The 123,650-nt window shown below is 36.9% G+C and overlaps 1 protein-coding gene across 1 annotated transcript; it reads right to left on the reverse strand.

Moving 5' to 3' along the window:
- Window positions 1-10,019: 10,019 nt before the first annotated feature.
- Window positions 10,020-114,944, reverse strand: LOC149213541 (scopoletin glucosyltransferase-like). Its single transcript, XM_089389063.1, has 3 exons — window positions 114,806-114,944; window positions 12,524-12,584; window positions 10,020-11,418 (listed from the first exon to the last, which is right to left on the reverse strand). Exons 1-3 carry the CDS (start codon window positions 114,942-114,944, stop codon window positions 10,020-10,022), a joined length of 1,599 nt encoding a protein of 532 aa, XP_089245189.1.
- Window positions 114,945-123,650: the final 8,706 nt, after the last annotated feature.

The following is a 123,650-nucleotide window of genomic DNA, read 5'->3' on the forward strand; positions in this document are numbered from 1 at the left end:
TGCCTCACCATGTCCACCACCAATTTAGAGTCTCCCTCAATTTGGAGACTCTTAATTTTTACCTATATCACAATTTCCAGGCCCCGCTTCAAAGCATGTAGTTCTACTTCATTATTTGTCGTCTCCCCGCAGTCCATTGCAAATATTCTCAGTGTGTTACCATAGTCATTTCTAAAGACTCCCCCAACACCTGCTTCTCCCGGTGTGTTTGGCAACCCCGTCGAAATTTAGTTTTGTGAATCCCTGTGGGGGCTGTCTGAACTTTGTTATTTCTGCCACCTCTCTGTCTTGGGCTTTTCTTTGGACATTCCCGCTTACCATACTCTGGTTTACCTCTAATCTCTTCAATATTTTCTCCTCTAGTGGTGACATTTACCAGTCCTCGTCTTTCTAACTCTCCATTAAAATCGTTTCTCTCATATTTCTGAGAGTTCGCTCCCATTTGTCTGCTGGAGCTCGATTTTCTGCCTTGAAAATGGCACTATTTCGTGCCTTTCATAGGTTCCATATCAAGAACCCAGCGAAGAGTAGCCATGCATGATTAATCACCGAATTTTGGTAAGGTTTCCTCGGCTAGTTTTCTACGAAATTAATGATGTTGTGATAATTTTTATGACAACGCTCAAACAGTTTACCATGGTTTTCCCATAGGATGTTGCTGACTATGCACCGGTTCATCAGGTGCTCCATAGTCTCCTCTTGAGAGTTGCAGAGTGCACAGCGACATGGGCCTTGTCGCCCCTTCCTCCGGATCTAGTCCCAGGTAAGCGCCCTTCCATGTAGCATAGTCCAGACAAAGAAAGACACTTTCAGCCAATGTTTAATTTTCCATAGATTTTTCCATTTTTTTGTCTCTGCCTATTGATTCTGGTTAACTGTGTGAAAATATCCTTTTGATATTGAGAAAGTGCCTTGAATTCGGGTACCCCATCTTAGAATATCTAACCCAGTTTTCCTCGCCAGTTTTCGAGATGCCATCTCTTTGTAATAATCTTGCCATCTGTCTGTGTCAGGGGCCCTTTCCTATTCTTCTTTCTGCTTCCAGTTACACCAATATCCTCCTACCCCTAGTTTCCAAAATTTGCCTACAACCCTCCCCTCTGTCTGGGACGTGAATGCATGGATGGCTTGGAGGTTTTCTTTGAGGATGAGCCTTTCACGTTGCTGCCATGATTCCTCCCAAAACTTGGCTTTATCTCCAGATCTTATCTCCCAAAAAATATAATATCTTATCAATTCTTTGTTACCCTTTGCCAGGTTCCAAATTGCGGAGCCTCTAACCTTTGTCTGGCTTCTCACTTTGTCTTCGGGTTCCCCTGTTTCCTCATATTTTCTTTCCCATATCACTTTCCACAGATCTTGGCCACCCTAGGACCACCTCCACCAAAGCTTCACCCCCATCAATTGGTTAAGAACGAAGGGGTCCCTTAGTCCTAAACCTCCGTCTTTGGTTAGCCTGCTAAGCCATGCCCATGAAATTAGGGCCCATTTCCTAGTCTTGTTGGTTCCCTGCCAAAGAAATTTCTTGAACATGGCAACCATCTTTTGACTAATAGACTTGGGGATAGCTTGACATGAAATCTGGTAGATTGAGATAGCCTGTAGAACATCTTTTAATAGAATTAGCCGGCTAGGGGCATTCAACGAGCGAAATGTCCAATTTTCCATCTTGTTCCTGATTTTCTTAATTAAGGGTTCCTAGTTAATAACCTTGTATTGGTGCTCATTCAACATAATGCCCAGTATTTTGTCGAGAAGGTTCCAATTTTGAACCCCATGGTGCGTGCCAAGAATCTTTGGATCGCAAGTGGGGTGTTAAAGAAGAAAACCTCAGGGGTGTTTATTTGGAGTACAAGAGGTGGAATATCTGGGTCATATTGTATCTCATGAAGGAGTTAAGGTAGACCCTAGCAAAATAAAAGCCATTAAGGAATGGAAAGTCCCCACATCCATTAAGCATCTGCGAGGATTTCTCGGGTTGACAGGGTATTATCGCAAGTTTGTTAAGAATTATGGGAGAATAGCAGCACCTCTAACAACATTATTGAAGAAATATGCATTTTCATGGACTCCAGAAGAAACAAAGGCCTTCGAACATCTTAAAGAGGCAATGTGCCAAGCACTGGTCTTAACTACACCAGACTTCACAAAAACCTTTATTGTGGAATGTGATGCTTCAAGAAATGGAATTCGTGCTGTTTTAATGCAAGATGAAAGACCCATTGCTTTTGAAAGTCGTCCAATCAAGGGAAAGTTTTACACAAAGCCATTTATGAGAATGAAATGTTGGCAATAGTACATGCACTTAAGAAATGGAAACCCTACATAATGGGAAGACACTTCAAGGTTAAAATGGATCATGATAGCCTTAAATACTTTTTAGAACAAAGATTATCCTCTGAAGAGCAACAAAAGTGGGTCACAAAGATGTTGGGTTATGACTTTGAAATCATCTACAAAAAAGGGAAGCAAAATGTGGTGGCAGATGCACTCTCAAGAAAGGATGAGGATGTGGAAGCATTGTTGTGCACCATTTCTATTATCCAACCAGATTGGATAAATGAAGCAAGGGAGGAATGGAAGAATGATGAAGAAGTGTGGGCACTTATTTGAAAGTTACAACAAGATTCTAATACATCTGATACATTTAGCTGGAAAAATGATTCATTATGGTACAAATATCGCTTATACCTCTGTAAGAATTCCCAACTCAAACAAAATATTCTTATGGAATTGCACACTTCTCCATTAGGAGGGCACTTAGGATTTTTAAAAACTTACCACAGGGTTAAGAAGGAATTTTTTTGGGATGGCCTTAAATCGGATATTCAAAAGTTTGTGGCAGAATGTTTGGTTTGCCAACAAAATGAAGTTGAAACAATTAAGACCCCGGGTCTATTACAACCTTTATCCATTCCAAGCCAACATTGGGAGGAGGTTTCAATGGATTTTATCACAGGTTCACCCAAGTCCAAGGGAAAGAGTGTCATCATGGTGGTAGTTGACAGACTTACCAAGTATGCACACTTTTGTGCATTATCACATCCATTTAAAGCTAGTACAGTTTCTACTGCATTTATGCAAACAATTCAAAAGATACATGGAAACCCAAAGATTATTGTAACTGACAAAGACCCCATTTTCACTGGGAATTTTTGGACATAATTATTTTCTTGTCTTGGTACTCAGTTAGCTCATAACTCATCTTATCATCCTCAATCTGATGGGCAAACTGATATAGTAAACAAATGTTTGGAAGGATATCTTCATTGCTTTGTATCTGATAAACAGACACAATGGGTCAAATGGTTGCCTCTAGCTGAATGGTGGTATAACACTTCCTTCCATACAACAACAAAAATGAACCCATTTATAGCACTTTATGGATATCAACCACCATACATCACATCATATTTAAGAGAAAATTCTAAGGTTCAAGCAGTGGAACACCACATCGAACATCAACAACAAGTCCTCCAACGCTTAAAGGATAACCTCGTATTGGCACATAATAGAATGAAACAACAGGCAGATCAACATCGCAACAAAAGAAGTTTTGATGTAGGTGATTGGGTATTCCTACGACTACAACCATATAAACAAATTTCCCTCAAGAAAGCTAAGAAGGATAATAAATTATCACCAAAGTATTATGGTCCGTACAAGGTGTTGCAAAAGATTGGTACTATGGCATACAAATTGGAGCTTCCTGCAGCTTCTCGAGTGCACCCAATTTTCCATGTTTCATGTCTAAAGAAGGTTATAGGTGACAAGCTCCCAGTTCAAACAACATTGCCAGAACTTGACGAGGAAGGAAAAAATTTATTGGAACCGAAAGAAAACACAGAAACAAGAACTCGATAGCTACGAAATCAATCAATTTCGGAGTATCCCATCAAGTGGAAGAACTTATCCGCTGAAGATTCCACATGGGGGGATGAGAATTTTATACAGAAGCATCCAGAACTACTCAAGTGTTGAGGACAACACTTTTTTGAAGGAGAGGGGCATGTTAGGTCCCTATAATACTAGTGATTACCTCATTACTATTGTAGTTGTATCCCTCATTAATATTGTTGTGTCCCTATTGTCCCCATATTGTTATTATTGTGCCCCATAGAATCCCTCTATTGTTATTTTTATGGCTTTATACTATTATTGTTAGGTCGGCTGGGTTATATTGTGACTCCTTAGATTCCTATATGTAGAAAGAAGGTTTTGTCATTTGAATCATCCAAGAATTTTTAATTTATGTAATGTAAAGGAGGTTTCCCCCTTGAAGAGGTTGAATTCTAAGGCATTGATCTATCTTTTCTATCTTTTTGTCAGCTGGTTTCATAACATTTTCTTCTCCATAGTAAACTTGTGAGTGTAAAACCCTAGAGGGAAAAACAAGGGAAGGGAATGAGGGAATGGGATGAAGGGGTTATGGAGTAGGAATGGGTATAGGAAAAAATTATGAGATGGGGAGGGATGTTAGGGAACTTAGGGAAATTGGGGGAAGTGAAAACAGTGAGGGAGTAGATCTAGGGAATTTATACACAGTCCCAGCTATGAAGGCTACCAAAAACGTAGTGTAGGGCTAGGTTTTAGGTATAGGAGGTTTTAGGAATGAAAGTGATGGGGCGTGAGGGTTTTAGGAGTGTTTTTAAATGTAAAGGAGGGTAGGGTATGATAGGAACAATATTTTAGTGTTTGCGAATTAAAAATGATGGCTCTCCCACAAAAACGCAACGTGGGGGGAAATAGGAGGTTTACATCATAAAGACTATGAAATAAACTAATGGAAAGGATTTTGAGCCTTCAAATTACTTGATTAACCTTGTTGGAGACTTGATTTGCCTTTGAAAACCCTTAGAAATGTGTTTTATGGCCCTTGAAGAAAAACACAACATTCATTGTCAAAAGTGCAACGTGCAGGGAAAAGTGCAGTGTGCCTAGTGAAAAGCGCAACGTTCTCCCTAAAAACACAGTGAGGTTGCTTAAAAACATAGCGAAAGAGTTTGAAATCAATTTTTGGAATGTATTTGGCCCTAAAAATGGTGAGGAAGTGATTGATGATGAGTGAGAGCTTCTTTAACAATGAAATTAATGAGAGAAATGAAAAATGATGGTATTTTATAGCTTTTGAAGTTGATTTCTTTTCATAGTAGTGGGGTGGCTCACACTATGCGTTTCTCACTTTTGCTTTGGAAACCATGTAGCTTAGGAAACTTTGAATGTAGCTTGATATTATTTGAAGCTTATTACAACATACTCATTTGAAATAAAACCTTTTTGAAGCAATTTGTATCACAACTCCTTCAGATGCCAATTTTATGAATGGAATGAGAAATTCAATGACTGAAACCATTTTGATGCTTTGGATGGTCCTTTGTAGCTTGAAAGTTGATCTTTGCTTTGGTAGTGCATGACATCATATGTCCCTTTGATAAATGATGAGACAAGGTAGTGTACTGCAACATTGTCTTATTTGAAATAAAACATTACCTTTACCTTTATTTTGCTTTCCCTAAGTTGCTAACACCCTTTAGCCACTGACTCACATGATGGACATGTTTTTTGTTTTAACATATGGTATCATGATGACACATGCAGTGAAACCATATACCATGACCTAAAATGAGGAATTTAACCACTTCATGACCCAATACACTCGAATGAAGATATGATACCTCGAAGAAGACAATGAACATGATGAGTGATGAAGACGATGAGTAAGTGAAGGGAGCACCGGGGAGCACCAGTGATTTTAACTCTTTGCATTGCTTCAATGGAGAAGCATGATAGGGCTTACAATATTCCTTATGCACTTTTCTCTATATAATTTTAAATAGAATATTGTACCAATTGCATATCTCTAATCTTTATTTTGAATCATAATTTTTTCCATCATTTGTAGAAAGTTGAATATCCAAATCTGATCTAAATACAACCTCACCTAGACTAAAAAAAGAGTGTAGCCCAAAGAAAGCATCCTAACAACATCTTTTACATAAGACAAAAAATTTGATTGGATGGATTATATACAAAATAGCCTAACTCTTATGTCAAATCATCAATTTGTCTCCAAACACAATGTGTTTTTCTAATGTATAGAGATAGAGGAGATTAAACTGAGTAGAAAATACAAGCACAAACATTTTGGCAACTTTACAATGCAAGAAAACATGCTTAACCATTTTAGGATTGAAACAGACTATGTAGCACTCAGTTGTCATACCAATACATTTCAATTGATATTCAATGTGTCTGGAAGGAGGATGACTTCATTAGTGAGGACAACAAATAAAAAACTCAAACTAGTCTTCCAATACTCCCAAATGAAACTCAACTTGGCCCTACTACCAAGAAGAGTTAAATTTCTCTTTAGTTTGATTGTCTATGGGCAAGTTAAACTCACCCACAACAATTTCAATACTTTTTGTTGTAGAGTTCTCCCAAGATGTTGCAGGAAAAGCCATAGACCTCAACTCAAAGGAGAAGTTTCATCTGGAAATTGTCAGTATGACCTGAGACACTCAAGACACTCGATGATTATAACGTGTTAAGGAAAACCCTACCATTACCATGAATGTATAACAAAAAATATTAAATACCATTGCATCATCATACAAATTAAAATCCACAAGTAATAACTACCTAAGATTTAGTAACCAGAGAAGTAAAAGACCTTTCATTTTGTATATTCAAAGAATTCCATATATAATAAAGGAAAGTAGTAGCTACAACTACTTGAGTCTCCAAGATCTTTTACTATAAAGAAAGAAACATTCATCAACGATTAAATTATTCGCTAAACACCAACCGTCATTCACAATGTATCATGACTAGTTAAACATTCTTTACTAAAAGCCAACTAGGTCATGAAGGCTTAAGACCATTCTACATAATAGAATATCATCGATCCATACTGCTCTTCAAAGAGTCAAACTCTTCAGAACCTAGTAAAAGTCCTTGAGGGCTTCATTTTCATCAATCATATATTCAACTTGTATATTAGAAGAGAAATTCTTTATAGACCACCAAACCACCTAGTTGTAGTACCTTCTAGACATGTCTCACATTCCAAACGTCATCCATCATTTTTAAATAAAAAATAGATAAAATTCTTTTCTCATAGTGGTATATAGAAAATGCATCAAACATTATTTCATTTTTTCTTTATTTTCCTATCATAAATGAAGGCAATTGCAACAAGATTATGACCAATTCCACTACAACAAAATATCAGGCTTGCAATTCACTTTTACAAAGCAATTTATAGAACAGGAGAAAGCCCCACAAATCTTAATGCTCTGTTATTACTAATCAGAGGGCCTAGATGCAAGCTCAAGGGACAAACAAGATTCAGAGATAATTCTAGGGTGTGAATTATGGTGTCATAAGTCAACTCTTAAGCATGCTGGTATAGCTCTTTGGACTATTGCATAGATTGAGTTAATAAGAATGATTTACAAAATATAACACAAAATAATGCAAGTAAACTTAAGAACTAGAGAAATTCCAATAAAGCTTAGTTTATATTACAGTTGCCCCTAGTTGTTTTCCCTAATTTTAGTTCATTTGGCTATATACTCCTCCAAAAAAACAAATTTGATGTTCAATAATTGCTACATGGGTCTGCCTTTCTGTGTTGAAAAGGTCCACTAATTCCAAGAATGTAAATTCAGCAGAAAAACAACGCTTACAGATAAGTCTAGGGTCAAGAGTGTGTTATGAATTATGGAAATGTAAATCAACTGTAAAGCATGGTGGTATAGCTTCGTGGACTATTGGATTATGTCAATTCAATAAGCTTATTGAGTAAGCTATGATAGTGCTCATATTCCTTCTGCACTTTTTTCTGTATACTTTTTAATAGAATATTGTAGCACTTACACAGTTTTCTCAATCCAACTAAGGTTTTGCTAATTTTGAGTTTGGTGACATAACCAGTGCTAGTGGCAGAATGAGGGGAGGTTTTTCTAGTATAGAGCTCAAAACATTGGTGTAATCCTTTCTATATCATGTATTATCTCTAATGAATGGTCACTCTTATTACATGCTATGAGCTCAACGTATTATGGGAAAAGCAATATCTATCTCACTCCATAGTTCATGGAAAAGTTATCTATCGATATCACAACAACTGACTCTCTAGACCATTCCCTCGTTAGAGTTTGACTTATATAAGCATTGAAGAGGATAGCTTGGAAATATCCTTACTATTGCCATTTTGATGGAGCAGTTTAGAGGCCCAACATGTTATTCAAGCCAGGAATAGTAGGGTACAACGGTATTTATTAACCCTTTACCTTATCCCTTATGCTACTTGTTAGACAAACCAAACATAACTTTATTTACATAACCTTCACCAAACAACCTTTTTTATGAATGGAGTGTTGGCCCTTACTCACCACTTTCTTTAGCTAGGAGAAAGTAGCTCACTGTTCATTTTTTTCTCAAGTTTGGTATGAGATTGCTTTCAAGATTTGGGTTCCCTAGTTGCCCCGCCATAGCTATGAGGTTCAAATGCTTTCAACAAATAATCTCGGAACGCGACAACTTTTGTTGTAAGCGTGCTTTGAAAGATTGGTGTTGCTTTTCCATGTTGTTAATGCAAATTAGCACTGCAACCGGTGCCATTATTTACATTATGTATCAACATCCAAGTGGTATTGTAACGATGGAGTTATTGCTTGCTAGATACTAAGGTAATCTAAATATAGCATGAGTTAATGGTTAAAATCTTGATATTAAACTAGCTAAGATTTTTCTTCTTTCTATATAGTCCTGTGTTCTGTAATGTTTTTTTTTCATTCACTATATCAAACATATACAATGTGTCCAAAGAAGTAGGCAAATTGGTAAGTTTGTGATCCTTCAATTATGTTACCAAACGAAAACCCAAGGAAACAAAGTAGATGTATCCTCACAAAAAAGTCACAAATACGAAAGTTGATCGTGGCGACTGCCTTGAGCTAGAAAAATGTATTTACGAGGGTATTAATAGTGCACATTGTAATAGTCACAAATACCAAAGCTGGTCGTCGCGAGTGCCTTGAGTTAGAAAAATGCATTTACCATGGTATTAATAGTGCACATTGTTATAGTCACAAATACCAAAGTTAGTCATGGCGAGTGCTTTGAGCTAGAAAAATGCCATGGGGAGTGCTTTGAGCTAGAAAAATGCATTTACCGAGTGCTTTGAGCTAGAAAAATGCCATGGCGAGTGCTTTGAGCTAGAAAAATGCATTTACCATGGTATTAATAGTGCACATTGTAAAAGTTCATCTTGAGAGAATTTTGCAATTATCTTTTTAGAACCGCAACATCTCTGGTTTCTATAATAATATGTTTAAAAGTATATCGAGTAAATTATAATACATAAAAATTAAATTATTTGTGATCATAGCGTTTTTATTCGGAATGCAGTTGAAAATTTCACATAAAAATATTTTATAAGGTTTTCGTGTTTTGTTTGATAAGATATTCATGTTAATGAGATCATTAAGTATTGATGTGGGCATTTCTTTTTACTATGGAGAGATTGATTATAAGCACTTGGAATCTACTTTATAACTGTGCGCACGATCACTTCGATGAATTCTTTAAACTTTTAGAAATGTTTGGAGAGCCGAAGGGCGTCCCGGTGATGTTTGTTAGCGTCACGAAGTATATATGAATTCATTCATCATGTGATGCAACAGCCTCACCGTCACGAAGAAGGAAAAGCTAAATGCATGGGCTCATTCCATGCCGAAGAGTTCCTTGGTTTTTATTTTATTTTATTTCAAATTTCAATCGTTAAATTTAATATTTAAAAAATTTATGCTATTTAAATTTAGAACAAAATTAAGTAGAAAAATACAATAAACCAGTGTTAAAGCAATTCTGAAATATAAAAAAATAAAATAAAAAAAATTGCAACATGATCACATTGAAATCCTTCCACTGTGGAGTAAAATCCACTACCAGAATTCAGATTTCACCACACACACTCACAACAGGAAAAGTTCAAGTAGCATATACAAAAATTAAGACAATTGCTGTATAAACGCATCCAGATTCTTCCGTGCAGCTCCCTCGTTACAGATGGCTGCAACGGCCGCTATGCTCAACGCCTTGACCCTCCTCTTCATCTCCAACGCCGCCTCGTCCGTCGCCATTATTCTTCGCACAGCTCTCTCCACCTCCTCTCTTTTCCCAACGCCGTCACTCATCTTAATCTCCACCGCCACTTTGGCCTCCTCCACTAGAAGCAAAGCGTTCACCGGCTGGTCCGACTGTAACGGGAGCGCGATCATGGGAACCCCCGCCGCCACGCTCTCGAGAGTGGAACTCCATCCACAGTGCGTAATAAAAGCCCCCGTCGCTTCGTGTGCCAAGATTGCCGTTTGCGGTGCCCACTGGCACTCCAGGAGGCACCGTGGCCCCAGTCGTTGCTCGTAGCCATCGGGAAGCACCTCCGCCTTCCATTCTCGCGCCGTTGACAAGCGGTCTTCACCGAGCTTTGAGTCCGGCGGTCGCAACACCCAAAGGAAAGGCTGCCCGCTCGCCTCCAGACCCAGTGCCAGCTCTCTCACCTGCGCCGGAGAAATATACGACTCCGATCCGAACGAGACGTACACGACGGATCCTGGTGTTTGCCGATCCATCCACTTCATAATCTCGACATCCCGGGGACTCCGAATTTTGTCCTTCTCGGCCAGATCAATTGCCGGACCGACCGCCCAGAACGGCTTGGTGTATCGATCTCTGCCTCGGGCGTCGAAGCTCTTTAGATGTCGGACGAATTTCGGCTCCAGCTCCATAAAGGTGTTAATGAGAATCCCGTCCGCCAGCCGCGACATCGACTCCATGTGCTGGCGGACCTGGGTTTTCACAAACTCGGGCGTCGCCTGCAACCTGCTGAGGGCGTCGGCGACCTCCAGCAGAGGCTCCCCCTTGTTCCAACATTCTGCTTGCATGCACAGCCACAACAGCGCATTGCAAGGGGAGAACATGAACGACCGGATGCCGAACTTGGCTGCCGCGGCCGCGGAACAGCCCATATACATGTCATAAATGAGAACCAAGCGTTCGGGAGGCGGAAGACCCCGTAATTTGTAGTATTCGTGGCCGGTCAGCTCTGCCATGAGAGCCTCCAAGGGCTTCTGCATTTTCTGTATGAGATCGAATATCAGGGGCAGCATGTCGCGCGAGATGTTGCTGACATTCTGGCAGCCCGTCGGCAGAGGAGAGTCCGGAACCGATACATCCTGGAAATAGAGTGGCAGATCTTCCCACCCTTGCACTCGCGGTCGGAGTATTTGAAGGTTTGAAGAGAGGTTAACGTAGATCACTGTTACGCCTCTGGTCGCCAGCATTCTGGAGAGGTGCAGGAAGGCATTGAAGTGAATGTGGGCTAAGAAGGGCAACGCTACCGCGTATAATCTTTTTCGCCCTTCCATGGCCTTTGATGGACTTTGTATGCGTTGCGTGTTATATATATATATAAACAAAATCCAGTAAAGAGCATGAATGGTAGTTCGAAAATAACTCAGTGGAGCTAATCACAAAGAGCATGAATGGTAGTTGGAAAATAAATAAATATTTTGATACTTCCTGTCGTTATGTGAAGAAATAATTACACTTTCCAACATATTATTCATAGCCCGTTGTATATGTATTCATTGGCTTCATTCGCTAGGGAATATATATAGTATACATGTATAATTAATTTATTATATTGATAGATTTATAATATTTCAATTACATAGAAAATTAATTAGTTGGAGAGAATCTTTCAATTAATTAGACTTCAATAAACTCTCAACTTATAGGAATAGACTTATTCTAGAATTTGATGAGCACACCAAAGATAAGTAGGAATTAAATTTCCAAATCTCCCTTTAATGATTACTTGTCTCCATCTCAATCAATAAAGTCTAACTACTGTCCTCATGTTTACAAATGTTAAATACACACATAGCAAAGACAAATACGAAAGATAAAACACGAGAGTACATTTTTTATTGACAAAACATATACATTTATAGTACATTGTGTGACCGTTGAGTTCCACATCCCAAGGTCTCTTGGACTTCCTTAGTCTTTTCAGCTTCCACACTAACCCATAGAGAATTAGGAGTCCAACATTCTCCCCCTTAATCCGAAGGGTTATATATGAGTCCAAGAAGAGAGTTTTAATACAAAATGTGCAAAAATGCATGGCAGCACTAGGCTAAATGTGCTCTCTGAAATGTTGGTATAAAGGGCGGTGCTTTAAGGATCACCACCAACACTAGAATGCTTAGTGATATTCCTAGAACTCTTCCAATTCCGGCATGAAGCTCAAGTCTTCTGCTAGAGGAAGTGTTCGTGATGTTTCGAAGAGGGAAACCTTCAACCATGAAAGGGAGGTCTCACCCCGCATAAAAGGGAGAACTTCAACTTGAAAATGGAAGTCTCAATCTGTGATGGTTTAAGGATTACCAACAAATCTGGAATGCTTAATGCAATTCCTGGAACTCTTCCGAAAATGGCATGAAGTTGAAGCCTTCTGCTAGAGGAAGTGTCCCCAATTCCATTCCTGGAACTCTTCCAAAACTGGCAAGAAGCTGAAGTATTATGCTAGAGGAAATGTCCCAAATTATGAACTGAATGCATGCTCAGGGGCATCTTTGTCTTTGGCTACAACTCTGAATCTGGTATGGCAGGTTATGGCTTATGCTTGCTTGATATAATTTTGAAGCTTGTAGATGACCATCATTTCCCCCCTGTCAGATACAAGTTGTGATGATGGAGAAAACTCAGCTGCAAGATTGTTCAATACTCTAGAACAAGTTCTGACATGTGACTGGAATATCTTCTTGGTTGTTGATGCCCATTGCTAAGAAGCGATCCATCCAAGATGAATCTTTGTTCTTGCAGGAGGTTTTTTTTTAAGGATTTGTTTGAAGAATGATTGGTTTATGACAATGCTTACATGGATGAAGATCAAAACAGTAATCTTTCATATGGCCAACTCGATCACAGTGTTGGAATTTCACAATTTGTTGTGGCTATAGTGAAAGAGAGGCAGAATCTGGAACAGCTCGACGTGAATTGTCATGAATGAATCCAACACTTTGAAATTGGATTGGTTTAGAGTAGTCTGGAATATGAAAGGACAATTTCTTATCATATCCAAGACTAGTTTTGTGCTTGTTATGGACAAGCTCTTCCCAAGGTCTTATGATGGGCTTGGGAATTGCAAACTGAACTTTTGCATCTACATGTACAACTGCTGCTTTATGGGAGTCTATTTCAATCTTCTGAAAAGAAATAGGTTCATAACAATGACTCCTGTGTTTTAATTCTTCATTTTGTAGCTGAGATTCGACCTACAAAAAATCAATTTTCTCTTATGCATTTTGTAGATAGACATGAATGTCTGTGAGAGAAACTTTGCTGACTTTTAATGTATCATGAGTAGTAGACAATATCAAAGTTTTGAGGAACTCTAATGCTTCATTGATTCTGTCCATTTTTTAATGTCAGAATTACAGCTTAAAAACTGATCACAACTACTACTCAATGTAGAAAAGTAATACCCACTCACAGTACACAGCAATACCCTTTATAAATGTGCAGCAAATGATCAGTGTGCAACCAACAAGCACCAATTACAATCCATGACATAAAAATAAGAGTTTACTTATGACCAACACTATGTTCTGACAATACAACCGACTAAGCTTTCCTCCACAAAAGATTACTTTTAATTGTCAAAAAAATCATTGCCTTTATACAACCCACCAAACTCTTATGCAATAGTCGAAGTAACAAGGAATCAATGCATATATATGCAGATTGTGTTTGTATCCCTTCAACCTCCAAATCTATAGGTTGCTTGCATTTCGCATGACACATAAGCACCACAAAATTATGTTAATTGAAAATACTGCAAGTATACAAACTTGAAGCCTTCTGCAATGTCTTGAAGCATACTAGGAAGCAACTTAAGTATTCATTCAACACTATAATTCTTTCTTTCCCAAAATTCGCAAGGATCCAACAAACTAGACAATGCAGATTGGTTCTTATTGAAATATTTTATATCTCAACACCTGCTGCAAACAAAAATGCCAAATACCAGTATGTGTTCCTACTGGAAAATCCTTTTATTTCCTGACTTCACTCTTTGAATGGCATAAATTTGTTCAAACGCAAAACTGCTCCTACAACTGTGACTCTTCTACTGACATAGATTTGTCATCAATGCACATATAAATTTATTGAAACCAAATCACATATTTAACTCCAAAGTATAACCAGCGCACATATAGTAATATAATCTCAACTGATCCAATGTATGCCATCTTATGAATCAAAAAAATATATGTAATTAAAGGCATATATGTTCACCACATTCAATTCAATATATATATCATTGAGAACACACATAACCAATTCAACGCTTTGAATTTACCATTGTCAACAAACAACGCATAAATATATAGTTTCAGAGAATGCCCAGGTCCTGCAATAGACACACAAAGAATGAGACAATAAGATGTATATGGACAGTGTTATACTTATGGACATTGTTCAACAGCGTATATAACTGGACAGTTAATTTATATAACCTAGAGTAACCTTCTTTGTAGCTAGCTTCTTTTTTGGGGCAGCTAGTTTAGTAGCCTCTTGTATGCTCTTCACAGCCAATAAATCACTTCATAATATCAGTCTACATGTTTATGGAGAGCTTTTAGCTTACCCACAGTGTATCAATTGGAGCAACAACACAATGTGGGAGGAGAGGCCAACAACATATCAATTTTAATGACAGAATGTTGGTCTCCTCTTTGGATTATAATGTGGAGTAGCGTATCAATTGAACCCATGCAACGTTATCAATTGAACCCACGCAGTGTTATCAATCGATCCCACGCAACATCTCTGGGTTGTAGGAATTAGACTCACAATTATAATATGAGACTGGAGGGGCTTACTTCAAACAAGACTGGACAAATTGCTGTTTCTTTAGAGGTTTTTGAGGTTGCTCCTTCTGTTTTTATGGTTGAAGTGTGCAAGGCTATTGGTGATACTCTGGAATATCACAAGTTCTACAAAAACTTCTGTGCCTATTTGGCGGACATCATTTGGAAGCTAGTTCGTGAGGCTGAAAAATCGGAACAGGGATGAGCACATAGTCACTGAACAGTTCATAGGCAGATAGTGTCAAAAAAGATCTTGTAAGATTTCTGTAAATCTTCTGTTGATTTGTAATGATAGTCCAGCAACACTCGGCAAGGATCTTTTTCTATATCATTGGGTAGGTGAAGCATATCATCGTTTCATGCTCTTTTTGTGCTAATAGGCATACTAGTAACACATCAAACTTGAAAGCCAAGAGTATCGATGGTGAAGGTGATTCTTCATTGTGACTTCCCTCCATGTAATGATTATTCCCTTTGGAGACTGTCTGATGTATGGAGAGCTTCTAAATACTATATCCTACGTGGAGGCATCAATTTTGAAAGACTACACGATAGTTTTGAAAGACCACACCAGTTTTGAAAGACCGCATTGTTTGTTGCTTCCCATGAATGCTAGACTTCACCAACAATGCCAAGAGACTCGTATCTAGGAAAATTGATAGAGGGAAAAAGTCGTGAGGTGTCAAGCGAGGAGTTGAATCAGCTGCCAAAGTCAATTGGTCAGCTTTTGGGTTTTATGATTTGGGCCGTGAAGATCACCGAGGGCACTACCAAGAATTCTGAGCCAGAGCCCAACTCGCAGAGTATGGAAATGGATGGGGGCATGCCATACAAAGGCTGGGATGCAACTCACTTGCTGTTGTAGTGAAAATATGGTTGAAATGTATCCATAAATAATATCTGAGAGCCTCACCTGAGCGTCGTAATAGATGATAACCACAGCCTCATGTACGATTACTTTAAACCATGTCGGATTGAATGCAGAATGTTACAAAATTGGTAGAAAAATGCAGGATAAACTTCTGAAGAAATGGCAGAAAGGAGTTACAAAATGGGGCTGGAAGCCAAAAATGTCGTTGGAGAATGGAACAGGTTGCAGCTAGAATTTAGTTGAGAAAATATTCATGAAATGTAGGAGTCATGGCCGAAATGACCTACACAGAAAGGCCATAAAACAAATGGCTCAAAGTAATTATGCAGGGCAGGAATATGCCTGCTCTTATACCATGTTAAACACACACAAGGAAAAGACAAATAGGAAAGATAAAACATGAGAGTACATTTTTTATTAACAAAACATAGACGTTTATAGTACATTTTGTAACCGTTGGGTTCCACATCCCAAGGTCTCTTGGACTTACTTAGTCTATTCGGCTTCCACACTAACCCATAGAGGATTAGATGTCCAACAACAAACATGATAAAAAAATATGTCAACACCCATATAAAGGAACAAACAACTACCAGAATGCATGAGTACCAACCGCTGCAACCGCAAGTCTACTAGGATGTTCTTCATGTACATGGTTCAATAAACCATTATATGTGTACTTATACCTATACCTGCAAATACGTTATTTTCGGAATGGCCAATTCCAACATAGACTCAAAATTTTGACAATAGTTAGCTAGACTATATGCCACAACAGTAAGCATCCAATTCATCCCATTCTTTCAACCAAACTTACATTAATGACTTGACAACTTTTTTAAACATTGAAATCAAATTGGAATTCAAAAACATTTCAACACAAGCACAATAGTCGTTTAATAGCTCCAATTCAACATAACCGGTTAGGCATGTGTTGGCTTCTTCATGGTTGGTTCCAAGTCCCTTCACCCAACATACATGTACTACAGTATTGAAGATCAAATTTGAAGCTCACAACTTCAAACCGTTGAACCCATGAAACAGAACCCGAAACTATCGGATTCAAATGATGTGCTTCTCCACACACAACAAACAGCCAGTTTCCACAACATGTAGAATTTTCCTACAATTCTATGCCTCTAATACAAATGTAGAAAATATGTTGCAAGTTAACCCGATAACGCAATATAGATCAAAGAAAAATACTATAACCTACTTCTACTATCAAAGTTTGCAGAAGCTTAAAGATCGATCTGAACACATATAATGAAAAGAAGAAGAATCAATACACAATACACATGAAAATACTTCTGGGAAAGCCTCAGCTAAAAACCCCACTATCTGTATTATCATACAAGGTGGAAATACACCAAAATTATACAAAGCCTCAGCTCTCACAACTAGCTAGCTCTCAGTACAATCCTCACAGACACTCAAATGCAATCAAAGCTTCTCTCGAGCATTTCTCTTTGCCCGCCAAGCTCCTATTTATTTGCGTTGTTCCTTGTGGATGATCACCTATTACCAAGTGTAACACTACTCTCACACACTGTCCGAACTACACAATCCTCAAGGAATTTTTTCCTTTTGAATGCATGAGTTTTATTTATAGAAAAACACACGCAACTAATAGTACACTATCCTTGACTTTAATCTCAACTCGATCTTTCTCAAAATAGACATGCAGGAGTTGTTGATGAAGGAATCTTCAATTATCTCGAGTACACTAGTTAAGTGCATGCATGCATCAACTCACTGATAACTCACCATTAGTTCCTCAAATTGTTTGGAACTAATTTAACTGGACTTAACTCAGTAAACTGAGTTAACTAATTACAACTCAAATATATCTCAATCTTATCTCCTTAATTTAAGGGATAACTCTTGCATGACTTCATAAAGACTTCTAACTTGAATTTCTCCTACTAATTAATCCAAAATGAATCAATTAATTGTTTCCAAATAGATGTTAAGACTAAATTCGATTTTAATTCACAATTTAATTCAGGGACAAATTAAATTGGAATATTCTTGTTGCCACATTTCAACACTCCCTCTCAACAGGAAAGGGATTATCTGCCACCCTGATCCTGTCTCTATGGAACACGAATTTACATTCTGACAATGCCTTTGTCAAAATGTCAACATCTTGCTCCTCTGTCAAAATATATTGTAGCAACATGATCCTCCCGACCTGTGAAAAACCACAGGCAACAAATATTGCCTTATGCTTCTCCACACTACCATCATTAGCTTGCTTTACCTTGTAAAGCCAACGGGAACTCACAATTGACTTGTTCTCTGGTCTCGGATTCACATCCCAAACACTGTTACGAACTATGGAGTCATACTCCTCCACCATAGCATCAACCCAAATCGGCTGTTGCACTACTTCCTCAAAGGATGATGGCTTGGTATGAACACATTCCCCAGCAAGGGCCATGTATCTAGTGTACCTCTCAGGTGATCTCCTCTGTCTACGCTGAGAAAATTGTTCTCCCACATTCTCTCTCGCATCCTTCAACAATCTGTCAGCTTCTCTTTTGCACTTTCGTCCATCTCTGGAATACTCTGCTTGAGTGGATGTCTCCACTCTTGGAACCTCTGCATACGGCTGCTCCACATCAGTCTGAGGCTCCTCCTCCTTAGGAACCTCCAAAGTACAACTTTTGCATGTGTCAACTTGCTCAAGTTTACCTTTGGGAAGTCCTGTAGATATCTGTTGCATTATCCTCAAAGCCCCATGATGCAAATGGCCCAACAGAATGTGACACAGCTCGCCAATTTCTTAGCTTTGCACCAATTTTGATTTCATACTCAATGTTGCACAATCATCTACCTTTAGTTTATAGAGATTCTTCACTCGAATCGCTATCCTCTCGGTTTGACTCATGGCTATGTGTCTTAGGAATTCTTTTCCTTTACTGATACAACATCGTAGCCTTTGTCCTCCAACATCGTTACTGATACCAAGCTCTTCTTCAGTCCAAGCACATACTTCACATCTGTCAAGGTGATAGGAGCTCCATGCTCCCTCTGAAAAGCAACCGTGCCCATTCCTGAAACACTATACTTTCAGTCGTCACCCATCTCTATGTGCATCTTGAGGTCTTTCTCCTCCAAGGCACTGAATAAAATTTTATCACTGGTCATGTGGAATGAGGCTTCACTGCCAAGATACCAAACACATCCCATCATCGATGACACCATGCATGCAATGACGGTAATGTCCATTTCGAACTGAGAGACTAATGCCTCACCTTTCGATCCTTTAGAGGATCCCTTCTTGGACTTCTTCGATGGGAAATTAGTCGCATAATGTCTCATCTCGTGACAATTAAAGAATCTCACTTTAGACATGTCAACCTTCTTCCCTCCATGAGAAGAATTCGATTTGGAATGCGAAGCCTTCCCCTTCCCTTTCCTTGCCTTACTTGCTAAGGCTAGATTTTATTCATCATCATCCTTGGATGAAGAACCATCTCATGTGCTCCTCCTGATCTCCTCCTACATTAGATCCGACCACAGTCGTTCCCAATCTGATACTTTCTCCCTTCCATTTAGAGAGTCCTGGTAGCTATTCCAACTCTTTGGAAGGCCAAGGAGAGCAAGGCTCACCATATCATCATCGGCAGTAGTTATTCCCACACTGACAAGCTCATCTCTGCAGGTGGTGAGCTTTTTCAGATATGTGGAAATAGTATCGCCCTTCTCCGTCTTGATTCTTCGAAGCTTATCCTTGAGCGCAAATTTCCTTTGGTCGCTACTATTATGGTAGAGGTCCTTCAATGTCTTCCACATTGAAAATGGAGTATCCTTCCCATGGAGACTCAAGACAATATGGTCTCAGTCTCCCTCAAGGATGATCCATCTCGCCTTTGCCACACACTTCTTACACTTAGCCAACTCCTGTGCATTAGTTGAAGCTGGCTTTGGGATTTTTTAATCAAGGAATTCCTTCAAGCCATTGTCTTCTAATATAGCCTCCATTCTATCTTTCCATGCTATGTAATTCGAGTTACCTTCCAAGTCATACTCGAGTCTCAAGCCATAGAACACCATTGGCCAACCTTGAAGTATGATATGAATTCAATTTGCACCTGCAACCCTGAACTTCAAACTTCAAATTCTCTTCTCAATATATTGTTCACTGCTCTGATACCATGTACAAATTTTCCTACATTTCTATCCCTCTGATACAAATGTAGAAAATCTTCTGGAAGTTAACCCAATAATGTAATATAGGTCAAAGAAAAATACTATAACCTACTTATACTATCAAAGTTTGTGGAAACTTAAAGATCAAGCTAAACACATATAACCAGAAGAAGAATCAATACACAATACACATGAAAATACTTCGGGGAAAGCCTAAGCTAAAAACGCCACTATCTGTGTTATCATACAAGGTGGAAATACATTAGAATTATACAAAGCCTTAGCTCTCACAGCTAGCCAACTCTTAGTACAATACTCACAGATGCCCCTTCTCTGGAGCCTTCCTCTTTTCCCTCCAAGCTCCTATTTCCTTCCATTGTTCCTTGTGGATGATCTCCTATTACCAAGTGTAACACTGCTCTCACACACTGTCAGAACTGCGCAATCCTCAAGGAAATTTTTCCTTCTGCATGCATGAGTTTTCTTTATAGGAAAACACATGCAACTGATAGTACACTGTCCTTGAATTTAATCTCAACTGGATATTTCTCAGAATAGACATGCATGAGTTACTAATGAGGGAATCTTCAGTTATCTAGAGTACACTAGTTGAGTGCATGCATGCAACAACTGACTAATAACTCACCATTAGCTTCTCAAACAATTTGGAACCAATTTAACTAGACTTAACTCAGTGAATTGAGTTAACTAATTACAACTCAAATATAACTCAATCTTATCTCCTTAATTTAAGGGATAACTCCTACATGACTTCAGAAAGACTTCTAACTTGAATTTCTCCAACTAATTAATCAAAAATGAATTAATTAATTATTTCCAAGTAGCTATTAAGACTTAATTCGATTTTAATTCACAATTTAATTCAAGGACAAATTAAATTGGAATATTCTTATTGCCACATTTCAACACAACATTCAAATCGCATGCCTCCTATATCAAGTTACTACATCCATATCAGGTCACTTCATGTGTCTAGGATTGCAAGAAAGGGTATGGATATCATGTTAATGGCCCCTGCCAAGAGAAATTCTTTGTTTCCTGAACTTACTGGAGCCCGTGCAACGAAATTATAGTCACCAACAGACGTTACAAAGTTATGTTGTCTTGCTTGACTATGTTTTATTTCTCATTTCAATTGCTTAGTGGATGTAATATTACTTGGATATAATGGAGAGAGAGGTGAATCTTTGTGCACAAGATCAACTCTGAATCGAATAGGGCGTCTATGAGGTAGTATAACACCACCCACTTCAGATGTTGATAATTGGCTACAACCCTCTATCAATGTGTATCTCGATCATATTTTGAAAGTATATTTGCAACTCTTGATCTGCTCTAAGGCCGCTCCTCTGATTTTACAGGGATATGCCTCTTAAAAAAATGGTGATAATCTTCAATCACAAATCTACAAGATGTAGCTCAACTCCATGCAGTCAACTTCCATGTTGCGTTTGACGTTCAACTCTCCACGCTCACCACATATTCAATGCATAACCTACGACACCCATGCATAGGTCCATTCTTTAGAATCAAACTCCTCCAAGGGCAGGTTAGACTACTCCTACACACTCAACCCGACAATAGCCGTTGGAACTCACCAAAAAACAACACAATTGTTGTTGCATGCTTCTTGCAAATGGCTTCACTTGGATCAAGCGACACACCACTCACAACACAGATACAACTAGATTACAAATTGGCTCTCTACCTTGGTGTCAAATTTCCAATTTCAATCGAGGTGTGCTCCACAATAGATCATCGAAAGGTACAGGCTCGATCCATTGTGACCAACTCATATTAGAGCTCAATCACTATGGCTGAGGCTATTTCTCGACGCAACAAGCAGGCTCTTGTGCCTTCAAAAATATAACTTCACCTACCCAAAGTCGACAGGAATACATTCAATAGTGGTGAAGCACTTTCCAAAGTCGATTTCTACCTCACAACACAACAATTCCATGTGTTCAACCCTCACTTGATAGACGAAACACATGCTTATGATCCCTTGCTCTGATACCAACAAATATTTTCTAAATGCACTCAGTATTGTATTAACATGGAAATAATAAAACAATATAAATACATCATGTTATGTCTCGAATTAGTTAGTCTATCTTGGACATAATCTCTTGGTTGAGTGAATATCTCAACCACACACCAATCTAGGAAGCTAACTAGTTGGTTGATAAAGTGAGAAAGCGGTGGTCTGCTCTAGCATATAATATGCAAGCATATAAGGTCTAGTTGGTTGAGGAGAAGACATGGTACACACAAGAAATTCATATATTACTTCCAAAGAGAAATTACAAGCCACATAAATAGTGCTCAAAAGATCCAATAGATTCCAAACAAGAAGAATATTGTTGAGAAAATATCTCAACAAAACTCAAACAACTAACAACCAAATCCTACCTATATACTAATGTAATCATTATTCCAGGTCCCGCCTTTTAATGCTTACATTACATCATTACAAATATTAATACAAAAAATGACAAATTACAATTTACATGTCACATCTATATGACTGATCTTCCTCGGCACTTATCCCCACTATGAAGCCTCCCGAAAAACACTCTTTTCACCACCACAATCTTCAAGCTTCCCATTCAACTCATTTAAGACATAACTGCCTTTAACCATCTTTAAAGAAATTTATATAATTGACACTTCTCGATCTTCTGAAGGACAATCTCGATAGTGGATTGTATCTAGTAGTCAGTTATGCAATTAATCTTGCTACACACATGGATCTCATAACATAACTTGTAGTTGATGCTCTTGAAGCTCGAAGCACAACAAGATCCATCAACGAATAACAAATTCAAAGAATCAACTTAGAGATACATTCTCTCAACACCAAATACCATTGAGAACCATTAATTTAATTATATTTTATTGTTCATCATTTGATTCTGCACTTTTACAAACAAAAAAGTAAACTACACACCTCCCACAACAACAAAATAAATAATCATAAAACTATCTACTACCATTACAAGCACCATGGTATCATGATCATCTATCACCATCTGATCTGAATTTAAAAAAGAATGCAACAAATTACAGATATAACCATAAATACAAAGATGTAGTAGAAATAACACTTCATTTCATTAATATCAAACACTAAAATATGCTTACAAACAGAATGGAAGTAAGACTAGCTTGGGCGATGGTAGCTTATCTCTAAGAAGAGATGTGGTCGCTACATGGCTCTGAAATGTGTTAAAATGAGGCTAAAGGGCCTATTTATTATTGAAAAACATGAGGAAACCCCAAACAACAGAAAACCCAGCCCCAGGAGATGTAACACCAAGCGTTTGTGAGCCTTGTTTGGATTCGTTGGGCAGCGAACTTCTGAGGGTCATAACTTGGTCATATTATCTCCATTTGGTGCGTACAATATCTTGTTGGAAATGTCTCTCTCGGTAATAAAAGATTTGTCATAGGCCCTTGCCTATGGCTATGGGCCTACAACAAACTTCAAAAAAACATCGTTTAGGGGGTCAAAACTGCTCCGGAAGTTCAGGACCCAAAAAACTGCTAAAAATAGTAAATGTTGAAATAAACAAGGAAACAAATGAAACTAACTAAAGTTCTAGGTGGAATAGGTGAGTGGGCACCAATATCCACCTGGATCATGTTGAAGAAAAGTGTAACTAGGCTCGATATTTGTCATAGTAATTTTGATCTTTGTACTTGTTAAGAAAAAGAAATATTATTTCTGTAAATTATATGAATGAGTTTCTTGCTCATTCCATAGGTCTAGGAAATTCTCAGTCAAAATCATGTTAAAGAGCTCCTCTTGAGCATATTTTTAAATTTATATGAAGCTACCTAGTGTCTAGAACAACCCTCCAAGACCAACACAATCCTCTTTAAGATAAGCAATCAAAACAATGAAAAACTTTATCATGTCGGCCAGCAAAATAATTTAAAATTTAAGTCATGTTGGCTAGCCAAAGAGACACAAAAAATAACTTGGTGATGTTAGCTCATTATGGAGGCATGACTAATATATATACCCACCTAGGGTAGCTACGAATAATATGAACAGAAACTCACACATCTTTCTGAAGTAATTCATTTGGGTATAGGAATTTCGGAAATCTAATATAGGGAAATGTTTTGTATGGATTTGCATTACAGGAGAAAGACACCTTTCTTGATTTGATGACAATTACAATGAAGTATCTCAACCTCTTGATATTCCAATGATCTCGACATACCTATGAAGTTTCAGATGAAGATACAGTTAAGAAAGATACCCGAAGCTTTTCAAGTGGCAAAGTAACTAAGAATTTCGAGTGAGTAAAGTAATCATGTGTTTATCGAATGGTGATCATGTCTTGTAGCAGTTCCACAAAGATGACAGTTTTGCCACATTGATAAGTATGATCTCAATGCAAGAAAAGCATAGTCATAGTTTCAATGAAAAGGAAGAAGAGGGATTGTTTTGATCATTGTTATGAAAAGGATATAAGTAATCCAACAGTGATACTCTGTCTTGATATGCAACAGTAATGATGATCTCGAAAAAGGTTTAGTGATGATGGTGATCTCAACAATATGAAGAAGAGAATTTGTGTCTTGGTTTTGGAGTGGCTCAATCAGTCAAGGGTCCTGGTATTGGCTCAATTAGTACAGTCTCGCATATATGGAAAGGATCACTGAAACACTCATGGTCTCACCATAAATTATAATCTCAATCTTGATGCTAAATTACAAGAGTAAGTCTCGAGTTCCTTACTACCATGATCTCAGTCAAACAAAAAATTGTTGAAGAAGGTAGTCTCGGTAATAAGACAGTCTCTTCATACACAATGCAGTTACTATCTTTGTCTATGTTATTCAGTGGCAAGTTTGGGCTCACATCACAGTGCCTCTCTACATACTTCGTATGTACAGTGCTCATCAATGCAATGTCACATTGATATACTTTTCACAATTTCAAATCTTTTCTATAAACATAGCATGATGATTGATGCTCGGATCAGAGTATGAATTTGTTGATGATGAATGTAATAAGGTTCACTTGTGGGATGGTAGTATCACGAGCATGTCAACAATGTGTTCAAGTATAGAAGGAGTTGAAATTACCAAGAAGATGAATTAGGAATCAAGATGATCTCAAGATCATAAAGCAGTTTCGGTGATGACAAGATCAAAAATGTCATGGCGCTAGAAGGTCTCCAAAGAAGTCTTGGTAAAAGGATACTACCAGTTCATGATGGCCAACTCAATCAAAGAAAACATCGAGGTGAAGATATCCTCTTCAAATTCCAAGTATCTCTCATGTTTAATCAATTCTTGGTTTAATGACTTTAGTTTGCAAGGGAATGGAAATGTTAGAGGATAGTCATAATCCTCATGATAAGGTTCTTGCATAAAATAAGGAAGATAGTTATGGTCCTCATAGACGAGTGAAGTCATTGAACAAGGTCTCCCTTGAATTCATAAAGACAATCATTAGAAAAGCTGGTAGAGAAACAATGAAAATTATGCGAAAATTCATGTCACCAAATAGGATGGAAGCCCATAGTAAGAGGAAGTATAATTCATTGAAATATTCTCTCTATAAGTCTCTTTTTGGGCTCCTATATCTTGCATAGAATGTGACTACAATATATATTATAGATATGATATGAATCATGGAAATATTAGAAACAAGATCTCGTGACATCATCACGAGGATGATTAGAATTTCAAGTATAAGTAAGATAGCTCAGTCATCAACTTATGGTTTCTATGAAAGAAGGCAAGTTATAGGAAACAAATTTGCAGAACTCCAACACTTAAAAGAATTCTCATCGTGTAATAAAAGGGAAACATCTACTGGATAGGGATCTATAACATCCTCAAAATTCTCTGATGGATTCTTCACTAGAAGATTCACTAATCCAAGGATGAAGAAAATGTTTCAATAGTAACTCCAACTTGTGGAGTTCATGAATAATGATATGATGATTAAGAGTAGTTCAAGGGGTTGAAGATCTTTCAATCAAGGAAGTTATTGAAAGAATCCTAGACAACCTAAAGGTAAAATAGGGTATGTATAGTTGTATTTAAGTTTATAATGTCATGTTGCATGGTTGTAGATCAATAACTCTATCTTAAGAACCCTGATCGAAGGAAAAGGATCTTCTCCTCTTAAAGGATGCAAAATGACATAAGTAACACCAGATGAAATGAACATAATATGTCCTCACACGGAATATGACGTGGTTGACTACAATTACATAAATCTGATTAGAAACCCCTGAGAATGGAATGTGTGAGGAAGGAAGAGATCGTAAGATATGTAGCCATGATAAAGACAATCAATGTATACCAAGAAGAGTTGACTAGGAAATCTCTGAAAAAGATACGAAGACTCCAATGGAAGTCTCGAAAAGATAGAGACCGTTGACAATATATATATATATATATATATATATATATATATATATATATATATATATATATATATATGTGAAATGAGTCAACATATATGCAGGATGCTGAAAGAAATGATGTCATGATAGAAAGCCATTTCAAAAGGTATGATTTGATTTATTGTTATGCCTTGATTTCTTGAATAATATCTAGATGAGTTCATGCAGGGCTACTGGAACAAGAGTTGTAAGCAAAAGGAAAACTAGCATTCAAGTGGTGAATGGAAATTACTTAAAGAAACATGAAGAGAAAGAAGTATCCAGATGGAGAAGGTTCCAGATATGTACTAAGAAGGCCACTTTCCATGAAGAAAGGAATGAGATGACAAACTAACGAGGAAAGTGATCAATGACTGTTTCCCTACAAGAAAGAAACTCAACTAACTTTCAAGACATCAAGGAGGGAAGTTGATCAAGCAGTTGAAGGACCCATGAAAAAGAGGTTGTTGATATATTGAAGAGTCCCTAGCTAAGAGGAAGCACTGACATGTCCTTGATCAAGAGGGAGCTTGAACTAGATCACCCTTGATTACAAAGGAGTGATAGCTGTGTTTTTCTATTTCATGTGTCATGCACAAGACCAGGACTAACAATCATAAGCCTAGGTGAGGCCATGGATGGAAACTAAGACATGTGATAGACACAACATTCATTTCTTCACCTGAGAAGAAATAATGGAGGTTTGGGTAATCATCTGGCATCAGATCCTCTTTGAGGATGTGTAGGGAATCTAAGATAAGATTAGGCAAGAGGACTGCTATTCTTTGAGGGATGGGAACCCAAGCTAAGAATAGTCCTAGAAGGTCATACTCAGTGAACACACGGGTGGGATGAAGGTGTCTATAAATCATTGGTCTGAGCATCATTGTAGCTCATGGTCTCGTGGAGAGATGGAGTTGTTAGTCAAGGCCTTGCACTATGACAATGCTGGTTGATATGATGCTATACAGATGGGATTACCAATCTGATTCTTCTTATGAGAAATTCTTCAGATTGAGAATAACCAAGTACCATTGTAAATACCTCCCTAGTTAAGAGGGTGTGTTGAAGAAAAGTGTAACTAGGCTCAGTATTTGTCAAAGTAATTTTGATCTTTGTACTTGTCAAGAAAACGAAACATTATTTTTGTAAATTATATGAATGCGTTTCTTGCTTATTCCATAGGTCTAGGAAAGTCAAAGAGTCAAAATCATGTTAAAGAGCTCATTGTGAGCACATTTTTAAATGTATATGAAGCTACCTAGTGTCTAGAACAACCCTCCAACACCAGCATAATCCTCTTGAAGACAAGCAAGCAAAACAATGAAAAACTCTATCGCGTCAACCAGCAAAATAATTTAAAATTGAAGTCATGTCGGCTAGAAAAAGAGACACAATGGATCACTTGTTTATGTCGGCTCATTATGCAGTCATGAACACTATATATACCCACCTAGGGTCACTGCAAATATGATGAACGTAAACTCACACTTCTCTCTGAAGCAATTCATTTGGGTATAGGAATTTCTAAAGTTTGATATAGAGAAATGTTTCGTACGGATCCACATTACAAGAGGAAGACACCTCTATTGATTTGATGACAATTACAGTGAAGTATCTCGGCCTCCTCATATTACAATGATCTCGGCATGGCTATGAATTTTTGGATGAAGGCATAGTTAAGAAAGATACATGAAGATTTTTGGGTGGCACAGTAACTTAGAATTTCGAGTGAGTAAAGTAATCATGTGTTTCTCGGATGGTCATCATGTCTTATAGCAGTTCCACAGAGATGACAATTTTGGCACATTGATAAGTATGATCTCAATGCAATAAAAACACATTCATAATCTCAATGAAAAGGAAGAAGAGGGATCGTGGTATCATTGTTATGGAAAGGATCTAAGTAATCCTAAAATGATACTTTGTCTCGAGATGAAACAACAGTGATGATCTTGGAAAAGGTGTAGTGATAATGATGATCTCAACAATATGAAGAAGAGGATTGGTTTCTTGGTTTTGGAGTGGCTTAGTCAGTCAAGGTTCATGGTCTTAGTGCTCGTCAATTGGAATTGATATAAGAAGAATTGTATGTGGGTTTCCTCCCAAAGATGGAGAGGTTTTGGCCTTGGAAAAATGCCAACATCTTGTGTTCTTGTCTCTTTGTTATGATAGCTATTTAATGATCTAAAGATGACACACTAATGTTAAAGAATATGCTAACAAGTTAAAACTTAATAGTAGTAATGTAAAATAATAATATCATTAACATCGTGCCCCAGATTCTTCAACAGATCATTCCTCCCCCCTTCAGAAGCAATGGTCCCCATTACATGTAGAGTCTCCATGAGGTGAGGAAATTTCTGCTGAACCTGGTCCTTAGTGAGAAAATTTCCTTAGTGCGGGAGTTGGCTAGTTTTGACAAACCAATATAGTTGGATCTTTCATTGGCAGTTTTTCTTGACCTCTATGTCCCTAATTCGATCAGTTGTGGCATGTTCCATGTAGTCTGGGTTTAAATTTGTTTGTGTGACTTGTTCTGCAATGTCTGATGTGTCCAGTAATGGTGGAAAGTATGGTTGAAGCCGATCCACATTGAACACTTGGTGCAGGCCAAATAATGGGGGAATTCTGAACTCAAAAGCATTGTCTCCCATAGCCTTTGTAATCATGTAAGGACCATATTAGAGTGGTTTGAGCTTCCTCTGGGCTCCAGTAAGGCATTCTTTCTGCAAATGCAACCAAACTTTGTCGCCCACCTGAAACTTGTGTGGCACCCAATGTTGATCATCTCACTTCTTGTACTTGGCATTTACTTCTCCAAGATGCTGTGAACCTGTTGGAGGATGTGTTGGATGCATTCAATAAATATGGTCGCTTTATTAGCCTCAGACAGTACATGTTTTGATTCTTTCTGCGTAGTTGCATGAGGCATGACAACATTAATTAGAAACAATGGTTTAAATCCTAAACCCACTTGAAAGGGACTGTGACCATTCGAGCTATGGATAGCTCTATTATAACTTTGTTGCACATATGGAAGACTCTCATCCCAGGTTCGAGGATGCTTGGAGTTGTACATGCAGAGTACGTGCACTGTCATCCTATTGATGACCTGTGTCTGGCCATTAGTTTGGGGACACAAGGTAGTCAATTTAGTGAGCTTGGCGTCCAATAGTGTCCAGAGGCTTGACCAAAATGTGCTCGGGAACTTACTATCGTGATTTGATATAATGGTTTGCGGGATCCCAAAATGTACCCATACTCATTCAAAGAAGATTTTGGTAGTGTCCTCTATTGTGATACTCTTCTTGTAGGCCGCCAATATAGCCATCTTAGAAAAAAATTCCATGACCACAAATACACAGTCATTACCATGCTTGGAGGAAGGGAGGTGAGACATATAGTCCATAGAAATGGATTCTGATGGCTAGCTAGGTGTATGCAGAGGAGTGTACAAGCCTTGCTTCTTAATGGTTGGCTTGGTGATGGTGCAGGCAGTGCTATATATGATATATTTCCCAACATCCAGTCGGAGTTTTGGCCAATAAAAGTAATTTTGTAGTACAACCAGAGTTTTCTCCACACCAAAGTGTCTTGTGACTTAACTGTAGTGCACCTCAAAAATTATCTTTGCACGCTTGCATGAAGGAACACAAAGGTGGTCCAAGTAGCATAATAATGCGTCCTCGAGGTGAAAATCAGGAACTTTCTTGAAAAATACTAGCATCTGGTATTTCAAGGTGAACTTTGGATCATTTTTGTATAGTTATAGCCTCCCAGAGGTCTTGTGACCACAAGAGTTAAGAATAGTAGTCAATGTTGCAACTGGGGGCCAGCTGAGGCAGTCTGCAACATGATTGGTGCTACCCTTTTTGTATTCAATGTTTAAGTGCAATTGTTGCAGATATGTAGACCACTTTTGATGGCTATCATTTTGTAACTTCCATTTTGTCTGTATAAACTAAAGAGGTCGGTGATTGGTGTGGATGGCCATCTCCTTCCCCATAATGTAGTGCTTCCATTTCTAGCAAGCTTACACGATGGAATACATCTCTTTATCAAAGGTGGGGTATTTCCGAATTGTATCGAAAAATGTCTCACTATGATAGGCCACTAGATGCCCGTGCTAGGTAAGGATTGCACCAATATCATAGTATGAGGCATCTATCTCGATTTAAATTAGCTTCTACATGTCTGGCAGTGTGAGTACCGGTGTAGAGCAGATGCATTGTTTCAACTAAATGGACACCTTCTGTTGGGACTCGAACCAGGAAAAGTTTGCTTTCACCTCGCCCTTAGTAATCTGACTCAAAGGAAAAGTGATATGGGAGAATCCCAACATGAACCTCCAATAGAAATTTTCAAGGCCCAAAATGTTGCAAAGCTTCGTTAGAGTGGTCGAGGTTGGTTAGTCCTGAATGACTTGGATCTTGGCCAGGTCCACATGCATGCCATGCTCATCTATGATGTAACCCAAGTATTAGACTTGGGTCATGCCAAAGGTGAATATATCCAAGTTAGAACACAGTTTGTGCTGTCGAAGGGTTTGAAGGACCTACTGAATATGTTGCAAGTGTTCTTCCCAACTCTTGTTGAAGATGAGGATGTCGTCCAGATAAACCACCACGAATGAGTTGGTGAAGGGCCACAATATGTCATCCATTAGCCTCATAAAAGTAGTAGAGGCATTTTTCAACCTGAAGGGCATAACCAACCATTCAAAAGGCATTCCTTGGATTTAAAGGCAGTCTTCCATAAATCTATGGGCTCTATTGGAACCTAGTGATAATCAGACTTTAGATCAATATTGCTGAAATACTTGGCCCCCCTAAGTTGGTCTAATATGTCATCAATATGTGGGATTGGATATCTGTTCCTAACAGTGATTTTTTTTAGTGCCCGATAATCAATGCAGAGCCTCCAAGTCAGATCCTTATTCTATACAAGTATAATTGGGCTCTCACAAGGCAAGGAACTTGGGCAGATGTGCCGTTTCTGCAACAACTCCTAGATTTACCACTTGATCTCTTCATTTTCCAAAATAGAGCGGTGATATATCGACCCGTTGGGTAGAGGTGCTCCAAGAGTTGGATCAATTGAATGCTTGATCTGACAATGCAAGGGTACCCTTGTGGGTGAGGAGAATATGTCCCCGTATTCTTCCACGACCATATCCACCTACTTCTGCTGCTTGGAGGAACCCTTCCTGGGAGACATGGTTGTGGCTACGACCTTCCCCTTACTTTGAGAGTGAATAAAAAAAATATTTCTCCCAGTCTTGGAGATGACCTTACTGCATTGCTTAGCAGAGATAAAAGAGATGGCAATAGGTGGGGCTACCTATGGTATCCTGTATAACTTAGTACCTAATGAAATAATAACAAATCAAGGTCCAGAATCATATACAACAAGTCACTTCCATAAGTATGGTTTTCCTAATAATACATCACAAACTTCAAGAGGAGAAACATCAAACAATACCTCATATGTGAAGGTTTTGATGTTGTAGGGAAGGTAACACTATTGGCTGACACAGAAATCTAGTCCTTGGTGAATCCACCCAATGATATACGACTGTGGATGTGTTATAGTTGGTATGCCTAGCCACCTCATGACCTTTGTTGAAATGAGGTTCTTTTGACTTTTGATGTCGATAATTAACTACAATAGAGAACCCTTCACCCACATATTTGAGTGTAATAGGTGTTCCCCCTCTCTTGGATCTTCAGGCTCAATCTTTTAGATCTTACTGGTGACCACAGTGGCACTCGGATTTGCACTAATGATTTGCTTCCCTTTTTCATTCCCCTAGTCTGGTTCTGACTTACAGTTAGAATGTGCGTCAGACTTAGAAGCCTTCAACTCAGCGACCAGTGAGTACTCGGCCTGACACTCACTTGTGTTGTGAGTGGAGCTCTTATGGAAAACACACCACTTTCATGTGTCCTTCTTTGTCTTTGTGATGTTTTTATTTGCTTGTGGCTTTGGTGGGTTTTCCTGGGTCACCCTACCTTGGATTTTCCCTTTGCTCTGTGGTTTGGGAGCACCTTTTCCTTGCTTCAGATTCACAAATCCAAAGTCTCGCTTTTTATGTTTAAGCTTCTTTAGGATCTTGACAGCATATCAATATGTCATGTTGAGTGAGGAGATGTCCACGAACTCCATCTCATCCTAGATGTACCTGTCTAGGAAGCCATAGCACTTGAGTACCAGGTATTTCTCAGAATCCTTGATACCCAAACTTGTGCGAAGGATATGAAAAACATTGGTAAACTTTGGCACTTCTTGGTCCCTTCCCTGTCGCAGTGTGGTCCACTTTATGTATTTATCCTCATAGATCCTGATAGGTTAGTACTACTCCTTGATGGTGTCCTAGAACAAATCCCAAGTGGGTGTGGCCAAAAATAGTGAGGGCATACTCTCATCCTTCTACTCATAGTAGGTTTCCCACCAGTCCTTGACATGGGGGGCACCTTTGAGAAGAGAAAAATTAATCTTTCCCCGGCTGGAAAAATCATGAACAAAAAAATATCCTTCTAGAATATTTAACCATTTATCTACATCGTCTGCATCTATCTGACCCTCAAATATGGGAATGTCAAAGTTAACTTGTACCTTAAGGGTTTGGAGCTTCTAGAGTAGCTTCTAGAAGTAGATGCATTTCCCTTGGGTAACCGCTGAAGGATCTTGGAAAAGTTGTCCATCATCGCATTCCTCTGTCACTTGAGGGCTTCTTCGAGCAAGATTTTGAAAGGATCTCCTACCCCCTTGTATTTCGTTTCTTCTCCCATGGGAGGTCGCTGGGATTTGTGAGGCTGGTTTTGCAAAGTTTCAACCAATTCAAGCCCTAAGTCCTTATATCTCGACCTCGTTGGGGACATGCAAAGAAAAATAGAGAAAGAGAAGACTGCTCTAATACCAAATATATAAATTTAAAAAATAACGCAGCAAATTAAAGATATAACCATAATACAAATATGTAGCAGAAATGAAACTTCATTTCATTAATAGAAAAATACTGAAATATGCTTACAAACGTAATGGAAATAACACTAGCTCAAGCAATGGTAGCTTATCTCTAAGAAGATATGTGGAGGATACATGCCTTTGAATTGTGTTACAATGAGCCTCAACGGCCTATTTATTATTGAGAAACATGAGGAAGCCCTGGACAACCAAAACCCTAACCCTAGGAGATGTAACGCCAAGAATCTGTGGGCTAGTTGTGACTAGTTGGGCAGCCAACTTCTCGAGGTCATAACTTGGCCATATTATCTATGTTTGGCACTTAAAATACCTTGTTGGAAAGGTCTCTCTAAGTACTAAAATATTGGTCGCAGGCCCTTGACCTTGGTTATGGGCTTGCAACGAAACTAAAAAAAAAAAATGCGCTTTAGGGGTTTAAAGCTGTTCTGAAAGTTTAGGACCCGAAAAATTGCTAAAAATAGTAAATGCTGAAATAAACAAGGAAACGAATGGAACTGAATGGAGGTATACATGGGATAGGTCGGTGGCCACCAATATCCACCTGGATCACCATCACCCTCTAGAAAAAGTTTCTATCTCTAAGACCCTAACCAAAAAAAATAAAATATGCAGTTAAGTCTTTAGACAATGAGAATGCTTATGTCAACATCTACGGTGAATATGCACAATCAAATTAAAACTGTAAGGGTTCTAAGGTACCAAAGAAATGCTAGCATCGAAGCAGGAACAAAATAATCTAGGGAATTCGTGTGATTCTATTCTCTACAACATGTTGAAATGGATTTTGTGGTGCAGTTTCAAAGACAGATTAAAGTCCCCACATATTTATTGGCACTAAGAGGTGGGCAACATAAAATACAATCTTGCCCTTATTGCAAGCACCACCTGATAATACGAGAGGCACTAGATATTATGTAACGCATGTTACGTCTATGTCTTAATCAAAACATGATTTTTGGATGCGAATTGGAAGACACAACATGATAGAAAGCACAGATGGGCGAGGCAGAGTTGTCAATCTGCAAGGAAGTGAGAACACTCTCTACAAACAATTTCAATTTCTAAATGAGGGTGTTGGAAAAAGTGGATGTTGAAATCCCACGAAAACATTATATAGTTGGAGTAAGCTTGTTGCAGGCAGCTTCAAAAACTATGAAACCATGGTGTTTCAGCTCCACGCATTGGTCCATGGCTTTCAATGGATCTCAATAGATTCTCCCTGGGAAATCGTTGTCCACAACGGCTCTGCAACACTAGGTTATGACTCTCCAATCAAGAAATAGTCAGGCCTACCACTTCATTTGGGAAAATCCAGGAAATTTATTGAATTTGGCTTCAAATATATAACACTATTACGAATCAGATCAGACCCACCTTGGGCAATGTACCTAGAAGAAGATTAAGCTCTACCTCAAAAAGAAAAAACCTCGAACGATAGTCGGGCCTACCAACTCTTCGATAGTCTTAAAAATAAAAAACAAAAAATATAATGGTTGATCATCAGCATGAACCCACCATAACCACATCAAATCCCTCTCTAGACTCTACCACTCATTCCAATCACGCCCAGCAAGACACAAAAAGTAGTATCATATTTAACACATCTACTGTCAGAAACAAAATACTCTCACACACTACTTGAACTGATTTATGTACAGAAAATCTAGAAATTTACAACCTCCCATCTTTTAGGATTTCCCTAAAGGGATTTAAGTTGGAGTTGGCTCTGATACCGAAATAAAAAATGGAGGAGCAGACATCATACACACAAAAATCATATATTAGTAGTCAAAAAGTAGTGTTAGTATCCTATAATTATAGTAGTTAGAAAACAATTTTTTTCTTTTAAATTATTTTGGAAAGTGTACATAGGTCTTGCCATGATCTTGTAGAGATCAAGCTATTGGTCTTAGTATAGAATAAAAGTTTTATTATTAAATCTAAATATGTCAAAGAGTGAAAAGGATTATGAAAATAGTCATTAATATCCTTAAAGGTCGATTTAATTGGTTTTAGGGTCATGTTTTACTAAAAATCAAGAGTAATGTCATGGTTTCATGTCTTGTCATCATTGGCACAAATTTTTAGGGTCACTTGGGTCAGTTAGAATTTCAAATCACAACTTTCCATGACATTACATTGGTACAACGGTTGGGAGGATAACGTTGTGCTTCTGACAGTTGTTGCATTTTATGACTGAGGTTCAAATATTGTCATCATCATTCTTGAAATTTGAATTTAGCTAGAAGGGGAGTTTGAATGTTTGGTTAACTTCCAAATGCACCACAAAGCCATTCATGTTTCCATCGAGAGGTTGTTGAGCATCACTTAAGGTTAAGGAGGTAGGGGAAATGGTGTGCTTGCAGATAGGTGCTGCGTTTTTCCAAGTTAGTGGTCAATTTTCTTATCCAGGAAATTTTTCATCTTTTTGGTGAGTGGAGGTTTGAAAAGGAGTATCAGGAATGTTAACATCATCAGCAAGTTGTACATATTGTTCAAATACCTTAGTGTTGGTCAGGACCCATGGAGGACATGTTTCGTTGCGCTTTTATTGTAGGTGGAATTTTAAAAGTTGGAATCTTTTCATGATGAAAGAAGGTTTTTAGAGGGGAATTTGATGATTTGCAGACCATTTCATACATGTACCAGTCGTTAAGCAACTCAGGGAGTGACCAGAGCTACATCAACCATCAATGCGTTGCGTAACTATGATGTGCTTTTTCTACCAGAAGACCTTTTCAAGTTTGAAGCTTTTTGTTTGGCATAGAAGCTTTATCATAGGTTTACAATGTTGTATGGACCATTTCAGACCAGCCCAGTGCTTTCTTAGTTAAGAGGATGGTCATAGGTAGTATAAACTTGGAGTGTTGCGCTTTCACACAGTCAACGTATTTTCAGCATGTCTCATAAACCCTGTACATGTGTTCCATGAAATTTTTACAAGATATGCATGGGGGTGAGATGAATAAACCTACTTAATTTCATGTCAAAATGCTTCACGGTTTTCGAGAAACAAGCCAACATTATCTAGATCCATTTTTTGATTTTCTCTAAAAACGTGAGTTGGATTTAGCCCAATTTGTTTTCGGAGAAGAGTTATAATGAAATTAACTTGATGTCAAAATATCATCTCAATCTAGCTCATTGTTTAGGATATATTCAAAAAATTGCACTTCTATGTTGTGTCTTTGCTAAACTAGGAGCTTGCGCAGCGCCAACGTTATGCTTCCACACAATCATCTTTTTTATTGAGATTTTCATGTCAAAACTTAATGTGATTTGTTTTTATGCTCATGGTAAATTTTATGAGGCATATAAGGACTTATAAACTTGATTTAGACTTAGTATTTAATGTAAATATGCTTGAAAAGGCTTTGGTCATACAGTTCCTAATTTTCATAAAAACAATTCTATATTCAATGCATTAGCTAGAAACAAACATCCTATTAGGGAATGCAGTTCCTAAAGGTCAAAACTGATTTTTTTTCATCTATTTATAACAAAATTGTAATGAATCAAAGGGTTGGTCAGGTTCGAGAAGAAAGAACATTGTGTGTATTGTATTTTCTTGATTTTCTAGTGAATGAAAGGATAGAGGCCAAATTTTATAAGGATTCTTGTGTTAGCTGCTTTGGAGATGTGCTTCTTGGTTTTGTAATTTATCTTATGTTATCAATCATGCTTTGAAATGTGACCTCTCATTTAGTTGAACAAAGATATTGACTCAGAATTCACTTAAAAAATGTTCTCTATTTCATTTTGCTAAACATTTATGTTTTTTTCTAGAATGGCATTTAGAATTCAACTTGTTGTTTAATGCTCTATATGTCATTTTCCACTTATCTTCTGCTCGTCCTCCTACAATCAATTGGACTTAGAAACTCCAAAAATAATACCTACATTTCCCCTGTAGAATACTCCTCTTTCTCTTCATCCTTTCCCTGGAAAAGAATCAACTTTTATGACCGTATTACCCAATGGACCTATATTATTTCTTTCCATCAAACCTTTAACGATTATACCCCATTGAGCACCATACTTAGCCTAATATCCAAGTGATTCAACATTTCAGATAGATAGATCCCTCTTTGAAGTTGGAAGGGCTAGATTCCAACTTCCAATTGGTTTGTGATTACCTCTAATTTTTTATTTTCAGCCTAAGGAAATTACGGAGTGCTAACATACTAGTGTCCTTGTTAGGGAAATGAAGGTTCCATCTTCCTTGGGAAAGATCATCAAAATTTCACATTTGATTGTTTTTGGTGGACAACAATCAGACACAAGGAGGTTGCATCATTCACCTGGAAACTTCAATCAAGTTTCAACCTAGTCCAAAGACTCCACTAGCAGCAAGATCCTAAAATTGGGGTATTACTAGTGACTCTATTGGCTCAATATGGATCACGGATCTACAAGGTATGATCCTATGCATTGCGTTCATATTCCAAAATTTCCAAATCGCATGCCTTGTGTAGATTGACAAACTTATTTTCCAAGATCAAGTAGGAGATGATGCTGCTCTTCACTTGGTTAAATTTCACATGCATGTGTGTAGACTCAAGGTTCAATTCCATGAAAGCTTTCTGATGAAGATGTTTATGGTTACTTTGGAGGGAAAAGTGAGGTCCTGGTATGAAGCTTTGTCACCTGGTAGATTGTATTCCCTTAAACATTTTCATTTAGTATTTTTTGAGAAATACAAAGAATCTCATCCTTCTTTGTCATTGATTGAGAATTTTTCTGACCATTTTGAGGATTTCATTCAAAATATGGAAAATTTTAATATAAATGAAGAGTTCATGGATGAATAAGTCATGGAAGCTTTGTACAAGAACACTTTTCAATACCGAAAAGAAATGGCAACTTATCTCTTGGATGAAAATGAAGTTGAGAGGCATTTTAATGATGATATTCATGTTCCATCCTCTGAATTTTATGAAAATTTGCAGTAGTATTGTCAGTATTTTTGTGATCAAAAGTATGAGGATAGTCATTCAGATGTTTCTTTAGATTGTTCATTTCTTGAATCTCTGATTCAAGAATAAATTGACTGGAAATAGTTTTATGAAGAAGCATGTGTAGAATATTTAGACACCCAAACATCACATATCATAAAGCTTCAAGAAAGAAACAACCCATTATAGGACGTTCTTCAACAAAAACACATGAAGATAATGAAGATCATAGACTACAAATTCAATCAAATATGCTATTTTGTCAAGAAATTGTTTATGATGAGTCTCAAAAAAACATTAAGTTTACTTTAAATAAAGAGCTCATGCCCACACATGACAGTCGTGGCTTAGAACTTGGGAGAAATAATGAGGAAGAAAGGGTTGTTTTAAATCCCTTTGAAAATGAAAATATTATTCAAGATTATACATTCTTTGAAGTGATAAATTCTGAGATTTTGAAAAAGAAAATTGATATCCCTGATGACTTGAATGAGGAAATAAACATATGGGATATAGTTGTTCCGATTAAAGATTTTCATGAGTATTCAAATCTTTTACTTGTGGATAATATGAATGAATATTTTATCAAACAAACTGTTATCTTTTCTTTTGTCAATGATTCTGGGTTTCATAATAAAAGTAGTGAGAACATAGGAAAAGTCATTCAAGGTTCAGAAAATGAGAAGTCTAATGAAGAAGAACAATTAGCCATTATACTTGAAGGTTTCTCCCTTCTTTTTGTTGATCATCAAGAAAAGGTAATCATTCATGATTTTCAAGATCCTCTTGCCAATTTGTCACAATCATCAATGAAGGTAGATTTTGCAGCATTCTTGCACCAAGAATATCAGTCTCAGTTACAATTTGAGTTGCCATTCTCTTATTTTTTCTACCTACTCAAGGAAAGTGTGAGCAGAATTCAAGAAAGTGGCCATATGCTTTCATGGTTACACTGGCTCTTTGACTTTACATGAATGAGAAACCCATGTTTCAGTTTAGTAAGTAGGCATCATGAATAAGCTCAACATTGTTTTCAGTTTCATTTTGCAACATAGTTTTCAGTTTTCAGGGTACAATTTAGGCTTCATTTTGAAGATTGGATCTGGTTCAGTTTCAGGATTAGAACAGGTTTCTAGTTTGGTTTCAGATGCAGTGGTTTCAGATCAAAAACAAGTTCCAAGAATGATCATGGTCACACACATGGTATACAATGTCGTTGACACCTCATAGGGAGGATTCCATACCCATTGGATCCAGCGTTAGTATCCTATAATTATAGTAGTTAGAAAACAAGTTTTGTCTTTTAAATTATTTTGGCAAGTGTACATAGGTCTTGCTATGATCTTGTAGATATTAAGCTATTGGTCTTAGTATAGAATAAAATTTTCATTATTGAATGTAAATTTGTCAAGGAGTGTCAAGGATTATGAAAATGGTCATTAATATCCTTAAAGGTTGAGTTAATTTGGTCTAGGGTCATGTTTTGTTAAAAATTCAAGAGTAAGGTCATGGTGTCATGTCTTATCATCATTAACACACATTTGTAGGGTCACTTTGGTATGTTAGAATTTCAAATCACAACTTTCCATGACATTACATTGGTACAACAAGTGGGAGGATATTTTTGTGCTTCTAACATCTACTATGTTTTATGATTGAGGTTCAAATACTATCATCATCTCTCTTGAAATTCAAATTTAGCCACCTTGGGAGTTCAAATGCTAGGTTAAATTACAAATGCATCACAAACCCATTAATTTTTCCATTGAGACACTGATGAGAATCACTGAAGGTTCAATGTCCAAAGGAAGTAGGGGAGGTGATGTGCTTGCAGATAGGTGTTGCACTCACAGACATGTACATTTCGTTTTTCCAAGTCAGTGATCAATTTGGTTATCTAGGAAATTTGTCATCATTTTTGTGAGTGTAAGTTTGAAAAGGAGTATCAGGAATGTTCACATCATCAGCAAGTTGTACATATTATTCATAGACCTCATCATTGTTGGTTAAGACCCATGGAGGATAGGTTCCACTGCGCTTTCACAAGCACTGCAATTTTGTTGTAGGGGGGATTTTGAAAGTTGGGAGCTTTGCATGATGAAAGAAGGTTTTGAGAGGGGAATTTGAATATATCCAGACCATTTCACATGTGTACTAGTCATCAAGAAACTTAGGGAGTGACCAGAGCTACACCAAGCATCAATGCGCTATGCAACTGTGTTGCGCTTTTGCTGCAAGAAGAGATTTTGAAGTTTGAAGGTTTGTGTTTGGCCTAGAAGCTTTCTCATATTTTTACAAAGTTGTATGGACCATTTCAAACTTTCCTAGTGCTTTCATCAGTTCATAGGATGGCTGAAGGTAGTATAAACTTAGAGCGTTGCGCTTTTGGAGAAACGCAATGAATGTGTTGCACTTTCACACAGTGAACGTATTTTCATCATATCTCTTAAACCTTGTATATGTTTTCCATGAAATTATTAAAGGATATGTGTGTGGGTAAGATGAATAAGCCCACTTAATTTTAGGTCAAAATGCTTCATGGTTTTCGAGAAGCAAGCCACCATCATATACAACCATTTTTGGATTTTCTCGAAAACCATGGGTCGGGTTTAGCCCAAATTTTTTGTGGAGAAGATTTATAATGATATTATTTTATTTATTTTTTAATAAGCTCAATCCATCTCAGCATTTAGGATATACTAGAAAAATAGCATTTGTTGCACTTCTATGTTGTGTTTTTGTTGAACTAAGAGGTTGCACAGTGCCAACATTGGGCTTCCACACAGTGATCCTTTTCACCACGATTTTCATGTTAAAACTTAATGTAAATTGCTTTTAAGCTCATGGTAAATGTTATAAGGCATCTAAGGACTTTTAATATTTATTTAGACTTAGTATTTAATGTAAATATGCTTGAAAAAGCTTTGGTCAAATAGTTCCTGATTTTTAGAAAAACAATTCTATATTCACTCCATTAGCTAGAAATAGAAACCCTATTAGGGAATTCGATTCCTAGAGGTGGGAAATAATTTTTTTCATCTATTTATTATTTGATTGGAATGAGACAAAGGTTTGGTCAGGTTTGAGAAGAAAGAACAATGTGTGTATTGTATTTTCTTGATTTTCGAGTGAATGAAATCACAGAGGCTGAATTTTAAAGGGATTCCTGTGTTAGTTGCTTTGGAGATGTGCTTCCTGGTTTTGTAAGTTATCTTATGCTGCCAATAATTCTTTGAAATGCATCTTATTATTTTGTTGAAAAAAGATATTGACTCAAAATTCGCTTCAAAAAAGTGCTTTGTTTCAGTGTGCGAAACATTTATGCTTTCTGGTAAAATGGCATTTAGAATTCATCTTGTTGTTTGATGTTTTGTATGTCATTTTCCACTTATCTTCTACTCACCCTCCTACAACAAATTTGACTAAAAAGCTCCAAAAAGACTACCTTCCTTGCCCCTGTAGAAGATCTCTCTTTCTCTTCATCCTTTCACTGGAAAAGAATCAACTTTTATGATTGTATTGCCCAATGGACATATCTTATTTCCTTCCAACATACCTTTAATGCTTATACCCCACCGAGCACCATACCTATCCTAATATCCAAGTGATTGAAGATTTCAAACAGAGAGAGCCCTCTATGAAGTTGGAAGGGTTAGATTCAAACCTCCAAGTGGTTTGCAGTTACCTCTCAATTTCTCTTTTCAACCTAGGGAAATTACAGAGTGCTAACAACTTCCAAAGGCAAATTACAAGAAACATAAATAATTCTCATGAGATATAACATATTCCAAACAAGGAGAATATTGTTGAGAAAATATCTCAATAAAACTCTAACATCTAGCAACGCAATCCTACCTATATACGAATGTAAGCATTATTCCAAGTTTAAAGAGCATGAATGGTAGATGGAAAATAATTAAATATTTTGATACTTATTGTCATCATGTGAAGAAATAATTACACTCTGCAACATACTATTCATTGTCCCTTGTATAGTTATTCATTGGTTTTGGAATATATAGTAACAAGTTATATCTATTCATAGTCATTTGTATATTTTTATTCATTGGTTATGGGATATTTAGTAAGAAATTCAATTTTTGTTTTAAATTTTGAAAATTATTGGAGTAGAAACATAATTGTACCAAAATAGTAAATAAACCAGGTTGTGGTGCTTATAAATAAACAAACCAGACTACTATTATCACTTCTGGTGGGAAGGGGGAACCAACACCAACAATAGAGTTGAGATTATCGAGTTGTGGAGAGTTCTTTCTACTGCAATGTGGTTGGGGACCAAGAGGTTTTAGGTATATGGTGATATCAAGGGTATCATTGATTGGGTCAAGGAACACAATCAATTTAATCCACCCATTTTATCAAACTAGATGAATCGTATAAGGGATCTAGTAAGCTCCTTCCAGCACATTCAATTTGAACATATCTATAGGGAACAAAACATGACTGCAGATCTTCTATACAAATGAGGTATATTGAAGGCTCCTGGTAAGATCTATTATGAAGTATTTGAACAAGATATCAAAATCAAGGTTGACAACATCACATCCTCATAAAAGATTTCTGATTTTTGTTTTTATAATTTTGTGATAAGGCAAAAAGGGGGATTCGAAATTTAAAAGTCCAGTAGAAAAAGGAAGCATACAAAATATGGATCAAATAGTATATATCAGAAACACAGGGATTTCTCTAAATTGAAAATCCAAGATTTCGTATGTAATATTTTGTTTTTTTGTTTTTTGATAACAATAGGGAGCATGAAATTCAACATAGAAGATGTAAGGGGGGTAGACAAAATATAGACATGCAAATATGGTTGTATACTATCAGGATAGTAGGACAATATGGGGTTTTGGAACTGTAGAAATTTACTTTCTCTCTTATTTTGTAATGAAAAGAAGCATAAATTAATATTTAAGGTCCAAAGTGATTGTTACATGAATGGTATATTAATATTTAAATTCGCCAAATCTTTGATTTTGAAGTTGGTCATTGCTTTCATTAAATATTTGATTTTGACATTGGTCGTTATTTTTATTAATGCCAAAATAAATAAATAAACAACATATAATGAAGAAATATATGTCAAGACCAACCAAATATTCCTCTAATTTCTAAACACATCACTTTCTTTGATTTTGACATTGGTTGTTATTTTCATTAATACCAAAATAAATAAATAAACCACATATAATGAAGCAATACATGTCAAGACCAACCAAATATCCCTCTAATTTCTAAACACATTATTTTTCCATCATAAGTTATCTTTGATTTTGGAGTTGACAATTCTTTCATTAATGTTCCAAATTTAAATCTTGGGTCATTTTTTTTTAATGCCACATAATAAATGTCATAAAAAAAACAAAACCAATAACAAAAATAATAAAAAAATATATTTCCTAGAAATTTATATGTCTTTATATATATATATATATATATATATATATATATATATATTAAAATTAAATAACTAATATACATTTAATAATCATTAATTTTGTTCATTTATATATATATATATATGTATATCACATTTATTAATATAATTGTACTAATTTAATATCTTCATATTTAAATATGCTAATTTAATCTAAAATAAAATATATTTATATTAATTAAATTCAAATATATCTTATATTAATCCAATTCTCTAAATTATTAATAATTTTTTTATGATAAAATTAAACTATCATATTTTTTTGAGTTATACAAATAAAGTAACCCAAAAAAGTTGAATGTTTTGAAAAGATTGATAGCCATAAAAGCCGAGTGAATCACTGAAACAAAGTGAATCATTGAAACAAACTTTAAATGAAGTTATAGGATAAACAAAAGAAATATAGTGAATTGAAATGAATAAAATACATATTTATATTTTTAACGATATTAATATAACTAATTTATTTATTTATTTTTATTTATTCTTTATTAATTAAGTAAAGAATTAACCATTAATATGTTTTCTTTATTCCATACCACACTATGAATCTCGTTTTATATATATATATATATAATTTTAAAATAGATTATAATATATTTTATATTAAAATAATATATGGCATTTGTTTGGAAATGAACTTGAAAAATTCACATTGAAATGTTTTATAAGATTTTTGTGCTTTCTTATAACTTTCATTGTATAGTTTATTGAAATCATTTATTATTAATGTGAGTATTTTTTTCAGAGAAGTTGATTATAAATATTTGGAATTAATTTACTAATTTTTTTGTTTTTTCAGAAAAAGAAAAAATGTGTATATTATTATATATAGCAAAATTAGTATAGTATGATTTTTTTGGATACGTTGTTAAAATTGCATGTTGTTCCACAAACCAATAGTAGCTAGTGTATACTGACAAATAGGGTTGGTCATATAGTCCAGGTCCACATAATAGAAGCCATTGCTTTAAAAATAGAAATGGAGGGAGTAATACATTCAACCATAAATCTATAAAAAAAGACCAAAAATATTAGAAATATATGAACCCAATGAGCATCATGATGTAGACATTACAAAAGAAACAAACACATTGAGAAAAATTAGTGTACACAAAAGTCAAGGAAAAGGCATAAAACCAACATCTATCGAGCATCCATCCACCTCTAGAGTGATATGAAACCTCCCCAATGTGTCAAGGAGACCTTGATTACATAAAGAATTTGCAACAGTGTTGTCAACTCTATGAATGTGTTGTATAATGACACCCTATAGAGTGTCCTGTAGATATGTGATGTGCCTCAACCAAGCTTGTAGATGGGGATGTGAAATGGTAGAAGATCCAAGACATGATTGATGATGGCTTGGGAGTCTCCATAAATATTGATGTTGTGGATGTCAAGAAAGACTGTGATCTAGAGTAGCCCCCAAAGTGCCATAGCGACCGCCTTCATGTTAGTTCCACACCCTCACCCTGAGTGGATCCTATATTGCATGTTGAAGTCCATATAGATCCAAATCCTGCATTCGCATCTTCCACCCTATTCAACATTGTCAAAAAATCCAATTGCGTATGTTATAAAAGGATCATCAATCCCATGAGACACTATAGGTGGATGAGACAGTGGTTACTGCATGGGATCCATATAAGAGTGTATGTTATATATGATCTTGTGAACACTGTGAATTTTTTTATCAAATATGATGGTGTTTCTAGCTATCGAGGTCTCCTAGAATGTAATAAGTGGGATGGCCTACCTATGCCTATTCTGGGTACTCCACTAAAGTAGGCATGTTTCAATAGAGCAGTGGTCAATGTACGTGAAGGAGTGAATGAAATAAAAGTTGTGGCAAATATGAAACACATATACCAGGTCCTAGAATGCCCCTCTTCTTCATATTCTCCCAATTGAGTGTAGATCTCTTAGAATGTAAGCAGTGGGATGGCCCGCCTATGCCTATTTTGGGTACTCCACCAAAGTAGGAGTGTTTTAATAGAGAAATGGTCAATGCATGTGGAGGATTGAATGGAAAACAAGACGTGTCAAATATGAAACACATATACTAGGTCCCAGAATGCCCCTCTTCTTCAGATTCTCCAAAGTGAGCATATTGTTCTGCCAAATGAGCCAAGAGTATAAAATAGTCTTGTATGGGATGTGTACTTTCCAGAACTCAGTGAACCAAAAACGATCATGGTAATTACGTGTTCTGCAACAAATGTATGTGTATGCATCCACAACCAAGATGGAACCATTTTTAACAATTTCATCCCACCCAATCATATCTCCCTGTGAAAAGAGTGTTTGAACTATCTAGGCAATTTGAGTGGTCTGCTGAATTTGATTGCAGAGAGTGTTTGTGTTGTCTGAGAATTCTTTGGTTGTGGAGAGTGTCTGAGAAGGAAAGGCACAATAGGCTGAATTTGATGAAGGGATTTAGTCACTGTTTCGGGATTTCATCCAGGCTGATGATTCCCCATGCAATCTTTGCAAAAATGCCTTTCCAATGTATATTTTAACGTGGAGTTGGCAAGACTGTTTCAATATATATTTTTTAGGTTATTATATTAAATTGTAAATATGTTTTGAGTAATTGATTCAGTAAAGTACGTAAATAAGTTGTGAAGCATGTAAATGTATTGTAAATTTGTTATGTATTATGAAACTTTTCATTGAATCTTAATTAACTAAAAATAAGTACACTAATCCATACTAAATTTATGTTAAAAATAATTATAATGTATCTAATATTTAATAGTTATAATATAGTATATGAAACCAATTTGAGATCACCCAATTGCTCATCCCACTCATTAAAATAAATAGATAAAGCATACAGTTAAAGTCAACTCTGCATTTACATATTATGTTTGAATGCCACTCCGTATTTACATTTTATATTTGATTGCAATTAATGTTAGAGTTGGTTTGTCCAATGCCTCATTTCTTTATGAGCTGAGTATGGTGAGTTGTAAGCTCACATTGGGACTTGCATCTGTCCAGTTGTCGTAGTTAATCCTTAACCTACCCTAGTACTCTTCCATTACCTACACTAGACCTCCTCTATTGCTATATAATGGAGGCCTTCTATGTACTTTTACACAACAGTGTGAGTAATAGAATACATCTCTTGGATATGATATGACTACTGCCTCATCACCTACATCCAAATATGAGGTGCTTGAAGAAAATTCCCTTGTTGATTATGATAAACAGATCGAAGACATGGTTGTAGATGTCATTTCCAATGATAGTATTCTTACACCCAAATTTGAGTTCGAAAAAAAAAAATGAGCTATTTGCACATCCTCATCAGAGGAAATTACCCAAGCATCAACATTATTGGTCCATTAGTATTCCAACATTCATATCATTATATAAGACACGTGAAAGAATGAATCATGGACCAGTGCTAACCATCAAGATCATTTGTGGATGGATCGATGGATGGTCATGGCATGCTTTGAGCCAATGTTTGTAGAATTCATATTATCATGTTGCATCATTTGTTCAATATTCATTCCCATTGTTCCCTCAATTCTTTTTCAGGGGGGTAATTTGCAAACAATGGAGACTATTGATTCTCACTCCTTCCACAATTTTGTTTTAGGGGGCCTAATTAGATGGTGACAAATATTGTTGTCATTTTTTGTGATTGATTAGTTTGATGGTGACAGTGTTCATACAACTTCAGTAGTGGTCTTGTACGAAATTTTCTATACTTACACGTCTCATTGTTTGTTTTCTAGTTGATGGTCTTGTTTCTACTTGAAGCTTTTGTCCTAATTCTTTACCAACACCTAGTTTCTTTGAAGAATTTTTTGGAGAAGTTGATAGTGTTTTCCACCCTTCTGTCTCTACAACAATCCTACTTCATGTTGGAAACAATACTGAGAGGTGGGGGGGGGGGGGGGGGGGGGGGGGGGTGAATCGGTGTTAGTCAAATAAATAACTTTTTCTTTTCATACTCTGTTTTATATATGCTACTTCAATGAATGTAACCTAGGTGTACACACAACTTTCTTTAATGTAACCAACATATATCCAGTGAGCTTATGATTCAATTAATTCATCATATGTTAATCTTTCATCAGTGCATCAGTACCTTATTAACCATATAAACAGTAACCATGTGCAGTAATAATAGGATAAACCATCACACATAAGCAACACACAGGTACAACAAGATTTAAGGTGGAAACCCAATGTGGGACAAAAACCACCTGTTGTTGTCTTCCTCTAATATAATAAAAACATTTTTACAATCTCGTACTGGTGTAGACACGTACCAATACATAGGCACCCACCTGCAAAAGGCTACAACATTCTCTCGTTCTCAAGATTCTACTTGAAGGGAGCTACAACACCCTAGCTTTGTACTAGTCGATTCATTTACTAGTACGTAGGCATCGTCTTATAGAAGGCTCCAACCTTCACTCATTTTCTAGCTGCTACTGGACGGGAGCTCCAACCCCTTGGCTCTTGTACTAGCTAATCTATTTACTAGTACGTAGGCACCAACCTACAAAAGGATGCAACCTTCACTTGTTTTCTAGCTGCTACAGGAAGGGAACTCCAACCCCCTAGCTCTTGTACTAGCCAATATGTTTACCAGTACGTAGGCACCGGCCTACAAAAGGCTACGACTTTCTCTCTTCCTTCAGGGACCAAGTTTCATAAATTTTCAAACTGGATACTCCTGGAACACAACACCACAATTTGAAGACCAGGTTTCATCCAATTTTCATACTGGACGCATCAACAGCATTGAAGCTCAAAATAAATCACCACTGCAATACAACCAATCTCTAAAAACCCATCATTACTGAAGCTCAAAATCAATCACCACTACAATATAACTAATCACTGAAAACTCATCATCACTGAAGCAAATCACAATCAATCAATCTAAAGATTCAGAACACCATCACCAGAACACAGTCACCAGAACACAGAGTAGAACCCAGAACTCTGCATGAACAACCAGAACTAACTACAATTTCAAATATCATATTTCCTAATGTATAAGCTACTTCGATGTGCCTAACCAGCGTGTATGCATGCTTTTACTAAAGCGAACCAGCATGCAAATATGCAAATACTAACTTAAAACATCACAACTATTCCAGACTTCAGTCATACCCATACCAGAACATTACAGTGTAAATCATGTGTTAGCATTCAGATCTAGACTATCCATGATCAAGCCACATAATGATAACTCATTTCAGTTTTTATGATCTTGATCCATAATTAGATCTCATCCCTCATCAAACACTAAGGTTCATCCTTAGTTCAAATCAAGCAAAGCACCAAAAACCCATAACCTGCATATTTTCTTTTGATCTCACTCTTCATAAGATATTCATTACTTGCACACTTATCCCTTTGATCTTCTCCTCCTTATATAGTTTTAGGCATTCTCAATACCTCGGACCAATACCTCGGACCCAATACCTTAGAACAATACCTCAGACCAAATACTTTGGACCAAGTACCTCGAACCAATACCTTGGACCAAATAACTCGAACCAAATACCTCAGACCAATACCTTTGACCAAAACCTTGATTTTCCATCCCATACGCATTTTCCCTTCTGTGAAAGTGTGTGTAGACGTATATACTCTTTTTGTTATGTGAACTTGCGTGTACACGCTACTTGGACAAAGTGAACCAGTGTATACTTTTTAAACCACTCTCTTTCTTCAATCTCTGCAATCCTTTGTTGTTAACCTGTTGCACTATGAATTTTCATCTATGTGAGTTTCCATCAAGGACAACATCTGTATCATAATGCCAACAATCTCCCCCCTTGGACTTCATGGCAACCACAATAGCAAGATACTCTTCCCCTTTGACATCAAGCGCAAAGGGTGAACCAAGATGTTATCCCTCTTTGATATTCATTGTGTTGGCCATGCTCCCCCTGAGTACATGTTGAATTCTCTAGTTAAGCTCCCCCTTTGTACATGATGAGATGCGCTAAACCGTCCATGCTCCTTTTGAGCACATGCAAAGTCTGCAAAAATACTTTCCAAAATAATAGCATGACTCTATAACTCAACTATGTGAGTATGACCTTCCTATCACCAATGACTCATGCATACATCAATCACCCAAATAAGTGGGGATACACCAAATTGACTCATCCACCCAACCAAGTGAGGATATACCAAATGTTTATACATGACTATTATTACACCATCCTTCCCATGCATCATGGGGTTACAAATGATGTATTTTCATGACCTTTACATTAAATGCTATACATGACTTTTATAACAAGGACCAACAATCTAAACAAGACCATGATAGTCATCAGTAACTATCATACACCGTATATGATTTGCACCACAAGTATCTGTTAGCAGCATCGAGATCAACAACCTGTATATGTCCATTATCAAAAGAGTCATATGAATCAAAGAAAATATGTGAATCAAGCAATATAAGTTTTATCATGTACAAAGGTATTCTATTATAATGCCAACAATGCATTATTAGACGCATATGCTCCCCCTAAACCTATGCCAGCTGTTCACTGTCAGATCTAATCATTACAAATATCACTAAGAACTATCAAGGCATCATCATCTATTAGATATACATAAAGTCATCAACAACTTATGAGGCCCAAGAGCATTTCTATATAATATTAGCAAACTGTAATCATCATCAATCAGAACAAATAGATATATCATAATTGACTGAACCATATCAGACCCCTTTTTTGAGTCTGTCCCAATGCTTTTTCCTCAAACCAACATATATGCGACTGTGCAACTTCGAACTCGTGTATATACGTGACTTGTCTTCATGATAACTGTGTATGAGAATTGGAATTCTGAAGTTTCACACTTTCAGCTCACCCTGAGTCTTTTATGTCCGTATTCTATGTTATGCCATATCTTTCTGACTGTACTTCCTTCTTCTTCCATATCCTCGAGTGTGATGATGTTTTCTCGTTTTGGTATGGTGGCCGAAATTTGCTCCTGCATTCCTTTTCTAGATCTCTAAACTTGTTACATGCATAACATCTTACATGTTTCATATTCCTTCTATAGTAGTCAATGGATTTGTGCCCAGACATATTGTAAGAAAAACAATATTCCTTAAAGTACCTAGATGATGATGATCTTTCTCTGTGATGGTCTTGAACCATTCTACTTCTACATCTCGCTACAACATGTCCAAAATTATGACATATTCAACATTATTTTTTGGGGAAATAACCGACTATCACTTCCATATCTAGGAGTAAAAGATCTTCTTTGAAGACTTTCTTTCCTTGGTTGTTGATGGGGTTGACTTCTCATCTCCTTGTTGAGAATTTTAGATTTTGCATTAGAGTCCTTGCTTCATCTTATGAGCTAGATTCACCTTCAATGGTTTCATGAAAACCAAGACCAGTTTTGATGGTAGGAGACCTTTGACTACTAAGAATATTATTCAAAATCTTAGTACTATTTTGAAATCGTAACAATTTATCCTTTTCTTCTAATTTACCTTTTAAGATATTTACCTCAACCTGATATTGTTCTTCCTTTTCAAGATATTTCTTCTTCACGATTTATTCAACCTTTCTTCCTTCTTCCACTTGTTTCCTTAATTTGAGAATCTCATTTTCTTGTTCTTCATCTACTTGAGGTAGTTCTTCATTATGCTTATTTGATTTTTCAATATCTTCTTTTAGAGAGAGGATATTTCAAGACTTTCATAGTAACTAGATCCATCTTTAAGTCTCATGATCACTGAAGAAAATCACAATCAATCAATCGAAGATTCAGAACATTGTCACCAGAACAGAGAGCAGAACCTAGAACTCTGCATCAACAACTAGAACCAATTGCAACTTCAAATATAATATTTCATAATGTATAAGCTACTTGAATGTGCCGAACCAACGTGTATACATGCTTTTACCAAAGTGAACCAGTGTAAAGATCTGCAAATACTAACTTAAAACATCACAACTATTCTAGACTTCAGTCATACCAAGATCAGAACATTTACAGTGTAAATCATGCTTTAGCATTTAGATCTAGACTATCCATAATTAGACCACATAATGATAATTCATTTCAAGTATTATGATCCTAATCCATCGTTAGATCTCATCCCTCATCAACCACTAAGGTTCATCCTTTGTTCAGATCAAGAAAAGCACCAGAAACCCATAACATGCATATTTTCTTTCGATATCACTCTTCATAAGTTATTCTTTACTTGTACACTTATCCCTTTGATCTTCTCCTCTTTATATATTTTTAGGCCTTTCTCAATACCTCAGACCAAAACCACTTAGGACCAATACCTCAAACCAAATACCTTGGATTAATACCTTGGACCAAATACTTCAGACCAAGTACCTCAGACCAATACCTTGGACCAAATACCTCGGATCAAATACCTCGGACCGATACCTTGGACCAAAACATTGATTTTCCATCCCATACACGTTTTTCCTTTTGTGAAAGTGTTGTATACATAGACGCTCTTTTTGTTGTGTGGACGTACATGTACATGCTACTTGGACAAAGTGAACCAATGTATACTTCTTAAACCACTCCCTTTCTTCAATCTTCGTAATCCTTTGTTGTTAACCTATTGCACTGTGAGCTATCATCAATGTGAGTTACCCTCAAGGAAAACATCTATATCATAATGCCAACACTTCAAAGATTGGCCAACCTCATTAAGCTTTCACAACTCTCATCTTTAGAGTTTTGGTACTTTAGCATTTCGTACTTCTTCTTTGGAGCAGGCCTATGTTCTTGCCATGCAGTGGATCGTTATAGAATCTACAAGTATAGCTCAATTTGAGAACTGACATCTTTATCTATTTTGGGGGAGTTTTTTCCTACAGGTTTTTCTCTCTTTCTCCTCTTATGAGAGTTTGTACATGGGTACCTAATCATGCCTCATTATCAAGACCTATTCTTTGTTTTATTTCTTCTTTAGTTACTCCCTATGTTTCACTTAAGGATGGTGTTGATTCGATTTAATCATTGTTAATATGACTAAATCACAACCATTAATTGTCAACCCAGGGTAGGTCTATTTATTTGCAAGGAGTATGCATTATTTGTGCCGATACACTTTAGCCAAGAGTAAAAATAAAAGACAAAAACAAATGTCGCTGAATTTAATTGCAAAAAGTAACATTCATGCAGAAATAAAAAACATTCTACAGAAATGAATCCACACTTCATGTTACCAAGGAAAAATGTGTGCCACACACCACACCACTAACTAAGCTGGTTGGTTGAATATTATGCTCAAATCAATCTTGCGTGACATCATATCAGAAATCTAGAAACAGAAATAAACCCATTCTACAAATAACACGACGACAAAAATAGCTTCACACTTACTGAAAGAAAAATAATTAATCTACCACTATGCTACTATTTCTACTACAATCCATGATAAAGAGGTTGGCCCTTCCTCCCTAGTAGGGCGCATGAATGAAATATGAATCAGTAAAGTCTAAACACCACGTCTATAAAAAAACATCAGCAATGTTATTTGTTGTGTTAAAATGGTTATAACTTACAGAAGAAAAAGGACGATACTGACTGTCCTATTTACATGAAACTGAGTCCCCTTTATAATAATTACATGTCCAAAATAAGAAACAAATCAGTCATGAGAATCTCATGATTCTCATGCTCATCAATATTGAGAGAGAATAGAAATCGTTATAACAGGTTCTAAATTCAAGGTATATTGTTGTTACATTATTTCTCAAAATCACAATTGCCTTGACTCCTTAGTCACCCATAGATAATACCATCTTTACGATAGTTTTCCTGAGGAATAGTACCCACGATCCTAGACAGTTGATGTGTAGTCAACATCCTATGGTGTAACAGTAATTCAAAGTGTAACGACAATGCTTGTGGTGTAACAGTAATGCTCAAGGTGTAACAACAATTCGAGGTGTAACAACAATGGTATGAAATAGAAAGTACTCAAAATCCCTTTTTGAATTATCACACTACTGTTCATCCTTTGGCCATGGAATTTGGAGCATCACCTGAAAGAAATAGCGCTAGAGAACTTTTCCCATATTTGCATTGGTTAGCCATAAAAAAGATATCACCTCATTCATATTTAACAAAAATGGCAAAATAATATGTCATAAGAAAATGGATACTTATAACCGAGAAAAAGGTAATTATGATATAAAGTCCACAGGTTTAGAGGTGAAATGGTTAAGGATGGGTGAAAAGAGGTGTCCAAATATGCACAAAACCTACACCCAACATCTACCCCAAGCTGAAGCAATTTCATGTCCTCATGAAAAAATACTTCAAAGCCTGTTGTTATACTTCATATGCAATTCTGTCAGATTCTAGGTGTTAGTGATGTCCTCCTCAATAGACTTGTAGCCTTGAGTAGCCATCAGTTGATGTGGCCAAGGTTCCTCCTCATAATCACATTGTTGATATTGAGGTTGGTACTCTTCCACTAGAAACCAAATCGAAGTATACCTAAACCCGAGCCCTATCCAAAAGGCGCCCAATCGATCCACAATCCGAGCATACTGTGGGAGTCGTACAACAACAACCATGAAATTTTGAAAACCAAATGGGTCGCTCTCCTGTAGTCCCCGACTAATAACCTATATGCATTTATGGCATCATGTTAGTGCACGAATCTTCATCTGCACAAAAAGGTTGAGGAAAATCTTCAACAATTCTTCACCTGTAGATGGTTGCCTGTTCCTTGACATCTGGGACACTCAAAAATTTCCTAAAAATTCAACTTAATTTTGTGGCCATACTTGATTCAACTCGGATCATTAATATTTCCTTCTCTTCATTCGCTTTTGCTGTCTTCATGGCCATGTGTCATTATATCTGATTTTTCATAAAATAAATAAAGGCGTGCAACTGCAGATCGCCCATGTAAGAAAGAACACATGCAACCATCTGCGTACTAACATGCTCAAAAATTATATTACAGAGGAAAATATCGCAAACAGAGCTTTGAACGTGGAAATCATGCACACGAAAAATGTCCAAAAAGGTTCGGGTAGAATTACCCAAATACAGTTTATTTTCATAGATCGCCTTCAACTGAAACAAGAAAAATTGTTCCCACAAAATGTTTGGGTAGGACAAAGAGGGTCTTCTACACCCTAACAAATCTAGGGTGAGTTCATACAGCTTGTGTTTATCATTCATTAAATCTCGAACCTATTGCTGCAACTGCTCTTCTTTCTTCTTCATAGCTGCCTCTTTTCCCCATCTTTCCCATTTTTCTGCCAATTCCTTCTCAGCCCATTTCTCCTTGAGCAAGTTTACTACTTTCTGGTGTGTCGCCAGTGAGATCACTCCTTCCTACAACAAGAGTGGTTTTTGTTTCCACTTCTGCAACTATGATATCAATAAAAAATTCTCTGAACACCATCCTGATTCAGGAGCTTGTGTTCCTTCACATGAAATATCACTTGGGGGTGTAACAACATATTGAGGATTGAGATTCTCCATTTCGGCTGCTGGTTCTTGTGTAACAGTAGCGTCATTAACGGGTTCTTGTGTAGAAACCTCTTCTTTTCATCCCTGGGTAGCTTCTGCCTCTACTGTTGGTTCTTGTGTATCATTTGTGTCATCGACAGGTTCTTGTGTATCAGCTCCCGGGTCGCTACCCATAGGATGCTATGTTTCAAGTGTCGGTTCTTGTGTATCAGCAGTGTTGTCAACAGGTTCTTGTGTAACATATTCCCAAGGTTTGGTCCGAGTTTCCATCGATATGGTGCCCGCAACATAGACTTTTTATTTGGTTTCTACTAGGCTTATGGTGAATTCTGCACATAGAGGACCTTGTGCAGAGTCCACCCTCATTTTTTCCACTGCTTCTGGCAGGGTATCTAGACATGGGACCCTTGCTTCTGCTCTACTTCCTTCTAATTTTTGCCTTAATTTTTCATTTTCTTCTTCAATTATTTTTTTTTATTTTAAGCAGCAAAAAATGAGTCTTGTCCTTACCTAGCAGAGGGCTTTCTTCCGGATGGGGTTGTTCCCCTTATTTCTGATTCCCCATGTCCTTGCTTGGTTCCTTACTGGATGAAGTTGAAGTTCATGACCGTGAACTAAATTTTACCCTTTTCTTCGGTATCCTACCGCTTATCAACTTCTTCAATGATTTTTTCTCTATCCCACCCTCCAAATATTGGCCTCATTCTCTAGTCTTTCCTGCTTCCTTTGGGGTGTCATGGATTTCATTTCACCTCCTGTGGGAGGTCCTTGTCTTCCTACTCATGAATGCTTCCCAACTTCTGCCTTGTCATTCCAATACATCCAGTACGATCAATTTAATAAAACCGTGATTGGTGACAGAAGTTTTTGGGTGTGCAGCATTTTTTATAGTTGCAGACATGTGTCTGATGTTTTCTAACGAGAAATATCGAAGGTTAATCAGTTTCCTATGCCACAGGTGGTTTAGCAATGCAAAATGGTAGTTAAACATGATCATTTCCTTTCCTTTGCATGTAATGTACTTGATACTGTATAGGGAAACATCTCCCCATGGTTGAAGGAGTGACAATATGTTAATTCCCATACCCTTTGTCTTCAATTGTTCCTCTCCTTGAAGGAATTCTTCCTTCAGGGAGGGTTCATTTCTTTTTCTTTTCAACCAATGTTTCCCCATAGTCTGTATTGATGTCACATAGGCAATTGCTACTTCTTTCACTTCTAAATTTAGTCCTCCAAATTCTATCTGGTTTCTATGCAGGTTCCGAGTGAATTCCATGGCCACCGACTCGTTTGATCCCTTGAACCATTCAAAAAATTCAAACAAGCCCACTTCCTTAAAGACCTGACATGCCTCAGGGAAATTCTCCAATGCATAAGTCAAATTGGGCTCTTATCGAGCTATTGCTCCTCCCATCTCTATCTCGACACTCTGTATTCTACTATTGCTCTGAGAATTTTGAAATGAAGGTGCAATTCTTCGTTGAGGTTCATGTTAGAGCCATGAAATAGGAAATAAAATGACGATTTCGGGTTAGGGAGGATCGTACTGCACATAGTATGGTTTCATTATTGGTCTGGATAATGGAGATCTAGCATTAAATGCATTTTAATTCTTGGCATGATCAAAATAAAGGATATGATGACAAAGTTTTAATAATGATTGTCGACTTTAAATTCAATATCATAGGCTACAAAATGACTCGTCCTCTCCCCCGAATTTAATGTGATGTCCATCCTCGAATGTGTAGAGATATACCATATTAATTTCCATGATTGTTAAACAAAGGGTGGAAGTGATATACCTTTGTATGACATACTTGACATGATGTGGCAAGAAAGGAATGGTGACAAGGATCAGTGATATAATTAATTCCAGCGATGATGTGTGAGTTTTATGAATTTCTCCCACAACATAATGCTGATGAATACTCTCTCTTTTCTATTTACAGCTGATGATTTTGCTGATGTGACTACTTACAGGTTGATAGTTGTTACACATGTAACAATAGACCCAATTTCCACACTCTTTCTACAATCGTTTCTTCTTTACATTATTCTTTAAAATACTTACAAAAAGAATTTACAAACATATTCTAATAGAACCTGTAACAACATAAAAATAGAATATGAATGAGTTACATCATGTTGTTACAAAGGAAAAATAAATGTTCAAGAACTGTCGCATAGTGGTATTCAGCTATCACAATCGGTCTTTCTGCACCATAGAAGAGGTTTTCATAGTCAAATTTTTATTTATATGTTTTTATTGCTCTTTTTTTATATAAATTTATCGATGGGTGTAACAACTACCAATATAAGCTGGTATCTTGTCGTTACACTTATTAGAGAATTAAGAAATTGGTAGCACATGGTAATTATCGCCTGCCTTCGTAATATGAAGGTCAGAATCCATAACAATGTTGATGAATGATTCCTTTGAAGCAGGTTTGTGATATAGCCAAAGACGGTGCCCATTAGCAAACAATGGTTTCCTAGCATTGTCAATGGTTACTAAATTTATAGTCCCATTGTCGAAGACTATGTTAACTTCATAAGGACCAAGCCACCTGGTGCAAAGCTTCCCTTTAAAATACTTAAATCTTGAATCATATAATACAGCCAATCTCCTTTTTGAAATTTCTTCTTTTTAATGATTTTTTTTTGCCACTTAGTTCTTTGTTGCTGGACAATGTCTGTTTGCTGAATGGCAGCTAACCATTTCTGATCTAGTTCAAAAATCTGATTCAACCATTGTTTCTATGTTGTTTCAATATCCAGATTTACTTGTAGCACTGTTCTTAATGTCTTAATTTCAAATTCTATATAAAACAAAGGATTTTTATCATACACTAATTCATATGGTGAGAACCTTATAGTATTCCTCCATGTAATCTGGTATGCCCATAATGCATCTGGAAGTTTATCAACCCAATTTCTTCGATGGCTAGCTACGATCATGGTAAGAATTCCCTCAATAACGTTGTTGGTGCTTTCTACTTGGCCATCTACTTGCGGACGATAAGGCAAAGTGATTCTATGACAGATTTTGTATTCTCAACTAGGTTCTGATCAAATGAGATGTAAACTGGGATCCTCCATCTGTCACTATTTCTCTGGGTACTTCAAAGTGAACAAAGATATCTCCAAACAAGAAGTCTAAAGCAACCTTCTCTATAGCTATGGTTAATGATTTTGCCTCAACACATTTTGTGACATAGTCTATGTAGACCAGAATGTAGGATTTCTGATGAGATGGAGGCTTAATTGGTCCTAAAAAATCTAGGGTCCATTTCTCAAACGGTTCTAAAACTATTTAATGTCGCAACAACATCTCGTCTAATTGGAATGGTTAACCCATTCTCTGACAGGTGTCACATCCCTTTACGAATTTATTAGGATCCTGGAATATTGTGGGCCAATAGTATCTTGTTAAGAGCACCTTGTATCTTCTTCTCTTATCTACAAAGTTCCTCGTGACAAGCTCGAAGGATATAAAAATTTTCATCCTCTCTTACACATCATCTGATCTGATGGTATGGCCTAGTGTGATAAATATTTCCTTCTATCCATGAGTATCTAGCACTTTTCTAAACAATCCTTTTCTTTTCCCTGTAGGATAGGTGTTGGGGGATTTTTCTTGCAGCAAGATAATTAGCTATGTCTACATACCATGGTGAGTGAACTGAAATAGAAAAAAGATATTCATCCATAAAATAATCTTCAATAGGCATGCTTTCACTACCAACATTTAGCCTAGAAAGAAAATCAACCACCACATTATCTTTCCCAGGTTTATCTTGGATAGTTATATCAAATTCCTGTAACAACAATAACCACCATGTAATCCTACCATTAGTTACTAGTTTGTTCATCAAAAAAAATTGGCCGAGTGGTCAGTGTGCACAAACACTTGATATCCTATGATGTAGTGCCTAAATCTAATTATGGCATCCACTATTCCTTCTTGGTCACTGTGTAATTGAGTTCAGCTCGAGTCAATTTTTTTCTTATATAATAAATGGCATATGGTTCCTTGTCCTCATGTTGGCCCAAAACATCTCCCGCAGTAGTATCAGATACATCCGTAGCTATATGGAATTACAAATTCTAGTTTGGACCCCGCAAAATAGGAGTTGTGATACATAGTGTTTTGATTTCACAACGGCATGATCACATTTTCCAATCCATACAAACTCTGCATCTTTCATAAGTAAACAAAATAAAGGAGATGCAATCTTTGAAATTTTTTCTATAAACCTCCTATATTACCCTGCATGACCCAAGAAACTACGTACTCTTTCTATGTCTTGGGGATTGGGATTTTCAAGATTACCTCTATCTTAGCAGGCTCCACTTTAATCCCGTCAGCTAAAATAAGATGTCCCAACATGATCCCTTCATTCATCATCATGTGACATTTCTCTATACTCAAATAAACATTACTATGTTCGCATTGTTCTAATACTTTTTCTAAATCAACTAATTTTATTTCGTAGGTGTCCCCATAAGGTGTGAAGTCATCCATGAAAATTTCTATTTATTCATTCAAAATATACGAGAAAATTCCTAGTATCTCCCTTTGGAAAGTTGCTAGTGTGTTACAGATTCCAAAAGGAAGAACCCTGTATGCGAAATTTCCCCAAGGACGGTAAAGGTCATTTTATCTTGGTCTTCTAAGGAAATCTGTATTTGGCTGTACCCACTAAACCCATCTAAGAATGAGAAAAAAATATTTTCAGACAAGGTATCAAGGACCTGGTCTATAAATGGCAAGGGGAATAGTCATTTTGAGTGGCTTTGTTAAGTTCTATATAATCCACATAGACCCTCCACTTTCCATTCGTTTTATGGACAATGACAAGTAGAGATACCCATTGGCTGTCAAAAATGGGATAAATGAAGTTGGCATTCAGGATTTTTTGCGATTTGTCTCTTACTACTTCCTTCAATGCAGGGTTCATGCGTCGTTGTGGTTGTCTCACTAGATTGCAACCATCCTTCAAGTAGATGCAATGAGTGCATAAGCTGGGATGGATACCCTTCATATCGAAATATTCCGATTCAAACGCCTTTTTTGTTTCTGTAACAGCTATAGCAATAATTTGTTCTGCTCAGTAGTCAAGTTTGGATTGACATTAAGATATTTGCATGGTTCTATCTCAATAGGATTGTTGTTAATGCTTGGAGCGGTCTTCATCTGTTCAAGGCTCAAATATTCTACAACATTTTTCTCCCCCGAGTCTTCAATGGAAGTAACAAAAAGTGAATTACTAATAAAACCACTTATGATATCATCTTCTGTTTCATTCTTAAAGTATTGTGCCTTCCTGAGGGTGAGAAGTGGCTGTGAGTGATCTGACTCGAGTTCAAATTCATCCTAGAAGGGATTTCCTGAATCTACATCTGGTTTTGCTAGGGTCTAAAAGCTAAGATTCTTGCTGGCCTGGCCATCAAAAATCATCATAGATCCAAACCTTCATCCTATGAATGTATCTATAATGGCTAGCCACAACCTCCCTAATATTAAAGGATGCCCCCCCATGTTTGATTTAGTCTGTAGAATAAGGAAGTTAGCAGGATATCGCCAAGAATCTACTGTAATCACTATGTCTTCTAACATCCCCTTAGGTTTGACACAAGACCTATCTACTAATTCCAATAGCGTAGGTGTATGTCTTAGTCCATGTGACCCTAAGGTGATGAAGAGCTCTTTCGTCATTACATTAATGGATGCCCCTAAATCAATCAATGTATTGGTAATGGGTTTTCCATCGATGTAAACTGTGACAGTAGGATTTCCTTGATCATTGTATTTGGTTAAAAGGGGTTGATAAATCATCAAATCAGACAACTTTCCCATCACATGAATAGTAGCAAGGTCCTCAGGCTTCCTTCCATGTTTTTTAACACATAAAAAGGCACATCTCTGATAGCCTATAGTAGAGGAATCTGTATGTGTAATTTTATCAACTCCTTGCGAAAATATAATTCCAAGTGTGAAGTCATACCAGTTTCTGATAGCCTTTGAGGATATGAAGGGTCTTTAGTTGTTATAGTCAAATCAGATGTTACAGGTGTATCAGCTTTACTCGAACTGGCTATTACAGATGTAACAGTCCTTTCTGAATCAGTTGTTACAAGTGTGACAAAAGCTTCAAAATCTGTGGAGGCCCCCCTGGGTGACTAACATTCTTCTTCAGTTATCATAAGGAAGAGTTTTGGGTGAACCACATTCCCTAACCAAAGATGGATTTCGTTATACCCGATAAGAGTGATACAACAAGTCTAAAAGGTAGTCAAAGGTTCAATGTTCTGGGTTGCCTTATTTTTTGGGTTAGGGTTAGGTTGCACAGGTAATTGGGGTCATATAGAAGGTGTAGAAATAGGTGTTTGTAGAGGTGGTAGCTGCAATTGCTATTGTACTGGTATTACAGGAGGAATTGGTCCTAAGGAATTAACTCTCCAATTCTGAGGCCAAGGATATGGTTGCGTTGGAGGGCATTGGAAAGGTGATGAATGAGACCACTGATTCTGAGGAGAAGGATATTGTGCCCGAGGAGGAGCAGAGTACTACCATGGAAATTGATGAACATTATATGTATTATTCCATGAATTAAAAGAAGATAAGTCTTGAGACATACCTAGGGGTTGTGGTTTCCAAGGTTTCCTGGATCCAATGAAGTAGGAAGAGTGAACCTCTTTGCTTGATTCCTTAAGCACAAATTTCAATGTGGTAAGCTTCGGGAAATGACCTGTGGAATGATCTAGATCACAAATGTTGCACAGAACGATGGTGTTTACCCTACATTCCTTTTGGGAGTGTTTGTCTTTGCATATCAAGCAAATCACGGCTAAAGCTACATCAGCCTTGTCTTGTGGTTTCTTCGCTTGGCTATCATTTTTTGAGCAGACGGGGTATTGAGAAGATTGGTTTTAAGATTATCGAACAAGTTTCCCATCCTTTCCCTTGTCACACCACCACTTGTAGATTTTTGTATCTAGGAAAAGGCATATCATACCATGCTTCTCCCCTTCCATAATCCTCTAGAGAATCTCAAACAAAGATTTACTATCTCAGGAAATGGTTCCTGAGATATGTCGCCCTTCCCTAGTAGATTCAGGGTATCAAGGCAGTCATCTCTTATTCCCCTTATGAATATGGCCCTCAAGATTTCTTGATCTAAGTCACTGTGTTTAGACCTTTGCAAATTGTAATGGAATCGCTCCACATAGTCCTCCAAGCTTTCTTCCTCGTTTTGTGCCATCCTAAATATTTCTTCCCTCAAATCCCTCGTTCTATAATAATTCTGATACTTAGATAGGAATGTCTTTTCCATGTCACTCCACATCCAAATAGTAGCAGAGCCTAATCCCATGAACCCTCTCAATGCTTCTCCGTTTAGAGTAGCAGAAAAATAATTTTAGCTTCTAAGCATCTGAAATATAATCATAGATCCTACACAAGACATCAAATTCAAACAAGAAGGTGTCAAGATATTCTACAGTCATCCCTTGAAAAGATGGGAGAGATGACAATGGAATGTTTTTCATAGGAGCCTCGCCTCTGATATCCCCTATTAGAAACTCAAAGGTGGTAATGGTGGCATATTTTTAGTGTTGTTGTCATTGTTGTCCCCCAGTTTTTATCCTCCTTATCCTTGCTGTGATGGGTCTTCTTCAAACTATTTTGGTGACTGTCTTGCAGGTGAAGATTTGTTAACCGATAGCTCAAGTTGCTTTGGGGTTGGTTGTTGCACTGCGATGCCCGAATCAGGATATTGATAAGTCAATGAATGATTTTCCGTCTCATGCTCCTAGTGTTCCCCACCCGTTTCCCCTTGAACCTCAGTTCTAAGGTCTTGATCACTAGCCTTCCACTGCTACTCCTGATTTGGATACTTAGATTTAGGAGTGGTTACACTATTTTTAGGATGATATGGTTTGGAGAGAGAGGAACCGATTATTTTGTTCTTATTATGGGAGTAACAACTTTTTATGGCCCTATTTTCCTTGCATCCATCTGAGAATTCGACTCTTCCTTTTCTTCTTTTGAGATCACCTCATAAATAAATGTTTTCCTCCCCAAATCCGTGCTCTTCTTATTTATTTTATGACTTGTTTTTCCTGTGATTTATTAGAGTGGTTGTATTTTGGCATCTCTGTTATTACTACACTTTACACATGGACCCAATGCACATTTATTCAATCCCTAAGTGTCTCAGCTTATACAGTGGCGAGCCCACTCAAGTATATTAGAGCGATGCACAGGTTCTTACCTCTCGTCTTATCGCCTATCACATGTAAAGCTATGAAGACATCTAAAGAATCAAGGAATTCAAACAGACTAAGTGTCCTAGTGACCAAAGGGGTGAGCCCGACTAGGTATATTAGAGCAATGCTCACATTCTTACCTCTTGTCTTACTACCCAGCACCTATGCACTAGAAACACTATGTTAACAAAATACACTTGGATGATTGCATCGTCGACTACCTTCCCCGGTAATGATGCCAAAATATTGAGTCGATTTGATCATTATCAATATGACTGAATCACAACAATTAATTGTCAACCCAGGTATGTCTATTTATTTCAAAGGAGTATGCACTATTTATGTCGATACACTTTAGCCAAGAGTAAAAATAAAAGACAGAAACAAATGTCGTTGAATTTAATTACAAAAAGTAATATTCATGGAGAAATAAAAAACATTCTGCAGAAATTAATCCACACTTCATGTTACTAAGGAAAAAGCCATGCCATACACCACACCACTAATTATGTTAGCTGGTTGAATATTATGCTCAAATCAATCCTGTGTGACAGCATATCATAAATCTGGAAACAGAAATATACCCATTCTGCAAATTACACTGCGACATAAATAAATTCACACTTACTGAAAGAAACAATAATTAATCTACCACTATGCTACTGCTACTGTTACAATCCATGCAAAAGAGGAGGGCCCTTCCTCCCTAGCAGGGCGTAGATATGAAATGCGAATTAGTAAAGTCTCAACAGCACGTCTATAAAAAAAATTAGCAATGTTATTCTTTGTATGAAAATGGTTATGAGTTATAAAAGAAAAATGACGATATTGTCTATCTTGTTTACATGGAACTGAGTCCCAGTTATAATATTTACATGTCCAAAATAAGAAACATATCAGTCATTCACGATTCTCATGCTGATCAATATCGAGAGAGAATAGAAATCATTACAACATGTTCTAAATACAAGGTTTATTGTTGTTACATCATTTCTCAAAATCACAACTTCCTTGACTCCTTAGCCACCCATAGATAATACAATCTTTACGAAAATTGTCCTATGCCCATGGTCCTAGACAGTTGCAGTGTAGTCAACATCCCACGATGTAACAACAATTCGAGGTGTAACAACAATGTTTGAGGTGTAACAACAATGCTCGAGGTGTAACAACAATTCAGGCTGTAACAAAAAAGGTCTGAAACAACAGGTACTCAAAATCCCTTTGTGAATTATCACACCATTTTTCATCCTTTGGCCATAGAATTTTGAGTATCACCTAAAAGAAATAGAGCCAGAGAACCTTTTCCATGTTTTCCTTGGTTAGCCATCAAAAATATATCACCTCGTTCATATTTAACAAAATGGAAAAATAATATGTCATAACAAAATGGATTCTTATAACCGGGAAAAAGGTAATTATGATATAAATTTCACAGGTTCAGAGGTGAAATGGTTAAGGATGGAGTGAAAAAGGTGTCCAAAATATGCTCAAAAACTGCACCCAACAAGTGGTGTTAGAGTTTATTTTTCCAATGCCTAATTTCCCTATGACCTAAGTATGGTGAGTTCTATAACACATAAGGACTTGCATATGTCCAGTTGTCATATTTATCCTTAATCGACATCGAGTCTCCTCCATTGCTATATAATGGAGGTCTTCTATGTACTTTTACACAACACTATGAGTAATAAAATAATATTTCAATTAATTTTCATACTAAACTATGCTTTCCTAATATGGAATAAATCGGTCGATAGTTTCTTTTGTCAAATTAAATAGTGTATGAATCTTGTAGGTAAAGATTGAAATAGTACCTTCTAAGCATCATATAGAATTCATCCTCAGATTTCGGGAAAGAAAATGAAAAAGAACTGGATCTTCTCAAAATTTGTCAGATCCTTGCCTCTCTCATAAAATCACCTTGTAATAATATATCTATTTTATTGAGGTGTGGTATATCCTTGCAGTTATAAAATCCCTATGTAATCATCGTTTTGTTTTCTTTTTCACATATATTATACAGTAGTTGGATAAGGTTCTGGAATACATTGTAATGATCATATTTTATTTTTTTCACATATATTATACTAAAAATTTCACCTAAAGGTGATAAAGAACGCTAATTGCTATGGCCACCGAACTGGGAACAACTTTTGTTCCTCTCTTCATGCATTTCCATAATATTTGACTGAACCCTTGGCATCCTTTAGATTTGTTTCCAATTGTTATTTTTCTTTCCAATCTCATTGTATTATTTTCCTTCTCATTTTGTTTTTTGAACGCAAGCGTCATTGGTTCCATAGTTATATTTACATTTCCAGGACTCCAAACTTCCATTTCTTATACACACAGTGCTCCTCAAACATTTGTCACAATTCTACTTGTCATACAAGCCAAACTACATGGATTAAACACCGTGGACAATGATGAATAGTTGAGATTTCCATGCGTAGAGCGTAATTTGGGCCAGGATGTTACATTCCTTGTCAGCATATGAATTTTATTTATTGTTTAATTAAGGCTACATGGAAATCTAATGTAGTTGTCCATTCCAAGATCTTATATGAGACCAGGATCTAAGGAAACATTGGGATTAACATGACCCATGCCCATTGCAAATATGCTTGCAGGTAAACCGGTGAATGAGTCAGCGCTTGCAGGTAAACTAGTGAATGAGTTGCCTATAGGGATTTTGTGATTATCCAATAAATAAATTTTTCTAAGAAATTATATGAATCTAGTGCATATGATCCATGGTTTGAGTCTTTTGGTGCATCAATGAGTTCATCCATTGCATCACTAAAATGAAGGAATGAAGTAATTGAATTAATTGCTTGAAGAAAAGTATCATGCACTCGCAATGTAACATCAAAGCTTTGCTTTTATTCTGTTATTGGAATTGTGTCCTCTTTTACAAGTCTTCCATCCATTTTCATTGTTTCATTTTCATTAATTAGCTCACACGATGATAACTCAGAACATGGATAATGTTCTAGTTTGGCCTTGAAAAAATCCCTCATTGTTGTAATGAACCCAAGCATTTTAAGAGTTATATTCCTTTCACAGGAAGATAGTAAATAAGATTTCCAAGCTACAATTAGAATGTGTTTCCCAAATGTAGATGCATGTTGTTGGGGATGAGTCAATGGTGATATTAAATATCCTCCACTTTTTATGCAGGCACGAACAAAGCCATGACACGGTTGACATTTCCTATGTTCAACAGAATGATAAAGTATCACTTAGAAGCCATCATCCTCTCTTCTCTAGTAACAAAGTAGCAACAAATTTCTTTTTGTAAATCCCCTGTACAAGGAAGCTAGTTACAATGGAACTGCTTGTGAACAATATCTGTGTGACCATCCAAGTGTTCAATAAGTTTACCACAAAGATAAAAAAAATAAAAATAAAAAATAAAAAATCCCACTCTAATCGTGAGGGCCCAAGAGCCATAACAATATAAAATATTAATTCATAGGTTGCATCCACGACACCAACTTCCATCATTTCTTGACTATCACCCCAAAACCTGCTTTTAAATTATCCATCTCTTCCCTCTTCAAATAATCGCAATCCATTCTCACAACGAAAAATTCTTCATGATGAAGGTGAAACAACATTGGTTGTTGGCTCCATTAAAGACATCCATCCAATCCAATTTTGCAAATCAGCATTTGTTTCAAGGAGGGAATACCCCTTTCTGGTACTATACCTAGAAGAGAGCCTCTTGTTCTTAGAATAAATTAAAAGCTTGTCTTCTTGACAAGGTTGGGGCTGTAAAGAAGCTTCTTTTAAAAAATTCATCCACCTAGCAGCCTCTTCTGAACTCCTTGCACCCAACTTAAGGTTATCATCATGATTAGAGGAATGATATAAAGTAAAAACAAATAGGAATTTTATGTGAATGTTCTCTCTTACATTGTCTGCAACTAATATGCATGGGCTATGATACATTGATTTTACAGATTCCTCTTTGATGTGTATGGCTGGGTACTTGAAGCAGATGAGAGTATTCATGTGAAACATAAAATACTTCTCGCGAGAAGAATGAAATCTCAAGTGCTTGGGATGTATCATGTACAACCATCCTTCCATGGTGCAGTCTCATGTTGCATAAAATATGAGAGAAAAATTCTAGCATGGCTCTTAATGGATCATTGTTGGTGAATAGGCCAGTGAAGAGGTTGTTGTCGTGAATGTGTGATTATACAGAACACACGTGTTGAGAGCCCACTTTATCCAAGCGAGTGTCCACGCTAGATGAGTAGCGTGTAAAAGCACCGTGATGTCGGTCATATGAGGGAAATACATTGGTCCACGTGTCATATTATAATAGGATGGAGGAAAAAATGTAATTTCACTGATTCACTGTAGTGAACAATGTTTGGACATTAAAGGTTGTAGTGAGAACACCTTCAGCATGATGATAGTTAGATAAGGTTTTGGAATGCATTTTAAAAATAAAATAATATTGTTTAAATTTATTTTTCAATGTGTGATATAGCAGGGTTGGTTATTCTATATCTAATTTTAAATATTGTTTGATTGTTTAGTAATACGACTTGAAATGAGTAAACTAATTTATGTATATATTTTTATGATACACGTGATTGATGAGGACTTCCTTTTTGTTCACAAGAATTTATTAATTGGCTAAGTCCATATGGTGGACCTTCCCAAATTCTCCCAAAATTCTCAATAGAAATATTTCCAAAATAGCATAATGGGGAAGAAAGATTATGTTGTGTGTAAATATAAGCTTAGTTGAGGAGGAATGCTAAGTTAGGTAAAATATAAGCATAAGCACAATGAGAGAGAAGTATGTCCTTATGAAGGAAAAATCTTAAGATAAACATAGCTGGAGAGAAATGCCAAGTAGGAAATAGAGAGAATTTTATATCCTGAAAAAAATGAAAGCCTAGACAAAAAGGTGGAAAACACTTAAAAGAAAGATGATGTTAAAAATATGTTGGAAAAGAATTAATAAATATGATTTAGTTGAAATACTTTGGGGAAACCTTAGTTGTGAATAAGCCAAAGAGAGAGAGAGAGAGAGAGAGAGAGAGAGAGAGAGAGAGTAATAAGCCTAAATTCGAAGAAAGTTGTTGTTGTGCAATTCATAGGTTAGAAGAATGTGACTTTATCCACATCATTCGCCAATCCCCAAAGAAACTCTTTGTTGATTTGTCATTGTTTATGTAATAAAGTGTTTATGTTATGAATTGGAATATTGTTTTGATTTGGCTAAATGTATTATGTAACATATACAAAATGACCATTATATTTCACATGCTTGTAACTTATAAATAGAAGCATGCATGGATAGCTACTATGGATTTCAAAGTTGGCTATGCATAGAAGATAAAACATAACTATATTTCTAAGTAACCTTTAGACTCCATGTGTCGTTTTGAAATGAGTCATATGGAGATCGACATTTCAAGTTTTGAGCATGCTCTTACCAATTACCATCCTATGGTTTATGGTTGAGAATTCAAATGATCCTTAATCGGATTAGGGGAATTTTGAGGTCTAAAATGGGCCTCCTAAGGAAATTATAAAATAATAGTGGAAATAATAAAATAAGATTACATTACATCATCAAATTTTAGAGGGAAAAAATAAAAAACTATTTTCTCAACTCATAATTTAAACTTATCTCCCTATGGGTTTACTCAAACTTTGAGTGGAAACACTTGTTGGATGCAAAATTTGATTCCTCATCCAAGGAGTACTCATATTGCATACTTTTGATGGACCCTATGACACGAAAAACGAGAAATACATGAAAAACATGATCGCAATCACTTTTTTCGTGTTGTTATTGTGTTTTCTTCTCGAAGGTGTACGAAAAGAAACCACTTTAGGTTGTGGATGACAAACAACCCTAACAGTATAAATGGTTGTTAAAAAATGTGGATTTGTAGCAAATAATAGAAATAAAACCTACCAAAGCCCTGATCTATGTAGCAGACATAGTTAAACAACAAAATGGAATAGTAAAATAAGCACAAATAACTCCAATAATCCAATGCAAACTAGATATATAAAGAATATATTTTATTAAACAACACATGTGAAGGGAAAAAATAATGTTACCAGTCCCCCTCTATGGGATGGGTTCTTGGCTATCCTCAATGTCTTCATCTTTTGTAGAGTCTCTCTCCTCTATAATGTGTAAAACCCAACAAACAAAATGTTTGAGCTCAATGAGAACTTGAATTAAAAAGAAGATGGTGTGCGACAGTGATAATAATCAGAGCTGCAACAATGAAAACAATCGAAAGTGAAGAATGAATGGAAAACCCTTCTATTTATAACACAACATAAGGTTATTCTCGAATAATGAGCAATAATATAATATTATTAACCCCATTCTAGAATTAACCATTTGGAATATTTTATTATATTTGGTTTGGAGGAAAAAGTATTTAAACTTTTATTTAGAAATAAAAAATAAATATTATCTATTTATCATCTCCAGAAATATGGTTAAGGAATAATAATAATAATAAATCATTTATTTAATTATTCATAAGGGATTTGATCAAACTTGACAAGGAATCAACGTTGATTAATTAATTATACCTAGAGAAAAATAAGATAATTAATTATTTATCTATTTATTTCTCATAGCTCGGTCAAATATGACAATGAATACTAATTAAACAATGGTTTAATTAATTATTCCTAGAAGATAATTAAATAAATAGTGATTTATTTAATTATTCTTCATGGGTTTAATTATAAATTACTTAACAAATGTGGTTTATTAAGTAATTTCTCACAGTGAAAGCAATTTTACTATGGTCAAATTGGCCTTACATGGTGTACTTCGATCCATCTAGTAAACTAAGGCTAGATGATCAATTTTTTTTATACTACTATCTCATCGTCTACCATTCCAGATGATGCATATGAACCTTATTTCTCAGGATGATGCACCAACCTCATTTTTCAACAATCTCCACCTTAACAATAATTTTCCTAATTCCTTGCCCATGTTGTTCATCATCTCTTCTGCAAGCCAAGAGAATCCAAACACCATCACAACTTGTCTACTATAACTACCCTCATGAATATGTCTGCACGATTCTCTTGTGTATGGATATTCTTGAGAGCTACTTTCCGCCTTCGACCACATGTCTCACAAAATGGTACCTGACATCGATGTGCTTGGTCTTTCTGTGATAAGTTGGATTTGTAGCCAAATGAATAACACTCTAACTGTCACATAATACATTCAGTTTCTCCTGTATCCTTCCAATTTCATCAAGTATATGTTTTAGCCAAATTGCTTCTTTACTGGCATATGAAGCAGCTATATACTTTTCTTCGATGGTAGACAAAGAAACTATTTCTTGAAGATTTGGCATCTAACTAATTGCTCCGCCTACAAGAGCAAAGACATAACTTGTAGTAGATCTCCTTTGGTCCAAATCACCTGCATAATCAACATCCACATATCCACAGACCGATCCTTCACTACCATTAAAGATGATGAAATGGTCACGTGTGCCTCTCAAATACCAAAGCACCCATTTCACTACTCGATAATGTTATTCTCTGGGATTTTCGATGAACCTGTTGACTACTCCAACTACATGTGAAATTTCAGGCCTTGTAGATACCATCACATACATTAAGTTTCCTATCGCGTTTTCATATGGTACATGAGACATAGACTTCTTTTCTTCATCAATTCTAGGACTCAAAACCAAAGAAATCTTAGAATGGGAAGCTAATAGAACATCAATAAGTTTCACATTGATAATATTGAACTTTTCAAGTATTCTTTCCACATACTTCTATTGTGATAACCAAATCTTTCCATTTTTCCTATCTTTGTGTATCTCCATGCCCAAGATTTTTTTTGTCGCTCCAAGATCCTTCATTTCAAATGTCCTGGAGAGTTGAGGCTTTAACCTGTTGATCTCTTCCATGCTTTTGCTTGCAATAAGCATATTGTCAACATACAAGACCAAGATAATGAATATCACATTGAAACCCTTAAAGTATACACACTGATCATAATCACTTCTAGTAAAGTTCTAGCTCACCATGAAGGGTTCAAAATTCTTGTACCACCATCTGGGAGACTGCCTTAGGCCATACAATGATTTCCTGAGCTTTCAAAGTAATCTTCTGTTGCAACCTTGTACAAAACCTTTTGGTTGTTGCATATAAATTTCTTCATTCAAATCACCATGTAGAAAAGTTGTCTTAACATCTAATTGTTCTAACTCAAGAACAAGTAATGCAGTTAGTGTTAACACAATATGAATAGAAACAGGTTTTACAACTAGTGAAAAAATATCATGAAAGTCAATAACTTCAACCTGAGAATACCCTTTTGCTACCAGTCTCGCCTTATACCTCTCAATACTTCCATAAAAATTTCACTTCAATTTAAAGATTCATTTGCATTCGATAACACTTTTCCCTTTAGGAAGTTCTACAAGATCCCAAGTTTTTTTCTTGGCTAAGGAATCCATTTCTTCATCCATATTCCTTTTCCACTTTTCGTGAGTTGCATCATCCACTGTGTTTTTCTTTCCCTTGTGGACCTCGTTACAGTGATTGGTTGTTGAACTAGTTCTCAAACTTCAACAATTTCCTTTGCATCTTCTTCACCTTTTCGTTCAGAAGTCTCTCCTTCCTTCTGAATTTATAAAAAAGATTTAGCCTCCAACTGAATTTTTTGATTTGGTGATACCTATTCCTGTTCAATGTTTTCAACCTCTGATTTTAAAAGAGAGGATTCGTTAGGTGTTACATCTCTACTAATGACTATCTTCTATGAAGAAGGATCCCACAACCTGTATCCTTTCATTGCATAGTCATACCCAAAAAAGACATAAAATTTTTCTTTCGGGTCTAACTTTGAACATTGATTATTTGGAATAAGAACATAGGCATCACAACAAAAAATCCTTAAATGTGAATAATCACAAGATTGACCTAACCAAACTTCTTTAGGAATTTTACAATCAATGGAAACTGAAGGTGATATGTTAACTAAATAACAAGTAGTAGATACTTCTTCTACCCACAACTCCTTTTGCAGGTTAGAATTATTGATCATGCTTTTGGATCTTTCCATATGATTCTAACTCATACGTTCAACAATGCCATTTCATTGAGGATTACAGATAATAGTTTTATGTCTAAAAATCCCTTCATCTTTATAGTATTGTTCAAATTCTAGGGAAGTAAATTCACCACCATTGTTAGTTCTTAAACATTTAATTGATTTGTCTCTTTTCTTTTCCACCATAGCTTTATATTGCTTAAAAACATTAAATACATTAGATTTTATTTTCAACATATAGACCCAAAAATTCCTAGAGAAATCATCAATAAATGTTAAGAAGTATAATGCACCTCCATAATACACAGTATGAGATGGTCCCCAATGATCATCATGAACATAGTCCAAAATTTCTTTACTATTATGAATTCTAGTTTTAAATTTTGTTTACATTTTTTTACACACAATGTTTACAAAAATCCAACCTCAAGGATTTCAAATCGGGAAGACTTGTGATTCATCAGTACCTGAAGACCCTTCTCGCTCATGTGGTTGAGCTGTTGATGCCATAGGCGAGTACCTTCTTTTGCCTTCTCTGATAAATTCGTTGCCTCACTGACCTGAGTACTTCCTTTGAGTCTGTAAATATTTCCAATGTTTTCTGCCTTCATAACAACCAAGGCACCTTTTGAAACTTTCAACACTCCATTCTGACCTATAAATTTGTAACTTTCCGAGTCCAACACTGCCAAAGAAATCAAAATTTTCTTAATTCGGGTACATGTCTAACATTAGTTAATGTTCTAATTGTATCATCAATACATTTTAATCCCGATATTTCCAATCCCAATGGTCTGACAAGATACATTATTTACCATAAACACTTAACTGTCATTCACAACTTCATATGAAGTAAGCCAATTTCTGTGTAGATTCATGTGATGAGAAGCACCAAAATCTAACAAAATGTTTTCATAATTATCAAAGAAATTAGAAACAAGTAAAGATTCATATACTATACCCAATTTAGCAGATAAAAACTCATCAATCATACTTGAATTGACATGATTTGCCTCTTCCTTTTTGGTTTTCAGACTCCTTTCGTTTCCAACAGTTTTTCTTGAGGTGTCTAATTTTGTTGCAGTACCAGCATTTGGCTTCAAACTTTTTCCCTTTGATTTTGATCTGGAAGAACTCCTTGCTTTCTCTCCTCTTTCCTTTGACTGGCCTCTTGCTACCATGGCTTCTAGTGCTAAGGTTTCAATACTGAACTTCCTCCTTACTTCTTCAGATAACTGAGCTCCCACAAATGTATCAAATTCCAAAGATTCAGTTGTATTCAAAATTGATAGAAGTTACAAAGTGGTCTCATGACTCAAGTAGAGAACACAACAAAGTGATATCTTTGTCTTCTTCCTAAAATTTAACTTCCATATCCAACAATTGGCAAATAAGTGTATTAAAAATATTTAAATGTTCTGCAATTTTTGTACCATCCTTCATCTGAAGACTATACAACTTTATTTTTAGATAAAGTGTATTGGTTAAATATTTGGTCATATACAAAGTTTCCATTTTTCCCCATAAACCTGATGCCAAAGATTCTTCAACAATGTTGAAGATAACTTCATCTGCCAGGCATAACCTGATGGTACTAAGAGCTCGAGTATCCAAGTCTTCCCAACCCAAATATGTCATGCCAACAGGTTTCTTATTCACCCTATCTAAAGCTTTGTTCAACTCTTGTTGCACCAAAAATCCTTAACTTTTAGTTTCCATAATGCAAAATTTCTCTTGTCAGTGAACTTCTCCACATCGAATTTAGCATTTTTCATTTTTTCCATTTGTTCCTATAAATCCTCCTACTAGGGTTTCCTTCTTTCAGCTAGGGTTTCTTAAAAAAAATTATGGTTTCCCTTCTTTCAGCTAGGGTTTCTTAAAATTATGGTACATTTCTAATATCAATTAATGTTCTAATTATATCATCATACATTTTAATCCTGATATTTCCAATCCTAATGGTCTGACAAGATACATTATTTACCATAAAAATGTAACTACCATTCACAACTTGATATGAAGTAAACCAATTTCTGTGTGGACTCATGTGATGAGAAGCACCAAAATCTAACAACCAGTTTTCATAATTATCGAAGAAACTACAAATATGTAGAGCTTCATATACTCTACCCAATTCAACAGATAAACATTCATCAATCATACCTGAATTGACATGATTTGCCTCTTCCTTTTTGGTTTTCAGACTCCTTTTGTTTCCAACAGTTTTTATTGAGGTGTCCAATTTTATTGCAGTATCAACATTTGGCTTCAAAAAAAATTCCCTTTGATTTTTACCTAGAAGAACTCCTTTCTTTCTCTCCTCTTTCCTTTGACCAGCCTCTTGATACCATGGCTTCTGGTGCAGAGGTTTCAATACTGAACTTCCCCCTTACTTCTTCAGATAACTGAGCTCCCACAACTGTATTAAATTACAAAGATTCAGTTGTGTTCAAAATTGATAGAAGTTAGAAAGTGCTCCCATGACTCAGGTAGAGAACACAACAGAGTGATAGCTTTGTCTTCTTCCTAAAATTTAACTTCTATATCGAACAATTGGCAAATAAGTGTATTAAAAACATTTAAATGCATTTAAATGTTCTGTAATTTTTGTATCGTCCTTTATCTAAAGACTGTACAATTTCCTTTTCAGATAGATTCTATTGGTTAAACATTTGGTCATATACAAAGTTTTCAGTTTTCCTCATAAACCTTATGCCAAAGTTTCTTCACCAATGTTGAAGAGAACTTCATCTTCCAGGCACAACCTGATGGTACTAAGAGCTCGGGTATCCAAGTCCTCCCAATCCAAATATGTCATGCCAACATGTTTCTTTTTCACCCCATCTAAAGCTTTGTTCAACCCTTGTTGCAAAAGCAAATCCCTAACTTTTAGTTTCCATAATGCAAAATTGTTCTTGTCGGTGAACTTCTCCACCTTGAATTTAGCATTCGTAATTTTTTTCATTTGTTCCTACAAATCCTCCTACTAGGGTTTCCTTCTTTCAGGTAGGGTTTCTTAAAAAAATTGGTTTCCATTATTTTTTTTAGTAAACTTCGAGAATATCCACAAAACTTCAAACCCTATTCCAATTTTTTCCTATATCCTTTTTAGTTCAAAATTTCAGAGAACAATTTTTTCCCTTTTTTAATTAAAAAACCCTACTCATGCTTAGTCTAGAATTTCATAAAACTTCAAACCACTTCAAAAAAATCCTCCAATTTTTTTGTTACTACTCAAGGAATCATCTACCAGCAAAAGAAAAAAAAATATACTCTCAAAAAATTAAAAAATACCCGACTTTCAGCTCTCAATTTAATAGTGTTGGCCCCTCTAGACACTTTTGCTTCAAACAACAAGTACTTGGGCTTGGACTATTGGCATATTTGGGTTATGATGCTTGTCTTTTATACTGGTGGCTCGGGTTGCTCGACCAGCAGTAATGGCTCACTGAACTGCATGCACACAACAACAAAAGTGGTGGCATCAAATTGAGTTTCCTTCGACGACTACTTCTTTGACTACCACAACGACTATCTATTTCACTAAATGGTTTTTTCTTCAACTGGTGACGAGCTTTGGTGGAATATATTGCAACTTCTTCCACGACAGAAGGCTCTCATCTGGCTATTGCTCCTTTGCTTTGCACAACGAGCTGGATGACTGCCTCTGTGACTCTCAACTATAAATCTGCAAGACGGGTTCAGTGGTTGCCTCTACGGCTCACTACCTCAACAACCTCCAACTTCTTTCTCTATGACAGACTTCACACAAGTGGCTCTACAGATTAAGTTCAACTTCTTTCTCCACTGACAGTAGTCAAAGTGGCAGGGCAGACAGAGTTCAGTCTCACAATGTCATGTTCCCAGTTTGGACAATTTTCCGCACAACGACGTGGCTCAGGGTCTCTTCAACCACCCACTTCAACATATTTGTTTCTCCAATCGCTGGTAGCTCTCGACTCGAGTTCTAATACCACTTCTTGTACTTAAATTTATAAAACAAATTAATCGAGGAAGAAATATATGGAGGAAACTGAATGAGAAATTGAATCAAACACATAACATAACACAATAAATTTACATGGTAAGACCTTGAGAGTGTATAAAGAAACCTCAATGGAGCAATGGATTGGAAATCTTATTAATCAAAATGATTCTATATGAAAAACAACCTCTCAAACAATCCCAATTAATAACCACTACTCCATTACATAACTCGTTTTCATTACAAAACTTGAATGATAAAAATCGATTTACCTACCATTACATTATTTACATTACATTGTTGTCATTTTTCAACATTCTTGGCCAAAATTTATAAGTGGTATGAGTCCACGTAGAGCATGTTTGCCCATGCCTTCTGAAACAATTATAATGACAACTTCTTTGAGGGCGACGAGCCACCAAATATCTCATCGACATCACGAGAAGCGTTTTTTTCACCAATCCTCAGCCTCATGTTGTCTATTGTTGTCAGAAATTGGCTTTCATTATTTCAATTTCTAGCCATAGAAAAAACGTAATACTAAATGCTATCAACAAATAGTGGACATTCAAAACATGGCAACAATAATTGACTAATCAAGGTCCATACAATTCGAGGTTGGTGAGGATAGTGACCATAATTCCCCAATCCTTCGGTGGTATTTGTACTAGGGAAAACTTATGATGGGTTTCTATATAATATATTTTTGTTGAAAAATTAATTTAAAAATATTTTTAATTAGTGAATAGTTAATTTCTTTTAAAGTGAAAACATGTTAGTGATGTAACATCAAGATTTTTTGAAAGAAGGAAATCTATAAATGACAAATGCTATTAGTTTTTATTTTATTTTATTACTTTCATATATATACAAAGCTATAAATGACAAATGCCATTAGTTTTTATTTTATATTATTAGTTTAATATCTATATATATATATATATATATATATATATATATATATATATAGATAGATATATATATATATATATATATATATATATATATATAGATAGATATATATATATATATATATATATATATATATATATATATATATATATATATATATATATATATATATATATATATATGTATTGAAATTGTATGAAATATTTTTATTTTACTACAATAAGAACAAACTAGTTACTATTGTTGTTACTTGTTTGAATGAATAATATTGTTAATTTTTTTAAATAAGAAATGACTGGATATTAATAGATGTTGTAAGTTCTTTTGGAAAGAATTTGGAAAGATAGTTGCCAGAAAATAAACCCTAACTACCTCCCATAACTAGAAAGGGGCTCCGAAGAAAAGGGAGTGAGGGGAGGAAAAAACGTACTGAAAGGTCAGATGGTAAAGGGAAGAAAAATGGTAAGTCTGGTGATGACCAGATAGCATGAGCACAGTGCGCGAACAAACTTGCAGAAGATAGAGGTCTTGCGAGCAAGCTTGGGGAGAGATTTGGTCCTGCAAGATGAATCTCATGGTCGGGTGGATGAAAGGCAACAGAAAATGAAGTTGAATTTTACCAGTGGAGTCCTTTATAATCTTGGAAATTCCAGGTAAGTGGAAACCCACCTACAGAAAATCTGTTGAACAATTCATTTATGTGTTTAAAATTTGTATATGAAAGGTTGAAATGCTTTACTTCAGAAGATAGCAGGAATTGTTATATTAAGACTTAGACTTATTATTCAGGAAAAAAAGATAACGTAGGGTTATTCTGTGCAAAGCTGGTCTTGATTCCATACTCAAAAACATTAAGTTGTTATATGTTCTGTATTGGTTAAAAACTTACGTTCGAAAAGAGTTACTCACTACTGAAGTAATAACAGAATGATGCTTGCTATTATAATGTTAACCAAAATTCGGTACGATGGGATACTTCCTAGATTTGTTTTGGGTTATGAATAAATTGGGAGTTGGAACCCCAAATTAGGCCCAAGATGGCACATTTAATTTCTTTCGAAAAATTCATTACCAAGCTAGGAAAAAACTGTTGCATTACTGTAGTATAATTAGAATGAAAATACAAGGCCAAGCTTGGAAAAACCGTTGAATTATTGTAGCAAAACTAAAATAACAATTACATGGCTAAGCCGAAAAACTGTTGCAACATGGTAATAGCATAAACTACGTATCACCAAATAAGTCAAATGGACCATTATAGGAAAAGATGTGCACTGATAGACAAGACTCGAGTCTCTGTAGAGTTCCTTCCATAACCCTAAGGTGAGATGGAACCCTTAGAGAATCATAACGACTTAAAATGAGCAAGCAGTATACTGTTCCAGCAGGAGAGAAAACCTGCAGTAGTAAAACCCAATTTATACCACATTTGGAAACGCATTGCGGAAAGACAATGAACGATTAAATATGGACCCAATTGACATGCACAACAAGAATTATCTGCTCATAACTACACAGATCTACCAGATCTAAGGAATATCCATAGATTTATACAAGAAATGCTAAAATTATTGTCAATCTTTTTGTAAACAAGAATAAATCGTATTCACATAACCAGTCGATAGTAATGAATGCATGTACTCCAGAATTGGAATGCAAATGAACTAAATCATATTCCAAAATAATCGGAGAGAACCTAATACAAAATCCAAGATAGACAAAAGACTTATTAATGCACAAAATTCTTTTATGGCTTCGGCCTAAACTCAAGCTTGATAAGAATAGTATAGCACATCCAAATAAAATTACAAGGCCTCAGCCAAAACTTAAGCTTAATAAGAAATAAAATAGCTTAGCTGGAGAGATTTTACATGGTCTTGGCCCCAAAATATTCTTAAATAGTACTACAACATCAAACCAGTTCAAAATGCTAACAGAATCCCGCAGAACTAACTAAAGGAGAAACAGGAACATGAGAGACTACGCTAGTGCGGCTGAGAGACAGGCCCATGAGAAGCCTACGGCTCACAGAAGCAAAGAACAGGAAACCAAAAGGGCGCTCCACTCTGGGATAGTTAAAGACGAGTGCTATGACAAATATTTAATAAGTAATGAGACAATAAAACCATTTAACTGGAGAATTGGTAACAAAGTCTATAACAACTCCATTAATCTGGGGACTCCAAACTGTCGAACTATCCCACGTTATCGAAACTATCAACAGAGCCACTAAGAGCTTACCTGGAGGCCCTCGTTTGAGGGAGACAAGTATGAGAATTTTGACATGCCCTCACTGAAAGTTGGCATCCCTTGGTCCTGCAACCACCATCCCTATAGTAAGACTGCAAGGAAAACTATTACTGTAAAATTTATGATGAAACGAAAATAAAACAAATAAAAATTGAGGAAATACATCCAGGGAAACACTTACATGAATAAAAAAACCTGTGGTTTACACAATCAACGGAGGGTATTCCAACAACCCAGCTTCTGTGATCGAACCCCCAAAATTAAGAACTAGCATTGCAAACTGATCCGGGCAGCGAAAGGAGTAGCAGTGAAAGAGAAGGTGCCAAGGAACAAAGGAACAGTATGAACCCTACCTCTGGCATATGTGAATGTGAAACCCTCTGGAAAGAGCTCAGCCTTCAGATCAAACACCCAAACTCTCTGCCATTGATGGGAAGAGAAACCCGAGGCGCACAGATGTAGATGGACAGCCTGCTTGTGCCACATCACCATGACAGAGTAGGAGTAAATGACATGCTAGGTGTGAAGACCGAGTGTAATCCATATCTCGTGAAAAGTTAAATGCGACTGTAAAGGAATTACTACGGACTTAATTGTAGCTGACAATGACTATAGCATGGTCATTCACATCACTATTTACATTAGAAAAGTTTACTGACGTTTACCCAAGTTTATTTTATAAAGCCTTGTATCATTTCTTGTAATAAAGTTTAAGGTGGAAACCCATGTCAAGGGTTATAGTATTAAATTTTTTTTATTCATTTACGTATGTTAATTAAGGTGTGTGAATAGGAGTTATGATAAGTGGTATCAGAGCCAGGTTATCAAAATTGAGACCTATGGCAAATATTTTAAGCGAAAATATCGTGTTCTTCTCTTTTTTTCTAACTTGTGGTAATCACTAATTTGATGAGTACAGGGAATTAGAACAACAACATATTATGAGGAGGATAGATAGTGTTTCACACAGGAATGTAGCTGTCTTAGGACCTGCAACATTTCCTGAAAACAATCCTGAAATATGGGTGTAGTTAGGAGAGGAGGCTCGCAATACTAATCTTATAATATTGGAAACGTGTCAAGAACTGAAGAATGAGATGGCCCACCTACGGGAGGACGATGCTAGATTAACCATGGAATAGGAAAAAGTTATGAAAATCCTGTCCATCAAGTAGAATCAGTGCCAGCCGATCCCTAGCCCTGAATAGGAACGGATGTTAAAAGAACAAGGTTACCACATAGAACATGAAGGAACAGTAGGAGGGGAGGAGAATCGGGAGGAAAAGTCAGATAATTCTTCTGAACATCCCACATCAAAAAGGCAGTGAGTGGAATTGCAGGGTGAGTTTCGGAAAATAAATCTGCCACTCTTCGATGGAGAACTGGATGAGGATGTCGAAGCATGGCTTATTAACATGAATACATATTTCCAACTATATGAATATGATCACAATCTAAAAGCTCAGTTGGCTATCTTCCAATTACAAGGGAAGACCACCTTATGGTGGGAAGAGGTCAAGATTATTCAAGGGGTAAATGAACAAAATATAACTTGGGAAAAATTCCAAAAATATTTGAAGGAAAGATATTTGACTGAATGATTCTACGACAAAAAAGCAAAAGAATTTCATGACCTGCGGCTTGGGCAGCAAACAATGGATGATTTTATAACCCGATTCACCTCTTTAATCCGTTATGTACCTTACATACGAGAGGAAAATGACAAGGTTCAGCAGTTCATCAACATTCTACCCTTGGTAATGAGAGAAATAATTGAGATTTATAACCCAGAAATGATGGATGAGGTTATACGAAAGGCCAGGATCTGCTATCAGTAAAGTAAGCAGAAGGGAGAAATTCTGGGAAAAAGATGGGCTAATAAGAAAAGTAGTAAGATTTCTATGGGTAGTAAAGGGAATGATGGTGGTGTGAGCAAGGGATTTTCTAAAGGACAAACAACAGAAATCAACTCAAGAACTAGCCTAGATTTAAGCCACCCTCTGAACCCAGATTTAGCGAGCAATCTGGTAAAATAGATAACGAAGGGACAGCGAGGCCATTAGTACAATGCTGGGGATGTGGAGGCCCACACTATGTTAAAAGTTGTCCTCGTCGAAAAGGCACCAAACAAGTTTCGCAAATCCATGAAGCATCTACAGTAGGTGACGTGGCCCGGAGTATACTGAAAATTAATGCCTCTCTCGAAGACCATCAGGAAAAATATCAACCAACTATAGTGGACTTTGAAGTTAAGATTCTTGATCATACTGTGTCTATATTAATTGATCTTGGAGCTACGTTAAGCTATGTTAGTCCTCAGGTTATGGAACAATGTAAATTACAGACTGTCAAATTTAAAAACCCTTGGCTGACACAGCTGGCAACCGGGGAAAAGAGACGTGTGTTGGCCAAGGTCAATAACTATCCTTTGAAAATAGTTGATCAACCTTTGATGGCAGATATAAACGTACTTCCCCCTGGATCGTACGATGTGTTGATAGGCATGGATTGGCTGGAAAAACGATGGTCCACTATAAACTATAAAACAGAAACTATCTGCTACAAGAATAAACTAGGGGAAAAGCAAGAAATGTAAGGTATCTTGAGGCTAGTGTAGATTTGACCAATAACCACCTCCCAACTAGCAAAGTGTATTAGGAAAAAGTGTCAGGTCTATGTTATACAGGTTGGTTATACCAACTCCAAAGACAAGACTACCACTTTGGATAGTATCGCAATGGTCCAAGATTTTGCTGATGTATTCCCTGAGGAGATACAAGGACTACCACCGAAGAGGGACTTAGACTTCACTATTGAGTTGGTGCCGGGGGTAGCCCCGGTGCCTTGCACTCCTTACCGTATGAGCATACCAGAATTTACAGAACTAAAAATGCAATTACAGGAGTTGTTGGATAAAAATTACATTCACCCCAGTGTGTCACCCTGGGGAGCTCCCGTGCTGTTCATCAAAAAGAATGATGGAACCCTTCGTATGTGCATGGACTACTGTCAACTAAATAAGTTGACAATTAAAAATAAGTACCCTTTACCCCATATTGATGAACTTTTTGACCAAATAAAAAGGGCAACCGTATTTTCCAAAATTGATTTACGATCGGGATACCACCAGATCATAATCAAGGAAAAGGATATAGCCAAAACTACCTTTAGAACTCGTTATGGACATTAAGAGTTCATGGTATTACCCTTTGGGTTAACCAACGCCCCTGTGACTTTCATGTGTTTAATGAACAACATATTTCATCAGTACTTAGACAAATTTGTGTTGATTTTTATTGATGATATACTAATATATTCTCAGAATATGGAGGAACACAAGGAACACCTTAGGTCGGTGTTACAAAACTCTCTGGGAACATTAGTTGTATGTCAAATATAGCTAGTGTGGTTTCTTCAAGGAACAAATTCAGTACTTAGGACATATTATTACTAAAGATGGAATCGCGGTGGATCCCGAGAAGATAAAGACCATATTGGAATGGCCAGTACCAAAGGAGGTAGTGGATATAAGATCCTTCATGGGATTAGCAGGTTACTATAGACATTTTGTGGAAGGATTTTCAAGAGTGGCCTATCCTATCACCTCCCTGCAGAAGAAGGGGAAAACTTTTAAATGGACAGCTGAATACCAAAAAAGTTTTGAGCAGCTTAAGCATCTACTCACCACGACGCCAATATTAAGCATAGCAGATCCGAGTAAGGACTATGTTGTGTGCACAAACGCAAATAAGGAAAGGGTATGAGGAGTATTAATGCAGGAAGGTAAGGTAATCACCTATGGATCTAGGAAATTAAAGGATTATGAGCATAAATATTCTGCTTACAATTTGGAGTTGGAAGCTATCATTCACACTTTAAAAATTTGGCGTCGCTATCTCATAGGTAAAAGGTTTCTATTAATGACGGACCATCACAGCTTGACTAATTACTTCAACCAGCCTACCTTAAATGCTAGGCAGGCTCAATGGGTGGATTTCTTAAGTGGTTTTGACTTCGAAATTAAACATCTGAAAGGGAAAGAGAATCGGGTAGCGAACACTTTAAGTCAGAAGGTACACTGCCTCTACGAAATTTCTTGCAGTGAGTGGCGGTCCACTTTCACTGAGATAATTAAAAAAGCAGTAAAATTGGATCTGAATTATCAGCGAATGGGACAACAAGCTCAAAATCCAACCAGCCACGAATACCAACAAGGATATGCGGTGGATGCTACCGATATGCTAAATTATAAAAAGAGATTATATGTACTCAACCAAGGTAACACTAAAAGTTTGATTTTGGATGAATTCCATGAAAGTCCCTATGCAGGACACTTGGGGTACCAAAAGCTGATTACTACACTCCGGAAGGAGTATTACTGGCCTAGCATGAAAAGAGATGTAACAGAATACTTAGCACATTGCTTAGAGTGCCAACAAATCAAAATAGAGCATCAGCACCCCGCTGGGTTATTACATCCACTACCAATTCCAGAGTGGAAGTGGGAAATCATTTCTATGGATTTTATAACAGGTTTACCCAAAACCAAAAGAAACAAAGATTCCATCATGGTGGTGGTAGAAAAATTAAGTAAATCAGCTCATTTTATACCAGTACAATCCACTTTCAAAGCGGTTCAAATTGCCAATATTTCTATGCAAAATATCTTCAGGCTGCATGGGTTACCTAAAACTATAATCTCTGACCGGGATGTAATGTTCACATCATCTTTTTGGATAACTCTGTTTGAGGGGTTAGGGACTCAATTAAATTTCAATACCACCTATCACCCTCAAACAGATGGGCAAACAGAATCAGGTTGTGCAAGATGATATGCAATGCAGCAGCCAAAAAAATGGGAAGACTATCTGCACTTGGTCGAATTTGCATACAATAACGGCCATCATACCTCTTTGCAGATGAGCCCGTTTGAAGTATTGTGCGGATGGAAATGCCACACACCCTCCAATTTAGGGAGGACCATAAGACAAGCTGATGCTAGGACCCGAAATGTTAAAAGAGATGGAAGAAATGGTCAAGAAAGTATGAGTCAACTTAAAGGCAGCCTAAGATAGACAAAAGATTTTCACCGATCAGAAAAGGAATTTTAAATAATACCAAGTAGGTGATCATGTGTATGCGAGGATTCTAGTGAAGAGGAGTATGTTACAATGGAGTGGGTACCCCAAGTTGGCACCATGGTTCTGTGTACCTGTTGAGCCTCAAACCTGCACCTTCCTATACACCCTCTCAGCCTTCCTTTTCCACTTATTGCATCCACCCAGCTGTTAAATCATTGCATTGTAGTTTAAAAAAGAGCTCTTTACATGGTTTTCTGACTATGCTTATGACTATTTTTTGGTTGAGCTTTTGTTCATGCAGCTGCGGAAACTTGTCAGTTTCCGCAGCCAACACAGGTTTCCGCAGCCAGCACAGGATTCCGCAGCTATTTTGTTAAAAGCTATGCTACATGTGTCCTATGAAGAAACGAGCCACATGGGCAAGCTCCAGGTGACGGATACATGGAACGTGTCCCTTCGAATCAGCCAAATCATCCATGGAAGGTCACGGTCAACGAAGGTCAAAGGCAGAGCCAACCAAGGAGTCCAGCAGTGGCACGTCTCTGTTTTGAGCACGTGAACGTTACGTGGCACAGTCCTCAGCTCACGAAGAAACCGGCACACCTGGAGATCACTTCTGTAACTGGAATCTAATAGCAACCACTCCAGAGATTTAATACACATGATGACAGTTACGCTAGATCTCGGCTGAAGGGATCTATGTGTCTTTGGCAACACAGTCAATAGCGTAGGAGTTAGTTAGCTAGTTTCAGCATTTTGTCATTATAAATAACGCGTCGATGAACGCTGTAAAGGAGTTTTTTTTTTATATGTAAATTCTAAATTGTTGTGTTATCACCCCATTGTTTATATATGTTTCTGTTTTAATATATGAGAAGACTTTTCTGAGTTTATTCGTGTGACTACTTGTTAACCGGCTGAAGTGGCAGAGGGCCCCTGCGCGCTGAAGCCTTGTAAAGTTTTCATTTGGTTTTATTATGTTCTTGTATCATTAGCTTGTACATAAAACACTGTTTGATGTTTCTTAACTCACTGTTGTTTAGATTTTCACCTCTGTTTTCTTATAACTATCAACTGATCAGTGCTTTTCTGCAGGTTTTCTTAGGCAGTCCGGGAAAATTTTCATCTTTTTGATAACTATTGACATATGAGATCATCTTGTCCTTCCTGCTAACTTTCATTTTCTGAAGTTTAATTTCAGCATTGTCTTTTTCAAGTTGTGATTTGCTTACTTTTTTTTTTTTTTTTTTAGATATCATACTGCTCATCAATTTATGGTTTCTTTCTATAGTGAAGTGACTCTATTAGCAAGAAATAAGAATATTACAAACTGTAGTGTGATTTAGTTATCATATTTCTTAGACTTATTCATGATTGCTTCCCACAAGGTAGATTGAGCTGAAGGGTAAAGGATCAGAAGAGTTGAAGTAGTGTGATTAGTTTCCTTTCTGCAATTTAATTTCTTGCAATTTAGTTATCATATTACTTAAACTTATTCATGGTTGTTTCCCACAAGGTAGATTGAGTTGAAGGGTAAAGGACTAGAAGAGTTAAAGTAGTGTGACTAGTTTCTTTTATGCAATTTAATTTCTTGCCATTTAGATAGCATATTTCTTGACTTATTCATGATTACTTCCCACAAGGTAGATTGAGCTGAAGGGTAAAGGATCTGAAGAGTTTAAGTAGTGTGAATTAGTTGCTTTGCTTTTGGTTTGAGTTGCTTTAAGTTTAGTTTTTACTTGCTTTTCATTCAGCATCAAGGATACTGGGCCATTGTCATTAGTTCACTTTTTGATGCATTTACTTTCTCTTAAGAATTGATTTCAGTTTAGTTGTTATAAAGATCCTCTCTTGAGCACTTTCAAGTTTGAGAAAATCACCATAGAAACCACCATCACCATCCATACTTCATACTTCACTTTCACTCTCACCATCACACATTAGGTAAAGATAAACCCAAAAATAAACTAAAAACTCAAAAACGACAAAAGATTAAGGAAATGGTTATCTAGTACATATAGTACACTTCACTTCATCAGTTTACGAATCCTGGATTGACATTTTAAATAGCAATTTAGATCACACTAAATTGACCAAACATTTTGGTGTCGTTGCCGGGGAAGTGAAATTAGGTAGCCATTTTCTAAAAAAAAACAAGAAAATTTCAAGGAAGGAAAATTGATAACCTCTCAAAGTATGCTCTCCTCTTGCATTTAGTGTGATCTGGAGGATCAGAAAAGAGAAAGTTATTGGTTTAATATTTTCTTGAGTATGCTCTCTTCTTGCACCTAGAGTGACCTGGAAGATCAGAAAGAGAATTATTAGCCCGACTTGAAGAAAAATAAAAAAAATGACATGCATAGAGCAAGAGATTCTAGGGGAAGGTTTTTAGCTAGAGCCAAGAGTTCGATTTTTACAACTCCATCTACTTGAAGGAATAGACAAGAGACACCTCCGTCATCTCCAACTTACACTCCTAGCCTTAGGATTCCTGGAATTCAAGAGGTAGTAGTTGACTCTCCCACACCTTCCATCGAATCTGAATTAGAAAGAGATCCTTTCCTTCCTTCTACAAAGAGACAAATTGTAATTGAAGAAGTAGAATCATCTGAAGAAGAAGAGGCAGAAATTCCTTCTCATTCACCCTTAGTAGAGGAACCAGAGGACTCTGAAGTCTCCAGGGAAACTACTATGACAGAGGAAGGAGCAAATGGATTTGGTAGAGGTAGAGGAGGAGGAGGAAATAATGGAGGAGGTAGAGGTAACATTGGGGGAAATAGGGATGGAGATAACTCATTCGGATTTCCTATAGTCGATGAGGACTCCCGAGCCACAATGAAAAACATCTTACCATCTGTCCTCCCAAAATTCCATGGGTTAAGAAATGAGGACCCTGAAACATTTCTATTTGAGTTTGAGGTCGTGTGTCGAACTTATGATTATCTGGAAGACTCTTAAAAACTCAAACTGTTTCCTTCAACATTGAAAGGAGCAGCCTTGAAATGGTTCATGGGATTACTCACTCAATCCATTAGGACTTGGAATGATATGAAACAAACATTTTTGGATAGGTACCTGGATTATTGTATGCCCACCAATCACAAGGATGAGGTATTCAAAATGGTGCAAAGAGAAGATGGAAAACTTGGAGGATTTACTTGAAAGATTCCAATACAACCTGAAAAGAGAAAAAATGAGTAACTTAGATGAGGAGACCTTGAAAGCCCTTCTATTAAAAGCCATTAGAGATGAATGGATAGATATTTTGAACATGATGGGGAAAGGAGAAATATCTCAACTTCCACTTCATGATATAGCAGAGCTATGTGTCCATCTCTCAAGGGGGAAATCTAAAACTCAAAAAGGGCCTAGAGATCCTTCTCTCATCAGAGCAAACAAATCTGCCGCTGGATCAGTAAGTAGGGCTGAAATTGGCAACATGCTTGATGAATTCAAGACTCACATCTTAGGGAGTCTTAGTGAGCAACTAGACACTCTTAAGATTCACAATAAGCAGAAAGCAAAAGCTGAGGCTTTGTCCATCTTTTGCCCAACGTGTAGAAAGAAACATGCTCTAAGGGAATGTCCCTTGGATGCAAAAGTTGTAGAAACATGTGTAATTTGTTCAGAGAATCATGAGACCAAGGATTGTCCTTCAATTCCTGGTCTCAAAGCTGTCTTTCAAGAAGATCCAAATACAATCGAGTCTCTCTATTTTGTTGCAACGAGACCTTGGCAGGGGCAACAAAATAAAGGGTTTAACAACTCTATGAATTTTCAACCCCCACCAAATTGGAATCCTTGGTAACAACCTTGGTCCCAACCTCAAAATCCTTTTCAATCATGGGTACAAGGTATGCAAAATCCTTATGGGATATTCGCTCAATTTTATCAATATCCTCCATCTTTTCAAAACCAACAAGCTCCACAACTTCCAAATCAAAATCCACAATTATCATTGCCATTTCAACAACAACCTTCTCAACAAAATCCAAATTCCCAACTCTTGCTTCCATTCCAACAAAAGTTAAATCAACTTCCTTCTCAGCCATTGCCAAACCCCAATAACAAAAACCCTCAAAATTCTTACATGATGGAAGGTCAACAATTTCCTGCCTACATGATTGTTCCTCTCAATGATGTATAACCCAAATCAGGTAGAGTCCTAGATAAGCCTTCTATAGATGCTCAAAAGCAAAGCATTTCTGAGGAAGATTCTCTTGAAGCCAATAAGGGTTCTGAAGCATCTCTTCAAAACCCAAGCACTCAAAAAGAAAAATAAAAAGAGTTAACCCCCACAACTCCTATAGTTGAGCAACCTTCATCTTCACCCACACCTCCTTTTCCTGAAAGATTAGAAATTGACAAAGGGGTAGAAAAACAAATCTTGTTGCCTGAATATGATTTTCTAGATGAGTTGAAGAATGTCTGTATCAAGATTCCCTTGTTACAAGCCATTAAAGAGATTGCTATTCTAGCGAAAACAATAAAGGAGTTGAGTCTTAAAAGACTAGGAAGGAAACCAAGAGATACAAGAAGAATCCACCTGGTAGGAAAAATTGCAGATATCATGATGGGAAAAATTACTATGCAGAAGTATGTAGATCCCGGTAGTCCAATTGTCAAAACAAATATCAATGGGGTAGAAATACCAAATACTTTGATTGATTTAGGGGCTGTTATCAACATCATGAGTAGACAGACTATGGAACAGCTAAAACTTCCTAATCTTCTTTTTACACCTACTTTATTGCAACCTGCATATCGATCAATTATTAAACCAGATGGTGTATTAGAAGACATCTCAGTCTCCTTAGACTCTTGGGAATATCCAGTAGATTTCATGATTTTAACTCCCAAGAGTAATTTAGGAGGACATCCTCTCATCTTAGGAAGACCTTGGCTAGCCACAACTGATGCTTTTATCAGTTGTAGGTCTGGGGATATGTATATTTCTGATGGTAATTCGACAAAGAAGTTCAACCTGTATCCTCCAGCAAAAGCAATTACAGAAATAGGAGATAATGAGTGGGTTGATGATGAAGATACTATACAACCTGTCTTTACCATTTCTGAGATCAGTGAAGATAGTCAAATTCTGAACACATTAGAAAAATTTGAAATATCTTCAGAATATGACCACACACAATTTCAGTTGGATTCTGACATTGAGCGTCTATCATCTAGACAAATGTCTCTTTTCTCTATGGAAGAGTTTGGTAGTTCCGCCATTGATATTTTTCCAGGAAAAACATTGAATATCAACAAAAACTTGGAAAAATCACAACAGGAAGAGCTAACCAAAATCTTGCAAAAACATTCTACTGCATTTGCATGGGTGTATACCGATATGAAAGGTATTGACCCTAAGACTTGCATTCATCACATCTACATTGAGGAAAATAGTATACCAATCAGACAACCTCAAAGAAGGATGAATCCAAACCTTAGGGAGATAGTGAAAGAAGAGCTCCAAAAGTTACTTAATGTAAACTTCATTTATCCAATTTCAGATAGCCGGTGGGTTTCTCCTTTGGTTATAGTACCTAAAAAGAATGGTAAATGGAGGGTTTGCATTGATTACAGAGAATTGAACAAAGCAACTTTGAAGGATCACTTTCCTTTACCCTTTATTGATCAGGTATTAGATACTTTAGCAGGCAAAAATTATTTCTCATTTTTGGATGGTTTTAGTGGTTACAATCAGATTCAGGTAGCACCTGAAGATCAGGACAAGACCACATTTACTTGTCCATGGGGAACTTTTGATTACCGAGTACTTCCTTTTGGATTATGTAATGCACCCGCAACATTTCAAAGGGAAGTACTAGGAATCTTTTCTGATCTAATTCATGATTGTGTAGAGGTTTATATGGATGATTTTAGAGTTTATGGTAATTCATTTGAAGAGGCATTAGAGAATTTGGAAAATTTCCTTATAAGATGTAAAGAAACAAACCTTTCATTAAGTCATGAGAAATGATTTATGATGTTTACTGAAGGGATTGTTTTAGGACATCATATTTCAGGAGATGGGATTAAAGTTGACAGATCAAAAGTTGAAGTCATCTCCAAGTTGCCTATTCCAAATTGTCAAAAAGATGTTAGAATTTTTCTTGGATTTATTGGATATTATAGAAGATTTATTGAAAACTTCACCAAAATAGCATCTCCACTCTTCAAATTACTTAAAAAAGACTGTGAATTCAAATGGGATCCTGATTGTCAATCTGCATTTGAAACTTTGAAAACAAGAATATCTGAAGCACCCATTTTGAGAGGGCCAAATTGGAAACTTCCTTTCCATATTTTTACAGATGCTTCAGATACAACTCTAGGAGCTGTGTTGGGTCAAAAGGATTTAGTTCCTTATGCCATTTACTACACCAGTAAAAATTTGACTCCCACTGAGTTAAATTATATTGTGACTGAGAAAGAGTTCTTAGTTTTTGTTCATGCAATCAACAAGTTTAGACATTATATAACAGGCAATGAAACTTTTGTCCATACTGATCATTCTACAATTAGATATCTCATTAAAAAACCTATCACTAATGGCAGAGTTATAAGATGGCTTTTACTTTTACAAGAATTCAATATTACTGTGTTAGATAGACCAGGGAAACAAAATACAATAGCTGATTTCTTGTCTAGAATCCAAAACACTAACGAAGATTCTCCTGTAGAGGATAAGTTTGTAGATGAATATTTGTTTGCAGTAACTACTAAGACTCCTTGGTATGCAGATATTGCTAACTATTTGGTTACAGGGAAGCTACCTCCACACTTATTTCCTAATGAGAAAAGGAAAATTATTCAGGAGAGTTCAAATTATTCATGGATTTCTAATGAATTGTTTAAGACAGGGCTAGATTGTGTGATCAGAAGATGTGTTCGGGAAGATGAAATACCTGACATCCTCAAGGCATGTCATGATGAACCATGTGGTGGACACTTTGCTGACAAGACGACGGCCTATAAAATCCTTTCTTTAGGATATTATTGGCCTTCTTGTTGTAGGGAAAAGTATCCGATTCGGATGACCCTATCCCACTCTAAGGGTGATAGTACCTCAGCAACAACTGTAAAGAAAACTACTTAAGGTTTACTTCTTTACGAAAGCAAGAGAGAATGAAGAAATGCACTAACCGCTGCCTTGCGCTTAATGTCGAATCCAAACTCTTCTCCTTGCTGCTTGCTCCCAGCTCCTTGCTCTATTGCTGGCCCAGCTACAATGAGATCCTGCAAAATAGCAAAGAAGGAAACTACAAGAAGCATGCAATCATAACTGATTCAAGGATTAGCATAAATCAAATATACAATTATCACAATACATCATTGAAACAAGTGCATATAGAAGAACCTCAATAGCTTTTATTAATGAAGAAGTAAAGTTCTGAGAGAGTTACAACCATTGAAGGCCCCAATCCAGCAACACCTCCCAGCAGAAAGAATTTCTCCTCTTCACCTCCTTCAAGCAATCACCCAATAGTTCTATAGTGAAACCAACAGCATATCATTAATTTGCACAAAATTCCAGCCTCCTGAGCTCATAGGAGAGAGCTCAATATATAGATGAATTGAGAAAGGATGAGTCAGCTTGCAACTGATGTGTAGCTGCCTTGTGTCCTCTCTCTCTTCAGTTGATCTTCAGTTCTTGAGTCCATTTGGAGAACCTTGCTTCCACTTGGAGAAACAGAGCCTCTGACTCATCACAAGGCGAAATCCCTGATCCAAGTGTCATTTTTGGAAGATTCCAGAGCAATGACTCAGTGTGCCACTTGTCCCATCTCGCTCAGCGTAGGTGGCCTTTGTTCTACCTGCTTTGAAATGCAGGTACACCATGGAGGAGTTGAGTTTCAGTGCAGAAGCCTAGTGGAGCACCTGCTTTGATTTCAGGATTGCTTGTTTTTTAGTGTTTTCAGGTGGAGAACTGATCTGAGAGCTGTTGGTTTGCTGACCTTGTTCCTCTAGGGGTAGGAACATCATGTTTAGGGACTTTGGATCCCTTGGATTATTGACAATTCATGCCTGATGCTGTAAGGCACAAAATTGTCTATAACATATGCCCCCTAAAGTATGAGGTCGTTTATCAGGTGAAATGCTTTATTAGGAGGATCCGAAGTTCATTCAATCTGCTGAGAAGTGTCCTGTAATAAGATACAATACAATGCATTATTTTTCATACTTTTTCATGATCTAGCTGAGGCGGGCATTCCCATGCTCAGCTTTATAAATTCATTTTGGTACATAGCACAGACGATCGTCTGATGATAGACTGATAATTCTCTGCTGAAATTATCATCCTTTGAGAAGGATGATCATCTGCTGCAATGATGTACATATCAAATGTCTTTATATCCTGAATATATATCGCAGCCCGGATGGATGAAACTAGATCCGGGGTCTTCAATCTCTTCCGATCTTCACTCGATGCACAAGTCAATCCATGTGAGAATTTCTTGAAGTCGAACATGGAAAGACATCGCTTGATTACCGGTCAATGATGTAAACCGTTAACAAGCGCGAGAGGAGTCACCGATAAGGATGATGACCCTCAAGGTACGGCAGTACAATTCACATGGTGGGAATAAAGGACTTGGCGTCGACCACCATGCAAAATCTTCTGGTCGAAGGTCATTGATGTATACCTGTCGCCAGAAGTGAGAAACTTGCCATTGAGGCATGCAAGCTTCAAAGTACTGAAGGGGGTGTTCCTAGATCAACTCCTTGGATAATGAGCTGATGTCGACAAGGAGCGATCTGTCAAAGGAGGGCCTCAATGAATCCCACATCAGTGACACGGAACGGAGCTAGTGATTGTGATGAGGTGAAAACAAACTGTGATGTATGATTCAGGGTGGCGGTCATGAAATGGATGAAGGACAATGTATGGCAGTGGATGGGACACGGTTGACTCTTTGCAGAACAACATCTCTTGAACATATAACGACACTGATGTGATGGATTGGTAGCATTACCCCAAATGTGGATGGTGTGGCGAGGACCATGGTGATGAGACCGGTGAATGAAACAACCCAACCCAATGTGATACGGAGGACAAAGTGTCATGTTCAAGAGCGACTTGCTACCATTAAAGCTGTGAGGTTCTCCCAATTTTTCCCCAGTCATTGCTGACTAGTTCCTCTTTATTTTTATCAAGCTTGAGGAGGATAACATATGCTTGTTCTATAACCTGCCCTTCGGGCAAGCCCATCGCTATGTTTTAATGAGCCTAGCGATAGGGAAACTCGTTCTCGTCTAAAGACAAGTTTGTCGCTATTTTAATGAATTTAACGAGTCTAACGACAAGGATAACTCGGTCCTTTTCATTTTTAGAGAGTCTGAAAAGGTACAAAGTCAACTCCAGAATTCCTTTTTCGTCATCTAATCCCTTAAGTCCGAAAAAGTATAAAACAATACAGAAGGGATGAATTTTCGATTGCTTTAACGAGCCGAACAAAACAAGCGCTCGATCTTTTTGTGCAATAATCCCTCAGGTCCAAAAAGATTAAAATCTAGAGGAGGGATAGCTCTTCCGGTCGTTTAACGAGCTGGAAGGCCAAAACTCGGCAAACTTTTCATATTTTACGAGTCAAGAGAAAAGAGCTCAAAGAAGACTCGTCTTTTGAGGAACGAGTGATAAACAGGGATAGCAACAGATTCCAGGTACAGGTTGGAATTTTCCAATCACGGCAGTGTCACAAGGATGGCTAAGTGAAATCACTCTTCGCAGCTGTTCCTCAAAATGGGTAAACAAACATATGGAGACAAACGATTGGCCAAATGAACGGATGGAGGTGAGACTGCAAGAACACGACCAAGGGCTTTAATATGGCTGTCAAAGGTTACATTTACCAAGATTATTTACCGGTTCATTTTTTCTGGGTGAGCTTGAACTCTAGGGGAAGATTGCTTACAACTTATGTTTATTTTTTAACGAGCATGAACTATGTGCTAAAACTACTCGGTTCATGGATGCCCCCGGCATAATAACGCAGACGGGGCATATGCCCGCTAAAGCTTAAGGGGCAGTTCATTTTTTAATGAGCTTGAATGCGACCAAACCTTGCTCAATTATACCAGTCATAATACAAGGAACGCCTCAGATGAGGTAGTCATATTTAAGGAGCTATACCTCACTAGTTACTCCAATTTGGCAAGTTTTAACTCTTGCCCCACATCCTTTCTTTATGCAAGCTGGAAACGGCTAATCCTACGAGTTTAACGGGTTAGACCTACAGGTTTAAAGGGAGGACCTAAAAATTTAAAAAAATAAATAGTCGTCCCATGCTTGCACTCCAAAAGGTTTGCATGCCCCCAGGTATAAAGTATAATTTCGAGGCGCTGCCTCTTTCTTATTACCCGAAAAATGGTTTTATTTGCTGCCGCAAACTAAACTCTTTTTTCCGGCGATGTCTATTATTAGGTTGCTAAGGATGGTGACTACTTGTTGCAGCAATTTCATCTCTTTCTTTGGAGGTTGCCCCTACTTATCCTTCAAAACATATGTTTTAATGGGTGAGGCTTGCCTTCAAAGATGGTGGCTACTTGCCGCCACAAATGGATCTCCTTCCTCAGGAGAGCCTATTTTTTAGACAAAGGGAGCCGATTATTTCGCTCACATAACTTTGACAAAAGAACTTTATTCTAGAACAACCCTCTCTTCCTTCCTTCGGACGGGGTACGGACTAGTCCCATTCTTCTGCGGAAATTAACTTTATACCCAAGGTTTTCTCTGCCCAAGGCAGGCCAGGGTGCATGCCCCCTGGGTCCCAGTTACATCTTTCCGAATCACTCGCATTCATCGGGAAGTAGAATCGGGGGTGGAGGCATTCCTTGAGTGAATAAACCGTTAAGGGATGGTATTTGACTATTTGCGATGCGTGATCCTGGAAATGAAAGTTGGTCTACGAGCTTGACCATTCTTCCTTCGTGCGGAAAACACATAACTCTAAAGAGTGAGGACACTATCGCCTCCATGCAATATATATAGTCTCGTCCAAGGAGTAAGTTATACACCAAGGGTCCCTGGACGACCATGACGTTCATATGAACTGTCTTCCCTTTCAATGTAATGGGAACATTGGGGAGAATCCCTAACGGGCGACTGGTTCCTTTATCAAAACCTGATAGATTTCTCATCTCAGGTAAAAGCGCCGGGGAACCCAGTGCTTTCCAAGAAATAGAGGAAAGGATACTCACAGATGCCCCTTCATCAATGATAGTTCCAGCCATCACCATTCTGTAGATTTGGACGATGATTCTGAATGGGATACTGGCTGGTAACCGGGGTCTGCCTAGTTGATTCCAATCAAAGGATATAACTAGGTTGCTTGGCGGTGGGACCGAATACACAGCCGGATACGACTCTGACGATGTTCCTTCCTGCGATAAAGGAATGGGCGCATTGCCCTGATGCTCATCAGAGTCTGTGTTGATGAAAAGAATCTGGATGGTGTCATCCTTGTTCTCTTCAGTGAGGGTGTCATTTGAAGATGAATCTTCAACGACGGTGTCATTTGAGGATGAAACCTCTGAAGGAAGAACCGGGTCAACTGCCGTTTCGACCTTTAGACTTTCGTCTGGTCTGGATTCAGCAGGTTCATTCTCAATGACTGACACTTCAGCTGACCACTTGAGCGGGCCAGCTGGATTTTCAACTACCGAGGGATTAGGCACGAGTTTTTGGTATCCAGGAGGAAGTCGTAACGGTGATACCGGACGATCTTCCAAAACTCTCTTCGCCTCATCTAAGAATGGACATCGGTGGATGGCGTGATCGCCTTCACACAGCATACAGGGTGATCTTGGTCTCCCTTTTCGTCCTTCACTCTCGCTAGTTGACGGACTGCAATCAACATGGCTATCAGAGGTTGATGCTACCGGATTGTGCAACCTGGGGGACCAGTCCCTTAGTATCCGGGGAATACAAGGACAATCACGATGGAAGTGGGTCCCTTTGCAAATGACACATGGCGATTTAGGCCCGGTCGGTGTAGTGTGCGGATTTTTGTCAGATGTCTTTTGCTTGCCCCCAGTCGCCTTCTCCATAGGCCCCTTCTGCTTCTTTTCTCTCTTCTTCTTTTCCTTCTTCTCCATGGGAGGCTGACTTTCGCCGGCTCTACCTTGCGAAGATGAAGGATCAGAGGAAGAATTGTAAGAAGTGGAACGCTGGTGGGTAGCTCTAGACTGGTCTGACTGTTGATTCGACTGCTCAGGATTAGTGGCGATCTGAACTACATTAGTTGAAAAGAGCCATACAGGTAGGCCAATTGTCAATCCTGGAAGTGACAATGTGGCCATATGAGGCGCACCAACATCTCCCCAAGAGGAGAAGGGATTGGGACTTCCACCAAGGTGACTTCCTTGGTTGGTGGGCTCCATACTTTTCAACTGAAAGATCAACGTGGGAATAATAGGTGATTATGTTCCGATTAAAATAAATTTTATTAACGACGCTTTAGACACAACTTTGCTTTTTCATGTTTTAAGAGTTGAGAAAAAGCTAAAGATGACTCTAGTCTCCTTCGATGTTTTAACGAGCCCGAAGTGACAAATGCTCGGATGGACTTTTTCAGTTATAGAGTTTGAAAAAGGCCAAAAGAAACTTCTCTGGAGTTCTAGGCAGAGGGTGTGCCAAACTTTTTGCGAAACCACAGAATACGTTTTACGGTACGGGTGGTCGATCTTCGTGAATGCTTTGTTCACTGCATCGCGATCAGTAGGGTGGCCGACACGGCTTCCTATGGATAAAGGCTTTGTTCCTATAGGGGTCTCCCAATATATACGCGACGGTACGCGGGAGCACAAGTCCGTATTAGTGCCACCGACTCTCAGGAGGAATCACCCACCTTCGTAGAGATCGACAGTCACTATGTTTAACGACGTCGGAACACGTCTCTACCTATACCTCTATGTGTTTGCGTTATGTTACAAAGCGTTGTTATGTAAATTGAATTTATTTTAATGTTGATCTTGCTTAGCAGTTTGCCTTTAAGGATCACCACGAGATGTATGTAACAAATTCCTGAATGCAGTCTAAGATGAGAAGCAAACTTTTCAATCTTTCAACTTTGAAAATCTTAACTACTGAGGGAGAAGAAAGGCAAATCTTTTCACACAGATCATAGAGCACACACTAATGCAATTTTTTCCTAAATCAGCATGCAAACAGTCAAATGAAAAATGCACAATGCATGTATTTTCTTTTCCCTTTCTTAATGTTGATGTATTACAAAAAGAAAGTTGTTATATAACTTTGATTTCGATTTAAAGCGAAAGTAAACAAGCTTGTCCAAAATCAAAAGACACCTTAAGATTTACTTGTTTAATCACTGGAAATACATGAAATCAAACCATAATGACGAAAGTAAAAAGACTAATCAGCTATGGACAACAAACAAGCTAACTCTTTAGACCAGCAAAATGCCTAACACAGGTTCAGATCTAAGAGGCCAAAGCAAGACTAGTTTACTCTTCGTTATGGGAAATTGTAAATGAAGTAAGAAATACAAAATAACAAGTACAATTTCGTTATATAACAGAGGCGGAATGATGGCAAGTAATGTTGGTTTCAGAATAGGTACAAGACTGAGAACTGATTGCAAAAACTATAGTGAAAACAGGCAAGAAAAAGGGAGGAAACCCCAACTGCTCAAGGCAAAATTGGGCCAACGTAGGTGCTGCACAACCAGTCTGGCTCTCAGCGCAGGTAGCCCCTTCGGGTCCTACGTTGCAAAGCAGGTAGCCTGTGTACTACCTGCTTTGGAAAACGAAAGTTGTGTTTTCACAGTTTCCGGGTCACAATTTTCTCAAAAATTCACAGTTTTTGCTCAAATCAGAAGCTATCAGTCAAGCACACACTAAGGGATGACAAAGAAGATGAAAAGCTATCACTAAGAGCTTAAAAGGATCCTTGTAGATCAGCTCTTCAAATCATGAACATGCTCAGAAATGAGCTAGAGTAGCTGCCTTCTACTTCGCTTTTGATATAGTCAAAAGCTTTTCGATTTGGTACTCTTTTGTTCAGGAAATGAATAGCAAAATACTACAAACAATCAAACAGATACGATCCCCAGTGGAGTCGCCAGTTTGTTGTAGGGAAAAGTATCTGATTCGGATGACCCTATCCCACTCTAAGGGTGATAGTACCTCAGCAACAACTGTAAAGAAAACTACTTAAGGTTTACTTCTCTATGAAAGCAAGAGAGAATGAAGAAATGCACTAACCGCTGCCTTGCGCTTAATGTCGAATCCAAACTCTTCTCCTTGCTGCTTGCTCCCAGCTCCTTGCTCTATTGCTGGCCCAGCTACAATGAGATCCTGCAAAATAGCAAAGAAGGAAACTACAAGAAGCATGCAATCATAACTGATTCAAGGATTAGCATAAATCAAATATACAATTATCACAATACATCATTGAAACAAGTGCATATAGAAGAACCTCAATAGCTTTTATTAATGAAGAAGTAAAGTTCTGAGAGAGTTACAACCATTGAAGGCCCCAATCCAGCAACACCTCCCAGCAGAAAGAATTTCTCCTCTTCACCTCCTTCAAGCAATCACCCAATAGTTCTATAGTGAAACCAACAGCATATCATTACTTTGCACAAAATTCCAGCCTCCTGAGCTCATAGGAGAGAGCTCAATATATAGATGAATTGAGAAAGGATGAGTCAGCTTGCAACTGATGTGTAGCTGCCTTGTGTCCTCTCTCTCTTCAGTTGATCTTCAGTTCTTGAGTCCACTTGGAGAACCTTGCTTCCACTTGGAGAAACAGAGCCTCTGACTCATCACAAGGCGAAATCCCTGATCCAAGTGTCATTTTTGGAAGATTCCAGAGCAATGACTCAGTGTGCCACTTGTCCCATCTCGCTCAGCGCAGGTGGCCTTTGTTCTACCTGCTTTGCAACGCAGGTACACCATGGAGGAGTTGAGTTTCAGCGCAGAAGCCTAGTGGAGCACCTGCTTTGATTTCAGGATTGCTTGTTTTTGAGTGTTTTCAGGTGGAGAACTGATCTGAGAGCTGTTGGTTTGATGACCTTGTTCCTCTAGGGGTAGGAACATCATGTTTAGGGACTTTGGATCCCTTGGATTATTGACAATTCATGCCTAATGCTGTAAGGCACAAAATTGTCTATAACACTTCTCTCTTCAAAGATGTAAAACTATATGTCAGAAGGTGTGAGAGCTGCCAGAGAGTTGGGAGACCGACTCTTTCAAATGAAATTCCATTACAGCCACAGGTACTCATCGAACCCTTTGAAAAATGGGCTTTAGATTTCATTGGACCCATCAATCCACCATCTAGACAAAAGAAATATATATTGGTCTGCACTGATTATGTCACTAAATGGGTAGAAGCCAAGGCATTGCCTTCTGCCACTGAAAATTCAGTTGTTAAATTTCTTTTTGAGGATATTTTTACTCGTTTTGGTGTCCCAAGAGAAATTGTGACAGATCAGGGAAGTCAATTCACATCTAACTTGATGGAGAAGCTGATGGAAGAATACAAAATCAAGCACAGAAAATCTACTCCTTACCATCCTCAAGCAAATGGTCAAGTGGAATCTACAAACAAAGTTCTCGAGAGCATCATCACCAAAACTATCCATCTCCACAGAAGAGATTGGGCAGAAAGGCTCCCTGAAGCCTTATGGGCCTACAAAACTACATGAAGGAACACAAGAGGACATTCTCCCTATGAACTTGTTTATGGGAAAGAAGTCCTGCTCCCCATTGAGTTTCAAGTCAAGACTTTCAAGATGGCAGTTCAGTTGGGGATGAATCTATCAGAAGCCAAAAAGCACAGAATGGAGCAGCTGAATGAGCTAGATGAGATCATACAAGATGCAATTTTAAGGACTGATCTAGTTCAACATCAAAGAGCTAAGTGGCATGACAGATACATTAAAGAGAGAAAGTTTCAAGAGGGAGATTGGGCTTTATTGTTTGATTCCAAGTTTAAAGACTTCAAAGGGAAGTTTTAGACTCATTGGCTTGGGCCATATGAGATTGATAAAGTATTTAACAATGGAGTAGTAAGAATCAGGACCATTGATGAATTTCAGACTCCTCTTATTGTGAATGGCCACCGATTGAAAATTTATCATAAGCCACTTTCAAAAGAGGAGTTTGTCAAAATGTTCCAAGAGAATTCTGCAATAAGGCTGGTGGAGAAGAATCCTTCTCTCCCACCAGTCTAATCTTGTTTCTTTCAGTTTTTGAAAAAGAAAAGAGAAAAAAAAAAAAATGTGTATAAGCCTGAAAACCAATCCCAGATTGGCAGTCTTATGTAGAAAATATAGAGTGAAAATCAGGGACACCTGACACTCTATATTTTCCAAAAAAAATCTTCTCTCCTTCTCTTTCCATCTTCACTTCATCCCACTTGTCATTTCACTTCACCTCCATCTCATTTTCATCTCCATTTCACTTCATTCCACTTCATTTTCACTTCATTCCACTCATTCCATTTCATTTCATTAATAAAAACCCCTTTCAGGACTATTTTCATTCAGTCAGTTCTTCTCTAACTATCTTTGTGCAATTAAAGGGGTGTTGTCTCAGTTTCCGCAGCTGGGAAACCGTTTCCGCAGCCAGAAACAGTTTCCGTAGCCAGAAACGATTTCCGCAGCCATCATCGCTCTGTTTTCAAAAATACAATCAACTGTTAGTGCCATAATCATGAAATGCAGGTGTAATTGAGCTAAAGACATGGGGCATCTCTAATATATCAAAGAAGAGCAACTGGTTAGAAGCCTTGAGCAAGAATTGACAAAGTTTCCAAAGGTATGATCAAAAATCTTTATCAAATAACAATTCAAGTCATAATTACGTATAGTTATTAAACCATAACAGGCTCTCCTATGTGCAATGATTTGATATATTAGCCCACTATCACTCTTATTCCGCGATATCACTCCACACACCTCGCATTTATCTCCCTAACGGTCTCATGATTACTCCGAGTTTGAACTCAAGTATGACTTCACTTCTAGTTATTACCCGTACTCTTGAGACGTGAACTATTGTGTTATGGCTCTTCCCCGCTGTAATTTCCGCAGCCGTCTGTTGAGACGTGTAAAATATCATACACAGTCATCTGTCTCGAAAAAAAATCTTGTCGTTCCTCCACTCGCTTATCACTCCACTCATACTCCACTTATATCATACTCCTTGCATGTGTCCACATTTCATTTTATGAACTCGTTTATCACTGCTCACCCACTGTTCCTCCCGTAATTCAGGTATTTCCATTCACTGTTCTCTATTTCCAACTTCAGTCACTACCGTTTGCTCTAAACCCTGACTACCGTCATTACAGTCTATCCTAAACCGTGTAACATAGCTATTTTTCCCCTTAACCCTCACACGCAGAAGAACTCTCAGTAGAATTTAAAACAGAGGATGGGAAAATTACTGAGAGTTGAGCCGGAAGGACCAAAATACTTGGAGGGTTATCCTCATGTTAAGGAATTGCTGAAGAAAGTCAGATGGCTACGATTTATCCAGAAGTTTAAAGGCTATAACAAGGTGGTGACCAAAGCTTTTGCAAGGTCGTTTAATGGACAAACAGTGGAGGTTGGAGATTTAAAATTCACAGTGACCGAGGCCACAGTAGCAGCTTCCACAGGCCTACCTCAAGAGGGTGAAAGGTGGTTTAAAAATAGAAGTGTGGACGATCAAATATGGATTACCATGCTACAAAACCAAGGTATGGATACCACCGTATTCACAAGAGGCATCCATGTTCATGTATTAAAAGAGGAATGGTCTAGTCTACTGTTATTCATTCAAAAATTTATCATGTGTGAAGGTCGTTTTGGCTCTATGTATATGTATCATGTCAGACTGATGATGAATTTCATAGACTGTCACACTCTTAATTTGCCTCATTTTCTGCTATCAAGTTTGAAAAAGATGAGTTTTACAGTTCAAAAACATGTAGGCAATATTGAACCTCATCTTTGCCACCATGGGCTCATCAAAATTCTTATTGAGGATCGTTTGAAGAAAACTAAGGATACATGGGAGCAATTCTTAACAACAAACTACTTCTAAGAGCCGTCTGAGGCCTCTGGAAGCAGTCCACCAAAAGTTCCAAGGAAAAGTAGGAGGAAAGAGAAAAACATTACAATCCAATGTTAGGATATTCCGACACATAGGATATAGTTAAGTTCAACTTGGTCTAGTATAGAGTTAGGTTAGAGTTAGGTAAAGTGTGTTTCTTTACCGTTGTACATTTTGTAACTTACAATCCGACGGTCACGATATGTAGTGATCCGACGGTTCACTCTCACCTCGGTATTACCGACACTTGATCCGTGGCTTGACACCCGATTGGTCCATGAGTTCTATTTAAAGCGCATGGAGGGTCATTGTTCGGGTAATCCGTGCATGAGAGAAGCTTATGTAAATTTTCATTCTTTGATTAATAAATTGTCTGTACCCACGTTGGGACAGGCCGTGGACTGTTTCCCTCCTTGCACTCTGAGGGTTTTAACCACGTCAAAAATACTGGTGTATTGATTTGAGATCTGGTTGTGAGCGGTGTCCTCTTGGTATTCTTTCTGAGGAACTTACCCTGTAAATTCCTACATGGTATCAGAGCTATTTGAGGGCCGCGTCCGTTGGTGATCCAAATCTGAAGGCGGTAGAACTGCATGCGGCTGTCGTTTCCTAGATCTGCTGTTTCTGACTGCTTTCGGGCCGCGAGGACTGCTCTGTTGCGTTCGGAGCATCTGTTTCAGTGAGGAACCCCTTTCGTTTCACGCGAAAAGGTTTCCGGTAGCCCTAGCTGCGTCATTTTTCAGATCGGGAGGTATACAGTGTTTTTTTTGCAGTTTACTGTCATTTTCTCTCTGCTTATTTCGGTTTCGGTTTATTTAGCCTTTTTTTTCCGGATCTATACCTTTCATTTCTGCGTATGCTCTTTGCCCTGCGACTCTGTGCGATCTGGGCAAATCAGAAACAGAAAGAAAGGATTTTTCTCATGCGTATGCTCTTTTCCTTGCACCTTAGTGTGATCTCGGAAAATCAGAAACATTGAGAAAAATATTTAGTTTTTCGGCTAAAAGCTAACTTTGAGATTTTTTTTTTTTTTTAAATTTCTAGTTTTTTGGCTAAAGCTAACTTCGAGCCGTAAGGTTCGTTTTTCTTTGGATATTCGTGTTGGGTTTTGTGTTTTGTGTTTTGTAGGGGAAAAGAGTCTTCCCAAGGCAAGCACGCAAATCGAGGCCCCCCCCCCCCCCCTCTCTCTCTCTCTCTCTCTCTCTCTCTCTCTCAAATATTTTGTATAGATCAATTGGTTCAAAGACCTTTTAAGAGAGTAGAGGTCTTGGGTTCAAGTCTCCATTTTGTGGGGGCGGATTTTTTCATTCCCGCACATTCGCGCACTTTGCCGGCAACGTCAACAATTTTTTTTTCAAAAAGCCATAACTTCTTCATCCGGAAGCCTTTTTCAGAGCCGTTTTTTTTAAAACCGCCTATTTTTTCGAGATCTATCCATTGGACCACTTACTTTCAGCATCTTCAGCTTCAGTTGTTTTTCAAAAAATGGAAAGTCCATGCCAAGTCATTCTTGACAGCACTAACTACTTCCAATGGGTAGCCTACATGGGAGATTTACTTAGAAGTAAAGGTCTCTTCAGAATAGCCACAGACCAAGAGAAGAAACCCAAAGATGAAGACAAGGCCGAAAAATGGGAAAATCGACAAGATCAAGCACGTGGTTTGATAGGAATGTCTGTTTCTCCTGATCTTAGATTCCACATTGCAGAAATTGAAACTCCTCATGAAGCATTAGAAAAACTTGCTAAAGTTTTTGGGATTAAAAATGAAATTAGAGCCCATCAACTTGAGAATGAGTTGCTTACTTTGGATCCTAATAATTTTTCTTGCATTGAAGATTTCTTGTCCAAATTCAAGACCCTTAGATATCTCTTGGAAGGTGTTAAAGTTAAGAAAGAAGATGGTAACCTTATTTATTCCATCCTTACTAAGTTGGGACCAGCCTACTCTGTATTTGTTTCCACTTTCCATTCTACCAGGGAAGCTTTCATTTGTCAAGGCAAAGACTACAAGCCCCTTCCTTTGACTCCTTTTGTGATTCCTTAATAAGAGAACAAGAAAAACTCTTACACCTTGGTCTTCTTAATCTTGGAAACTCTTCCTCGAAAGCGTTAGCCGCCCAGCAGCAACCAAATTCAAAGAATCCTAAGAAGTCTTATCCTCAAAGGAATGGTCCTAAACCAACTCAGCCTCAAGATGAAAGATCATTTCAGCAATATGACAAGACCAATAAAAACAAATGGAAGAAGACTGACAGACATTGTAACTTTTGTAATCGAGATGGCCACTTAGAATCTAAATGCTTTAAGAAGATGGAAGCCTTGGAAGCCGCAATGAAGAAACATAACATCCATCTGGAGCCTACTTCAACTTCAACTTCCGGAACGGCACTTTCTGCATGTCATTGTCAATCATCTCAGTCTGGTTATGCATTAAATGTATCTTCTTCTTCTTCTCATTCTCATGAGTGGCTCATTGATTCTGGAGCCTCTTGTCACATGGCCAAAAACCAAGCCATGTTTTCTTCTTTAAATGATTGTAACACCAAAAATATATATGTTGGTGATGATAGATCTCTTAATGTTGTAGGGACTGGAACTGTTCATCTAGACAATGGTCAGTTCAATGATGTATTATGTGTTCCAAACTTATCCTGCAACCTTCTATCTGTCTATCAGATAACTCATTCAGGTGAAGGTAAAATTGTTGAATTTTCACCTCATGATGTTGTAATCAAGGATCTAAAAGATCCTAAACAGATTCTAGCTACTGGTCTTGCTGATGATTCCAAAAGGTTGTATAAGTTTCACAACTTTGGGTCATCCCATCTTCCCTCAGTATTTGTTGCTCATAATGATGAAGTGAGCAAACTTTGGCATGAGCGGTTTGGTCACTTAAACTATCGCTCCCTTCAGCATCTATGTAAAGAAAATATGGTGACAGGTCTTCCTATGGTATCTTGCAAAGATGGTGTTTGTTCCGGATGTGTACTCGGAAAACATCATCGGGACAGTTTTGACAAACGTGCCTCTTGGCACGCCTCAGCCCCTTTACAGCTTGTGCACAGTGATTTATGTGGTCCTCTTCCTGTTGCTTCATTCTCTGGCTGCAAGTACTTCTTAACTTTCATTGATGATTTCTCTAGACGCACTTGGGTATACTTCTTAAAACTCAAGAGCGAAGTATTTAGCACTTTTTTGGCCTTCAAAGCATTTGTTGAAAAACAATCTGGACATCAAATTCTTAAGCTAAGAACTGATAATGGTGGAGAATATGTTAAAAACGCATTCATCAACTTTTGCACCGAAAATGGAATTCAAATGCAACATACTGTTCCATACACTCCACAACAAAATGGTGTAGCTGAAAGGAAAAATCGCACCTTAAAGGAAATGGCTAATTGTATGCTGCAATCTAAAGGACTCAGTCTTAGTTTTTGGGCCGAAGCAATTAATTGTGCAAATTATATAATCAATCGCACTCCTACTAAGGTTCTAGAGAATATCACTCCAGAAGAAGCTTGGAGTTCCATTAAACCAGATGTAAGTCACTTTCGTGTGTTTGGAAGTGAAGCATGGGCCCATATTCCAGATGAAAAGCATAAAGCTTTAGAACCTAAGAGTGAGAAATGTACTTTTGTTGGATATTCTGAAGATGTAAAAGGTTATAGACTTATTCCATTTAAGTCCAAAAATGTTATCATTAGAAGAGATGTAAAATTTGATGAAAATAAATCGGCCTGCGAGCCTAGTCCGGCGGATGTGCCACCTCTTCCTATCTCTTCTATCTTTGAAAACATTTCTTCTTCTGATGATGAAAGCGAGGATGATAATCCTCCCCCACCTTCTCAGGATCCTCAACTTCCAAGATGGGTCCGTGCTACTCGGGATGCAGCAGGTGATCTTGCCGGTGATCCTACAGATCAGCGACGTACACGTTCTCAGTTTGAAAGAGCCTCTTCTTTACTGGCTCAAGCTCCAGTAAATCATGATCCTGACACTTTTGCAGAAGCTTCAGGCCATCCACATTGGGAAGCAGCTATGAATGAAGAATATCATTCATTGATGACAAATGATACATGGGATCTTGTTCCTCTACCAAAGGGACGCAAACTTGTTAGATGCAAATGGGTTTACAGAACCAAGTATGGACCAGATGGGAAAGTTGATAAACATAAAGCTCGTCTAGTTGCTAAGGGCTTTTCACAGGTTGAAGGCATTGACTACACTGAAACCTTCTCTCCAGTTGCCAAAATGAACTCTATCCGCCTTGTTCTTTCCCTTGCTGCCTCTTTAAAATGGGAAGTCCATCAAATGGATGTTAAATCTGCCTTCTTGCATGGGGACTTGCAGGAAGAAATCTATATGGAACAACCCATTGGCTTCATACAAACAGACTCCAGCCTCGTTTGTCGACTTAAGAAATCCCTTTATGGCCTCAAGCAAGCTCCTCGAGCTTGGTATGCCAAAATGGATAGCTTTCTTTTAGAATCTGGCTTTTCTAGGTGTCATTCTGACAATACTGTCTACACCAAGAAAGTGGGCAACTCTCTCATCATCCTTGTTCTTTATGTTGATGATCTTATTCTTACTGGTAGTGATCCCAACCTTATAAACCATGTGAAGTCCAGCCTTAAAAAGAAATTTGAAATGACAGACTTAGGACACTTACACTATTTTCTCGGTCTTCAAGTCTTGCAATCCCAAGAGGGTATTTTCCTTTCCCAGTCCAAGTATGCTTGTGATATTCTTCGTCATTTTCACATGGAAGACTGTAAGCCAGCCCCTTCTCCCTTTCAGTCTGGAGTCAAACTTTCAGTCTCTTGTACTTCTCCTGAAGTTGATGCTACCTTATACCGTCAACTTGTCGGAAAACTCTTGTATTTAACCCATACTCGTCCTGATCTTTCCTTTGCTGTTGGCCTTGTTGCTCGTTTTATGCAAAACCCCCGTGAAAGTCATTGGAAAGCAGCTAAAAGAATACTTCGTTATGTTCGAGGTACAATACAGTTTGGGATTCATTACAGTGCCAAAGCAGCTCCTCTGTTAGTTGGTTTCACTGATTCTGATTGGGCTGGTGACCTTGATGATCGGAAGTCTACTGCCGGTTATGTCTTCACTCTTGGTTCAGGACCTATTACATGGGCTTGTAAGAAACAGGCTGCCATTTCTCTTTCGTCAGCAGAAGCAGAGTATCGTGGTGCCGTGGAAGCTAGTAAGGAAGCCTTGTGGCTTCGTCAGATCCTATCAGAGTTTGGCTTTGAGCAGCAGCATCCAACCACACTTTGGTGTGATAATCAAAGTGCCATTCAGCTATGCAAAGATCCAGTCCAGCATCAGCGCAGCAAACACATTGAACTACACATGCACTTCATCAGAAAGCTCATTCATGACCATGTTCTTGAAGTGCAATATTGTCCAATGGATGATCAGGTTGCAGACATCTTCACAAAGGCTCTCACAGAGGCGAAGTTCACTAAACTTCGATATATGCTTGGAGTTCAGGAAGTTGTCACTAAGGGGGGATAGGCTCTAGTGCCTCCTTCCTTCTCCTATTGTGTCATATTTGTAAATCCTTCAATCCTATCCCAAGTTGTTCTTAAGGGGGGATGTTAGGATATTCCGACACATAGGATATAGTTAAGTTCAACTTGGTCTAGTATAGAGTTAGGTTAGAGTTAGGTAAAGTGTGTTTCTTTACCGTTGTACATTTTGTAACTTACAATCCGACGGTCACGATATGTAGTGATCCGACGGTTCACTCTCACCTCGGTATTACCGACACTTGATCCGTGGCTTGACACCCGATTGGTCCATGAGTTCTATTTAAAGCGCATGGAGGGTCATTGTTCGGGTAATCCGTGCATGAGAGAAGCTTATGTAAATTTTCATTCTTTGATTAATAAATTGTCTGTACCCACGTTGGGACAGGCCGTGGACTGTTTCCCTCCTTGCACTCTGAGGGTTTTAACCACGTCAAAAATACTGGTGTATTGATTTGAGATCTGGTTGTGAGCGGTGTCCTCTTGGTATTCTTTCTGAGGAACTTACCCTGTAAATTCCTACATCCAAGACTCCCCTACAATAGAAATTCAAGAAACAATCCAAAGAGGAAAAGAAGATAGAGCTAGAAGTAAGAAACAGAAGAATGAAAAAGGCAAAAGGACCATCCAAGAAGTCTATCCATCCCCTGAGCAATCCATAGAAGAGGATTATCAACCTCTATCAGAAAGATTAATAGATCTTCAAGCCGCTGCCATAGCCAAGAAAAAGCAAAAAGGAAAACAGAGTGCACAAGAGAAGAGTACTAGTTCATACTTAAGAAGGAGCACTAGGCTAAAAGTGAAGGGGAATAAAACCAAAGAAAAACAGTCTCACTTTATTGATTTAGATGAAGAGACACTTGAGAAATCTCCAACTCAGCCAAGCATTGAGTCAAGTCCTCCACGTGAGGAAAGCCCTTTTCGGCCGGAAGGAGAGAGCAGTCCTTCTCCACCAGATTTTGAGTTTAGGCCGAGAAAGACACCTGAGGTAGATTCTAATCGGCAAGAGGCATACAATTACCTAGAAACCTTAGAACAATCAGTTGCAGGACCAAGTACCTCTCTGCCACCTGATGCACAAGTTCAGTATTTGAAACATGAAATATTTGAGTTAGAAGTCCTAAATAGGAATATCATACAAGAAAATGAAGCACTCAAAGAGCAGAGTAAAGTAGACAAGATTGTCCATGATAATACTATGCTCCATTTAGGACTGTGGCAAAAGAAAAACAGAAAACTGAAGAAGAAGTGCAAAAAGTTAAGCAGAGCATTGATTAACCTCAAGTTCAAATGCCTAGTCAGGAATCCAAGGATGATGTTAGCATCAAGGAAGAAGAAAAGAGGGCTAGATGTCCTTGCAGAAGCATCAGAACATATGGATTAGAGGTAAATAACTCAATTTTGGTTGCATGAGGACATGCAACACCTTCACAGTGGGGGTATGTTGAGCCTCAAACCTGCACCTTCCTATACACCCTCTCAGCCATCCTTTCCCACTTATTGCATCCACCCAGCTGTTAAATCATTGCATTGTAGTTTAAAAAAGAGCTCTTTACATGGTTTCCTGACTATGCTTATGACTGTAGTTTGGTTGAGTTTTTGTTCATGCAGCTGCGGAAACTTGTCAGTTTCCGCAGCCAGCACAGGTTTCCGCAGGCAGCACAGGATTCTGCAGCTATTTTGTTAAAATTTGTGCTACAGGTGTCCTATGAAGAAACGAGCCACATGGGCAAGCTCCAGGTGACGGATACATGGAACGCGTCCCTTCAAATCAGCCAAATCATCCATGGAAGGTCACGGTCAACGAAGGTCAAAGGCAGAGCCAAACAAGGAGTCCAGTGGTGGCACGTCTCTGTTTTGAGCACGTGAACATTACGTGGCATAGTCCTCAGCTCACGAAGACACCGGCACACCTAGAGATCACTTCTGTAACTGGAATCTAATAGCAACCACTCCAGAGATTTAATAAACATGATGACAGTTACGCTAGATCTCGGCTGAAGGGATCTACGTGTCTTTGGCAACACAGTCAATAGCGTAGGAGTTAGTTATCTAGTTTCAACATTTTGTCATTATAAATAACGCATCGATGAACACTGTAAAGGAGTTTTTTTTTTGATATGTAAATTCTGAACTGTTGTGTTATCACCCCACTGTTTATATATGTTGTTGTTTTAATATATGAGAAGACTTTTCTGAGTTTATTCGTGTGACTACTTGTTAACCGGCTGAAGTGGCAGAGGGCCCCTGCGCGCTGAAGCCTTGTAAAGTTTTCATTTGGTTTTATTATGTTCTTGTATCGTTAGCTTGTACATAACACACTGTTTGATGTTTCTTAACTCACTGCTGTTTAGATTTTCACCTATGTTTTCTTATAACTGTCAACTGATCAGTGCTTTTCTGCAGGTTTTCTTAGGCAGCCCGGGCAAATTTTCATCTTTTTGATAACTATTGACATATGAGATCATCTTGTCCTTCCTGCTAACTTTCATTTTTTGAAGTTTAATTTCAGCACTGTCTTTTTCAAGTTGTGATTTGCTTACTTATTTTTTTATTATTTAGATATCATACTGCTCATCAATTTATGGTTTCTTTCTATAGTGAAGTGACTCTATTAGCAAGAAATTAGAATATTACTAATTGTAGTGTGATTTAGTTATCATATTTCTTAGACTTATTCATGATTTCTTCCCACAAGGTAGATTGAGCTGAAGGGTAAAGGATCAGAAGAGTTGAAGTAGTGTGATTAGTTTCCTTTCTGCAATTTAATTTCTTACAATTTAGCTATCATATTGCTTAAACTTATTCATGGTTGCTTCCCACAAGGTAGATTGAGCTGAAGGGTAAAGGACCAGAAGAGTTAAAGTAGTGTGACTAGTTTCTTTTATGCAATTTAATTTCTTGCCATTTAGATAGCATATTGCTTGACTTATTCATGATTACTTCCCACAAGGTAGATTGAGCTGAAGGGTAAAGGATATGAAGAGTTTAAGTAGTGTGAATTAGTTGCTTTGCTTTTGGTTTGAGTTGCTTTAAGTTCAGTTTTTACTTTCTTTTAATTCAGCAGCAAGGATACTGGGCCATTGTCATTAGTTCACATTTTGATGCATTTACTTTCTCTTAAGAATTGATTTCAGTTTAGTTGTTTTAAAGCTTTCTTCTTGAGCACTTTCAAGTTTGAGAAAATCACCATAGAAACCACCATCACCATCCATACTTCATACTTCACTTTCACTCTCACCATCACACATTAGGGAAAGATAAACCCAAAAATAAACTAAAAACTCAAAAACGACAAAAGATTAAGGAAATGGTTATCTAGTACATATAGTACACTTCACTTCGTCAGTTTACGAATCCCGGATTGACATTTTAAATAGCAATTTAGATCACACTAAATTGACCAAACAGTACCATTTCAAATTTTAGCAAGGGTTGGGCCAGTGGCATACGAGCTCACCCTCCCAAGCCATATTCAAGTCCACAATGTATCCCATGTGTCGGTTTTAAAAAGATATGTTTATGATCCTAAGCACATAATTAGTTGGCAAGACATATAGGTAAGTAAGTATGTTAGGTAGGCCAGATAAATTTGATGTTAAAGCTAAAACTAATTTAAATATTGTGTGTTTCAGGTCGAGCCAGAAGGAGATTTCTTGGTCGAGTCGCCGACTATACTCGATTGGAGAGAAGTAACGTTGTGGAAACGAGCCATTTTCCTAGTTAAAGTGTAATGGTAGCACTTTGGACCAGAGGAGGCCACCTGGGAGGATGAACAACTCATTAAAGAAGCTTATCCAGGGTTGTTTGTGGCTGGAAAACATTTGGACGATGTTTGATTTCAGGGGGGAAGATGTAATGCTCCTGGAAAATTGTAAATAATTTTATTTTACTACAATAAGGACAAACTGGTTACTATTGTTCTTACTTTTTTTAATGAATAGTATTGTTAATTTCGTTAAATAACAAATGACTGGATATTAACAGATGTTGTAACTTCTTTTGGAAAGAATTTGGAAAGGCAGTTGCCAAAAAATAAACCCTAACTACCTCCCCTAATTGGAAAGGGGCTCCCAAGAAAAGGGAGTGAGGGGAGGAAAAACCTTGCTACAAGGTGAGATGGTAAAGGGAAGAAAAATGCTAAGTTTGGTAATGACCAGATAGCATGAGCACAGTGTGCGAACAAACTTGCAGAAGATAGAGGTCTTGTCAGCAAGCTTGGGGGGGATTTGGTCCTGCAAGACAAATCTCATGGTCGGGTGGATGAAAGGCAACAGAAAACGAAGGTGAATTTTATCAGTGGAGTCCTTTATAATCTTGGAAAGTCCAGGTAAGTGGAAACCCACTTGGAGAAAATCTGTTGAACAATTCATTTATGTGTTTAAAATTTGTATATGAAAGGTAGAACTGTAATGCTTTAATTCAGATGATAGCAGGAATTGTTATGTTAAGAATTAGACTTATTATCTCGGAAAAAGAAAAAAGATAACATAGGGTTATTCTGGAAAAACTGGTCTTGATTCAGTACTCGGAAACATTAAGTTGTTATCTATTCTATATTGGTTAAAAACTTACATTCAGAAAGAGTTACTCGCTACTGAAGTAATAACAGAATGATGCCGACTATTATAATGCTAAACAAAATTGAGTACGATGGGATACTACCTAGATTTGTTCTGGGTTATGAATAAATTGGGAGCTGGAACCCCAAATTAGGGCCAAGATGGCACATTTAATTTCTTTGGAAGAATTCATTACCAGGCTAGGAAAAACTATTGCATTACTGTAGTATAATTAGAATGAAAGTACAAGGCCAAGCCTGGAAAAACCATTGAATTATTGTATCAGAATTAAAATAAAAATTACATGGCTAAGCCGAAAAATTGTTGTAACATGGTAATAGCATAAACTACGTATCACCAAATCAGTTAAATGGACTAGTATAGGAAAAGATGTGCACTGACAGACAAGACTTGAGTCTCGTAGAGTTCCTTCTATAACCATAAGGCGAGATGGAACCCTTACAGAATCATAACGACTGAAAATGAGCAAGCACTATACCGTTCAAGCGGGAGAGAAAACCCGCAGTAGTAAAACCCAATTTATACCAAATTTGGAAATGCGTTGTAGAAAGACAATGAACGATTAAATATATGGACCCAATTGTCATGCACACCAAGAATTATCTGCTCATAACTACATAGAACTACCAGATCTAAGGGATATCCATATATTTATACAAGAAAAGCTAAAAGCATTGTCAATATTTTTGTAAATAAGAATAAATCATATTCACATAACCAGTCGATAGTAATGAATGCATATACTCCAGAATTGGAATGCAAATGAACTAAATCATATTCCAGAATAATCGAAGAGAACCTAATACAAAATCCAAGATAGACAGAGACTTATTAATGCACAGAAGCCTTTTATGGCCTCGGCCTAAACTCAAGCTTAACAAGAACAGTATAGCACATCCAGACAACATTACAAGGCCTCAGCCAAAACTTAAGCTTAATAAGAAATTAAATAGCTTAGCTAGAGAGATTTACAGGGTCTCGGCCACAAAATATTCTTAAGCAATACTACAACATCAGACCCAGTTCAAAATGCTAACAGACTCCCACAAAACTAACTAAAGGAGAAACAAGAACATGAGAGACTACGTTGGTGCGACCGAGACACAAGCCCATGAGAAGCCCACGGCTCACAGAAGCAAAGAATAGGAAACCAAAAGGGCGCTCCATTCTGGGACAATTAAAGACAAATGCTATGACAGAGATTTAATAAGTAACGAGACAATAAAACCATTTAACTGTAGAACTGGTAACAAATACTCTAGAAATTCCGTTAATCTAGGGACTCCAAACTGTTGAATTATCCCATGCCATCAAAACTATCAAGAGAGCCACTAAGAGCTTACCTGGAGGCCCTCATTTGAGGGAGATAGCTATGAGAATTTTGACCTCCCCTCATCGAAAGTTGGCATCCCTTGTCCCTGCAACCACCATCCCTACAGTAAGAATGTGAGGAAAACTATTACTGTAAAACTTATGATGAAAAGAAAATAAAACAAATAAACATTGAGGAAATACATCTAGGGAAACACTTACATGAATAAAAAAACATGTGGTTTACACAATCAACATAGGGTATTCCGGCAGCCCAGCTTCTGTGGTCGAATCCACAAAATGAAGACCTAGCATTGCAAACTGATCCAGCCAACGAAAGGAGCAGCAGTGCAGGAGAAGGCACCAAGGAACAAAGGAACGGAATGAACCCTACCTCCGACGTACGCGAATGTGAAACCCTCTGGAAAGAGCTCAGCCCTCGGATCAAACACGCAAAATCTCTGCTGTCGATAAGAGGAGAAACCTAAGGCGCATAGATGTAGATGGATAGCCTGCTTGTGCCATGCCACCATGATAAAGCAGGAGTAAATGACATGCCAGGTGTGAAGACTCAGTGTAATCTGCAGCTAGTGAAAAGTTAAATGTGAATGTAAGGGAAGTACTGCGGACTTAATTGTAGCTGACAACGACTATAGCGCTGTCATTGACATCACTGTTTACATCGGAAAAGTTTACCGATGTTTACCCAAGTTTATTTTATAAATCCTTGTATCGTTTCTTGTAATAAATCCCAAGGTAAAAACCCATGTCTAGGGTTATAGTACTAAATATTTTTTTACTCATTTACTTATGTTAATTAAGGTGTGTGAATAGGAGTTATGACAAAAGTAGTTTAATTATTAAATATTTTTAGGTTTTTATTGAAATTGAGTGATAATTTTTTTATAAGATTGAAATTTGAATTATTTTTATTTAAAGTAGGTTTTTAAATGTATAAATAAATTTTAACAATTTATGCAAATTATATAGCTCAAACTTATAATTTTAATAAATTTTTGTTGAATTTCAAATAAAAGTAAGAAATATATATAATTGATAAAAAATCAAAATATTCAATAATTAACATACACTTAAAAAAACCTTTAAAATAATAAATAAATCTCTAATTTGTAAATAAATTTATTTTTGTTTCTATAATAATTTGATTTGAATCTTTTTAAATAAGTCAAAATTTTATAAATACAATATTTTAATTTCTACTTATTTTATAAAACAAAAACTTCCAACCATTTTTTTAAAAATTTTAAAAAATAAAATATAGCAAAATTTTATAATCAAATATTTCATAACATATACCACAACAACTTTCTCAAAATAAAATAAAATAAAATAAATAAACAAACAAAAAAACCTTTATTTTTATAAAAAAAACATACCAATTTAAAATTTTTATAAACAAATTTCCTATAAATTATATAAAACTAATTCTTTCCATCATTAAATAAAATTAAAATTCTCAATAAAATTTATATAAATTTTATAAAATTATTTACTACATGAAAATCACAAATTTTTTCACCCCATTTTGGATCAATTATATAAACAAAAACAAAAACTTCCCATATCGAAAACATTATAGTCAAAATTCCTATTTATTTTAAAACACTCCCTTCAACAATTTGTCGCAACAATATTGTTTAAGAATAACAATTGATATGTCATTTTAAATGTAACGATAACTATTACAGTTATGTTCTTCTAATCTTCATCTCCGAGAATCATTATCATGTCCTTATTGTTTAGTTATCCATCTATATTCATACTAATTAGATTACGATATACTCGTTTAGTCTCAACGGGATATCTTCATATTCAAATATGTTAAGCTTAGTTTAAGATAAAATATTCTCATTATCATGTCCATATTGTTTATTTATCCATCTAGTTTAGTTTCAAACAGGATATATTTATATTAACTATGTTCATATGGTTTATTTATCTATTTAGTTTAGTCTCATACAAGATATATTTATATTCATTAATATAATCATATTAAAATATTAATTTGGTTGATATTACAACACGAAAAATATTTTACTAATGCACATATTTATTTGATTAATCATGTATAAAAAAAATTATGGGTTAATTTTAATTTGAGAAAAAAAGAATTACACATTTTATTGTAAATTGGACCATTTTACTAAATATAATTTGCTTATATATTAATTTCCGCATCTAATTACATGAACTTATTACAATTGGAATAATCTCAAATCCCTAAGAAATTGGTCGGCCGAATCTAATTTAACTTGAAAAAAAGGAATTACAATGAACCATTTTGCTAAATAAAATGTATTTATATATTAATTTCCCCATCTAATTAGAATATAAACTTATTAGAATTGGAATAATCTCAAATCCCTAGGAAACTAAATTCCTTTGAAAATCAATCTAAGTCGTGAATAAGAAGAAAAAAATCAACTCATTTAATATTTTCATTTTCAAATATATTAATTTAATTTAAAATGAAATATATTCATATTAATCATATTCACATATATTTTATATTAATCCAATTAGGTTTTTCACATATATTTTATATTAATCCAATTATTTAACCTATTGTTAATTATTTATAATAAAATTAAACTACCATATTTTCTTTATGTTAGGCCAATAAAGTTCAATGATTTGAAAAGATGGGCAACAAAAAAAGCCCAATGAAGGAGAACTTTAAAAATAAGCTGTAGGGTAAACAAAAGAAGCATTGAGTTTGAAATGAATAAAATGTATTTTTTAATATTTTTTAATAATATTAATATTTTTAATTTTATTTATTTCTTGTCTATTAATTAAATAAAAAATTAATAATTAATATGTTTTCGCTGCTTTTCACATCTTTAATTATATTTCATCAAATAATTAATATGTTTATTTTACTTTCTTTGATCTTCAATTAACACATAAACATTGTTATAGTATATAGATCATTGATTATATATATTTATTGATATTAATGGTTACATCTTTATATTATATAGATCATTGACCCAACTCTGCAGGTTGGCTTGTCTTGGACCATTGACATCATTTATTTTGATGTGAGCATTCTTTTTGACTAAGGAGAGTATTTGGAAATTCAGGGGTTAAATTTGACGCACGTATGCCTGTTTTTTGAGTTTTTACACGTTAAATACGATTGGTTTCCAAATTTGCACGTCATCGCTGACTAGCCAATAATATTTGAAAAAGTCATATTGACGGGTATATCGAAAATTAACAAGTTTTAACTTTTATATATATATTATTTTATATATACACCGCATACTGCAGTGATGGCACTCCGGAGTCCGCACTCATTCGAATTTCAAATTTGATTTCCCGCTTTGTTTTGAAATATCTTGTTGCGCCTTGTTATCGGACGGCATGCTCTCTTTCATCCAAAGTTTCAGGTTTGTGTTGGTGTTGGCCTGTGTCTGCAGCGCCATCATAGTAGAAGAGGAGGATTTATTACTATTTCTATGGAGACTACAACGGAAAGAACCTGGATGATTCGTCAGTGAACACATGCATGACCTTTTAGGCGGACCACAAGAAATGGACTTCACAGAGGCATCGATCTTCCGACGGTATGTCGATAGTGTAAAAGTAGCAAGAAAGCTTTATCGAATAGTATTATTTCGAGTGATGAAACTACTTTTATTGGCCTTTCTATATTAGGACTGGCTCTTTGACTGCGTTGTTGTTTGCTGATTGGGAAACGGAAAAGAAATCAAAGCGTTTTGACCAGCTGTTTTGGTTTCGCCTTCTGAAATGCTAAGCGTTTAGGGGGCCGTTATTTTGGAATTAAATCAAAGCGTTTTGACCAGCTGTTTTGGTTTCGCCTTCTGAAATGCTAAGCGTTTAGGGGGCCGTTATTTTGGATTTTGAATTGTCCAGGCTTAGCTTCTTCATCTGTAGATCCATGTACCAGCACAGGATGATATAAGCCGAGCTGAGCAGAGATTCATATCCTAAATTTGAACCATAGATCCTTGTAACATTTTAGGATGATAAAAGAGGAATCCTCGTAACATTTCAGGATAGATCCTTGTAACATTTCAGGATGATAAAAGAGGAATCCTCGTAACATTTCAGGATGATAAAAGGGGAATCATTGAGCATAGATTTGAACAGCATAGATTTGAACAATTAGATTTGAATTTTGAACCATAAGACAATAGGCTTTACTCTTGAGTACACAAAAACTTTTGTCTCAAAGGGAAACCAAGGTAGAATGATTTGAGATACTATTAGATTTCATATGCGAGCAAAGCAAAGGCATGCCTGAGCATAACTTCATTACATTTGATTCAATAAGCCACCAATCGCGCCAAGTCTCTCACTGCGTACTCTCTTAATGAAACCTCGTATTCACTTAGATAAAACTGGTAAAAATAATTATTAAAATGATTCAATAAGCCACCAATCGCGCAAAAATGGCAATAATCCTAGTCTCTCACTGCGTACTCTCTTAATGAAACCTCGTATTCACTTAAATAAAACTGGTAAAAATAATTATTAAAAGTCAAATGACAAGCCTTTTAAAAATAAAACTGTCATAAAAAAATTTCAATGATGGGTAAGGGACCCCTCAAATTTAACCCCTATTTGGAATCGTTTTAATGACTCTACGCACCATCACTTCAATGCGTTCTTTGACCTTTTCAGCAATTCTCACTTACAAAAAAATTGCTACATGATCACTTTGGAATCCTTTGGCTGGTAAGTATAACCCATAGTGTACGAATTTGAATTCGGATACCATGAAAGTTCGAATGAAAAAATTTCAACGGTAAAAACTTTGATAATAGATATTTTGAATAATTTTTTTAGGATTTTTTTGGATTTTCTCCTGTGGTACGAGATCAATTGGGCAACCCTTATCGCGATTGCAGGTTCGCATAACCTATTTACGTGGCAGTATGGGCCCACCTCTCCATCACCGTTTACAGAGACGGGCGTTGACAACTTTGATCGGAATTGTTTATCACAAGAAAACTTTTTGCGCCGCAAACTGTTATGTCTGACATCTTGTCATTGTCTCGCGCAAAGAGGGTCAAAGAGGGTCAAAGAGGGTCTCAATGACAGTACCTGCAAGCTGACTTTATTCCCCAGCAAACTTTTTCCGGTTCCGTGACTGCAATGGATTGTTGTCACTTTGAGAAATCAAGAAATTCATTATCCATGACATAGGTTTATGGTACATGAATGATCCATGGCTGTAATAGATCTAAATGGAGTTGTCTAAACAGGTTGAGGAATTGCCTGGATGGTTAAAAGTGGCAATCCAAGCAAAAAAATTCAAAAAAAATTTGTAGAGAGTGTTTAAATCTTGTTTTTGATGATGGAAATGGATTCAGCAACATAAAAATGACTAAAATTTTTAAAATTTTGAAATTTAACAACTATAACTTGGATTTACAAAAATCCAGCCCAATTTTCTTTAAATATAACAAGAATTTCCATAATTTTCTGGACGTTAGACTACGGCAATCCAAATAAGTCAAAGGTGCGCAAGGATTTGAATTTGCCGCTCATATTTTACATTTCGAATTTTCCCTCGGACTCTGTTTGATTTCAATTTACATGAGATAGTGGAATGACCTTCGTAGGTTTCTGATAAGAACGAAAGCAGCTATTGATCATTATGGGAGGGCAATGTTTGGACTGTGCACCTGCAAGTTACTCTCTTCCCTCTTTATCTCTACAGAGCCGGAAGATGCAAATCAAACGGCTGTTGCCAAAACATTTTAGCCATCAGAATTCTGCGCATGCCCGAATATGCAAATCAAAGAGCTGTTGACGAGACATTTTAGCCTTCAATTGCTCCTCTGCTTGGTCATACATTTGCTCAAACTGTGCGGTAATTATGGACCTTAAAATGTGGTGTAATTATGGGCCTTAGGAATGTCCTCAGCGATTGTTCCAAACGCTCTCTGGCACTTACACATGAAAACCCAATTCCTGCACCTGGCGTGCCGCTGCGGGAAGGGGAGAAGAGTATCAAAGTAAAGAGGGTCTCAGCCCATTGAGTTCTCAGCCCATTGAGGGCCCATTGATCTGTTTTGGCATGTGGTATGATGAATAACTGTATATTGACTTCTCCATTAATGAATATGCTTTCTGTGAGTTGCTGCTCATTATGTTTTGTAATTCCGATCTGTGTTGGCGTGTGTTATGATGGGCAGATTTGCATAACTATGTGGTAGATGTGGCACAGAAGAAGGTAACGGTGAGAGGGCGGATGAATCCCAAGAAGAGGAAACAGCGAATTCGGTCATTCGCCAACGATAAGAAGAGAAAGACCATAGATCAATTTGAGGGCTTGGGAAGCTTGGGATATTCAAGCAGCGGTTGCTTACAGAGGAATGAGTCCTGCAGTAATAGGTGGATGAAAGCAACCTGTAATTTAATCACAGAGGTCTGATGTTTTTGCTGTCCCTCGTATTAGCGTTTATTATGTAGTTAATAAGAAAGCTTCTCAACCCTCCACACGGTCGAATTGACAAGGAAAATTGAAAGATTCTTGTCGTTCATAGAAATATCGTGGAAAGTTCTTAGTTTGTGGGTGAAAGGAAAAATCACTATTTTATAAAAAATTAAAATTTAAATAATAAATTCATCTTATTTAAATCGTAACCCATAACAATTTTACGAAGGTCATTGATCTTTTAGCATTAATCTTTCAGGATTATAAAGTATAATTTATTTGTGTTCACATGTAAAGGGTTCATACTTTACAATCAATTAATTTTTTAAAAATTAGTGCAAATTTATTTATGTAAAATTTAAACGCCATATTTTATCGAGAAATAAATAGTGTTATTTTGTTCGGGACTAAATTCAGATGTTATATTTCGTGGAGAATTAAAAACGATATAAAACTTAATATAAAAGATAGGAGGTAGTTTTTATATATCACAAATATAAAAGTCGTAAATAATAAAATTCAATTTATCATATTATAAATGTGTTTTTATTAATAAAATTAAGAATAATTTATATATATATATATATATATATTTTGAATTAAGATTTCTCTTACCATATAAATTAAAATAAATATTTTATAGTTATATTTAAATTTAATCAATAAGCACATAAAATTTTTATACTTACAATAAATTTATCATATAACAATATTTTTAATCATGGATATTCACTCTATTTTACCATATATATTACTAACTTGTAAATAAGTTTTGTTACAATACCATAAATATCATGGTTTATCAATATCATATGCTCAAAAACCATAACTCATTTCATAATCAAAATATTTTATAATTTTTTTTAATTTAATTTTATAATATTTTTTAATTAAATCTAAAAGTAAAAGGTTTATAGTTACTTTTGAGATATATCAAGGTTTTAACAAAATAAAAAATAAGAATATTTTTATATATAGAGATGTGAAATTTATATAATATAAATAATATTATTAAAAACCAAGATTGATCTATCTTAAGTAAGGATCTATCAATCTATGAGAGGAACAAACTTTCAGAACTTTGCACTAAACAAGAGTTTTCACATTTAGAGATTTGATCCCTTTCGGTTTTTGGTTGACTCTGAGTTAAGATGGATATACTCATAGAAAATAAATTTATAGTTTAGTTTATTTTTCTAATTATAACAATATGGGTTCTCTCATGAAATAAGTATTTTGATGTTTATCATGTACTAATGCCTTTTAGTATTTACAATCGATTTAATAAAATTGCACTAGTTATGCATGGATTTCATTTTTTCTCTTCATCTAATTTTGTAATAGCCTTTAACCAGACTCCATGATAGTAGAGATGTTCTCATAAGCCTTTCGTTATATTTAAACAATAATAATAAAATAATTTGGTTAAAAAGAAATACAAATAAACTTTAAACTAAAAAATACATTAGTTTTAGAGTAGATTTACACTTATATTTTGGAATTAAATTAGAAATACAAAAAAATTGTTGATTTTATTACATTACAATAATAATAATAAAAAATTTCTTTCTAATTATACATTTCTTATAAAAACATATGACAAAATGTGTGCTTAGTTTATGACAAGAAAATTCATAAAGACTTATTTATGCTCATAAGTTATTAATGATTTTTCTTAACCATTATATTAGAAAAATGTTTTTTTATTGGTTGACAATAAACTAAAAAAATTGGAAGTATGTAGGATGTGTTCATAGTTCATTGCATAAATAGTAGTAAGATGATCTACAACATAGTATGTAGGAGATGTTGTGTAATGACCCCGGTAACTTGTAATTCTGGATAATTACTGTGGTGAAAACTGTATGAGTGGTAACTTTTTATTACTTAATGACATTGTTAATTTTGAAAGTGAATATAATAGACTATTTTGCATATGTGTATTGATGAAATGCTGGCAGCCTCCAAAAGGAGGATTTTCTATTAAAAGAAAATAAAATCAGTTATGAAACTGAAAAACAACTGCCTCTCACACAAGGAAAGGTCCTGGGAGGAAAACCTCTGGGCTGTTGATGAACAGGCAGAGAGAAGAGTTTTCCAGAGAGAGAGAGAGCAGAGTGAGAAAGGAGGTTAAGTCTGGTAGTGACCAGATAACCCAGCACAGTAGTGCATGAGTCTTGTTGAGGGCTGCAGGCCTGCAAGACGGCTCGGGGGGAGAATCCAGTGCAAGTGGATCTCAAGGTTGGGAGGATAAGAGCAAAATCATTGCAGGTGATTCCCTGAAGAAGGCACAATGGTAGCAGATTACAGGTATGTATTCTTAAATAACTCTGACTTGAGTAACAGGCGAAGATAGCACACAGACCGGTTCAGGTATTTAAGTTTCTTATCTGGTTATTGCTGCAGTTAATTATTAATCTTGCTGAACATTAAACAGTGATAGTGGAGCTGTCATATAGGTTAATACATATAGTCTATCTGCAGAACTGGTTTGGAATTGACATTACTGTATGAGTCACAAAGATACCTTATGGAAACCATAGAATAGGGCCGAGGGCCTTTGATAAAACAATAACTCAGTGAAAACAAAGTATCTGGAACGGCCGTAAGGGTTATGCTCATAGCTCAACCCACGGAACGTTCCACCATAGCAAGTATTATATAATTGTGTAAGATGAACGATAACTATAGCAAGTATTAAATAGCTGTGCAAAAATGATGCGTAACATTACATGCAGGTCAATAATATGAGTCTAGCATGATACAGAAACTGTGGACAGTAAACAGTATGCCTTTACTAGGC

The sequence above is a fragment of the Pinus tabuliformis genome, chromosome 1_1 (assembly GCF_031772625.1).
Source record: "Pinus tabuliformis cultivar Carrire ecotype Pingquan chromosome 1_1, CPIR1, whole genome shotgun sequence".
Taxonomy (NCBI): domain Eukaryota; kingdom Viridiplantae; phylum Streptophyta; class Pinopsida; order Pinales; family Pinaceae; genus Pinus; species Pinus tabuliformis.

What these genes read in the sequence shown, in the direction of transcription:
- LOC149213541 (XM_089389063.1), bottom strand. Translation starts at nt 114,944, where the DNA reads ATGGTGGCATGGCACAAGCAGGCTATCCATCTACATCTATGCGCCTTA. An exon ending in CACATTCGCGTACGTCGGAG is followed by an intron (nt 12,585 to 114,805) that starts GTAGGGTTCATT and finishes ATAATACTTCAG; the next exon opens with CTTCTTGCCAGTTTTGGAAG. An exon ending in GACACTTCCTCTAGCAGAAG is followed by an intron (nt 11,419 to 12,523) that starts GCTTCAACTTCA and finishes AGGGCGAAAAAG; the next exon opens with ATTATACGCGGTAGCGTTGC.